Raw genomic sequence first — 140000 nt, 5'->3', positions numbered from 1 at the left:
AGTCCAAATATGATTGGTATGGGCGGTCCCCACCATCCCCAGTTAAACTATGATTATTAAGGGGGGTCCCCAGTTCAAATATGATTATTTTCGGGGGTCCTGGTTCAAATATGATTATTATGGGGGGTCCCCACCGTTCCCAGTTCAACTATGATTATTTTAGGGGGTCGGGGCCTGATAGTTGTCTTGCGGTGTTCTAATCAATACGTATGTTGTCGTCAGGTACAGTAAAGGTACAGTAAAGGTACAGTAAAGGTAGAGTAAAGGTACAGGTACAGTAAAAGGCCTATTTTTGGTTTCATAAATCATGAAACCATGATATAGCTTATTATACAGATGTAGAGACGTTGTATTTTCACATGATTGCCACCAGAGGCCGCTGTCTTATTTCATAGGGAATTGTATTGCCGGCCCGTCTGTTTTCTATTGTCCGTTTTCACACAGATTTGGGGTCGATTGTGTTTATTTGTATTATTTCATATTGTTCACATGCAGTTATTTAATTACACAGTCTATTATAACACGGTTCAAACTGACTTCATATCCCACTAAGTATCAATATGACATTTTAAATAGAACTATAATGATGTTCCTCCTTTCACACTGATATTTAATGTGTCAATAATTAATACAAGAAGAAAAAAAACAATAAACTATAAATGAATGAGAAATTAATGACAATTGAATGACAGCTCATCATCACGGGATAGTGGGCGTGTGCGCGCGTTTGCGTGTGTGTGTGTGTGTGTGTGTGTGTGTGTGTGTGTGTGTGTGTGTGTGTGTGTGTGTGTGTGTGTGTGTGTGTGTGAGAGAGAGCGAGAAAGAGAAAGACGGAGAGAGAGAGAGAGAGAGAGAGAGAGAGAGAGAGAGAGAGAGAGAGAGAGAGAGAGAGAGAGAGAGAGAGAGAGAGAGGAGGAGACTCCCTCTCATACACACACACACACACACACACACACACACACACACACACACACACACACGGAGGCAGAACGTGGAGAGAGAGAGAGAGAGAGAGAGAGAGAGAGAGAGAGAGAGAGAGAGAGAGAGAGAGAGAGAGAGAGAGAGAGAGAGAGAGACACACACACACACACACACACACACACACACAATGGAGGTTCTTATAGAAGGAACGTGATGAACGGATCGAGGAGGATTTAAATCTGATCTTAAAACACATGAATTAAAGGTAGGAGGTTGTGTGTGTTTATCAGTGTGTGTGTGTGTGTGTGTGTGTGTTGTGTTGTGTTGTGTTGTGTGTGTTAGTTGTGTATTTAGTGTGTGTTTGTTGGGTGATAAAGGAAGCTGAGATGCAGGAAAAGGAAACACACTGCAGGCCGGTCACACAGACACCGGTGACCCATAGTATTCTGTGTCTCCTTGCCTGCAGCATCTGGTGGCAAAAAAACACACACAATGTTGTTTTAAGACATAATGACGTCATAATGACGTCACAGCACTGGCTACGTTCATTATGTCTTAAAACAACATTCTTTAATGTTTCATTTAAAGGAGAAAATGTGTTTCTGCGACGAAACACACAACGCTGAGAGACGGGACACTATTAGTACTTAATCATAGTTGTATACGTTGTCTTTAACTTAGGTAAAACAGACACATTGTATCATAATGTGATCATATAAAGTCAGCTGACTCGACACAATAATAATAATGATAAAACGGCCCCTGGGCTGAGAGAGCGAGAGACACCAGGCAACAGTGACCTCTGGAGGCACAGGATTCACCGGGTCACCGATATCGGTGTGGAACACCAGCGGTAATAACGTTTTGACAGCTTTTTTTTTTAATCTGCTTTTCTTTCAGCGGGTTTATGACTTATTATACCTCTATGGTTTATGACTTATTATACCTCTATGGTTTATGATGATGTGACGCCGTTTGTTTGACAAACAAACACACAAACTAACTGACAGACAAACAATGCGACACCGTTTGATTCAGAACCGTGACGGTTGTGGAGGGTTTTGTGTCCTGTTGTTTTGTGCGACTCTTGACTCTGACTGTCAACAAAAGCCTCTTTCTAGCCAGCAAGCAGCAACACACACACACACACACACACACACACACACACACACACACACACACACACACACACACACACACACACACACACACACACACACACACACACACACACAGGACGTCAACATTTCTGGACAGAGATTTTATGAATGCCATTTTTAGCCCCAAAGCCCCCCCCCCAAAAAAAAACAGATCTACAAGCTCAAACACCATGAGCTTATAGATCAGCTATTGTTTTTTCACTTGTCTGACACTGGTACGCAACTTATAAAGTATAAGTCATATTTCTGACTCTTAATTCTCACCCCTAAACCTATAATAACTTCTAAATGTCTCAAATTCTACTATACTTATCTTTTGGGGGAAATGTACTTAAAGTACCAAAAGTAAAAGTACTAAAATGTTTGAAAATAGCAGATCTACAAGCTCACAACGCGTCGCGATGTGACGCGTTGTTGTTGTTGTGAGCTTGTAGATCTGCTATTTTCTAATTGCTATTTCAAAGCATACAGTATTTTCAAATAGCATAGGCATAAAATAGGGCTAAAATGTTTTATTATATAATAATTGCCAATTTCAAAGTAACTAGTAACTATTGTTTTCAAATAATTGTAGTGGAGTAAAAATATTTCCCTCTGAGATTTAGTGGAGTAGAAGTAAAAGTACAGAAACATTGAAATACAGCAGTAAAATAAAATTACCTCAAAATTGAACAGTACTTGAGTAGATGTACTTTACAGTAACACGCACACGCGCACACACACACACACACACACACACACACACACACACACACACACACAGTATGACATCTGGACTACTAACAGATAACTATGGAGTCTCCTCTATAAGGCCTTAGAGGACGTAGCAGGTACTGTGTATCATCCATCATTCATTATCACCTTTTTTTATTGTTCAAGGACCCCCAGACAGTTTGATAGGCACTATTAGGTCAGTGGTTCTCAACTTTTTTCATGTGCAGGACCCCCACATTGACACTTATTAGCCCGCGGACCCCCATATGAAAAGATATGCCAGGGACCCCCATGAGAGAAAGATTTTTTACGGCTCTAGCAGTGATTCTCAACCATTTTAATTTCAAGGACCCCCAGTTTGACATGCATTAGGGCCACGGACCCCCATTTAATGCTATTTATATCTCTGGGACCCCAATTTATATTGTAAAATCAATGTTAATGTAACTCTGAGAGTGTACAAAGGGAACCAAATGGACCCTAACGGGTCCATTTGGTTCCATTTGTACACTCTCAGAGTTACAGACCTGTAAGGGTCCATTTGGTTCCATGTGTTACACTCTCAGAGGCACAGACCTGTAAGGGTCCATTTGGTTCTATTTGTTACACTCTTTGCACTAACATAGGTCAGCGGTTCTCAAACCTTTTCATGTCAAGGACCCCCAGAATGAATATTATGCCCCCCCCCCCATTATGTGTTTGTGCCAGGGAGGCAGGGACCCCCTACCCTACGACTAGATCTGTGTCGGTGTGTCTGTCCATCAGTCATTCTCCATCTCTGTCATTTTAAGGACCCCCCCGGTTTGATATGAATGATGCAATATAGAGCCTCACACTCAGTTTATTGTCACATCACACAGGTTTACACGTGGAAAGAAGTGATTGAAATGATTATTGTTTATATGTATTAATTCATAAATACAGGCTCTATCATCATTTGTAGTTTTCAGGAAGGGAGGAGGAATAGAGATAGAAGCAGAGCAGGAAAAACAAGGACAGTATAGGCCATTGGTTCTCAAAGTGGGGTCCGGGGACCCCCAGGGATACTAGAGGGGGTTCCAGGGGATCCCCAGCTAAATGATAGATTAGGCACCAATTGGACCCTTATGGGTCTGTAACTCTGAGAGTGTACAAATGGAACCAAATGGACCCTAACGGGTCCATTTGGTTCCATTTGTACACTCTCAGAGTTAGATTGACATTGATTTTACAATATAAATTGTGGTCCAAGTGATAGAAATGCCATTAAATGGGGGTCCGTAGCCTATTGCATGTCAAACTGGGGGTCCTTGAAATTAAAATGGTTGAGAATCACTGCTAGAGCCGTAAAAAATCTTCTCTTATGGGGGTCCCTGGCATATCTTTTGAAATGGGGGTCCGCGGACTAATAAGTGTCAATTTGGGGATCCTTGACATGAAAAAGTTTGAGAACCACTGGTATAGGCTACTACTAGTGTGTGTGTGTGTGTGTGTGTGTGTGTGTGTGTGTGTGTGTGTGTGTGTGTGTGTGTGTGTGTGTGTGTGTGTGTGTGTGTGTGTGTGTGTGTGTGTGTGTGTGTGTGTGTGTGTGTGTGTAAAGATTTGACACTTAATGTATATATACTACACGTCTTACGTATGCATGCCATCTCTGGCACGTTCACTGTGACCGCTGCTGCTACAGATATTGTACACTACTTCTAAAACATAAGCTATAGAGTACAGAGGTCCTGACGTCCCTCGTTCATCCCCTGGGTCGTAAAGTCATGTCTCTATGGAGAATAACATTGGGTCATCATAGAATCGTCTCATATAAGAATTGTGGTCCAAAAATAAACAAACCGTCTCGGCGATATTGTCAGGGAGGAGGTTCTGTATCGTTTATGATAGTCAGTCACTTATATTTCATACAGTCTGTTTCTGGTGAAAATGTAACTAATTTGGCGGAAGTAACATTATCGTTTTCTCACCGTCAGTTGATGCTTCATATCCATAAGAGTCAAACCGCCGGGGTCATTTGTTTATTTTTGGAACACAGTTCTTATTTGACGCGATATTAAACACGTCTATGGGGATTCAGAACGGGGGTGGAAAACCGCGAACCAGGTAGGATGCGTAGATTACGTCAGACTTCGGTGCTCTATTGCAGTGGTTCTCAAACTTTTTCGTGCCAAGGACCCCCAAATTGACACTTATTAGCCTGTGGACCCCCATTTGAAAAGATAAGCCAGGGACCCCCATAAGAGATGGTTTTTACGGCTCTCTAGCGGTGATTCTCAACCATTTTATTTTCAAGGACCCCCAGTTTGACATGCATTAGGGCTACGGACCCCCATGTAATGGCATTTATATCTCTGGGACCCCAATTCATATTGTAAAATCAATGTTAATGTAACTCTGAGAGTGTACAAATGGAACCAAATGGACCCGTTAGGGTCCATTTGGTTCCATTTGTACGCTCTCAGAGTTACAGACCCATAAGGGTCCATTTGGTTCATTTAGCTGGGGACCCCCTGGAACTCCCTCAAGTACCCCTGGGGGTCCCCGGACCCCACTTTGAGAACCAATGCTCTATTGGACCTGTCTATTAAAGACAGTGGTTTTCAACCCTGTTCATATCAAGGTCTATTATTTATTGCTGGGCATTTGAGCCACAGAACCACCGTTTAATGAGATTTAGACTCTCAGACCCAAACATTAGATTTAGACCAGAATTATTTTGTTGTCTTTGGATACGATTTTGTCCACAGTTCCATCCATGCTGTATTGATGTTGGTTCCATAGGAGAGATAGACAGGCAAACATTGATCAAAATAACAGTTATTTAATGAAATAATGCAGATGTTTAACAATAATTTAACTCTTTGAGAGTGTAAAATGAAACCAAATGGACCCGCAAGGGTCCATTTGGTTTCATTTTACACTCTCAAAGAGTTAAAGAACCAATAAGGGTCCATTTGGTTACCAACTCTCCATCATTTAGCTGGGGACCACCTGGAGCCCCCTCAAGGACCACTGGTGGTCCCCGGACCACTGGTCCAAGACAAGACCCTAGACCTAACTCTTATTTCTATTAAATCCAGTACAGTTCTATTGCATTATTTATGTTATATCACAAGTCCCCTCAACATGTCTCTGCTAGCACCGTATATACTGTATCATTATTATTATTATATATTATAAGTCAGAGACAAACACAAACCTTCTTGATTGTTCAGACGGTGAAGCTAAAGCGTCGGTTCTCAAAGTGGGGTCCGGGGACCCCCAGGGGTACTTGAGGGGGTTCCAGGGGGTCCCCAGCTAAATGATGGATATTAGATATTAGATGTTGAATTAACATTGATTTTACAATATAAATTGGGGTTCCAGGGATAGAAATGCCATTAAATGGGAGTCCGTAGCCCTAATGCATGTCAAACCGGAGGTCCTTGAAATTAAAATAGTTGAGAATCACTGCTAGAGAGCCGTAAAAATCTTCTCTTATGGGGGTCCCTGGCATATCTTTTCGAATGGGGGTCCGCGGTCTAATAAGTGTCAATTTAGGGGTCCTTGACATGAAAAAGTTTGAGAACCACTGAGCTAAAGAGTTCTAAAAATAGAAAAGCCACGTAAGGAAGGAAGTGGTCGAGCCTTCTCTCCATTCAATAACTTGACTTTATATGCTGTAGCACCTTTTCAGAAACACAAGGACGCTACAATGTATCCTAGCACTGCTCTATTAATGTATCTCTATAGTGTTAATGAACTGCTAATCAATGTAGCCATACTGTAGTGTTAATGAACTGCTAATCAATGTAGCCATACTGTAGTGTTAATGAACTGCTCCGTTCACATAGCTGTGGAGAAGACATTCATTCAGTTCAGTAGATCAACCTCGTGGAAGGAGTAACCAGTATCCTACATCAGAGACACAGTGAGAGAGCAGACGTTCATATTTACTGATTATATTTTCTACACCACCACTGTGTGTGTGTGTGTGTGTGTGTGTGTGTGTGTGTGTGTGTGTGTGTGTGTGTGTGTGTGTGTGTGTGTTGTCATGCGCCCTGCTAACAATAACAGGAAATAAGCCCAGAGCACAAGTGTGTGTGTGTCAAAAATCAGGCCAAGTTTACATGATGTGTCACTGTTTAGTGTCTGTTTATAACGACTATAACAATGGTATTGTTGTATTGTGTTGTTGTATTGTGTGTGTGCTCGCTTGTGCATGCATGTGAGACAGACAAATCAACAGACCATTGTTAACAGACAGATTGTGTGTGTGTGTGTGTGTGTGTGTGTGTGTGTGTGTGTGTGTGTGTGTGTGTGTGTGTGTGTGTGTGTGACATCTTCTCTTCTGGTCACATGATCATTCTGTTCTTCCTCTTCCTGAATCGTTCACGTCATCACCTGTCTGTCTGTCTGTCTGTCTGTCTATTTAACTTGTCTGTCTGTCTGTCTGTCTGTGTGTCTGTCTAACTTGTCTGTCTGTCTGTCTGTCTATTTAACTTGTCTGTCTGTCTGTGTGTCTGTCTAACTTGTCTGTCTGTCTGTCTGTCTGTCTGTCTGTCTGTCTGTCTGTCTAACTTGTCTGTCTGTCTGTGTGTCTGTCTGTCTCTTGAACCCCACAATGATCATCATGTGAGTTAATCCGGGGGTCCCCGGCTGGGGACCATTGATTCCCTGGGGGTCCTGGGGGACTGAAGCCAGTCTAGTCCAGTCTGCAGGAAGATGATGTTTTATTTTTAGAACGCTCTCCTTCTGCTCTGGGTTTATCTGAACACACGTCAGCCTGGACTGTCATTTGTGTCATTTTAACATTTCTTTGGCTATTCAAAAATAGCAGATCTACAAGCTCATAGCGCAGCACTTGACGCTCGTTGACGCTCGTTAATGTTATATACATCAAGGCAATTATGCACTCATTTTCGTAATTGGAGAATTTTCCTTTTGGTCCTAAAAAACGCTGCTTATCAATTAATCGATTAATCGATCGATAAGGTTATCAATTAATGAATTAATCGATAATTTGCATCCCTAGTTAACAACCACATTGACTAAATTGGGGAGAAAAAAGGGTAAAAAAGAATTGGCTACTAAAAAACTAAAAAAAGACTGGACTGGACTCCCCTCCTGTGTGTGTGTGTGTGTGTGTGTGTGTGTGTGTGTGTGTGTGTGTGTGTGTGTGTGTGTGTGTGTGTGTGTGTGTGTGTGTGTGTGTGTGTGTGTGTGTGTGTGTGTGTGTGTGTGTGTGTGTGTGTGTGTGTGTGTGTGTGTGTGTGTGTGTGTGTGTGTGTGTGTGTCGGTCGGCCAGGTTGTTGCTCAATCAGTTACATTAAAACATGCAGGAACTCAACAAAGTCCTCATGGAATTCGGTCGTAACATTCCTTCAGGAGATAAAGGCCAACGAGGGCCATGAGTCCCCAAAATGGAGCGTTTGTCCCTCGTCCCGCCTGAACACAACAATGTCCTCTATTCAATGATATGAGAGAGAGAGAGAGATAGAGAGAGGGAGAGGGAGAGAGAGAGGGAGAGGGAGAGGAAGAGAAAGAGGGAGATAGAGGGAGAGGAAGAGAGAGAGAGGGAGGGCGTTGTAAGCTTGTAGATCTGCTATTTTTGGAAAATGTTTGAGATTGTATGAACATTTTTCAACATGTAAACGGTTGTGATGATTGTGCAAAAATAATTGCGACTTATCTAATTGAGATTAGACGATGATGTAATAATTGTCTGGCAGAGCACTGTACTGTCTCTGCTAGAATTGGCAGCCGTCATATATGACACAGAGACAATGTTACTTATACTTATTAGGGCTGGTAAATTAATATTCCAATTTTGAATATTCCTCGAATATGGGGGAAATATGTATATTCGAATATGAAAATGTATATTATATATTTCTTTTTCTTTTATGTTTATTTGACAGGAACAATACAAAAAAACAATGTCTTATTGGATCCGAGCACTTGATCCATTGTTTTTTTTGTATTGTTCCTGTCAAATAAACGATAAAACTATATTTTTTTATTTGTTTTTAAATCGAATATCTGCCATTTAGATCGGCTATTTTTGGCAAAGAGGGAAAAAAGAGCAGACCAAGTAAACAAAAAAAGTATAATCTGAAACACAATTTTTATACAATATAGAGGGGGGGTCCCTGCTTCATCTCTCTCTCAGCTAGGGGGTCCTTGGCCTGAAAAGACCCTTGACTTACACAGTAGGTGACCAGTGATTTTGGCCAAGACTTAGACAGGGGCCATTTTTGAATTGCAGCCTCCTGAAGGTGTATCTTTAGGGCAGTTTTGAAAGTGAGTCAGGGTGGTCGAGTCAGGATTTCAGAGGCAATTTTGCGGGCTGCGGCTGAGCGGGTCAGCCGCTCTCACACGCAAAAAAAACAAACTATTTTGAACAACATGCTTGTTTATTTAGCCCATGACAATGTTGTGCTATACTGTAGACATTTAAAGCCACTTTGTGTACTTACAGAGTGCTATATAAATCCTTATCTTTTTTTTCCCACCACGGGGCGGGTTGAGCCATAGATTTATATATGGGTTTGCGGGGCGGGTTGAGCCATAGATTTATATATGGGTTCGCGGGGCGGGTTGAGGCGCGTTGGGTTCCGTGGCGGTCATGAAAAAACCCGACCCGCACATCACTAGTGAGTAGGGTTTTACACTCCTTTACTCCTTTTGGCAGGGCATTCCACATTTTTGATGAATAGCATGAGAACGAGTTCATTCCCTTTGATGAGCCAAATCTGGGTTGAACATGATTCGTGGAGCTGCCCATGTATGCCATAGAGCATTGGTTCTCAAAGTGGGGTACGGGGACCCCCAGGGGTACTTGAGGCGGTTCCAGGGGGTCCCCAGCTAAATGATGGATAGGAACCAAATGGGCCCTTATGGTTCTGTAACTCTGAGAGTGTACAAATGGAACCAAATGGACCCTAACGGGTCCATTTGGTTCCATTTGTACACTCTCACAGTTAAATTAACATTGATTTTATTACATAAATTCGGGTCCCAGAGGTATAAATGCCATTAAATGGGGCCTAATGCATGTCAAACTGGGGGTCCTTGACATTAAAATGGTTGAGAATCACTGCTAGAAAGCCGTATAAACCTTCTCTTATTGGCTTATCTTGGCTTATCTTTTCAAATGGGGGTCTGCGGGCTAATAAGTGTCAATTTGGGGGTCCTTGACATGAAAAAGTTTGAGAACCACTGCCATAGAGAGTACTGAGTGACATGCTTATTGTATCATGATGCGCCATGATTTTATGAATGTAACCTTAACTGTTCCTTTAATGTGTGTGTCCTTGTATGCTCTGCTTCATGTGGACATATGAATGAATTGTTAAAATGTGTTTCTTCATCAGACAGGAAGTGAATATCAAACGTGTCCAGAATGCTTCCATCATCATCATCATCAGTCTTCGGGTGCGTTTGATTGGTCCATCATGATGAAGACCGAACCCCCACCGGCCGCCGGGGGCAACGGCCCCCCCACCTCCACCCCCAGCCCCGCCCCCTCTGGAGGGGGGTCCAACTTGCGGAGCGCGTCTCCTCACCGGAACGCTTACGAGGCCGGCCTGGCCGCTCTCAAACAGGTACACATTATGACTGATTATAGAGGCTATGCGTGTGACATCATCGTACCCGGAAGTTATGCGGGAACACCTACTGAGTGGCAAAAAAACTACTTTCTGGCCTTGACAGCCCCCATACATCCAAACAGAAAAGTCCTATCTGACTGTATTAAACAACGTTAAACTCACCAACATGGCAGCTGTACGGAAAGTTTGAATTATCCTCTTTCTATCTGCAAAGTTTTTGTTTCATAAAAATCCACCATAGAGACATGTCATGAGATGCTTTCTGTCAATACATTACGTTCAGGTGATTATTTTTAAATGTCAGAGTTTGGGAAGCGCTCGTTTTCAATAACGAAACGTCCTGCTGCCTCCTGCATTACAGTATGTGACATTTAGAAACGGGTGGTGCACAGCAGTGTTGATTTAGTTTTTAGTCATAGTATTGAATAAAATTCCATTTAGTTTTAGTCATATTTTAGTCATTCTGAAATGTTTTTGTCTACCGTAGCTTAAGTTGACTAAATATCATAAGATTATAGTCGACTAAATCTACAGTTGATTTAGTCGACTAAAATGTATGTTGGCGGTGCCTTGATGGCGTCGTAGTGGCTGATTTTATACTTGGTTGCATGCTGAAAATAGCCGATCTACAAGCTCACACGGAAAAAATGGACAATATCATTTTTTAAATGAACACATGGTTCTCAATGACCTCATGCACACGAGCTTTGAATTTACCGTGCGGCGATGTGATGCATTTTTTTTCCAATTGAACCCAGTTCGATTCGTGCGTCTTTTCGCATGCGGTAAAAACTGATTGACTAATCGCACCCTGTCTGCAAAGGCCTTAATGCGGGTAATCAGTGTGTTGCCAGATTTTGCAAAAGAAACAAGCGGCCAGGTCTATGAAAACGAGGCCAAAAGAAGCAACTACTGTAGGCTCAGTTTTGCCACTTCGGCTATTTGAAAATAGCAGATCAACATGCTCACAATGTGTCACATTACGACACGTTGTGAGCTTGTAGATCTGCTATTTTCAAAAAGGCATTGGGAAAAAATGTACAATATTTTGAATATTTTAGAAACATTTTAACAACACAAATGAAAACATGTGGGAACCACTGGTTTAAAAAACATTAGAAAGCAAGCCCTATTGAGCAACTACACTTAAAATGAATATATAAAAGCTGTTGGCAACACTGGTAAACAGGAAACTCATTGATATAGACCATATTCACACGGCGGCCATATTGCCATTAAGTCAATGAAATGCCACCCCAGTTGCCACAGCAACGCAATGTTAAATTCCAAAATGGCCACCGTGTGAATATAGACTATGGTCACGCCTACTTGGTCACGCCCACAGTGGGCATGGCCAGGGCCACAGTGGGCGTGGCCAGGAATAAGGTGAATACCTGCTGTCAGAGTACCAGTTGTAACCGTCCCCTGTAGAACCTCTGAGGACCCCTCAGAGGTTCTACAGGGGGGGGTCCCTTGTTGAAGACCCCTGATATAAATGGATGAGTTGTATTGAAGTGTTGCTCCTCCCCCCTCCCTCCCTCTCAAACAGGCCACGGACCACCTGAACAACAAGCCCCCTCCGTCCCAGAAGCCCGCCCTGCTGCCCCGCCCCCCGGGGAGGGGCGGGCGCTACGGATCCAACGTCCACCGCATCAAGAACATGTTCCTGCAGATGCAGCGCTCGCCAGGAGAGGGCGACAAGAGCGGTAAGGATGACCCCCAAGGAGCTTTTATTTTGTAATATGAAGTCATTTCTGCTTCTCTCATTCGCTCGCTGTGACGGGGCCATCCATAGGCTAGGTAAGAGCGCCATCTGGTGGAATTTCAAAAATTCTGTGCCTTTGCAGAATTCGACGTGGCAACGCGTCCATGGCAGTCAAAGAGTTAAAGGAGTAGTTCACCCAAACAAATTATTATTTTCTATCAATTACACACGACATGAAGCCTTGAATTCATGGAGATGTTTTTGTCACATTCCTGAGCCATTACTAAGGACAATAGAAACAATAGACGTGTCCTGTGGTTGTGTTGCCATGTCCAGGTACAGAGCAGGTAAAGGTCTCTACCCAGGGTGTCCAGTCTAATAATAATATTAATAATTATTATTATTAATGTTTTACAGGTACAGAGCAGGTGAAGCTGTCCCTTCCCAGGGTCTCCAGTCTCAACGACACAGTGGACAACAGTGCGTTGCTCAAACTGGGGTCCACGGTCTCAGAGAGGGTCACTCGCTTCGACCCCCAGGCCCCCGGCGGCGTGGGAGGGGCCTCCCGAGGGGGCGGGGCCAAGTCCGCGGGACTCTCCAAGCTGCACGAGACCAGGAGGATCTTCGAACAGCGCGCCCTGCAGGTCTGGAGGACAACATGACATGACAATACACATTAATAATAAGAAATGTTATAATTTTGTATTATGCAAGAGCTGGACTCACACTATAGGATGTTTTTTTCATCTTAAACGATCTGGCAGCATCGCACACACTACAGGATAATCTGATAAGATTCTCTTATTAAATTATCTTAACCCATTATAGACTATTTATTTCTATATCTGGCAGCCGAGGACATTATACCCACAGACTGGTTGTTAGAGGGTTTCCCCACAAAGGAGCCAAAAAGGCTGGCAAAGTACTGAACGCATCTGTGTCGTTTTAGATTTGAGCTCTAACCATTACTTTTATACTTTGGATATTCAAAACTAGCAGATATACAAGCTCATAGCACGGCACCGTGCCACAAGTCCTCTCATTCACTTCATGTCTGTCTGCTTGTAGACTGTCTGCTGTTGTTTTTCAAAATTATATGTATTTGGCCGCCGACCCCCTTCTCAAAATATTCTGTTCCAGGGACCCCCCAGAAGCAAAGATTTGAGTTAAAAATGTTGGCTTTTAAAAACAATATAAATATATTAATTTGCACATTTTCTCGATTTTTCAAAAATAGCCAAAGTGTAAAATAATGCGTTTTACAGTAGCTCAAATCAAGAAGTGACACAGATGCGTTCCAGGTCTTAAAGGGTTAAGATTGGATCTTTGAACCGGGCACTCACACCAGACGATCACTGTGCCTGAGAGTCTCTCCAGATCTAGGCTGGGGGGTACGTAACGCCCCCCCGATACTGAAAATCAGCCCTATAATCTTTAACCCATTAAAACCGGGAACGCGCCTGTGTTATTTTTAGATTTATTTGGCTATTCAGCAGATATACAAGCTCATTGTGCGGCACTGAGTGCCGGCGCTATGAGCTTGTAGATCTGCTATTTCTTTTTAATCGTGAAAATTTGTGCAATTCAACAAATGTCGTCTAAATCCTAACAGTTTAAAAAACAAAATTATGTTGCTATAGCAGTGATTTTCAAACTTTTCCATGTCAAGGACCCCCAAAATGATATGTATTTTGCCCCATCTCAAAATGTTTTGTTCCAGGGACCCCCCAGAAGCAACAATTTGGGTTACACATGTTGGCTTTAAAAAGTTCAAAGATTTGCACAAATGTAAAAGATTTTTCAAAAATAGCAGCTATGAGCTTGTATATCTGCTATTTTTGAATAACCAAATAAATCTTAGAATAACACAGATGCGTTCCTGCTCTAAATGGATTAAGTGTGAGTCCAGCTTTAGTTTCAGTCAAATATTTTTTACTGGACGACAGGCATCCCACGAGTGATCATATTTACTGTTAGTATAACAGCTCTACTGTAATGTATCACTGTGCTTACAATGTCTCCAACCATCCTAACACCCTGTATGGACTATAATAACTCACTCTGTCAGAGATGTGTATATGTTGCCTAGCAACATGTTTTGTTGATGGAGTCCAGAAGGAATTATATAATGTTGGCTGAGTGGAATAAATAACATCATATCGTAGTGTTTGTGTTATCATTACAGGATCAATAGTTTATACAGTAGTAGAACCATGCTGTTTTATGCACAACTGACTGACTGACTGACTTCGAAGGAGCTTTAAAAACATACGTTTACATTCATTGCCAAAGCAAAAGTGGAACAGCAACCATTGTTAAGCTGGCATATGGTCTGGCAAGCTTCCGTCACCTGTCATAGCCGTCAATGTTATTTCGCCCGCAGACACACAATCATTTGCAACATAATAGCAATAATAGGAATACCACGATAATAACGCAATGAACCAGCAACACAGATCCCACGTACCAAGTGACAAGTGCTTTTCCCAAGCTGAAATCTGCACTTAAACTGCAAGGCTGCATGGCTGTGTTGTTCAACACATACACAGCTTAACGTCAGGAAAGTTATACGACTCACCCGACCAGGTGGTGTCAATAATACTAATCACCGTAATCGTAACAAAATTCAGAATCACAGCGCTGCCTGTTTCGGATTCCGCACGTTAAAGTATATGAATTTTCTCATAGACTTATAATGTATCAGAGGGCAATACATCTCCCAACCGCTAGGGTCGTGCAGTTGAAAACATATGGAGAAAATGCGGGGGAAATAGCCACTGATCGGATAAAAATGTTTTTTATTGAACAATACGGATGATACGGGTACTTCTGAGAGCCCGTACATAAATGTAACATCTGTGGACATGGGATAAGCACTTTATATTTGATGTCATGCACATTTTTCCAGTGCACAGCCTACTGCAGGCCTTGTTGACTAGATTTAGAAGAGATTTTGAAGCTCTTGCTCCTGAAATGATCGATTATTTTATTTTAAGGGAAAAAACATAATCTAACATGCAAGTCAATGGGTGACAAGCAGTGTACAGTATTTCTATGTACCCAAGTACTCTGTGTGGACAGTGTAGGAATATACACAATGTCACTCACTCACTCACTCACTCACTCACTCACTCACTCACTCACTCACTCACTCACTCACTCACTCACTCACTCACTCACTCATCACTCGTATATCTGTCTGTCTGTCTGTCTGTCTGTCTGTCTGTCTGTCTGTCTCTCTCCCTGACTGACTGTCTCTCTCCCTGACTGACTGTCTGTCTGCTCGTGCCTGTCTGTGTGCTCCAGGAGAAGCAGGCGGCCAACAACCGCATCCTGTTGAAGAAGGAACGCGCCTCCGGCTTCCAAGATGGCCGCCTGGACGTGGTGGCGCGTTTCAACGGCTCCACCGAGGCCCTGGACCGCCTGGACGACCCCCCCGACCCGCCCCCCCCTTCCTCTGGGGATCACCTGGACCACCTGGAACCCCTTCCCCTCCTCACCCCCGGGGGTCTGGAACTCCCCCTCTCCTCCTCCGGGGGCCTTGAAGCCCCCCTGCCCTCCTCTGGGGGGTCCGGGGAGGCCGTCAGTCCCACCGTGCAGCAGCTGAGCGCCGTGTTCGAGAGGAAGGACACCAAGGAGGGCTCCGACTCGCCTCTGCCCAGAGCAGAGAGCCCCCCCACGCCCCCCCCGTCCAGACCCTCCAAACCCCCCCTACCACCTCCACTGGAGACCAAGGTGTGTGTGTGTGTGTGTGAGAGAGAGAGAGAGAGAGAGAGAATCTTTTGGTTTAGGTTCTCAACCAGTGGTCCGGGGACCACCAGTGGTCCTTGAGAGGGTTTCAGATGGTCCTCAGCTAAATGATGGAGAGTTGGTAACCAAATGAACCCTTATTAGATCTTTAACTCTTGAGAGTGTAAAATGAAACCAAGAAACCCAGATTTGCTGTGACAGCCTGAGAGTTCAAACTGGGGTATTTTTGGGGATAGAAGAGAGGTAGGGGAGACCAAAAACACACAAAAAAGAAGAAACAGTTAAAATTCATGGTGTAGACCCTTTAACTCTTGAGAGTGTAAAATGAAACCAAATGGATCTTTAACTCTTGAGAGTGTAAGATGAAACCAAATGGACCCTTATTAGATCTTTAACTCTTGAGAGTGTAAAATGAAACCAAATGGACCCTTATTAGATCTTTAACTCTCGAGAGTGTAAAATGAAACCAAATGGACCCTCACGGGTCCATTTGGTTTCATTTTACGCTCTCAAGAGTTAAATTATTGTTAAACTTCTGCATTACTTAATTTACAAGAAGTCTTACACAATAAGATAATGTGTAAGAATTGCTATTTTGATCAACGTTTGCCTGTTGTCTCTCCTATGGAACCAACATCAATACAACATGGATGGAATTGTGGACAAAATCTTATTCAACGATAAGTTTTGGGTCTGAGAGTCTAAACCTCATCAAACTCATCAAAGGCCCAATAAATAATGAACCTTAATATGAAAAGGGTTGAAAACCACTGGTTTAGGAGAATCCTTTAGAGACAATGTGGAAAGACTTGACAGATGAAAGTCTAATTTAAAAGGTGCTTCAAGTGACCTGTCTCTCCAGCTCCTTTAATAAACAGCGAATATATTTTCAGGTGGGATACAAACGTCATCCAATCAGGAGAGAGTACCCCACACACATCGTTTATAAGCTTGTGTTCCACTTTTGTCTGCTCCTTTATTTGTGTCATCACTTACAATTTCACTTCCTGTATCCTGATCTCTCTCCTGATTGGATAAAATTGTATCCTGACCTGAAAATGCATTTTCTGTTTATTAAAGAGCTGGAGAGACATGGAGACTCCTGTTACTGAACAAACACTCTATAGTAATGATTACTATCACAATATAGAGCTATTTGACACTTATTTTAACAAAATAATATCACTTACACCCTCTTTAAAAGAAAAACAATGTCTCTCTATCTGTCTGTCTGTCTGTGTCTCTCTCTCTCTCTCTCTCTCTCTCTCTCTCTCTCTCTCTCTCTCTCAGATGAGGGCGGGGCCTCCAGGTAAAGCAGAGGACGGGGGCGTGTCTCAGGGTTCCGAGAGGGAGGAGCTCCCTGCATCACAGAGGAGCAGAGCGGACCCGCCCACAGCTCAACCCACCAATCAGAGCCCGCCGGCCGGCCGGGAGGCGGAGCCTCGACCCGGCAGCGGCGGCGGCGAGGGGGCGGAGCCTGCGGCGTCCCGCCTGGTGCAGGCCGACGTCCACGCCCCCCTGGAGAACCACGCCCCCCTGGAGAACGGAGAGAGAGAAACTCCTCCCACCACCGCCCAGGAGGCGGAGCCAGAGAGGAAGGGAGAGGAGGAGGAGGAAGGTAGGGATGATCTTAATTATGGTACAAACCGTACCCTGGGCCAGTTCCAACCCGCTCCCTTACTGACTCGCTGATTGAGGCTCCGTTTAGACCACAACGCTCTCTAGAGAAAACGGCAAAATAAAACATCAGAGGGGGGGGGGGGGGGGCACGGTGGAGCAGTCGGCAGCGCTGTCGCCTCACAGCTAGAAGGTCCTGGGTTCGATTGCCGCCGGGGACGCTGTGAGTGCTGTTCTCTCCTCCGCGGCATCAGTGCCCACACCCTAGGTGGCCGGTGGGGTTGGTGAAAGGGCCTTTCTGTGTGGAGTTTGCATGTTCTCCCCGTGTCTCCTACGGTAGTTAATACCCTCACAAAAACATGTAGTAATCCTGGTCACTATACTGCCTCCCCCTGGTCAGCCGGGGCGCCTGATGGAGGGGAAAGGAACTGGTTGGAATAACGTGTTCCTTCCACGCGCTACGTCCATCCGGGGAAACTCCCCCCTGTCAGGTGACAAGAAGCGGCCTGCTAGCTCTCATGCATTGAAGGAGGCATGAGCTCGGCTCTGGGCTCCCTAGGCTGGCAGAGGGAGTGTAGCGCCCAGGATTACTTAGACAATTGGCACTGGGTGAAAAAAATGGGGTTACGATTTTGCAACCCCAGTTGAAACCGCAACAAAGTGAAAACCCCTTCCAGAGTGGAAATCTTTGAAAACGCTGCGCCTCGCGTCTCCGTGTAAACATGCGGCAACAGTGGTTCTACGGCTCTGGTGCAGCGCCGTAGAACCACTGTTGCCAGATTTTATGAGAGAAATAAGCAGCCAGTTTAATGAAAACAAGACCAAAAGAAGCGACAAGGCTACATGAGGATTTTTTTTTTTTACCTATACGGTACATTGTCTAATTGAAAATAGACGCTCACAACGTGTCACATCCGCGACGCGTTGAGAGCTTGTAGATCGTCTATTTTCCAAAAAATATTGAAAAGAAAAGGTGAAATAATATTTGGAATATTATATCTTTTTTTTTTATTCAGATGGGGGACTGTGGAGAAACACAATAATTGGACGTGCACATGTTTGAGGACTGTTTAAACAATAATATATGCAATATGGAGGAGCTCTTTATCTAGTCTTGTCCTATCTTATCTTATCTCAGTCCTAGGAGTGGAGTGGAGGATCTTAAAGTTATGTTGTGTTCAAAATGTTACAAAATGAGTAAAAGTACAAAAGTATTGGCATCATAATTTCATCATGTGTCTCGCCAGCCAATCACAGTGCTGAATAGAGTCAGCAGGGAATAGAGTCAGCGGGGGTGTCCAGGGGCCACCCATTGTGGGTGGAAGGGGTGTACAATGGGTGGCCAATCACAGTGCAGGGTTTGGGGGGGTACAATGCTTTTGGGGGGGGTACAATGGGTGGCCAATCACAGTGCAGCAAATGTCAATGTCCCAACCTCACATATAGGGGCGGCTACACCGCCCAACAAAAATCCTCAAAAGTGTACTTAAGTACAGTACTTGAGTAAATGTACTTAGTTACTTAGTTACTTCACACCACTGCTTAGGAGAGGAGTGGAGGACCTTACCTTATCTTATCTCCTGTAGGAGAGGAGGAGTTAGGAGAGGATTGGAGGAGGGAGGAGGTATCAGAAGGAGACATGGTGGACATCAGCGCCTACAGTGACTCAGCAGGGAGCCAGCTGGACGAGGAGGAGGACGAGGAGGAGGAGGAGGACGACGAAGACGAGCGGCCGTACCAACCAATCAGCAGCAGCCACGAGATCGACGGGCTGCCCGAGGAGGAGCCTCCGCCGGCCAATAGGAAGATCCAATTCAGCACGGGACCCATCAAGGTGGGTGGGTGTGGGTGTGTGTGTGTGTGTGTGTGTGTGTGTGTGTGTGTGTGTGTGTGTGCGTGCGCGTGTGCGTGTGTGTGTGTGTGTGTGTGTGTGTGTGTGTGTGTGTGTGTGTGTGTGTGTGTGTGTGCGTGTGTGTGTGTGTGTGTGTGTGCGTGTGTGTGGGGACAGTTTTCCTGGTTTAAGGTTTAAATGAGACATTTAGAGCAGAGGTCTTCAACAGGGGGTCCGGGACCCCTAGGGGGTCCTCAGAGTTACTACAGGGGGTCCGGGACCCCTAGGGGGTCCTCAGAGTTACTACAGGGGGTCCGCCAAATCTTTGTATGATATGATTTTCTCTTTAACATAATACCACTTGAACCCTTTGCATCCCTTTTCTGAGGAGAACTTTGGCCCAAAAAATAGCCGATCTACAAGCTCACAACGCCTCGCTGCGAGGCGTTGTGAGCTTGTAGATCTGCTATTTTTTGGGCCAAAGAGTTATAGGTGTGGAGGGAAAAAAAGAGCGGCAAAAGTTTATCTGAAACACACTTTTATACAATATAGAGTAGGGGGTCCCTGCTTCATCTCTCTCTCTCAGCTAGGGGGTCCTTGGCCTGAAGACCCCTAGCTGTAGAGGTCAGGTTTAAGGTTTAGAATTAGGGTTGTGCCTGTTGTCTCTATTTAGTCACATGACGTGCACTGAAGACAGCCGATCTACAAGCTCACAACGCGTCGCTGTGTGTGTGAGGCGCATTGTGAGCTCTGCTGTTTTGGTCTTCAGGGTTATAGGGCTGAAAATGGCTGATGGAAAATAAGCCACCTCCGATGTAGCGGTGTAGGGGTGTGCCGATACACTAATTTCACCAAACGATACGATACGATATTTGGCTCACAACTTCGATACGATATCGATACGATACGATACGCACTTTTTTTATTATGAAAATATATGGGGGAGGAAAAAAGTAAATGCAAACAAATAATTCTGTTTTTGCATTATTCAGACATTATGCAAACTTGTAGCTTTTCAGCTACAATAGCCGTTTTGAATCCAAATAGGGCAATAGTGTGACACCTGACCCGAAAAAACAACAACATGTTGTCACCCTTTTCACCTCGGGGCTGTTTACATGCCTGATTATAATGATTGTAAAATAAAAAATAAAATAAAAAATGTTGAAAAACTATATTTTTTTCCCCCAAAACGATACATATCGTCACGAAAACGTATCGCGATATATCGTGGGACGATATATCGGCACACCCCTAAGAGGTAGTTATGTTATTAGTTAATCAAGTATCATGTATGACACTTGTTGACCACCTGAACGCCACGCAAACATCCTTCAGTTCATCTTAACAAATTGGGTGCCCGAATTTTATGATAACAGATTACGCTCGGTGCCAGAAATCTCACCGCTGCGCTGTGCTGTGCTGTTTAAAGCTGTAGACTCCACGACGAGAAATCCATGAAAAACAATGCGTGTGTGTAGGGTGCGCTGAGATGGTCCTGTGGCTAAAGCCTGGAACAACAGCGTGTCTCACGCGAGTCACCATGGCGGAGCGATCGCGCATCGAGAACGACTCGTTTTGCCCACTGTAAAAAGTTAAGGAGATACAGAGGTTTTTAGCCAGGAGATAGAATGGAAGCGGATGGAGGCCAGATTTTTTTGCACGGTGATCCATCTGTCCCTTACTTCTTAGAGTGTTCATGGCTGATTCCAGGGCTGCGCTAGCCCCCCCCCCCCGCTTGTGGAAAAAAACAAAATAAACAAAAAGGTAAATAAAACGTATATTTACGTCTTTTTGGCTTTTTGGCACTCCACGGGTGTATTTGCAAAACCGTAATATTACGGTTTTGGCACTCAATGTGTTAACATCTGATGAAGATGAAAATGTGTGTCCGGTTCCCCATGTAGGACAGCAGATAGGATGTATGATAATCCATAAAGGATGCATTTACATCGCCCTCTGTGATCAATACAGCTCTGATCCAATCATAATCCATATCAGATTCCAGCTTTATCATCACTTTGATTTTTATTTCAACTCCGCAACGGTGAGCAAGTAGTTCAGTAGAATCTATATGTGTGTGTGTGTGTGTGTGTAATATCCTGCCATAGTTTATTAGCGTACTGTGAGGTCGCTGCTAACTACATTTTTATTCTATATTTGTAAAAAAAATGGTCTCATCTACACACGAGAGCAATACTTTATTTACAAACCTTTCCACTGACATTCCATACAGTAGCAGGAGAGACTTACTGTAGCTTACAGCTTTGGCATCGCCATGTGAAGCGTCGACAGCTTGTAGATCTGCCCTTTTTGATGAGTGACACCATCGTACTACGCACTATAACGCTTTAAGTCTTCATGTTGCGTTTTGCACACGGCCCTTCAACCAACGCACGCCTTTTATGGTGTTAAACGGGGGGCGTGGAACACTACGAGCGATGCACGCAACGCATTGGAACGTTCATCTGATTCATGACCAGGTAGAACTCATCATTAGAAGTAGTAAAATGTCATGTCCTTGTAACCTACAGTACCAAGGGTGCCCATACTGTGGCTGCCTCGGGGCTAAAGCAGCCAGGAGAACTGACCAGCACCCATCACAAACTCATCACAAAAAAAGAAAAAGAAAAACCAAATGAACCAAATGAACCGCATTAACCCATTGAGACCTGAAGCCGATTCTACATGTCTCCTAAATCTCAACAGTTTTCTGAAAAAACGTATAATATGTCAATAATTTATTTGTATATTTAAAGTATTTAATATTAAGTTTATTTGTCATATCTGCCCTGTGAAATGTGTCTATTACGAAGAGGCAAAAGAGAAATGTATTCTTTATTCATACGTTCAATGGCCAAACACACAATGAAATTGTTATTCTCAATTATTTAAGTCACAAATAGATCGTCATCTCAAATCTGTAATCTCGGGGCTTCCGGACTCCCAGGCGGGCTCTCTAAGCCATTGGTTCTCAAAGTGGGGTCCGGGGACCCCCATGGGTCCTTGAGGGAGTTCCAGGGGGTCCCCAGTGAAATGATAGATGGTTAGGAACAAAATGGACTCTAATGGGTCTGTAACTCTGAGAGTTAAATTAACAGTGATTTTACAACATAAATTGGGGTCCCAGAGAAAGAAATGCCATTAAATGGGGGTCTGTAGCCTCTAATGCGTGTCAAACTGGGGGTCCTTGAAATTAAAACGGTTGAGAATCGCTGCTAGAGCCGTAGAAATCTTCTCTTATGGGGGTCCCTGGCATATCTTTTCAAATGGGGGTCCGGATGGATGTATTTAGGACTTCTATACGGCCGTGTGGGCTTAAAGGACAACTTTGGTTTTTTACAACCAATGTTTATGTTTTAGATTGTAATTAAAGTAAATAAAAGATGAGTGTTAAAAAATTTAAATTTACTGCTTTCTATAGTTTTAGCAATTTTCACAATCTTTTTTACAGTGTTTTCACAGTGGGCGGGGGCATTCTGTCCGGTGGCTAAATATGCATTTTTTTAACACATTAACCCGGCATTTTCTTTATTATTATTTACAGTAGCTCTTCTAGCCCCCAATAACTCACATCGGGCCATCTCAGACAGCCGGACCTTTTTTATTGTGTAAAAAAGGCATATTTAGCCACCGGACAGAATGCCCCCGCCCACTGTAAAAAATATTGCAAAAAATGCTAAAACTATAGAAAGCAGTAAATGAAAAAAAAATTACACTCATCATTTATTTACTTTAATTACAAGCTAAAATATAAACCTTGGTTGTAAAAAACCAAAGTTGTCCTTTAAGGAACAGGGCTGTTAGTTGATGGAAGAGAGAGAGGGCAGATATTAGGCTTCTTTGTCTTCAGACAGACACTCTGAACTAGCCTGGTTCCAGACGAATCTGCCTTTACAAAATTGCATGCACTTTAGCCCTTGGCAGATTGTGTGTCGTGTGATATTGTCTGGCTACGCGAGGCTAACTCTGAACCTCTCTCTGGTTATCTATGGACTGACAAAAGGTTTTGTGACTTTCAGTTAATTTTGTGCGTTTTATTTTCTCCATTTCGTCCCAAATGTAATGGTTGTCAGTTCCCTGCATGTGTACTGAGGTCTCTCTCTCTCGCTCTCTCTTTCGCTTTCTCTCTCTCTCTCTCTCTCTGTGAGTCACCTGACTGACACAGTGACACAGTGACACATTCACGTTACACTTCCACTGTTGGTCTGTTTCACACCACAAGACCTAGAGAGGTGTGTGTGTGTGTGTGTGTGTGTGTGTGTGTGTGTGTGTGTGTGTGTGTGTGTGAGAGTTATGGTCAGCATTTATCTGTTGGACTCACTCAGGTCTTTAGGGAGAGAGAGCAATGAGGAGAGAATGGAGAGAGAGAAAGATTATCGCGCACGTGCGCGCGCACTTTAAGCTGCATCAGCAGGAAGAACTGTGGTGAAATCAAAGAGCTGAAATTCCCCTGTGTGTGTGTGTGTGTGTGTGTGTGTGTGTGTGTGTGTGTGTGTGTGTGTGTGTGTGTGTGTGTGTGTGTGTGTGTGTGTGTGTGTGTGTGTGTGTGTGTGTGTGTGTGTGTGTGTGCAACCTAACAAACAGCAGTAACAAGTGTGTGTGTGTGTTTTTGCCTTTTCCCCCATTTTCTTCCCAAAGTAGTCGTTCTACCATTGAATGAATGGTCACATTGTGTGTGTTGTCACTGCTGTCCTGTCCTACTGACTCACCTGTAGAGAAAGAGGAGGTTTCACACACACACTGGCCCTCATTTATCAACGCGGTGCAGCCCAAATAATGTGCGTACGGCGAGATCACGGCACCTTTCGGCATTTATCAATATATCCTGACGTGGGCTTCACCCTACGGTACGCTGAGATCTCACGTCTGGTCGGGACCAGTTGTTGACGTTGGCTGCGCCCGTTTATTCCATTCTAGACCTGCGGAGCAGCATTGTCTGACTGTCTGACAAGCATCTGGACACATAATCCACTCCTAAATCTGTATGTCTACACTAATAAATAATCCCTGTGAAAATATAACATTTTATAAAGTAATTTAAACAAACTGCTTTAACAGTCATTCAGATAAGATTGTAGATCTGTCTGTATTGAAAATAGCAGATCTACAAGCTCACAAGCCAGCGACGCGTTGTGAGCTTGTAGATCTGCTGTTTTCAAAATATACGGGCGCTTTCTGCGAGAGCACTCTTCTGCGAGAGCACCGGTCTAACAGGCGGCGCTGCTGTTATATTTTCAAACGTATTCCATTCAGGCTGATGTGATTGGTGTCATAATATGTCATTCATGTAGGCTACAAGCCTACGTGACAAAGATACGCTACGGTAGGGATTAGATGAAAAACACAGAGGCGGGCGTGTAGAGAGAGAGAGAGAGAGGGGGGCGTGTGCGTGTGTGTCGAGCGAGGGAAACGCTTTCTTATTGGCTTTTCATGATGTCTTCTTTGGTCGTATTCTGGTTCTTCAATCTTCATGTCGTAAAATCGGGGCGTTTTGAGAATATTGACTTCGACGTTGGTGTACGGCCGAATATACTGGATGGAAAAATATACGCCGGTTTATACGCTGCGTTGATAAATGAGGGCCAATGTGTGAATAACCACTGCTGTAGCCTCTACCTACCACAGTGGTTCTCAAAGTTTTTCATGTCAAGGACCCCCAAAATGTATTTGGCTGAGACCCCCCCCATCTCAAAATATTTTGTGAAATAAAAATAGCAGATCTACAAGCTCATAACGTGGCACCAAGTGCCGTGCTATAGCTTGTAGATCTGCTAAAATCTTGAAAATGTTTGCAAATCTTTCAAATCTTTTTTTTTTTTTTTTGCGTTTTTTTACGTTTTTTTTAAACACAAATCTTTGCTTCTGGGGGGGGGGGGAGCACCACTGATATAGCAACATACAACATAAAATGTTGTTCCAGGGACCCCCCAGAAGCAAAGATTTGAGGCAAAAAAATGTAAAACAGCACAATTACATTTAAAATACCTAACAGGTCTAAAACGTCTAACAGGTCCGTTCATGAAAGTCATTGCGGACTTGTTTCCAATGAGGGCCTTGGTATTCAATTCATAGACATATATAGTGGCACCACAGTTCATATAATCAAAGATTTGCATAAAAAACACAATTTTTCAAAAGAAAATGCAGAAATGCAGCCAAAGGAATCTAAAATGTTTTCTTTGCTGTTGTAACATTACAAGATAAATGGTGTTCTGTCACACACACACACACACACACACACACACACACACACACACACACACACACACACACACACACACACACACACACACACACACACACACACACACACACACACACACACACACACACACACACACACACACACACACACACACACACACACACACACGCAGTAGAACTTTTGTTGGGGGGGAGAGGGAGGAAGAGACAGAGAGAGAGAGAGAGAGGTGAGGAGTTATGGTAGCATGCTACAGTAGCTGTTTCCTACTCTACAGTGTGGATTAGCTTCTATGTCTATTTATGTCTACTGACTGGAGGCTAATCTACCTACAGTATAGCTAACATACAGTACACACACACACACACACACACACACACACACACACACACACACACACACAGTTCTCCTTAACGCTGTGGTACTTTCGAGCCGTTGCCTGCACACCCCCGGTAGCGCAGGCTGTGTTAGTCTCTTGTCTTTGGTAAAAAAATGTAATACACTTTAGCTACTCACCAAAACAAAGACGGTTTTAAGCTGTTGAAAGCCTAGGCTACTTTACTTAGTGGGAACACTCAGGGCCCCCCACCTCATGTCTAAAATACACCTTTTTGGCCATAAAAAAATATTTCACCGGGAGGAAAAAAATAGAACAATTCCAGTGATCCAGTGATCTGTCAATCAATCTGTAGAAGACGAAGTGGAGTAACTAAAACATTTTTTCCTTCCGGTGAAATATTTTCTTTTCGGGCCAAAAATCATATTTTAGACGAGGTGGGGGGCTCCGAGTGTAAAGGTTCCCACTAAGGAAAGTAGCTTTCATCAGGGCAGGAATCCATCAACAATAACAATGATGTTTAAGTCCACGGAAATAATGAATTTAACTTCAAGGTTAAGGATGATTACAATTTTTATATAGTACAAGAATAGTATAACTATCAATTAAATACAACCCATTTATTTAACAAGTCATATTGGTCTCAGTATCTGTCAGGTTCAGCCCTGGACTTCACTGACTGAAGTACTTTCCCCACAAGTTATTTTCATACAAATGTGATTGAACTTTCACTAATTAAGACTTCCAGAGTTGTATTAACCCATTGAGACCTGAAGCCGATTCTACATGTCTCCTAAATCTCAACAGTTTTCTGAAAAACGTATGTTTCTATATCAGTGGTGCTCAATCTTTTTCATGTCAAGGACCCCCAAAATTATATGTATTTGGCCACGGACCCCCATCAAAATATTTTGTTCCAGGGACCCCCCAGAAGCAAAGATTTGAGTTAAAAATGTTTGCTTTAAAAATATATATATTCAAAGATTTGCACACATTTTCACAATTTTTCAAAAATAGCAGATCTACAAGCTCATAGCGCGGCACTCGGTGCCGCGCTATGAGCTTGTATATCTGCTATTTTTGAATAGCCCAAAGTGTAAAATAATGCTTTTTAGCTCAAATCTAAAAATGAGACAGTTCCAGGTCTCAATGTATTCAAAAAGTGACGTTGAGTGCCAGAGATCTCACCGTTTGTAACGCTGCGCTGTTTACAGCTGCAGACTCCACGACAAGCACCCCATTGTAAACAATACATGCGTGCACGATGGAGGACGGTCCTGGCTAACGCCTGGAACAATAACATCTCTCGCGCGAGTCACCACGGCGGAGTGATCGCGGATTGAAAATGAGTGTTTTTTTCTGTAAAAAGTTAAGGAAATATGGAGTTTTTTTGCAAGGAGATTGGGAGTGGACGGGAGCCAGTTTTTTTGGGCACGGTGATCCATCTGTCCCTTCCTTCTCAGAGTCACCGTGGGTGATTCCAGAGCTGCGCACACGTGTTACTCTCTCTACTGCGACTCTCTCCAGAGCAGTGGTTCTCAAACTTTTTCACGTCAAGGACCCCCAAATTGACACTTATTAGCCCGCGGACCCCCATTTGAAAAAATATGCCAGGGACTAAAGAGAAGATTTTTATGGCTCTCTAGCCGTCTCAACCATTTTAATTTCAAGGACCCCCAGTTTGACATGCATTAGGGCTACGGACCCCCATTTAATGGCATTTCTATCTCTGGGACCCCAATTCATATTGTAAAATCAATGTTAAGTTAACTCTGAGAGTGTACAAATGGAACCAAATGGACCCGTTAGGGTCCATTTGGTTCCATTTGTACACTCTCGGAGTTACAGACCCATAAGGGTCCATTTGGTTCCTGTCCATCATTTAGCTGGGGACCCCCTGGAACCCCCTCAAGTACCCCTGGGGGTCCCCGGACCCCACTTTGAGAACCAACGCTCTAGAGGAAGTACAAACACACATCATGTTGTCACGTTTCACATTTCACATTCCTAAGGCAATAATCTGATGACCGGCGCGCGTCTCCGGTAGGAGACACAACGTGTCAACTTTGAGTCTCCTACCGGAGACATTAGCATCTTTCCGCCGGTCATCAAATGACTGGCTCAGTGACAAAAACTAAAAAGATATCCATGAATTCTAGGCTTCATGGGGTGTGTAATTGATAGAAATGAAGTCCTTTTTGGGGTGAACTATCCCTTTTAAGCCCTGGCTCATGCAGCATGATAGTCGGTGTGATTTGGGTTGAGAATCCTCTAAGACAATCATAAGATTATCCTACAGTCTGCCATTATATATCACTGGCCTCTGACCTGTGTGTGTGTGTGTGTGTGTGTGTGTGTGTGTGTGTGTGTGTGTGTGTGTGTGTGCGTGCGTGTGCAGGTGTTCAGTACGTACTCTAACGAGGACTACGACCGGCGCAACGAGGACGTTGACCCCATGGCCGCCTCGGCCGAGTACGAGCTGGAGAAGAGAGTGGAGCGACTGGACCTGTTCCCTGTGGAGCTGGAGAAAGGTACACACACACACACACACACACACACACACACACACACACACACACACACACACACACACACACACACACACACAATTGTTTTAGTGAGGACTTAAACATTTGCATTTTTAACCTAAAGCCTAACATTGTTTGGTAGATAGACACCTTTATTATCCTGCAGGGGAAATTCAGTCGCCCAGAGGTGGCACAGCAGTTAAGGTTACAGAGTTACAGGTAAAGAGTGAGGAAAATAAAAAAGGGCTGTCGTGAACAGCAAGGCAAAAAAGGAAACAAGTAGCATCAAAAATACAGAGCAACGGTATACATAATTAAACAACGAAAAATGTTCGTCCACTACCTTTTTTCACTGACGAAAACGAAATAAAAACTAAGCTACAATGAATAAAAGTAAGACTAAATATATTGACATATATTGGCCTCGTCAACAAATAAGAACTAGACTAAAATGTTAGTGAGGGATCTAGTGGAGAAGAGATCTAGTAGAACTAAAAGACAAGTCATTTTATGTTTGGCTGCGCTCGGGGGTTGCTCTGAAAATTGCAGCTGCGACGCGTTGTGAGCTTGTAGATCAGCTGTTTTCAGCATGCAACCAAGTGTAAAATCAGCCATTACGACGCCATCAAGGCACCGCCACCATACATTTTAGTCAACTAAATCAACTGTAGATTTAGTCGACTATAATCGTATGATATTTAGTCGACTAAAAGTAGACAAAAACTAAAACATTTCAGATGATAAAATATGACTAAAACTAAATGGAATTTTATTCAAAAGACTATGACTAAGACTAAATCAGATCTACAAGCTCACAGCTCGTCACTTCGTGCTGCGCTGCGAGCTTGTACATCTGCTATTTTTTTATTATTTTGAATTTCTTTAACATAAATCTTCTCTTCTAGAGGTCCCTAGCACAGAATATTTTCAGATGGGAGTCCGCGGTGAGATACAAATCAATTTGTGGGTCCTTGGCATGAAAAAGTTTGTCTTACAGTGTCTCACCGTATCCTGTCATAAAACTAATAGTGTCCATTACAATGCAATGCCAATCAAAACAAGCGTCCGTATTATAGATAGCAGATCTACAAGTTCACAATTAGATTGGCTATTTTTGGTGCATGATGTCTGGGGGCACAACTAAGTATAAGTCAGAATAACTCCAAACCTAACGCCTAAATACAAATACACATTCAAAACAAAAGAAAAATCATAAACTAAAAATCATAACTAAACAAAAATCGCTCGTACCTCTTAACTCTAAACTTTTTTTTATTATTATACCATAAAACAACCATTTCACCAGGAAAACGGTGCTCACAATGTTTACTTTTAAAATTCTACTATACTTGTGGGAACATTTGGCCATCACAAGTACACACACACACACACACACACACACACACACACACACACACACACACACACACCTGGTCAGTGGAAGCTATAGGCTATCCGTTAGCACGTTATCCAGTTATGGGATTGTGTGGTGGGGTGGAGATTAGCCCGGCGCTAATTAGCGGGTAATTATGTGACGGGCTAATGAGCTTCTAAATGTTCTCAGCCGTACCGTTGATGATTAAAATCCCAAAGACAGAATAGACCAGGCTGCTGCACTAATACCTGTTTACTATACACTATGTTTACAGCCTGACTGACCTGCTGGTCTCCAGGTTTTCCTCTTTAACTCGTTTAGACCGGGGACGCATTTTAAGATGTCTTTGGGCTATTGAAAAATAGCAGATCTACAAGCTCATAGCATGGCACCGAGTGCCGCACTATGAGCTTGTGGATCTGATATTTTATTTTAAATCGCGAAGATTTGTGAAAATCTTTGAATATATATATTTTCAAGCGAACATTTGTAACTCAAATCTTTGCTTGTGGGGGTCCCTGGAACATTCTCCAAATGTCCTCTAAGTGTTTTTGAAAAACGTATGTTTCTATATCATTGGTTCTCAAACTTTTTTTCATGTCAAGGACCCTCAAAATGATATGTATTTGGCCACGGACCCCCATTTCAAAATATGTCGCACACACGCACAATGGGGTGGCAGTGGCTCGGGGGGTAGAGTGCAGGGTAGAGCGGCCGGAAGAGGTTCCCAGTTGGATCCCGGGCTCCCCCAGAAGAGTTAGTGTAGAAGTGTCCTTGAGCAAGACCCTGAACCCCTAATTGCTCCTGATGAGCAGGTTGGTGTATGAATGTGTGTGTGTGAATGTGTGTGTGAATGGGTGAATGTAATGCACAATCTATGTAAAGCGCTTTGGATAAAAAGCGCTATATAGACCACCGAAGTCCTGACGTCACTCGTTCATCCCCTGGTTCGTAAAGTAATGTCTCTATGTAGAATAACATTGGGTCATCATAGAATCGTCTCATATAAGAATTGTGGTCCAAAAATAAACAAACTGTCTCTGTGATATTGTCAGGGAGGAGGTTCTGTATCGTTTATGATAGTCAGTCACTCATATTTCATACAGTCTGTTTCTGGTGAAAATGTAACTAATTCGTTGAAGTAACATTATGGTTTTCTCACCGTCAGTTGATGCTTCATATCCATAAGAGTCAAACCACCGGGATCATTTGTTTATTTTTGGAACACAGTTCTTATTTGACGCGATATTAAACACGTCTATGGGGATTCAGAACGGGCGTGGAAAACCGTGAACCAGGTAGACACACCTAGGATGCGTAGATTACGTCAGACTTCGGTGCTCTATAAATGCACCATTTAACATTTTATATCATTCCAGACGCAGACGGTCTGGGCATCAGTATCATAGGGATGGGTGCAGGAGCAGACATGGGACTGGAGAAGTTGGGGATCTTCGTGAAGACGGTGACGGAGGGAGGAGCGGCGCACAGAGACGGGCGGTAAGACATCTGATCTTTAATGACGTCACAATGCATTCTGGGTAATCTGACCACACGAGAACGGCTCTACGTGTAAATTACACATGTAGAGACCTGGACCGTAGAGTGGCGGTCCAGGCCTCTACATGTAAATACACATGTAGAGACCTGGACCGTAGCGTGACGGCCCAGGCACCCTAGACTGCAATGCCAGCCTGACAGCGTGTCGTGGGTTCGACTCCCGTTCCCGACGACCTTTGCTGCGTGTCACCCCCACCCCCCATCTCTCTCCCCATTTCCTGTCAGCCTACTTTCCCTATCCCTCTCTAAAATAAAGGCATAAATTGGTCGGTGGGGGCGCACGTCAACACCACCCCCATATTATGCTATATTGCATTTAATTAGTTTTTAGCTGTAGCATTACAATGTATAATTTACAATTTAGGCATTTAACAGACACTCTTAATGCAGAGTGATTTACAGTAAGCAAGGAAAACACAATGCATCAAATGCATAGAAATATTAATCTATGATCAGATCATAGGTAAACCAAGAACCTATCATCAGTCTAAACAGTATAATATATGGGGGCACGGTGGCGCAGTCAGTAGCGCTGTCGCCTCACAGCTAGAAGGTCCTGGGTTCAATTCCCGCCGGGGACGCTGTGGGCGCTGGGGGCATGTCTCCTCCTCCGCGCCATCAGCGCCCATACCCTAGGTGGGGTTGGTGAAAGGGCCCACTCTGTGTGGAGTTTGCATGTTCTCCCCGTGTCTCCTAGGGTAGTTGATACCCTCACAAAAACATGTAGTAATCCTGGTCACTAAACTCCTCCCCCATGACAGCCGGGGCGCCTGATGGAGGGGAAGGGAACTGGTTGGAATAACGTGTTCCTTCCACGCGCTATGTCCAACCAGGGAAACTCTCCCCTGTCAGGTGACAAGAAGGTCAGTTGGCTCTCATGCATTGAAGGAGGCATGAGCTCGGCCCTGGCCTCCCTAGGCTGGTGAGGGGAGTGTAGCGCCCAGGATCACTTAGAAAAATTGGCACCGGGTGAAAAATAAGGGTTGCAAAATCGTGGGATAAAAATTAAGAAAATAAATGAATAAATAAACAGTATAATATAAAAAAGAATAATAATCTGTACGTTAAAACTATACACACTATAGGATGCCATGGGTCTACAAATGAACCTGACATCTGTCTACATAACGTGCTAAATCTAAATTACATTTTAGTCTTTGCATAAGACTGCATGTCGTCTAGGCTAGGACGAGTGCTGAGGTGGAGTCTGAAGAGATACATCAGTATACCACATGTCTTACAGGAAGTGTGTGTGTGTGTGTGTGTGTGTGTGTGTGTGTGTGTGTGTGTGTGTGTGTGTGTGTGTGTGTGTGTGTGTGTGTGTGTGTGTGTGTGTGTGTGTGTGTGTGTGTGTGTGTGTGTGTGTGTGTGTGTGTGTGTGTGTGTGTGTGTGTAGCATCCAGGTGAATGACCTCATTGTGGAGGTGGATGGGACCAGTCTGGTTGGAGTCACACAAGCCTTTGCTGCTTCTGTCCTCAGAAATACTACTGGAACTGTCAGGTAGCGCTCACACACACACACACACACACACACACACACACACACACACACACACACACACACACACACACACACACACACACAATAGATGCATACATACACAAATACACACATACACAACACACATGTGATGGATGGACTGACAGCTCTATGACTTGCATATCTCAGTATGTATCACATTTCTTCTCAGCCCTCGACTCCTGTTGCCTTTCTCTTCTATTCTTTCTACAACTGGATGTGAACATGGTGCCCTGTGCCACTGGTTCTCACCCTTTACAGGCCGTGACCCCCCAAAATAATCATATTTGAACTGGGGGAACCCCCAAAATAATCATATTTGAACTGGGGACCCCCCTAAATAATCATATTTGAACTGGGGACCCCCCACCCTGACAAGCACTTGGATTTGTAGGAGTTGAGGCATTACATTTAGTTTGACTCGGTTCCAAAAGATAAATATTGTGAAAATAGCCGATCTACAAGCTCACAAACTAACCCTATTATTATTATTATTTTTTGCCCTTTTGTCTTTCTTATGTTATTTGACAATTCGGACAATGTTTGACTAGTTTTTATAGTATAGTTTGTTGATTACTTAGTAATGGTTTGTATTATTATTATTTTTTGAGGTATTGAAAAGGTCTTAAAAGTGTTACATGCCATACACGCGCATTTATGTAGTGATGGCACTGTTTGAATGTGCTGAGGTTCATGATTGGTGCGTTTGAATGTGCTCAGGTTCATGATTGGCCGAGAGAAGCCGGGCGAGCAGAGCGAGGTGGCTCAGCTGATCCAGCAGACGGTGGAACAGGAGCGATGGCAGAGAGAGATGATGGAGCAACGATACAACCAGTACCTAGAGGAGGATGAGGAGGTTAATACACACACACACACACACACACACACACACACAGACCCACTGGTAGTCGACTAGTGGAGGTTTACCTATGATGCAATCATAAAGGGGCTCGGCATTTCGCAGCAGCTAGGTTGCCGTGACAACGGATATACACAAACAAACGCACGTGTGGAGAACGTTACGCTGCGACAAAGAACAGCGTTCACCTTAACGCTCTGGTACTTTGGAGCCGTTGCCTGAACACCCCCCCGGTAGCGCAGGATGCGCAGCCTCTCGTCTTTCTCTACTCACCCAAAACAAAGATGGTTTTAATGTGTTGAAAGCCTATACTTCTTTTTGTCCTCCACCTCACGTCTACAATACACTGTTTGGCCATAAAAGAAAATGTTTCACTGGAAGGAACAAATGTTTTAGTTACTCCACTTCCGCCCCCTACAGATCTGTTCACTGGAAATGTTCTATTTCTTCCCAGTGAAATATTGTATTAGCCTTATAAAAATAGCCAATCACAGCGCGTTGCGAGCTTGTATATTATTTTATTTTGTTGATGCAGGACACACGCAAAGTTTTATTCTAATTCCAAAACCTAAAGCTATAACCTCTAAATGTCTTAATCCTTAATCCTAACTCCAACCTGAATCTTTGTGTAATTGTAAACCTGTATCTATAAGCATCTTTTGCAACCTTAACCCATTAAGACCTGGAACGCATCTGTGTCACTTTAACACATCGAGTGCCGTAAACGGTCCGGACCGTTATTGACCCGATTTTATTTTTATACGAGGGGCCCACGTGGGGGCGCTAAAACGAAACTTTGGGATCACCCAAGGAGTTTCTGAGAAGGAGAGGCCGGATGTGGATCCATGTCAAAAACGCTTCCGGTCGGCCTCTCCAATGTTAACTCCTTGACTAAAAGCTTAATATCTCCATTTCTTTTTAACGTGGTGGAAACGAGCCGTTTTCGATCGGTGATCACTCTGCAATGGAGGATCTCGTTAGAAATATTATTGTTCCAGGCGTTAGTCAGGACCCTCCGCCGTCTCACACGCACGCTTTGTTTACATTACATGCACTTCCGCGTCGGGGCTTCTACAGCACGAAACATATCAACGTAAGAGGATGGAAGAAATGCAGGCACTGAACGTATAATATTTTAATAAGCCTCTGGCACACGATGTGTTAAATGTCTTTGGCTATTCAAAAATAGCAGATCTACAAGCTCATAGCGCCGAGTGCCTCGCTATGAGCTTGTAGATCTGCTATTTTTGAAAAATCGTGAAAAAAAAATTTAGATTTTTTTTTCAAAAAACTGTTAGGATTTAGAAAACATTTTAAAGAATCGCCTCAGGTCTTAATGGGTTAAAATAACAATTATTTCTTGTGAGGAACCAGGAAAATGGTTCCTCACAACGTCTATTTATCAAGGTCTACTATTACTATAGTAATACTAGGGCTGTCACCATTATAAATTTATGTTGACGAAAAAAATTACAAATAATTGCCGTAAAAATGTAATTGTGTGTTTGGCGTTGAACACAGTGGAACATATGAATACAAAGTACATTTCCCTTTGCCTTTTAGGCTCTGTAATGAAACATTGCACAGGGCAAACAACTTCAATATACAAATAAATTATCGACATATTGAATAATTGTATACATTGCAGCAATGGCAGATCTACACACTTACAACGCGTCACAAAGTGATGCGTTGTAAGCTTGTAGATCTGCTGTTTATGCTTTTTTTAGTATTTGAAAATGTGTCAAAATGTTTCAACAAGGAAACGATTATGACGATCATGCAAAAATAAGTAATATTAGGGTAACACACACACACACACACACACACACACACACACACACACACACACACACACACACACACACACACACACACACACACACACACACACACACACAGAGTGGTGATGGAACAGGCAGTAGGTAGAGGAGGATGAAGAGGTAAAATCTACACCACCCTGACACCTCCAGCATTATTCTTTTGTTCTTTGGAGCCTGTTGCCTAGTAACCGACGTCATGGACCCACGTAGATCTTAAAACTATGACAAAGCAAAGCCCTGGATCTCCATAGTCTGTGCCTATATATGGGCATATGGATTGGCTATTAGGCGGTTCCCGACAACTCGTCTATCTAGCCTGACTGGACGATGACTCGACACTGGTGGGCACCGCACAGTGGTGGAAAAAGTACTCAAATTATTTACTTAAGTAAAAGTACCAATACTGCAAAGTAAGAATACTCTGTTACAAGTAAAAGTCCAGAATTCAAAATTTACTTGAGTAAAAGTACCAAAGTATTGGCATCAAAATGTACTTAAAGTACCAATAGTAAAAGTACTAAAATGTTTGAAAATAGCAGATCTACAAGCTTGTAGATCTGCTATTTTCAAATAGCCGAGGTATAAAATAGGGCTACAGTGGTAAATGTATGTTTCATAATATCCGCATTATCACAGGTCGCGTTAGTCTGGGTTTTTATATTGGGGGGGGGGGACCGAAATATCCCTCCGGACAACTTGACGCTCCGGCTCACTGACTGACACTGACAATTTATTATAATTATTAGTTATTATATTATTATGAATTATTATAGTCTGGTTTTTGCCGGTTTTTACATATTTTTTGGGGGGACCGGAAAATATAAATCCCTCCAGACATCCTGACACTTCGGTTGACACTGACTGACACTGACAATATATCATAATTATTATTATTATTACTAATATTATTAGTATTATTACGAATTATTATAGTCTGGTAGTTGCTGGTTTTGCCAGATCTTTTTTTGGGGCTGAACCGGAAAATATAAATCCCTCCGGACATGTTGACACTGGATTTGACACGGACTGACACTGACAATTATTATTATAATTATTGTCACGCAAATTAGACACATTTCAAATCGTCTGCTTGGCGAGTGCTCTCTCTCTCTCTCTCTCTCTCTCTCTCTCTCTCTCTCTCTCTCTCTCTCTCTCTCTCTCTCTCTCTCTCTCTCTCTCTCTCTCTCTCTCTCTCTCTCTCTCTCTCTCTCTCTCTCTCTCTCTCTCACACTTTCAAATGATACTCAAACAATATGGAGAGATTGACACAGTCAAAGTTGTCCTACCACACATTAACAACACTACACACACATTTGAAGATGAAACATCCAACACAGATGCCTAAAGACTCTACTCAGCTGCTATATAGCTAATGAATCTGTTTGTGTAAGATGAAGCTGATAGGCTGTATTTAATTGTTATACTGTTTAGTATTATTTTTCAAACCAAAAAGCTGTAACTGCTAACTACATTTACACACCTGCTTGTCATCAATGCATTCAAAATGACATTTATTGTAGGATCATTATTATTATTAATGTATTTTGTATTATGTATTATTGTGTGTGTAGACAGGAGAGTACGCCACAGATGAGGAAGGTCATGTATTTCTTGTATTAATGTGTGTGTAGACAGGAGAGTACGCCACAGATGAGGAAGGTCATGTATTTCTTGTATTAATGTGTGTGTAGACAGGAGAGTACGCCACAGATGAGGAAGGTCATGTATTTCTTGTATTAATGTGTGTGTAGACAGGAGAGTACGCCACAGATGAGGAAGGTCATGTATTTCTTGTATTAATGTGTGTGTAGACAGGAGAGTACGCCACAGATGAGGAAGGTCATGTATTTCTTGTATTAATGTGTGTGTAGACAGGAGAGTACGCCACAGATGAGGAAGGTAACGTATTTCTTGTATTAATGTGTGTGTAGACAGGAGAGTATGCCACAGATGAGGAAGGTAACGTATTTCTTGTATTAATGTGTGTGTAGACAGGAGAGTATGCCACAGATGAGGAAGGTCATGTATTTCTTGTATTAATGTGTGTGTAGACAGGAGAGTACGCCACAGATGAGGAAGGTCATGTATTTCTTGTATTAATGTGTGTGTAGACAGGAGAGTATGCCACAGATGAGGAAGGTCATGTATGTATTGTATTAATGTGTGTGTAGACAGGAGAGTACGCCACAGACGAGGAAGGTAATGTATATCTTGTATTAATGTGTGTGTAGACAGGAGAGTACGCCACAGACGAGGAAGGAGAGATGAGTCCCATGTTTCCAAACTCTGTGGAGGTCTTCGACCTCGCCGACGGACAGGAAGTGATGTCACCGCTGGAGGTCGACCCCGAGAAACTGGCCCACAAGTTCAAAGAGGTGTGTGTGTGTGTGTGTGTGTGTGTGTGTGTGTGTGTGTGTGTGTGTGTGTGTGTGTGTGTGTGTGTGTGTGCCTGCGTCTACAGTGTGTGTGTGTGTGTGTGTGTGTGTGTGTGTGTGTGTACATGCACAGAATTTTCAGAATATTATTTCCAGAGTAGTAAGACTGAGGCTGGAATTTAACATGTCTATTGGTGTGTGTGTGTGTGTGTGTGTGTGTGTGTGTGTGTGTGTGTGTGTGTGTGTGTGTGTGTGTGTGTGTGTGTGTGTGTGTGTGTGTGTGTGTGTGTGTGTGTGTGTGTGTGTGTGTGTGTGTGTGTGTGTGTGTGTGTGTGTGTGTGTGCGTGCGTGTGTGTTAGCTCCAGATCAAGCATGCAGTGACTCAAGCAGAGGTTCAGCTGTTGAAGAGGAAGGTGAGAATCACTTCATCATGTTTGTCTTATTGATCCACATCACATCACATTCATTATCATTGTATTGAAAAGGTGGAGGAAATGGCCTTTTCACATGGTTTTATTGGCCTCTTTGCAGTCATTTCTCTCTTTTTTTTAATGACCTATCCTAACTAGTAATCACACCTGGTTTTGATGTAGCTCTGGTTGACATGGACAATATGTATTCATTCAGAATGAACTAAATCCGAACAGAGATTCATACCCAACTGTTTACATCAGTGTTTCTCAAACTTTTTCATGGCAAGGACCCCCAAATTGACACTTATTAGCCCGCGGACCCCCATTTGAAAATATACGCCAGGGACCCCCGTAAGAGAAGATTTTTACGGCTCTAGCCGTAAAAAATTATAATTTCAAGGACCCCCAGTTTGACATGCATTAGGCTACGAACCCCCATTTAATGGCATTTCTATCCCTGGGACCCCAATTTATATAGTAAAATCAATGTTAATTTAACTCTGAGAGTGTACAAATGGAACCAAATGGACCCTAACGGGTCCATTTGGTTCCATTTGTACACTCTCAGAGTTACAGACACATAAGGGTCCATTTGGTTCCATTTGTACACTCTCAGAGTTACAGACACATAAGGGTCCATTTGGTTCCTATCTATAATTTAACTGGGGACCCCCTGGAACCGCCTCAAGTACCCCTGGGGGTCCCCGGACCCCACTTTGAGAACCAATGGTTTACATGGAACCTGAATAAAAGTATTCCTGGTTTACATGACCCAACGCATTAATTCTGAATGTAACTTTTGACATGCGCAAAGTGGTTCCTGCCTACGCCCGGGCATGGACCAGGGGCCGCCCGGCTCTACTACCCGGGGGCAGAGCTTCCCCTGGTGGGCACGGGGAGGAGGCAATAAGCCCCCTTGTGCCTCCGCGGCGGAGGTTTTTTGGCCGTACGCAGGCCGGGAAGCAACGCACCGACTCCTGCCAGGCAGCGTTGTATGCGGTAGTGTTTAACACCGGGATTCCCGGGATGCGGGAATCCCGGGAATTCGGGTTTTTTTACCATCCCGGGAATTCACTTTGGTTCCCGGGCTTCCCGTTTTTTTTTTTTTTGTTAGAAATTAGTACTAATTAGTAGAAAGCCCTAACTACAGCGTGGAGGAATTATTACTATTATAATTAGGCAAGTTGTAATATCGTCCCGTTGTGAACCAATATGGGACGCACTGAATGAATGTAACAGTAATGAACAAAATAAAACACAAGTGGCCGTGATGCCCCATGCCTGCCCTGCACAGTACGCACGCTGATTTCACTGTTTCCTCTGCTGTCAATATGGTAGACACCAGTTGACTAGTTCAGATTCAACATCATCAAGTGAAACGCTGCATAAACAGTAGGTAGGTTTGATCGAGCCTATATTCCAGCTTAAAATGCGCACAAGCCAAGCAATGCTTTTGATAGAGAGAGAGAGAGACAGACCGGAGAGCTGGAGAGAGAGAGAGCAAGAGAGAGCGCGTGAGAGAGAGAGAGAGAGAGAGAGAGAGAGAGAGAGAGAGAGGGAGAGAGAGAGGGAGAGAGAGAGAGTATTAGACCAATGTGGTCCGATTTTTTTAATCATCATTAATGTAGCCTACCCTACCTACACTTGCATTTTAGAACGTTCAAACTACCATTTTACTAGAACTACCCAGTAGAACAAGTGAACTGCACAACAGCTGTCTGTCTCATTGATTGTCAGTGCTGGCAGCGCATGCATGTGCACATCAAAATCACACTACAAAACCCCACATTTGATCAACAACAAAATATAGATTAATAGACAACATACAGCCAACATCCCAAAATGGAGTCTTATAATATCCAGCAAGTAGCCTAATATAAATGAATAACTGCAAACAAATGACAAGTTTAGGATATCAAATCAATATCCTACAAAAGTAGAGAAAAGCTGTGACCTCACCGGCGCTCTGATGGACAATAAATACATATTCCTTTTGCAAATTCTCTTGTCAATAATGATACAAATGGAACGTTTATTTCAGCAGCTAGAGTTTGACATTGTTTGAGTGCGTTTTGAGCGCAGCTCCTCGTTAAGTTAATTGTCTTCACCCGCTGCGCAACAGGGCAGATCTCCGCCAGGGCAGGGCACTATAGGCTATTATATTTATATATTATATTTATATGATTTTAAAAAATCAAATTAAGTCATTATTAGTGCAAGTTCATAGGTGGACACAATAGGGACATTTGGGCACCTCGGTGTAAAATTGGCTATTTAAGTATCTACATATAAATGCATTTTAGTGGGCACTTTTTTTTTTTTTTACCCTTAACGGGAATTCCCGGGAAGCCCGGGAAAAGGTCTGAAAATTCCCGGGAATTAAAATTAGCTATTTCCCGGAAAATGTTAAACCCTAGTATGCGGTGCAAGCCTGTGTTCCTTTGTTATCGCTGTTTTAATGTGAAAGTAGCAGATCTACAAGTTCAGACCAGTTTCTTTTTTTTTATTGGTACCAGACACGCTAAAACTTAGGCTAGCCTACTACTACTCAGGCGTCACATTTCTCATGTAGGCTACCTTAATTCTATTTAACCCATTGATACCTGAAGCCGATTCTACATGTCTCCTAAATCTCAACAGTTTTCTGAAAAACCTATGTTTCTATATCAGTGGTGCTCAATCTTTTTCATGTCAAGGACCCCCAAAATTATATGTATTTGGCCGCGGACCCCCATCAAAATATTTTGTTCCAGGGACCCCCAGAAGCAAAGATTTGAGTTAAAAATGTTCGCTTTAAAAATATATATATTCAAAGATTTGCACACATTTTTACGATTTTTCAAAAATAGCCCAAAGTGTAAAATAATGCTTTTTAGCTCAAATCTAAAAATGACACAGTTCCAGGTCTTAATGGGTTAAACAAAAAACGTTTCATCTGACGGAATAGATTATTTTGATCATAAGTTCCCGTTTCATGTGAAGGACGGGTAAACATTGTTCCTCCATCACTGGCTCAGATCCTCCGAGCGTCCGTTCTCCTGGACAAGCCTGAGCTTAACCATTACAGTATATACAGTAAGCTTTTTAAAGGATGCTATAGCATATTAATCATTAATTTTATCCCGCTGGAGCGAACGCTTCTCAGCACCAACCGTGGTCGACGCATACAGAGACATAAATAGACTTATGCGGTCTTTGAATTAAAGTTTTACAGCATACAATATTTGATATTAAAAATAATAAACATTTGAGATTTGATGGGTCATTTCTGGCCAATTCTGACAGTGCCTCTGAGTGAGCGCCGACATGTGCAAAAGAAAAAAAAAAGTGTTTATATGGTAAATTCCGATATACGGTATATATACCGATTCAAACGGTATATACCACCCCTCCATCAGATCAGACCGGAATGGAATATTCTACTCCCATTGAGGTGTTTACAAGAGCATTTTTATTCTGAATGAGCAGTCATTCTGAATATAAGTGGAATATATCTGTCCATGTAACCACAGCCACTGTTTTGTTCACTTATAGGGCTCCACCTTACCCCCCCTTATGCCTAAACATTTTAGGTATCGTTTACCATTTTGAAAAACATTTTAAAATAGTTCAAATAGCCGATCTACAAGCTCACACAACGTGTCGATGTAGATCGGCACGAGTGCCGCGCTATGAGCTTGTAGATCTGCCATTTTTTTGATGTTGGATGCATGTCCTGACTATGATTTATCATGATGTTGGATGCATGGCCTGACTATGATTTATAGTGATGTTGGATGCATGGCCTGACTATGATTTATAGTGATGTTGGATGCATGTCCTGACTATGATGTATCATGATGTTGGATGCATGGCCTGACTATGATTTATCATGATGTTGGATGCATGGCCTGACTATGATGTATCATGATGTTGGATGCATGGCCTGACTATGATGTATCATGATGTTGGATGCATGTCCTGACTATGATTTATCATGATGTTGGATGCATGGCCTGACTATGATTTATAGTGATGTTGGATGCATGGCCTGACTATGATTTATAGTGATGTTGGATGCATGGCCTGACTATGATTTATCATGATGTTGGATGCATGGCCTGACTATAATTTATCATGATGTTGGATGCATGGCCTGACTATGATTTATAGTGATGTTGGATGCATGGCCTGACTATGATTTATAGTGATGTTGGATGCATGGCCTGACTATGATTTATAGTGATGTTGGATGCATGTCCTGACTATGATGTATCATGATGTTGGATGCATGGCCTGACTATGATTTATCATGATGTTGGATGCATGGCCTGACTATGATGTATCATGATGTTGGATGCATGGCCTGACTATGATGTATCATGATGTTGGATGCATGGCCTGACTATGATGTATCATGATGTTGGATGCATGGCCTGACTATGATGTATCATGATGTTGGATGCATGGCCTGACTATGATTTATCATTGATTGATCGATTGAATATTTTATTAGGCAAAAATGTAAAACAGCACAGTTTCATTTAAAATACTTTGTCTAAAAGGTCCGTTCATAAAAGTCCTTGCGGTCTTGTTTCCAATGAGGTCCTTAATTGATATTCAATTCATAGACATATAAAGTGGCACCGCAGTTCAAATATCATTGTGAGTTGTGTGCAGCCTATTATTTCAAGTCAGCTCATGTACCAAAGATCTCTTCTTTTCTGTGGCTGTGTGTGTGTGTGTGTGTGTGTGTGTGTGTGTGTGTGTGTGTGTGTGTGTGTGTGTGTGTGTGTGTGTGTGTGTGTGTGTGTGTGTGTGTGTGTGTGTGTGTGTGTGTGTGTGTGTAGTTGGCCCATGCAGAGCAGGATAAGCTGCGGTGGCGCATGGAGCGCGCTCAGTTGGAGCAAAACATCAGAGACAACAAAGACAGAATGGAGAAACTGGAAGGATACTGGATGGAGGCTCAGTCCCTGTGTCAGGTAATCTATTACTGTAAGCCAGGGTCCCCACGGTCATGAAATTCCTGGAAATATTTTGAAAAAAAAAAAAAAAAAAAAATCCAGTACTGGAAAAGGTTTGGAATTGATCAAGGGTCCTGGAAACATATCTGGCTATGCATTGTTTTTGGCTATTGATTTTTTTTAATACAAAACATTTTCATAAACATGTATAACATTACATGAAATATGTAACAATAAGTAGTTTTTCGCCGAACGGGCTGTGTAACACCCCATCCGCACTGCCAGCGACGTGACGCGAAGCGAGCGGGCGATGAAATCTCATTCAAATACATGTTTTTGAATGAGACCGTCCTGACCTACCGCGAGCGACAACGAACCGTGCAACGACGTCGTCCACCCCTCCTATTTTCGCTCGCAGGGTCACTATGCCCTAATTTTGCACGAAATGTTGAATGAAATTGTACTATTTTATATTCTATGCTTTATTTTTGCTACACTGCCTATCTTTGGGCATTGTACATAGGAGTAAGAGACACATTATTGCGCTGAATGATTGTTTTATAGGCCTGGAAATTGGGCTAAATATTCTGGAAAAGTTTTGGAAATTCATTGCTAAAAATGTGTGGGGACCCTGTGTAATCTAATACTGTCATGTGTTAGTATTACTACTGGCTGGAGGCCTAGTCCCTGTGTCAGGTAATCTATTACTGTAATGTGTTACTATTACTAATGCCACTGAGTGGATGTAACACATTAATTAACAAAGGGAAAGAGATAGAAAACAGGTTAAATACAATAAATAAACATATATACATACTGTACTGTATATACAGATAGCATAATGTGATAGCAGCTGTACTTGATACATGATGTCATCACATGATGTCATCACATGCATGTGTGTACGAGTCTTTAACGTGTTTCACGTGTTTTTGAAAAAAATAGAAAAGAAAACCTCAAAAATATCATTATCTGAAGATTTTCAGCTCCATCCACTCCTTGTTTAACACTTAATCTGCCAGAATTATTTCAGATTTTTTGCAGTTGTCTGCCAGAGATTTTTCAAGTACTCAGGAGCCGAGATACAGAATTTTAAAGTTTTAAGTTAACAAGGAAGTGGATAGGAGTCTAGATCTTCGAAAAATCATCTCCTTGGTCTTTGGGTCAAATTTAATTACTATTATTTTTTTTCTAAAAACGTTTATATGCGTTCTTGGCAGGCAAGTGATGGATTCTATAGAACGCATATATGCGTTTATCACTGAAAAAGGCTGTATCTTGCTTTTTACTTTGAAAAAAGAAAAGAAAATCAAAATCGTACTGGCCAGAAACAGACAGAAATAATTCGGGCACTCAATGAGTTAACATTAACTTGTTCCATTTATCCAACATGCAAATAATAAGTAGGACGGAGAGGCTTGTTGTCGGTATCAGCTGAGACCACGGGAGTCTGTCGCCGTAACAATGTGCTATAGACCAGGGTTTCTCAAAGTGGGGGTGCCGTGACGCAGGTCCAGGGGTGCCGCGGAATACTTTGATAATATTTGACTTTGTAAAACGGACCTGAGTTGCACTGTACTTAGTGCGCTCTTTTTCAGTCTACACCAAATCTCTTCGCCAAAAAATAGCAGATCTACAAGCTCACAACGCGTCATGCTGTGACGCGTTGTGAGCTTGTAGATCAGCTATTTTTTTGGCGAATGTTTCCCCTCAGAATGGGGGATGCTGGTGTTAAACGTCAAGTAGAAAGTTATGTTCAATCTGTCCTATAATGGAAACGGACGTTCTCTCAAGTTTTCCTCCTGACTATTAGGCTACTGTATCTTTAGGGGGAAAGATTTACATAGATTCGTACTGTGATATGACATACATGTAATATATTTATATATAGTAACAATGTAATTCAGGGGTGCCGTGGAGGAAAAAGTTGTTTACAGGTGTGCCCTGAGCCAAACATGTATGAGAACCACTGAATATAGACCACTGGGAGATGTATGAAGTGAAGCTACTATGTTCCTTAGGGCTGTGAATCGTTTGCTATCTCACGATTCGATTCCGATTCTTGGGGTCACGATTCCGATTTTTTTCAAAATAAACGATTCTCGATTCAAAATCGTTTTTTTTTTTCGATTCAAACGATTCGATTCAAAACGATTCTTGATTCAAAACATAGATACATTTATGTAACTTTTATAATTGTAAAGGTTTTATCAACTGATAATAATGTAAACACACAAAGGTAAATCCAAGATCCTCCCCCCCAAAAAAAAAAAAAATCGTCCAACATGAGAATCGCGATTCGTATTCGAATCGTTTTTTTCCGACACCCCTAATGTTCATGTTCTGCTTCAGGCAGGAGGATTGTATAGTGTATACGTCTGTATTCTTTATTCTTGTACGTTAGATAAATGGAACAAGTTCATGTTGCAAGACTGATGAACACTGGTCCGGGTCGCTCAGTCGGTAGAGCTCTCGCCTTTACACCACAAGGTCATGGGTTCGATCCTGGGCGCCGCCAACTCAGCTTGACTGAGCGACGCGGCTTGGCTGCGGGAAGTGGTGCTGTAAGTACTGGGGGCACGGTGGCCCGGTCGGTAGCGCTGTCGCCTCACAGCTAGAAGGTCCTGGGTTCGATTCCCGCAGGGGACGCTGTGGGTGTGTTCTCTCCTCCGCGTCACCAGTGCCCATACCCTAGGTGGGGTTGGCGAAAGGGCCTCTTTGTGTGGAGTTTGCATGTCCTAGGGTAGGTACCCTCACAAAAAACAACTAGGGAAAGCTACGTCCAACCAGGAAAACTCTCCCCTGTCAGGTGACAAGAAGGTCAGTTGGCTCTCATGCATTGAAGGAGGCATGAGCTCGGCCCTGGTCTCCCTAGGTTGGCAGAGGGAAGGTAGTGCCCAGGATTACATAGACAATTGGCACTGGGTGTAAAAAATAGGGTTACAAAATTGTGGGATAAAAAAAAAAGTACTGGGAGTTGATGCTAGGTGTGGCGCTCAACCTCAGCAGTGCGTTTCCTAAAATGGCTCCATGTTTTAATGCTTATGGATGACACTGTTATTCTGGCAACATCAAGAGAAAGAAAGGCTGACTGAAAAAGTGAAATATCTGGAGGAATATTGTGATGAACGTGGCATGGCTTGTTAATGAAAGTAAAACAAAGTTTATGGCTATATTGGGATCTGATGAAGACAAGCAACCTATTCAGCTTGCTTGGTTTACAGTGAGGCATTGTGACAGTTATACATATCTTGGAGCCCTTTTCACTGCTGATGGAAATGCCCGAAACTTGGCCTACATGTAAAAGAGAAGACAAAGCACTTAAACAAACTGATTATCTTCCTCTACACCAACTATGATGCTCCCTTTTGTGTAAAATGTAAGGTTTTTGAGGCTGCTTTCTCATCAGCTATCTTGTATGGGTGTGAGGCCTGGTTACAAATCCCCTTAAAGTCTGTCAAAACTCTCTACATGACTGGAGTGAAATCCTTACTTGGGGGTGAGGGTCTCTACAGCTAACCTAACCTTTGCCTGTTGGAAGCAGGACTGCCTTCATTGCAAGCTTTAGTGAGAGAAAAGCAAGCCAGGTTCTTCACCAAAACACAGCAGTGAAATGGCATGCTTGATGCCCCCTTGTGGTAGGTTCTTCAATTGCTGAAGAAGCAGAACCAAGTCATGTATTTCCCTTTTATCAGAGATAATGGAGAAACACCATCATATAGAGAGTGACCGAAGAGACATGATCTACAAGCTCACAATGCATGCATTGTGTTGCGAGCTTGTAGATCGGCTGCCTTAGGTATAAAATAGGGCTAAAGTGGTTAATGTATGTTTCCTTATATCATAGTTTATATCTGAAAAGTAACTAGTAACTAAAGTTTTCAAGTATATGTAGTGGAATAAAAGTACAATATTTGCCTCTGAGATGTAGTGGAGTAGAAGTAAAAGTATTGGAAATTGGAAATACTCAAATAAAGTACAAATACCTCAACATTGTACTTAAGTACAGTACTTAAGTAAATGTACTTAGTTACTTTACACCACTGGCTATACTAAACGAACAACATATACTGTTTTGTCCCCTCACACAAGACATCAGAACTAAACATGGATGTGAGTTTACTGATCTGTGTGTGTGTGTGTGTGTGTGTGTGTGTGTGTGTGTGTGTGTGTGTGTGTGTGTGTGTGTGTGTGTGTGTGTGTGTGTGTGTGTGTGTGTGTGTGTGTGTGTGTGTGTGTGTGTGTGTGTGTGTGTGTGTGTGTGTGTGTGTGTGTGTGTGTGTGTGTGTGTGTGTGTTGCAGGCTGTAGATGAACACCTGAAGGAGACCCAGTCCCAATATCAGACACTGGAGAGAAAGTACAACAAAGCCAAGAGGATGATACGAGAATACCAACACAAGTATGTCTATGATAGAGAGAATACCAACACAAGTATGAATAGAGAGACACACTACTCTTCTTCTGTTCTCTGCGTCTTCCTCTGTCTCTCCAGCCTCCTGCATGTCCTCTCTCACTAAATCCATAAACCTCCTCTTTGTCCTTTCCTCTTCCTCTTTGTCCTTTCCTCTTCTCCTCTTACCTGGCAGCTCCATGTTCAGCATCCTTCTCCCAGTGTATCTCTCCTCTCCTCTGCACATCTCAACCCTCGCCTCTCCTGTTTTATCCCCCAAACCTCCTAACCTGGGCTGATCCTCTAATGTAGTCATTTCTGATCCTGTCCCTCCTAAAGACAATCATAGTATCCTTAATTCACTCATATCAGCTACCTACTTTCTTAAACAGATGAGACAAATAGGCATAGACGGATTAAAGTGGAAATGGGCCCTGTGCACAAAATCGCAACGGACCCCCCCCCGGTTGCGGTTATTGCGGTTATATTGGGCGTTTTGGGGCGTTTTTTGGTTACTTTATTTCGGTTTTAGGGTTAGGGTTAGGGTATATATATATATTATATATTTCTTTTTAAAAGCCTATTAAATCCAAGGCCCCCCATTGGCTCAGGGCCCTGTGCATGTGCACACTTTGCCCAAGCCATAATCCGTCCCTGCAAATAGGAAAATCAAATGAGCAAGAGCTAAAACAAATAAGTGTATCGACTAAACAAGATCCAGTAAAACAATACAACAATAAAACAAGAGTTCGTACAACTAGTTAACAACAAGTAGGCAAGGCGAGGAGGAAGGGTAGTGTTTCCTCAAGAGGTGGGTTTTCAGCCTGCGGCGAAGGATGGGCAGTGAGTGAATATTTGGTTCTATACAGAGATGAGACAGGAACAGTTGTTACAGGACCCAGCTGTACCCTAACAATACATACCAGGTCTGTGTCATGCAGTGTTGATTTTGACAGCAAATTTTGATTTAGTTTTAGTCATAGTCTTTTGAATAAAATTCCATTCAGTTTTAGTCATATTTTAGTCATCTCAGATGTTTTAGTCGACTAAATATCATAAGATTATAGTCGACTAAATCTACAGTTGATTAAGTCGACTAAAATGTATTATGGTGGTGCCTTGATGGCGTCATAATGGCTGATTTTACACTTGGTTGCATGCTGAAAATAGCCGATCTACAAGCTCACAACGCGTTGCAGCGCGGTGCGTTGTGAGCTTGTAGATCTGCTATTTTCAGAGTGCAACACCCGAGCGCAGCCAAACATAAAATGACTTGTAGTTCTACTGGATCTCTTCTCCACTAGATCCCTCTCTAACGTTCTAGTCTTGTGTTTCTTTGTTGACGAAATTGTCAATATATTTAGTCTTAGTTTTAGTCATCATAGCTTAGTTTTTATTTCGTTTTCGTCAGTGAAAACAGGTAGTCGACGAACACTGGTGTCATGACATCATAGGGTTGCCAACAGTCCCGTATTAGCCGGGACGCCCCGTATTTGAGCCAAAAGGGGCGTGTCCCGTACGGGACTTTGTTTGTCCCGGACTCCGGTGTAAAGGGAAAAATAAAAAATATATTTCTGTTTGCGCACACTGCAGTGTCTGGCTGCGTGTTTGTGTGCTTTATGAGATGGGCGCTAGGACCGCTCAGTTGACAGGGCAGGCACAGTGCTCGCACGAGTGCTTGTGTGCAGTGGTGAGCTGTGGATTTTTTAACTAAGGGTACTGTATTTTATGGCGTCACGCGCGCGCACGTGCGCGCACATAGCCACTCAGCTCAGTGCTAGTTGAAATACTGTATTCAACATGTGATTATTAATGTAATCATATGTCTTATTATTTTGTTGTATTGTTGCATTGTTAATTTGTTGTTTTTATTTTTGTTTCAAATTAATTATTGTATTTTCCTTTTCATTTTATATAAAATCCCTTTACATAGACTCACCCACACATAAGAAGGCCTACTTAAAATAATCAGACAACTTGTCTTTGTCTTGTCTCAGAGAACTGGGTCCTCTGCTAAGCGATCCTCCCCTTCACACCTTGCAGTGCAGAGATGTTGTCTGTCATTGTGAGAGGAATGTAACACATTCAATTCAAGTCCGTGTCTTTTCTCGAGTAGCCTAATGTTATGCAAAGCAGCCAGGTAGACGCTATTGAGAACGGCTCGCCACTGACGGCGCGAACCTTGAGAGGCTATTGTTTTTAAACTTTAAGGCGTTAAAGACCGCCGCTGACGGTGCGTGCACGCGCGCCCCCAGCTCCCACAGTGTCAGAACTAAGGGTACGCCGTACCCCCCCGTACCCCCTACAGCTCAACCCTGCTTGTGTGTGTGTGTGTGAGATTTTCTCCGGTGGGAACGGCATCATTGTTTGTGTGGCATGTCAGCCTGTTCCCAACCCTAACCCTAACCCTAAAACCGAAATAAAGTAACAAAAAAAAGTAACTTTATCCGCGGGAAACCCGAAAAAAATCGCGCGCGCGCACGGGGGACCCATGCACGCGCGCTGCGCGTGCATGGGTCCCGTTTCTCCAGTTCTGGATGTTGGCAACCCTATGACATCATGACTCTGTCATATTCATATCATCAGACAGAAGGTGAACAACATAATAACAGGTGTGTGTGTGTGTGTGTGTGTGTGTGTGTGTGTGTGTGTGTGTGTGTGTGTGTGTGTGTGTGTGTGTGTGCGTGTGCGTGTGCGTGTGTGCACAGAGAGACAGAGTACCTGAAGAAGGAGACGGCTCAGCGTCAGACTCAGGAACAAACGGAAGCTTCACATAAAGAAGAGGCAGAGAACCTGCAAGAGAAGGTATTACAGTACTTCCATAACAGAAAATGCTGTGCTGCACTCGGTGCCGCACTATGAGCTTGTAGATCTGCTATTTTCTAATAGCCCAAGTATAAGATAATGGTTAAAGTGGTTAAAAATCTAAAATGACAGATGCTTTCCCGCTCTTAACACATTGACCGCCAGAGGTTAATCTCATAATGTACTCACCAGTGCCAACGTTTTATTGTTGTTTTTTGTTTTTTTCACGTCGCCATAGACCTTGTTAAAATCCTTAAAATTGAGCCGTGCGCTGTTTGTAAACATCGCGGACATCTGCCTGGTTCGACCAGTGAAGACCACATGTCAAACGGGGCATCCATGTTGTAGTTAGAACGGTTTCTGTTAAACAGTGATCACCGAGGAGAAAAAACTACAGGTAGAAAATGGGGTTTCGTCATTAGAACGGGGGCCGACGGGATCGTCAAAACCGGACCCCGATTAAATCTCTTTCCGGTGGTGTTACAATGAAATGGTCCGTATCGAAAATTGAAAAAAAAAAAAAAAAATTCGAAAAAAAAGGAAAAAGCACCACAGCCCGTAGGCTACGGGATCGGCGCTTTACGGTTGGATTTATCGGCCCGTAGGCTACGGGCCTGGCGGTGGTAGTGTTAAGGGGTTAAGTGAACCAAAACGAGCTCCCCCAAGCTCAACCCATTGCTAATGGCTTACATACCATCCAACATGTTTACTCTGCGTGTTGATGGACAGTTGATGTGCTGATGGTGTGATTGAAACCACCAGCTCTGTCCTGTGTGTTCATGTCCTGTGTGTGTATTTGGGGTTTTTATGAACCTAGAGCATACATGGGCAACTGGCGGCCCGGGGGCCACATGCAGCCCCCACCTTCACTTAATGTGGCCCACAGGTTAATATCAGAATAGTGATATATTATTGATTTCAGCTGTTATGATTCTAAACATGCAAACATGACCCGCTTTAATTACTTAAGTCTATATTAGTAGCTTAATGACTAGTATTAACATTCCATTGTCTTTTTTATATCCAATGTATTTGTATTTAAGTTCATAAAGTTAACATAAGTATAACTAAATGTATTTGAAATCAAATAAAAATTTTACTTTTCAGGATTCCAATTAAAAATCACACCCTGTGTGAAGGTAGCGGCGCCTTTGATACATTTTGTCATCGATATGTGTTTATAATGTGTTTATAGCCATGTGTCACGTGAAGCTTGACCAATCACTTTGTTGACGCACCTGACCAATCAGAACGTTGACGTACGCACACGGACAAAGTCAGGTGTAGAGCAGCTAGCGCCGCTAAAAAATAGCAACAAAAAAACAAACAAACAAAGTCAGGTATAGAGCAGGATCCGCTCTATACCTAAAGGTATAGAGCGGCTAGCGCCGCTAAAAAATAGCAACAAAAAAAAATCAGTATTCCAATTCAAAAATAGCAGATCTACAAGCTCAAAACGTGTCGCACCGATCGGCTATTTTTGCAACTGTTGTGTGACATAGAATGGCATTAATTTACAAAAAAAAAGTTAAAATAGGGTGATAAGAGGTGTCTGTCTGACAGTATATGTAATGTGTCCCTCTGGAGTGAGTGTGGAAATATATAGGGGCCCTCTTGCATCACCCCTGACCTAGTGAGTGTGGTTTTGCTTTTTGTGTGGTTTTCAGATCTCAAACCTGGAGACCAAAGTCGACGCTCTCAAAACCTCCGAGCCGTCCTAGACCTCCTCCACTCCCTACTTCCTGTAGGGGAACAGGAAGTGGGATACTCTCATAAGACCTCCTCCACTTTTCCTACTTCCTGTAGGGGAACAGGAAGTAGGGACACGCTTAAAATGCCTTCGCACCCTAACGCTGGGGGTCCTGTGTTCGTCCAATCAGCCTTCACCACCCCACGGACGGGTAGAAATGACAAAAGAAAATGAAAACAGAGGGATGAGAGACAGAGAGAGATGGAGAGAGAATAGAAGAGGACGAGTTGAGTGACATACATACTTACAGGAAAAAAACACACACAGACCAACTCTTCCGCTATTGGTTTAGCGCTACGCCAATCATAAACCAATCCCAGAATGCCCTTCTTCTTGTTCTTCTTCTTCAATACCCAGAATGTTGTGAAACCTCATGTGTTACTGCCTTGGCAACCTGCTTAGCAACCAGCGTCAGCATCCGTGGCTGCTTAGCGACCAGTGTTATAGCATCCGTCCCCGCGCTACCTTCTTTCTGCACGCTAGCACAAAAACAGCTACCTAGCCTTCCTGTGACAGCTAGCTAACGGCTACCTAGCCTTCCTGTGACAGCTAGCTAACAGCTACCTAGCCTTCCTGTGACAGCTAGCTAACAGCAGTATTATTCTCTTCTGACTTCAACGGTTCAAATGACCAGGAACTATAAATCATGGCGACGTTTCGTTGTATAAAAATACCTTTTTAACAAAGCAGGTTCCTCACAAAGTGCTTTTAACTAAGAACAAAGACGACACAAATACAGACGAAAAGAACAAAATAACTAAACTGGACGTGACCTGGGGACATGAGCCTAGGTTGGGCTTTGTCTTTCGGCGGTGTTTCGTGTGCTGAACACGGCCAACCTGCGTTATGAGCTCGTTGGCTGGCCGTGTTCAGCACGCGAGACACCCTCATACGATGAAGTACACATCAGGCTATTCAGTATTATTTGTACTGATTTGGGATTCGTTTACAGTTCTCATATGTTGTGGACAAAACTCCTCGGACGGGGAGTTGTTTGGGTCTGGAACTGGATACTGGAACAAGCCTGGACCGAACTGGGTGGAACTGGACCAGACTTGAATTGTTTTTATATTGAACAAAAAATACGACTACAACATTTTCTGTTGTATTCTAATAATTAGATCTCAAAGACTCCCATCTACTACTACTTAAAAAGGAGGAAATTGCCGTTCCAGGTTCTATGAACTCAGATAAAACTCTAGAACAAAAATGGCCACCGTCTTAACATTCTGGTAGTGACTGGACAGGAAAGAAAATGCCTAACCGCTGACCGTCAACGACAGTGGATGAAACGCCGCGACTTCTGCTTGTGACTCAGCAAAAAAAAAAGAAAACAAATAAAAATGGCTGCCTAACTTCTACTTAGTTACTCAGCAAAACAAAACAAAAATGACAAAAACAAGGCCTCCCATGTTTACTTAGTTATAGATGGGTCAATATATGGTTCAAAAGGTTTTTCAATGGATTCTGGTAGTATTGGGCATGCTAAATAACATCTAGGGAAATGTGATACGTTCGAGAAAGGCCGTCATTTTCAAGATGGCGTCCAACATGGCTGCCAGGAGTTTGAAATTGCTCTATACAAATAAAAAGATTTTTCCATTGATTCTGGTACCTATAGGCATGCTTAGGAACATACACTAAATCTAGGAAAATATGCCTTCTGGAAAGGCTTCAGAGGGTATGGGATACCCTGAACTGGGTACTTGCACGATCCATTGAATAAACCTTTGTATCAATGGTTCGGGGGTTATGTGATATTTTGGTCATATATTGACCCATCTATTGGTAGATTCCCTCTGGTCACTAGGTGGTATATTGACCCATCTATTGGTCGATTCCTCTGGTCATTAGGTGGTATATTGACCCATCTATTGGTAGATTCCCTCTTGCCATTAGGTGGTATATTGACCCATCTATTGGTCGATTCCTCTGGTCATTAGGTGGTATATTGACCCATCTATTGGTAGATTCCCTCTGGCCATTAGGTGGTATATTGACCCATCTATTGGTAGATTCCCTCTGGCCATTAGGTGGAGAGACTCAGGCAGTGTTGTTGGTGTTATCTGTAGCGCCCCCTGGCGGCGCTACAAAGCCAGAAAACCAGAGAGAGAAAAAGAGAACATTTTTAGTTTGCTCTGTTTGTACATATTCTTTACATGTATTTAAACGTGTTTAATACGGCTTAATGACAGCAATGACAGTGTTCTGGGGGGGGGGGGGGGGGGGGGGCGGGGGGGTTTGACATGCATTAAGGTGGTGGTGTGTGTGTGTGGGGGGGGGAGGGGGGTATACAGTAACATTCAGAGTTAACCCATTAAGACCTGGAACGCATCTGTGTCACTTTAGCTTTCTTTGGCTATTCGAAAATAGCAGATATACAAGATCATAGCGCGGCACCGAGTGCCGCGCTATGAGCTTGTAGATCTGCTATTTTTTGAAAAATCTTGATTTTTTTTTTTTCAAAAACTTTTTTTAAAGAATTGCCTCAGGTCTTAAAGGGTTAATTTAAATCATTTTTTACAGTTACACATGTCAGTGTTTATGTACAGTATCGTTGCTGTCGGACAGAAACCTATAATATCAACGTTTTGTTCTTTAATGAATGCAGTATACTTCATCATACTACAGTGTCACACAAAAGTTACCCCCCCAAAAAAAGAACAGCAGATGTACAAGCTTGCAGATCTATGTTTGCTATTTGAATGTGAAAGTGGTTAATATAAGTTTGTGGGTTTTCATGAACATTGAACCAGCTGAAAGGTATTAAAAGAATGCCTTAATCCATTATAAATGCCCTCTATAACTAACATATTAGATTTATTTTACAAACGGTTCATCTTTCACACAAGAGGGACAATGCCTGTCGCAAGTTGATGATGTCATGTGTCTAAATGTGTGCTCTAGCCCTGTGGAGTTTATGGAATGAATGTGAAAGAAAAAACATAATAAATGTTGATTTGATGATCATATTAACCGTAGGAAGTATTACTTTTTTTTGCGACGGGCATTGTCCCTATTGAGTGAAAGATGAACTATTTCTAAAATAAATACAATATTTAATGTGTTTTTAATTTTACATTTTAGTTATAGAGGACAATTATAATGTATTTGGCTTATTAGCCAGCTACGCCAGGGATCCTTTTAACAAGAGCGTGTGACTAAGTAATAACTACAATATATCACTGGTTATTTATTTTTTTATTTTACCATTTTCTGAAAAGCAACGGCTTTGGATATTGATTAATTGATTGATTACTTAGTACAGTCAGACATTAAGGCTAAAAGGATAACACAAACAAAAGACCTTTGGACTTGTTTCCATTGTGGTCCTATGTATTCAATTCATCATTTTTTTTGTTGCATAAAACAATAACACAATAATGTGTGTGATCAACAAACACAAAACCCTATAGACAAGGTTTATGCCCGACAGCAACGATATACTGTAGATCAGTGCTTCTCAAACTGCTTCATGTCAAGGACCCCCAAAATTATATGTATTTAACCGCGGACCCCCATCTCAACATATGTTGTTCCCGGGACGCCCATCTCAATATATGTTGTTGCTTTAAAAATAAACTGCTCAAAAAAAGTTCGGAAACTTAACTTCGGCCAATTATATCTCCCCTTTAATAATACCAATTGGTATTGTGTTTTATATCATTATTATCGTTGATTAGTCACCTTTACAACGAGGTACATCTTGTAAGGATCGTGCATTCGTGGAATGAGCAACACAGCTAAACGTGTGGGTAGCGCCTCCAAAAAATGTGCCAAAATCACCCAATATGCTTCTGTTGGTAATCACTCTTGTTTTGAGCAACCTGTCAGCACACACCTGCTGAGAGGTGTGTGCCAGTATTCACAGGTGTGTGACTGCCTCACAGGTGAGTGACTGGCACCTGAACATGGGTTCTGCAACTTTGTTGAGTTGGAGTGTGTATGCTCCAAGCAGCAACACTGCCCCCATGGAAAGATGCCACGTTTGTCCCTTCAGGATAAGGCCCGTGCAATAGGGCAAGTGAAGCTGGTGTTCTGTTACGCAGATTACGCATTATTTGATGTCAGCCCTGGTACCATTTGCAGGCAGGTGTGTGCCAGTCACAGGTGTGACTGGCACCTGAGCATGGGTCCTGCAACTTTGACGTCTGTCTTTGGTTCCGTTGTGCAAATCTGGCCTGTAAATCTATGGTTCCTCAGTTAAGCAAGGGGTCTTGGGTTGTTGTCTTCCTTGTTGACTTCACCAGTCTCACAGAACCTGGTCCTAAGTTTGCAAATGGTACCTGGGCTGACACCAAATAATGCTGTCACTCTGATTCACTTGCCCTATTGCACAGGCCTCATCCTGAAGGGACAAACGTGGCATCTTTCCATGGGGGCAGTGTTGCTGCTTGGAGCATACACAACACACTCCAACTTAACAAAGTTGCAAAACCCATGTTCAGGTGCCAGTCACTCACCTGTGAGGCAGTCACACACCTGTGACTACTGGCACACACCTCTCAGCAGGTGCGTGCTGGCAGGTTGCTCAAAACAAGAGCGATTGCCAACAGAAGCATATTGGGTGATTTTGGCACATTTTTTGGAGGCGCTACCCACACGTTTAGCTGTGTTGCTCATTCCACGAATGCCCGATCCTTACAAGCTGTACCTCCTTGTAAAGGTGACTAATCAACGGTAAAAATGATATAAAACACAATACCAATTGGTTTTATTAAAGTGGAGATATAATTGACCGAAGTTAAGTTTCCGAACTTTTTTTGAGCAGTTTATATGCATATTCAAAGATTTGCACACATTTTCACGATTTTTCAAAAAAAGCAGATCTACAAGCTCATAGCGCGGCACTCTGTGCCGCGCTATGAGCTTGTAGATCTGCTATTTTTGAATAGCCAAAAGTATAACATATGGTTTAAAGGGGTTAAAATGATTGTGACGCTATATTAACACATTTTGCTGTGGACCCCCTGGTAACCCCCTCAAGGACCCCCCTGGGGGTCCCCGGACCCCCACTTTGAGAACCAATGCTGTGTTCGTAAAAACACACTCATAGAATGTGGCGCCCTCTGGTGTTGATGTCACAGAGAAGCTCATGAAGGAGTCAGATGGAGATGCTCAGAACGTCTTCTGCTCGCTGAAAGCAGTCCAATGATACACTGGTTCCCAAACTGGGGCTCGGGACCCCCAGGGGGGGTACCATATGTTTTTTTGGGGGGGGTCCACATGATTTATCTTAATGTACAACATTGTTTTCTCGCTCAACAGTAAACAGACCAACATACAGTATAGGTGTATACAGGGTATCTGCACATTTATAAAGAGACCATTTAAGGACTTTTAAGACATTTTTAATACAGATAAAATGAAATAAAACAATAATGAGACCATTACTACGACAACAGTAACCAGCAAACTATACAAAAAAATGTACAAACATCGGCCAAATTGTAAAATATTAAGAAAAAGCCACACATTGTGAAAATAGCCGATCTACAAGCTCACAGCGCCTCGCATTGGGAAGTGAGCTTAGATCTGCTATTTTCATAATATTTATCTGTCTAACGGAGGCAAACTAAATGTAATGCCTCAACTCCTACAATTCCTGCTTGTGCTTGTCAGGGTGGGGGGTCCCCAGTTCACATAATCATTATTTTGGGGGGTCCCCAGTTCACATAATGATTATTTTGGGGGGTCCCCTTGCAGTTCACATAATGATTATTTTGGGGGGTCCTCATGCAGTTCACATAATGATTATTTTGGGGGGTCCTCATGCAGTTCACATAATGATTATTTTGGGGGGTCCTCATGCAGTTCACATAATGATTATTTTGGGGGGTCGCGGCCTGTAAAGTTTGGGAACCCTTGCAATAACAGACGGTGAAAAGCTGTCATATTTAAATCAAGTCAGTGAGTTCAGTTTTGTGACATTTATTCACATAAACTTCCTCTCTGTTGTCTCAAAGCCTTTATCAACAGAATACGTCGTCGACGAGGGACAGTAAAAGTGAGCTGATTATTTTATCTTATCATTTTATATACTCTGTCATGATTGGTTGAGCTGTAATTTCTGTGGGGTCTTCTTTGGAACGGCAAAGCTCTGCCTTCAGACTTTCATGTTGATGGGCTCATCCTGGACTCATCATCTTTGCTCATGTATTTGATAACAACTTAAAGTGCAGGAGTAGCTTTATCATATTCTAATAAAACCGTTGCTTTGTTTGTGCATGTCAGAAACACTCTATCGTGTGGAGCAGACGAGACGTCGAGGCCAAATCAGATGTCTGAATAGGCCTCGTGATTAGTGGTGGAAAAGGTACTTTTACTATTTTTTTACTTAACACATCGGGTGCCGAACACGGTCTGGACCGTGTTTGGTGTCTTTTTTTTTTTCCATACGGGAGGGGCTGGAGCAGCTTTGCGATAACCCACGGTGCATCTGACAAGGATGGGCCAGATGCATCATCGTGTCAAAAAACATGGCTCACATCCGCTTCCGCTCTATTTCCTTCTCTAAAACCCCTATAACTCCGAAACTTTTTACGCTGGGGAAAACGACTCATTTTGTGTGCACGATCGCTCAGCCATTGTTACTCGCGTGCGCGATGTTATCGTTCCAGGCGTTAGCCTGGACCATCGGGTGAAATGGAGGCATGCTTTTTTTCTCATGGAATGCACGTCGTGGGGTCTACAGCTTAAAGGGCAAGACCACTTTGGTAGAGGTTTGGGTTGTGTAGTTACCTTGCCATGATGTAACTCCAAAGGTGGGCAAGAAATAAAAAAGAATTGCTCCATTGATTAGAAATTGATAATTCAAAATATGCTCCTCATTGACTTACATTGTACGGTAAAACAGCTCTCAAAGTCATTCTTTTAGCACATGAATGAACCCAAACATAGCTGATTCAGACAATATATAACATCACCAAACCCAGTACTGTTTTTTTTTTTTTTATAAAAATGTCAACTTCCTGTTGATTTTACTATTTGAAGATCTGGATCCGGATCCGCGGATCCAGTCCAGGTTTTCTACTTATTAAAAATGGCAAAATCAACAGGAAGTTGACATTTTCATTAAAAAAAAAACTACTGGGTTTGGTGATGTTCTATATTGTCTGAATCAACTTTGTTTGCGTTTGTTTACGTGCTAAAAGAATGACTTTGAGAGCTGTTTTACCGTACAATGTAAGTCAATGAGGAGCATATTTTGAATTATCAATTTCTAATCAATGGAGCAATTATTTTTTATTTCTTGTCCACCTTTGGAGTTACATCATGGCAAGGTAACTACACAACCCAAACCTCTACCTTTAAACAGCGCTGCGCAGCTCAACGGTGCCATTTCGGCACCGAACGTAATCTGTTATTATAAAATGCTGGCACCCGATGTGTTAAGTAAAAGTATCAATACTGAAATGTAGAAATACTCTGTTAGGGTGCGCTCCCACGCACTTTTATTTTACCTCTTGGGCAGAATCTGCCAATGCTTTGTCAATGCAAATGCGTGGATTCTTGGAAAAAATCCGCAAGACCATGAATCCACGCATTTGCATTGACAAAGCATTCTGCCCCAGAGGTAAAATAAAAGTGCGGTGGGAGCGCACCCTTATGGGTAAAAGTCTGGAATTCAAAATTTACTTGAGTAGATGTACAAAGTAGAAAGTACTCATTATGCAGAATGTTCCGTTTCACAAGTTTTCAAATGTATAAAAAAATCGCAGATCTACAAGCTTGCAATGCGTCGCGTCGCAGCTTGTAGATCTGCTATTTTCAAATGGCCAAAATGTATATAGGGCTGAAGTGGTTACTGTATGTTTTGTAATAATTATCAAAATCTACAAAGTAACTAGTAACTAAAGTTTTCAAATAATTGTAGTGGAGTAAAAGTATAATATTTGCCTCTGAGATGTAGTGGAGTAGAAGTAAAAGTACTGAAATTAGAATTACTCCAGTAAAGTAAAGAATAACTCCAAATTTTAATTAAGTACAGTACTTGAGTAAATGTACTTAGTTACTTAACACCACTGCTCATAATGAATCATCAGATACATTTTGTAAAGAAAGTGTCTCAGCGGCAGACTGACGTCAAAATGCACGTTGTGTGCAAACCGCTGGAAGAGCTGAAACCTGCTTGAGAACAGAACACATGCAGGGCCATTGAGGGCACAACGCAAAGATTCAAAGACAATTCTGTTAGTCTGTCATCTCGTCTTGCAGAATGAAAGCTTGCTTTCCATGTGGCCATAATAGAGCACAGAGGTCCTGACGTCACTCGTTCATCCCCTGGGTCGTAGAAGTCATTTCTCCTCTATGGAGAATAACATTGGGTCATCTTAGAATCGTCTCATATAAGAATTGTGGTCCAAAAATAAACAAACTGTCTCTGTGATATTGTCAGGGAGGAGGTTCTGTATCGTTTATGATAGTCAGTCACTTATATTTGATACAGTCTGTTTCTGGAGAAAATTTAACTAATTCTTCTGAAGTAACATGAGCGTTTTCTCACCGTCAGTTGATGCTTCATATCCATAAGAGTAAAACATATTTTTGGAACACAGTTCTTATTTGACGTGATATTAAACACGTCTATGGGAATTCAGAATGGGGAGGGGGGGGGGCGACCCAGGTAGGATGCGTAAATTACGTCAGACTTCGGTGCTCTATAGACCCCTTAACAGACGACGTCACACTGGTTGCAAACGTCATACTGGTTGCAAATGAAACCCATTCTGTCAGGTCTCGCTAGGGCGCACAGGGGTCGCCTTTCCGACGTTAACGTTACGAACCCTATACCTAACCCTAACCCTAACCGCACGCGGAAGCCACTAGTCGGAGTGGCGAGATGTCGGAATGGAGAGCACCCCCCGGCGCACAGCACTAGCCAACACACAAGAGGGGGGCGGGATGTGCTGAAACCAGCGCACCCCGAAACAACAGGTTGAGAATTGAAAGAAAGAATTGATTGCATGAAACAATCACCTATGCGTCCAGTCTCAATGTTGTTAAACAAATAATTGGTCTATAGACTCTATGCACAGCAGCCATATTGGAGAGAAATTGGGCCTCTTCCTTACTTCCTTCACAGGTTGTTACCAATGACACTAATGAAGGCTCTGTTCCATTCTGCTCAAACAGAGTCAGGGTGTTGACTCACTGGAAACACTCTGCTACACCAGTGGGTCTCAAAGTGTGGTCCAGGGACCCTCATGGTTCCTTGAGGGGGTTCCAAATGGCCCTCTTGTAACTTGTAACTCTCAGAGTTATGGGGGTCCTTGAAATTAAAGAGGTTTGAGAACCGCTGTGCTACACTAATTAGTTTAGTTTAGTTTATTTGATCATCTTCACCAGTATCAATAATAGCATACATCAACCTAACTGTTACATAGTTAGAGGTGATCAAAAGGCATAGGCTGAAGCTAAAAGCTTATAAGTGCCTATCCTACGTATGTACCTTAGTTTTAGTTACAAAAATCATCATTCCAATCATACTGTAACATAGACACCCTAATAGACATACTGTAGACACCCTAACTAACCCTAATAACAACTATAATATAAATACTGCATAAATATAAATTCCACTAACGTCATAGTCATATTACATTACATTACAGTCATTTAGCAGACGCTTTTATCCAAAGCGACTTACAGTAAGTGTATTCAACATAGGTAGGGAACGAAAACTACTAATCACCAGAAGTTTTAAGTGCATTTCTTGCAAAAACAAGCAACCAAGAGTATACCTAGCGCTAAGGTAAAAGTGCATCTGGACTTTACCAACCAAGTGTAGCCTAGTTATTAACAACAGCTTTAACAAAATATATATAAGCCAGAGAGGGTCTGCTTTGGCTTTGATGCTATCTTAGAATAGATGCAGGCCTATTTGACATTGCAGAAACATAACTGCCTTGATGTATATAACATTTACGAGTGTCAACGAGCGTCAGCTGGACACAGACACACACAGACCTGCCCTCTGCAGTGCTCTAAAGTGAAAGTGACTGGAGTCTGTCTCATTTCTCTGCAAAAGCCCTTGAATATGAGTAAGGATTACTGTGATTATGGTAAACTCACACTTCATATCACACACACCGGCATGTAACTTTCACTAGCTAACTTTCATTTTTGAATAAAGAATAAAGTTCAGTTGTCAAGGTCCCTAGTGTGCAGTGAGCTGTATGCCCTCGGATTGGTTTGATAGTTCTCTGAAACCTTTTGTTTGCGATTTGAACAAGTAGAATCACTTGCGACGCAATGAGCCTGCATGCTGCCACTTGCACCTGGGAGAGGGGATTCAGACCTCTGCTTTTGTGGCATGGTGTTGCATTGGTCTGGAAAGGCCTTTAGACCGTAGCCTGGTAAACTAGACCCCTTCCAGAAATCTCATTTGCATTTGATTTCAGGAATCAAATGATTCCTGAAATCAAATGCAAATGAGATTTCCGGAAGGGGGATGGTTTACCAGGCTATTTAGACCTGGCAGTGGTGGGCAGGTATTTGACCCCTGTGCCACCCATGTGCCACCCCTGTGCCACCCATGTCCCCAGGTAATCATAGATCTACCACCACTATTTTGGGTCATAAAATATAGTGTGTCTGTAATAGTATGAATGTGTTTTACCAACATGGTGAATTCTAGCTCTCCCTGTTCTAGTCTGTCTAGAGACGTTGGTTGTGGTTGAGCGATGGAATGTCATTATTTAACTAGTAGAAGAAGAAGAATGTCATTATTTAACTAGTAGAAGAAGAAGAATGTCATTATTTAACTAGTAGAAGAAGAAGAATGTCATTATTTAACTAGTAGAAGAAGAAGAATGTCATTATTTAACTAGTAGAAGAAGAAGAATGTCATTATTTAACTAGTAGAAGAAGAAGCTCTTATGGGCTGAGGGCACATTTTGAGCTTCATGCAATACCTGTTGTCCACCAGTAGATGTCCTCCTTGACCACAGGATGTAAATGTCAACAGAAGTGCTCTTCTATTACAGTAATTACAACAGCTTTTATTTTTTTAATGTCACTTTATTCACAAGACTATTTATACTGTGTCTTAGAGCAGTGCTGCTCACACTGTGGGTCTGGACCCCCAGGGGGTCCCCACATGATTATCTTAATGTACTACATTGTTTTCTCACTCAACATACAGTATAAGTGTATACAGAGTATCTGCACGTTTATAAAGAGACCATTTAATGACAGATACAATTCAATTACATTAAAAAGACCATTACTGTAATGCCTCAACTCCTACAATTCCAAGTGCTTGTCAGGGTGGGGGGTCCCCAGTTCAAATGATTATTTTTTGGGGGGGAAACGTACTAAGATTCTATACTTAAGTACTGTACTTGAGTAAATGTACTTAGATACTTTACATCACTGACCATAAATCACATCAAATTCACTGACTCTCTGTTGTCCAGTGAGCTATAAAGACATAAAGTACACTCATAAAACAATAATACACAATTATTAAAAAACATAATTCAGAAAATAAGAGGATATGGAAACAAAATCAATATTTCACATGGAATATCAAATCCATAAAGTAACGATTACATCATAACAAGACAAGTGGTTCCAAGAAGGTGTATGAATACAAGAGGAGAACAACATATTAATATAGATTATTAACCACTGTAAGACCCTATTGTACTTCATCATACGACGCCTAGCAAAAGTAGCTGATCTACAAGCTCACAAAGCAGGCTGAGGGAAAAACAATAGAATAATGAAGAAACGATTCTGGACTCGTGACGTGAGAGACAAAACAGAAGTGTGATCTACTTGAGGTCACACAACTCAACAGTGGCTCCAAATGCATAAGGATGAAACCCACACCCAGCATGGAGGTTGTGTGTGAACGTGGTGTGGACTGTGTGGAGGAGAGTCATGGTGTCAGACACACTGTAGAAGGACAGTGTACCTGCACTGTGGTCCAGGTACACTCCTACCCTGGAGGACACACGGCCTGGGATGTCAATACCACCGGGTGTGATCATATAACCTTCTTTGGTACACTCTAAATCCACGATCGACCACAATCAACTTCAGACCCTGTTCTGTGTGTTCTGCTGATATCTTTATATGAGACTATTATATCAACACAGAATCCACTCCACTCTACCTCCCAGTAACAGCGTCCAGTCAGACCCTCTTTACTCAGAACCTGACGAACTGTAGTGAATCTCTCTGGGTGATGAGGATGTGATTGTGGTTTGTTCATCATTGTTACTTTTCTGTTTTCTTTAGACAGAGAAAGAAACCAATTTGCTGTGTTTGGATCCCCAGTGTGATTGGACATGAATATTGTAAGAACTCAGCTCTGGTCTTGGGTTCTGGTGGAGTTGACAGTGAAACATCCACTCTGTTCACTGTCTCTGAGACGTTTGTCCCTTCCTCTGTAAGAATGACTGGTGGTGTTGACAGTACTGTCTGGCCACTGTGAATAGATTTGTTCTTCTTCTTTTTTGATTTCTTCACTCTGTTCACTGTCTCTGAGACGTTTGTCCCTTACTCTGTAAGAATGTCCTCTAGTCTGTCTCTCATCTTGGACACGGCCACAGTCACATCTTCAAAGTATCTCAGAGGTCGGACATTGCTGCTGACTGGGTGTGTAGATTCACTGATCGTTGAGAGGGAGGAGGTGTAACGCTGTAGAAAATGGATGTGATCCTCTGTGAGTGAGAGCTGCTCCAGCTCAGCGTGTCTCCTCCTCAGCTCAGTGACCTCCTGCTCCACACACCTCCTCAGTTCTTCAGCACGACTCACTTCACGTTCCTGCTGCTCTCTGATCAGCTCCCTCACCTCAGATCGTCTTCTCTCCATGGAAGAGAAGAGCTCAGTAAAGATGGTGTCACTGTCCTTCACTGCTCTGAGAAAAAAAGGACGCTCTGCTTCTAAATTCCGCCGATTTTCGCCTTTTTTTTTTCTCACACTGTTAGATAAAGCCCCGGTTGGTGCCCTGTGCTGCTGCGCTGATTTTATCCGCCAGATTGGGACGTTCACGGCATATTTTGCACCATTACGGTGCGTTCATCATCGGTGACGAGTGCCTCTAACAGCCGCTGCTGGCTGCGTGCACTCAGCGAGGCAATGCGAGGCGATGCGAGGCGACGCGAGTCATATCTCTACCCCTGTGCCTAATGGCTGTACATGGGGCCGACGGGTGCTTTAGAGTGATTGTGTGAGTGTGGCTTCAGGAAGTAAATTCCTAGCCTCGATCTCCAGGCTTTTATTTTTTAGTTTTGCTAAAAATTAAAAGCTTGGAAATTCCTGTCCCAGCTGTTGGTGCGCAAAAGCGCCTCGCGTCGCCTGATGTGGTGCGCATTTTTTATTTTGGGTGCGCATGCGCACCTGCGCACCAGTTATGTGCACCCCTGGGTATATGACATCACATCCTACCTATAAATTCTAGGATGCCGTCAGATCGCACCAGTTCGACGGCTTCCATAGTGGGTTTTGGTCATTGGAGAGGTGATGCACGTCACCTCTTTCTGAAGTGGGTACTTTCAAAGCCTGCCGTGGATTTAGGAGAGCACAAAACTCTCTCTCACACTGTGAGGTGCCTGTAAGGTGGCACTGCAAAGTGAACGACGCGTCACGCTAGACGTTCAAGCCTGAACGTCTAGTGTGTTTACATTTCTGTACTCACTGTTTAAACTTCAGAAAACTATCTGTGTGTGTGTGTGTGTGTGTGTGTGTGTGTGTGTGTGTGTGTGTGTGTGTGTGTGTGTGTGTGTGTGTGTGTGTGTGTGTGTGTGTGTGTGTGTGTGTGTGTGTGTGTGTGTGTGTGTATGTATGTATGTATATATGTATATATTATATATATAACCCACCTATAGAACAAACATGGGTAAATTCTCCTTCTACAGCACTGCCACCCAAGTGTGGAATGACCTGACCCCATCCCTTAAAGAATGTGGATCACTGGCTTCCTTTAAAACGGGAGGCATGCGTTAATCCGACAGACCTTTTCTCCGACTATGTGGCATCCACGTGCGGTTAGGGTTAGGGTGCGGGTTTGGTTCGGGTTTAGTATTGGAAACGTCGGAGCGCTGCGCTGTCGGAGGAATGCGCTGTCGGACTAACGTACTGCACCCCTTTAAAACAGGCCTGAAACCCCACCTTTCAGGAGGCCAAAGGGGGTAAAAATCACTTCTCCCTTAGAAAGGTATTCACCCCCCCCCCCCTTTTTTTTACTCTGTTCCTATTGTTGTTTATATTTTTGATGACATTGTATTTTGATGTTATTTTTTATGCTACAGTATGTTGATGAATTTCATATATAAGACCTCAATGCATGTTGTCTTATCCTTTTATACCAAGTGTATGACTGTAGTCGTGCTGTTTGCATTTCTGTCTAATACAATATTCAATTACACAGAAAGGCAGTGAGCTGTATTTACGTTAAAATATGGTTGAATATTTAACACCTAAATGTAGTGTATGGATAAAATGTTTTGTTTTGTGTAGGGGGCGCTGTGGGGAAAAAGCAGCGCATGTAGCAAATGTTCCACAGGAAGTGAGGTATCAGGAACAACTATAAAAGTACAGGAAGTGAGGCGGCCGTGGGTTCAATTTTAGGTTTTGAAAAAAAGTGTTTGGTGGTGTTTGAGAAGGAGACTCTTACTAAACCAGCCTATACAGCCTCTACTAAACCACTGAGCAGTGTGGCCGGAGAACTTATGCATCTGGAAGGAGAGAAGTTTAGTGGAGGAACATTTCTGAGGGTTTAGCTCTGAAGCCAGTCAGAGCTTTTGGACAAAGAAACCCATGTGACTGACCCTGACTTGAAGGTTGGGTGAGGAATATACTTTTTTATGCAATGCATTGCCTTTTCATTTGATGACTTTAGGGATCACCTGATTTTCTGAAAATAGAAGATCAACAATATCTGTTTGAATACTTTTGGATTACTTTTGGATTACTATACTCATTGGAGACTTTGAGACACGTGCACTGATCGTTTAATTGAATTGAATATAATTATTATTTTGGTTGATTAATATTGGGTCAGATAAAATACTGCATTTAATTTCAAAGGCAACAGTTTAGTGTTTTCTTTTTGGTCTGCAATACAGTTTGTTTACAGTATAAAGAATTACTGCCGCAGGTACAGGACCTTTATTTCTTTAATATAACTTTATGGTTCTGATTGTTATAAAGTGGCTTCATGTTAACAGAGCTGTTATAAAGATACAATGATCATCTAAAAGGACCAGTACATGTTCTCATACTGTGACTACATAGCAGGGCAATGTCTTACACAACCTGGCTGAAGTTACGTTAGAGAAAAACACAGGAGCGTAGCTTTAGACACACCCCTTTATGATAGAAGAGCTCCAGCGTTGTACATTCAACCATTTAGACCACACACAGCGTTGCAGTGAACAGAACAGGCTGGATCAAAGCATACACATTCATGTAGGGTAAGTGTTATCCATCAATATACTAGAACACATCCCTCTAGTCTGGTCTGCTGGGATAAAGTTTCATGTCTGCTGTTCTCACCTTTATCTTTATGAAGGTTAATGTTGTGCTGTGTTTTATACAATGTATTACAACCACTTGTTATTATGTATCAACGTTTGGTTGAATGTAAAATACAAACAATGTAGGAGAACTTTTAATTTGTTCCTTTTCTCTCTGTCTCTCTACCTTCTGTATCAGTCTGTTTAGTTCTGACGTGTGTGTGTGTGTGTGTGTGTGTGTGTGTGTGTGTGTGTGTGTGTGTGTGTGTGTGTGTGTGTGTGTGTGTGGTGGCTCCAGGAAAGCGGAGACAATGAGTGACTTTTTTTCTAAATGTCTCATGCATGAGCAAGGAACGCACTTGGGTGTGCACAAGGTTTAGCATGCGCTGAGTTCACATGCACACACTCTGCCGTGTGTGTGTGCATGTGCATGCGTATGTTTGTGTGTGTGTGTGTGTGTGTGTGCACCATGGCAGTGCGGAGGTGAGACGCATGTGGACACCAGCAGTGTTAATGTTGTTGACTAAGACTAAGAGACTAAACAATGTCAGAAAACTAAAATATGTCTCAAACTAAAGAGTTTTATTCTAAAGACTAAATCAGAATTTTCTGTCAAAATGAACTCTGGAGCCAGTGTTGTTTTTTGTAACATCTAACACAACCACACCGTTGTACCAGTGTTAATGTAGTACAGTAGGTGCAGATTTAACATGCATTTTGCAACGCTGCCGCTTGTGCCATGGACTGTGTGTGTGTGTGTGTGTGTGTGTGTGTGTGTGTGTGTGTGTGTGTGTGTGTGTGTGTGTGTGTGTGTGTGTGTGTGTGTGAGCGCGCGTGTAAAGCATGTTGGAGAGAGGTTGTTTAAATGCAATATTCATCTGTCTTTATTCTCTCTCTTGTTAGAACTTGTTTGGCTGAAACCAAAGTGGAAACAAACACATTCTCTCTAACTTGCGCTCTGTCTCTCCTTCTGGCTTTCTCTCTTTATCTCTCCCTCTCTCTCACCCCCCCCCCCCCCCCCCCCCCCCTACTGTCAACTGTCACTCTAGCAGAGTCACTTTTATTTCTAAATGTCTCATGCATGAGCGAGGAACGCACGTGGGCGTGCACGAGGTGCAACATGAGCTGAGTTCACATGCACACACTCTGCTGTGTGTGTGTGTGTGTGTGTGTGTGTGTGTGTGTGTGTGTGTGTGAGCGCGCGCGTGTGCGCTCGTGCGTGTGTGTGCGCGTGCGGCAATGGTGGCACGGAGGTGAGACGCCTGTGGACGCCAGCAGTGTTAATTTTGTTGACTAAGGGCAGCTACACCCTGTAGGACTTTTAAAGAGCTTTTGTGCGCACTGCGCCAGCTCTCTTTGATTCTGTGGCTGTATAGTTTATACATAAAGGACTGGAAGTGGTTAACCCCACCAACATCTTTAACTGCATCAGATACAGCCAATTCCAGCCTATGGTTAAGACAGTGCCAAATAATAATATTGAGGTAGCGCTGTGATAATCTCTTGACAACACCTGATTGTCTACCCAACATCACACTAGCTCCATCACTTGTGAATGCAATCACATGTTTTTTAAGGTAGTGATCCTCAAAACCATGCCTATTCAAACAGGCTAACATACTGTCTCTGCTTTTTGGTCTGAGAACTCGATCAGGTCTAAAAACACATAATGTGGGTCACTGTTCTTGTCAGTCTCACATTTTAAATGAATAGTTTACTGATAATCCTATAGTTTACTGAGAAATTACACTGTCTCTCTGTATTCTATGATCCTATAGTTCACTGAGACACTACACGGTCTCTCTGTATTCTATGATCCTATAGTTTACTGAGACACTACACTGTCTCTCTGTATTCTATGATCCTATAGTTTACTGAGACACTACACTGTCTCTGTATTCTATGATCCTATAGTTTACTGAGACACTACACTGTCTCTCTGTATTCTATGATCCTATAGTTTACTGAGACACTACACTGTCTCTGTATTCTATGATCCTATAGTTTACTGAGACACTACACTGTCTCTGTATTCTATGATCCTATAGTTTACTGAGACACTACACTGTCTCTCTGTATTCTATGATCCTATAGTTTACTGAGACACTACACTGTCTCTCTGTATTCTATGATCCTATAGTTTACTGAGACACTACACTGTCTCTGTATTCTATGATCCTATAGTTTACTGAGACACTACACTGTCTCTGTATTCTATGATCCTATAGTTTACTGAGACACTACACTGTCTCTCTGTATTCTATGATCCTATAGTTTACTGAGACACTACACTGTCTCTCTGTATTCTATGATCCTATAGTTTACTGAGACACTACACTGTCTCTGTATTCTATGATCCTATAGTTTACTGAGACACTACACTGTCTCTGTATTCTATGATCCTATAGTTTACTGAGACACTACACTGTCTCTCTGTATTCTATGATCCTATAGTTTACTGAGACACTACACTGTCTCTGTATTCTATGATCCTATAGTTTACTGAGACACTACACTGTCTCTCTGTATTCTATGATCCTATAGTTTACTGAGACACTACACTGTCTCTGTATTCTATGATCCTATAGTTTACTGAGACACTACACTGTCTCTCTGTATTCTATGATCCTATAGTTTACTGAGACACTACACTGTCTCTGTATTCTATGATCCTATAGTTTACTGAGACACTACACTGTCTCTGTATTCTATGATCCTATAGTTTACATCCACGTAGGTAGGTGTTACATGATTATCTTTGTTGAGATCAGATGCTGTGTGTGTGTGTGTGTGTGTGTGTGTGTGTGTGTGTGTGTGTGTGTGTGTGTGTGTGTGTGTGTGTGTGTGTGTGTGTGTGTGTGTGTGTGTGTGTGTGTGTGTGTGTGTGTGTGTGTGTGTGTGTGTGTGTGTGTGCGCTTGCTAAACCATGTGTGGGCAGACACCTCTTATCTGTATTATTCCGTAAATTAATGCCGTACTTTAACCATTTGATGTCACGCAAAAATAGCAGATCTACAAGCTCAAAACGCATCGCACTGTGACACGTTTTGTAGATCTGCTATTTTTGCTATTTTTGAAAAGTAACATTTTTATTTAATTTTAAATGCATTTAGTTATACTTATGTTAACTTTATGAACTTCAATACAAATACATTGAACATAAAAAGACAATAGAATGTTAATACTAGTCATTCAGCTACTAATATAGACTGAAGTCATTAAAGCGGGTCATGTTTACATGTTATGAATCATAACAGCTGAAATCAATAATATAATCACTATTCTGATATTAACCTGTGGGCCGCATTAAGTGAAGGTGGGGGCCGCATGTGGCCCCCGGGCCGCCAGTTGCCCATATATGGTATAGAGTACTCTATGTAAGGAGGGACAACATTTTGGGCCTCCACTTCTTTACCATTTATCATGACTGGTGAGAAGTATTTTAGCAAAGAGAAAATCAACTCCACGTTTATGTCTTATAACTCACCTGAGTGTTTGTAGGTGACCCCCCCCCCCCCCCCCCACACACAGTGTGGTGTGTATTGTAAAGGTTATTGTGTCAGTGTTACAACACTTTGACTAAATCTACTCTAAATCTTACAAACTATGAAGGTCTGTCTGTCTGTCTGTCTGTCTGTCTGTCTGTCTGTCTGTCTGTCTGTCTGTCTGTCTGTCTGTCTGTCTGTCTGACTGTCTGTCTGTCTGTCTGGGGACAGACACATCTTCACTGATGTAGGATCTGATCTGAACCAAATGGACCCTTACAGGTCTATAACTCTGAGAGTGCAGGCAGACAGACAGACAGACAGACAGACAGACAGACAGACAGACAGACAGACAGACAGACAGAAAGACAGGGGGAGCAGACTGATAACCTCGTCCCATTGGCTACCGTAAACGCCTGTCAATATGTGTGACATGTCCCGCCCTAGCTGTTGCCAGGCAACATGTCTGCTCAGTGTGTTCACTTCCTGTTGTCTGTGATGACAGGAAGCAGCTTCTCTACTCGTCTCTGCACTTCCCTTTTCTTCCTCTCTTTGTGATGTTTAATGTTCATGAGTGATGAATTGAATGACAGGACCACAATGTGTTATCCTTTTAGCATCATTGTAACATCACACTGTACTGTTTACAAACTGTGTAGAAAGTACTGAATGCAATCAATACATCAATCAATCAATCAATCATGACACAACCCTTTTCTTTTTCAAGGACTCCATAACTATGAGACTACAAATGGATCCATAATTTCATTCGAACCACCTTAAAGGGCAAGACCACTTTGGTAGAGGTTTGGGTTGTGTAGTTACCTTGCCATGATGTAACTCCAAAGGTGGACAATAAAAAAAAAAAAATTGCTCCATTGATTAGAAATTGATCATTCTACATTTGCTCCTCATTGACTTACATTGTATGGTAAAACAGCTCTCAAAGTCACTCTATAAGCACATAACCGAACAAGAACAAAGCTGATTCAGACAATATAGAACATCACCAAACCCAGTACTGTTTTTTTTTTTTAAATAAAAATGATTCCATTTGATCCACTGCACTTCCTTGTTTATCGTGGCACAACAACGGGGGAATACCAAAACGCTCGTCCCAAAACACAGTCACCCCGGGGCAAATCCGGCGGTATTACAGAAAAACAAATGACAGTATTGTGGAATACTGTCATTTGTTTTCCGAGGCGAACTTTTCCGCCCAGCCCAATACTTATGGAATACTTTCATTGCGTAAGCAAGGAAATACTTCGTTTTGTTGTTACTTTTGGGTCAATTTATTTATTTATTAAGTAGCCGTGTAATAAGCGGGATAATGCATGGGGAGGTGGTCGTTATTGAAATTTAAAGCCCTTCAGGGTGATTATGCACCTTGGCTCCGCCTCGGTGCATAATCACCCTGTCAGGCTTTAAATTTAAATAATGACCACCTACCCATGCATTATCCCTTGCCTAATCAATGGAGCGATTATTTTTTATGTCTTGTCCACCTTTGGAGTTACATCATGGCAAGGTAACTACACAACCCAAACCTCTACCAAAGTGGTCTTGCCCTTTAAGGAACCCTGAGGGTCACTGACCTTTGAGAACCATTGTTTCTAGAGTGAAATAACCTCAGGCTGTGATCAGGGCCGTGTTAATGTCAAAATGCGACCTAGGCAACGGACAGTTCCCCCCCCCCCCCCCCCCCCAGCGCACATACACGCGCGCGACCCATGCGCACTCCCCCCCCCCCCCCCCCCGACAAGACATAGGCATGTGCCTACATTGCCTGTGCTTAAACACAGCCCTGGCTGTGATCATAGCTGAGAACACTTTTTAAATATAAAGGTTCCAACTGGTACCTGCAAAACACACACACACACACACACACACACACACACACACACACACACACACACACACACACACACACACACACACACACACAGAGATAGGTTGGGGGCCTGTAACCATGACGACAAATAAACATGTTAAATTGTGATGAAGAGAAAAAGGGTCTTCCTCATGGTGTGCATATGCTAATGATCAATGACCGTGTGTGAGTGCAGAGACATTGATTAAGAGAACTAAGACTGACTGACTGACTGACTGACTGACATTTCTAAAAAGATTTGTAGGATTAGTGATGTCTGAACCTCAGTAACATCATAACAGTCTACTGTCATGATCAAAATGATCTTTATTTATCATTATAAATAAGTATTGATGTCTGAACCTCAGTAAGTGTCTGTCATGATAAACATGTATGTTGTATGAAGGTGGATCAAGGACCCACTGCACACATTCAGCAAAGCCTTTCACATGGAATAATGTATATTTGACATGTTTATATAACTGTATGTTCAACTCCAGGCTGAATGCATTAGTGTTGCTTCACTATATTTTTACACCAGTTGTTTTGACTTATTGATAAACTTTGTACATGTTATCCGTGTGTCATGTCTACCTGAATGGATCAGAGCTCTAAACCAATCACAATCTCTACTGATAATATATTGTCTTTATTGACAGGTCCTGTATCCAATCATCTGACACTCTACACACTTCTTACAACACAAGAACACGGTAAGACTTAATGTGCTTGGAATGTAAAATATGGAATAAATGAACAACATGATTTATATTCATATTCATCCTGGGTTGTGTATCGTTTACATTATGAGTCATTTTAGGAGAGTTAAAGGGATTCTAGGTAACTTTAACCAAGGGGCTCAGCTTTAATCACATTGTTAAGAATCACTTTAATCAAAATGCTTTATTTGATTTATTCTAGTTCTGTCCTATACATAATGAGATATTTAGAACATGATTAACAACACGAGGGAGAGGAGAGGAGCTGCATGATTGATAGGTGTCAGTTATGTTTGTCAGCAAATGCAGATTTACAAACTCACATGAAAAGATACATGTGCACTGTGCCAATATGGTGTTTGTGTGTGTGTGTGTGTGTGTGTGTGTGTGTGTGTGTGTGTGTGTGTGTGTGTGTGTGTGTGTGTGTGTGTGTGTGTGTGTGTGTGTGTGTGTGTGTGTGTGTGCAGCGCTTGCGCTCTCACTCACAACATGTCGTGCTGTGAGGAGTTGTAGCTTTTAGATCAGCTATTCCTGGTGAGAGTGGTTGGTACGCAACCATGATGAAAAGATACATGTGCACTGTGTGTGTGTGTGTGTGTGTGTGTGTGTGTGTGTGTGTGTGTGTGTGTGTGTGTGTGTGTGTGTGTGTATATGGTTTGTCTGAAAGAGGCTTTGCTGAAGAGACAAATACATTTCCTATTTATGACAACAACTAAATATTCATCTGGTCATAATTGCTCTTATATTGGTCACATAAAAATAAAACAATTATCTCTACCCAGTGGTGGACAGTAACGGAGTAAATGTACTTGAGTACTGTACCTATGAGTACAAATTCTGAGGATTGAGTATTATATGTTTTGATACTTATTACTCTTACTTGAGTACATTTCCTAGACAAATATTTTATTTTCACTCAAGTACGTTTCTAGGAAGTACATTTAGGTTGGCTGTTTCTTTTTTTCCCCACACTTCTGCTCTCACACTAGTTTCTGGCTTCCCTCTCCGCTCTCTTCTTTGTTACATCTTGTATGTGTGTGTAGGAGTAAAAGTATTTAGTTCTGGTTCCTCAGTCATTTCTATGTTTTTATAGGTGTTTCTGCAGGCTTTGTATAACGTAGTGGTTCTACAAGCACATCAGTGCATGCAGTGCAGGTGGTTTCAGAGAGTTAGTTCTCTGAAACAAGAGTTACAAGATCCTATAAATTCATTGTGGAAAAATTACAGCAAAGATTACAGCAATTGATATAAAAATTAAGAAATGAACTTCTAGTTTCCCTTTTACTTGACTTTAAGTGTTTTTAAAAGCATGTACTGTATTTTTTTTTCTTTTACTAATTTTAATTTTTATACAATCTGTATGGTAAAGTATGTTAATATAATATAACTTATATAATTGGGGTGGTTATATTTTGTCTCCCTGCTCTTCTATTGAGACATTTAGATTGTGTCAAAGGTCATGTCTCACCTAGACACATGATCTGACATGAATTGTGACCAGATGTGTCAAAGGTTGTTTGTGTGGAGACCAAGTAAGTCGACTTGTCTGTCGCCATCTTGTTTTGACAGGGTGAAGTTCACCGCTGTGCATGTCGACGCCATCTTGTTTTGACAGGGTGAAGTTAACAGTTGTGCGTGTGGGTAGATATGCAACTTCCTCTGCTCTCATGAGAGCAGAGGATGTGGTCACAAAGAACCACATGCCTTGCAAACAACACCTGCCTCTCTGCAACCACCCTCTCTGCAGGCATGGATGACGATTTTATGTTGGGTGGGTAGGGTACTCAAAAACAAGTCACACACACATCAATCAAGTTTTAACCCCTGAATCAGAAATACCTGATGAATGTCAGTTGGAAACATTGTACTCGCAAAAAAAATACTTTTTTGCTGTAAGTGAAGACAGTGTGCGCGATCACCATTCTTTCCTGTCTCATGCACTGGCTGCCTGCTCCTATGCACCTGTCCCAGTAGGTGTGCAAAAGGACCTTTTTTTTACTACATTTCAAGTCATACAATTTGATTATTGGCTGATGATGAAACCATAACTGGCATAAGGACTTTGCAGATTACAGGGAGAGAGTTTGAATGACAGAAATCTGTTCACAATAACACACGGTATCAGAGCGGGTACATCATGCATCCTGTGCACGTTACAAAGCATCACACAATAGTCATCCGACCGACACATTTCCTGTGAGTGCTCGGCTTTCTCATTGGGTGCTCGGGCTCCCCGGCACCCACAGGATTGGCGCTAATGTCAGCAGGTCTCTGCACAAACATACACTGAACAGAGAGAATGTTCTGTTTTCTATGTCAACTGTATGCATGCAGAATGAGCATGTAAGGTATTGTGTCATATCACCAGATGTTACTTATAATCTGATGAAAAGATGTGTGTAATCACTGTAATCAAAACACGCTTCATGACAGTTACTCTATGCATTTATTTTTATAGAACAGATGGTCTCAGTTTAAAGTGAGCTCCATGTCCTAATCTTTGAAGCTGAATATTATTGTATCTTGACATAAAGGTCACAGTTGATGGCTCTGGATCTGATAATTTGTACCAAATAGATATTAGAGGTACAAACCCTAACCTAACCCTAACCCTGGAATATAATGACTGTGATCTGAGTGGAAGGCATACGATAATCCGACATCCCGTTTCTCCGACTATGTGGCATCCGCGTGCGGTTAGGGTTAGGGTGCGGGTTTGGTATAGGGTTAGTATTGGAAACGTCGGAGGCATGCGCTGTCGGACTAACGTATTGCACCCATCTGAGTGCAGCTTTGTCAGCGATGTGTCAATCATGTGTGACTCCTGTTATTTCCTCATAGTAATGTTTAGAGGCTCTGGGGTTCACGCTGGTCCCCAGGAACACTAAGCTGACCGTGCTTTTGTGGTGGCGGCCCCAGAGCTGTGGAACAATCTCCCCCCACCAGAGCATGTGAGCGGAGCGGGGGGTAAATGCTGCTCGTGGCTCCAGGGGGCTGTTGTCACGCTCGCTATCAGATCATGTTGATTTGCTCACCTCTCGCTCCGCTCGATCAGACCAGGCCACTCAGCAGCAAAAAAAAGGATGTGCTCTGTGCACTTCTGCATGTCTGTGTGTCTGAGTCTGTGCGACCGGGCATGCTCAAACATGGGGTGGGCGGCCCCCGCCGGAGTGGCTTGGAGCGGCAGGCGGTCCTCGCTCCAAGTAGCGCTCCAACCTTTGTATAAACCCGCTCCCCGCTACGTTAAAAATGGTCTCGCTCCGCTCACATCCTCTGCCCCCCCACATCAGATCTGTTAAGTCCATGGAGATGTTTAAGTCCTTACTAAAAACTCACCTTTTCTCTCTGGCTTTTAACAACATCCACTCCTAAATATTCCTATTCTAACTCCTATCTAACGTTTCCTACCTTCTGTGTACATACTGTAGGTGTAAATGAACCATCTGGCGCTGTGTCTCCTATATGCATACATGTTATGTGTTTGAGGTCTGTAACTCTGAGAGTGTACAAATGGAACCAAATGGACCCTTACAGGTCTGTAACTCTGAGAGTTTAAGTAATGGGACCAAATGGAACCTCGGTAACATAACAGTCTACTGTCATGATAAAAAATATCTTTATTTATCATTATAAATAAGTAGTGATGTCTGAACCTCAGTAAGTGTCTGTCATGATAAACATGTATGTTGTATGAAGGTGGATCAAGGACCCACTGCACACATTCAGCAAAGCCTTTCACATGGAATAATGTATATCTGACATGTTTATATAACTGTATGTTCAACTCCAGGCTGAATGCATTAGTGTTGCTTCACTATATTTTTACACCAGTTGTTTTGACTTATTGATAAACTTTGTACATGTTATCCGTGTGTCATGTCTACCTGAATGGATCAGAGCTCTAAACCAATCACAATCTCTACTGATAATATGTTGTCTTTATTGACAGGTCCTGTATCCAATCATCTGACACTCTACACACTTCTTACAACACAAGAACACGGTAAGACTTAATGTGCTTGGAATGTAAAATATGGAATAAATGAACAACATGATTTATATTCATATTCATCCTGGGTTGTGTATCGTTTACATTATGAGTCATTTTAGGAGAGTTGAGTGATGTGTAAATATTAAAGATAAATATGGATCAGCTCAGCTTTAATCACATTGTTAAAAATCAGCAAAAATTACAGCAATTGATATAAAAATTAAGAAATGTACTTCTAGTTTCCCTTTTACTTGACTTTAAGTATTTTTTAAAAGCATGTACTGTAATTATTTTTCTTTTACTAATTTAAATGTTTATACAATCTGTATGGTAAAGTATGTTAATATAATATAACTTATATTCATATTCATCCTGGGTTGTGTGTTGTTTACATTATGAGTCATTTTAGGAGAGTTGAGTGATGTGTAAATATTAAAGATAAATATGGATCAGCAGCTCAGCTTTAATCACATTGTAAAAAATCACTTTCATCAAAATGCTTTATTTGATTTATTCTAGTTCTGTCCAATACATATTGAGATATTTAGAACATAATTATCAACACGAGGGAGAGGAGAGGAGAGGAGAGAGCTGGATGATTGATAGGTGTCAGTTATGTTTGTCAGTGAAGGGGTACTGCATGGGAGGGGCCATTTCACTGTGCGCGCACACACACACACACACACACACACACACACACACACACACACACACACACACACACACAGGATCGACTCAAAGCTACTTAACACCGTTGTTACGGATACAAATGCAGATTTACAAACTCACAACATGTCGTGCTTTGAGGAGTTGTAGCTTGTAGATCAGCTATTTCTGGTGAGAATGGTTGGTACGCAAACCACCATGAAAAGATACATGTGCACTGTGCCAACATGGTGTGTGTGTGTGTGTGTGTGTGTGTGTGTGTGTGTGTGTGTGTGTGTGTGTGTGTGTGTGTGTGTGTGTGTGTGTGTGTGTGTGTGTGTGTGTGTGTGTGTGTGTGTGTGTGTCCACAAGAATAGTAAATTAGAGAAATGGATGTTGTGATTTTCCTGGTACAAAGTAAATGGTTGTTTTAAGGTAGGATTAGTCATTGTGAGTTTAGGATTAGTGGTTGATGTTGGAGTTATGCCTGACTTGAACTAGTTGCGTCCTGCTGGTTTCGTGCAACGAAAATAAATGATCTACAAGCTCACAGAGTCACACTGTGTCGCAGCACGAAATGTTGTGAGCTTGTAGATCGTCTATATAAGGCTTTAGTGTTAAGAGAAAATAAGTGAAATGGCATTATAAAAATCGCTGTTTTGAAATGTCTTCACAAGTATGGTAATTAAAACGTGTGTGTGTGTGTGTGTGTGGGTGTGTGTGTGGGTGTGTGTATGTGTGCATGAGTGCATGAGTGCGTGCGTGCACCGCAGGCACACACACGCGTGGTAGCGTCACAAGCATGTGGTAGCGGGATGCTAGTGCATTCCCATACCAGATTGGCTGTTACATCACAACATGGCCGCCATTGCACACACTATCCCAGAGCGCCTCACCACTCTCACAGGTGTAGGTGCTTAAGAGAGCACATGACTACTGTAGAAGGAGCTTGACAAATTAACACACAGTCAGGAAAGAACTTTGAATTGAAGAACAAGAGCAGCTAAGAAAACACATCTTAACAATTAAACCCTACATACATTGACTGGAGTCCTCCAGGGGTCTATAACATTTTCTCCCAATTCTCTGGGGAAATCTTTGCCTATTTACCATGTATTTTATGTGGATTTGATGTTTGTATATACTATTCATAATGTTCCATGAGTACATCAATCATTGTATTCACGATACAGTATTTTATTCATGACACCATATTAAATGGTTTAGACTGATGCTACAGTACAGGTTCATTGTTCACCTCTTATCCTAGAGTTTCAATGTACAGATCATTTTGTGATGGTATATTGTTTAGACACAACCCAAACACGTACGTGTGTGTGTGTGTGTGTGTGTGTGTGTGTGTGTGTGTGTGTGTGTGTGTGTGTGTGTGTGTGTGTGTGTGTGTGTGCGCGCGCGCACCATTTGTCATTTCACTGGAGTCCCCCAGGGGTCTATACTTGGCCCCTCATTTTATCCCAAATCTCTTTGAAAATAACTGATCTACAAACTCAACATGTTACAACATGACATGTTGTGAGATTGTAGATCAGCTATTTTAGGCAAATGTTTGCCTATTTCCGCAGACTATTGCCTATTATGACATGAATAGAATAGGGATGCTGGGGTTCAAGTGGTTAGAAGGGAGGGGCAAAACTGTTTCATTGTCTTGAGCACCAGTTGCTCCATTTGGGTTTGAGTCAAATCTACAATATGTTCATATTTGAATCATCCACACCAAGCTGATCTCTCTCTTTCATCATGATTTGTGTGCGTGGGGAACTCATTTGAAACAAGCTCAGTGCTTTTATGAGTCTTCCAGTTTAGTAGACCTTGTATTGTGAATTTGTACTTCCATGTACTGTTGTTCTCATGTCTTACTAAATAAAGTACATCAATCAATCAATCTGGTGTAGCAGTAGCACAGAATGCAAAACTGAGGCTACCAGAAAGCCTATAATTAAAGTTACACTGTTGTGCCAAGCTATTGGTCTATGTCTTTGGACATTGGTCTATGTGTTTTATATGGATTTGATGTTTGTATATATTCATCATGTTCCATGAGTTCATCAGTCATTGTATTAGTGATACAGTATTTTATCATGACACCATGTTAAATGGTTTAATAGGTTTATTGTTCACCTGATATCTCTAGATCATGTTTTGATAGTATATTGTTTAGATTGATGCTAGGTTACCTGTGATCCTAGTTAACTGAGTCACTACACTGTCTCTCTGCATTTGATGTATGTGTTTATATTGCTCATTGTAAGTCTCTCTAGATAAAGAGTGTCTGCTAAATGCCTAAATTGTACTGTGTGTGTGTGTGTGTGTGTGTGTGTGTGTGTGTGTGTGTGTGTGTGTGTGTGTGTGTGTGTGTGTGTGTGTGTGTGTGTGTGTGTCCACAAGAATAGCAAATTAGAGAAATGGATGTTGTGATTTTCCTGGTACAAAGTAAATGGTTGTTTTAAGGTAGTATTAGTCATTGTGAGTTTAGGATTAGTGGTTGATGTTGGAGTTATGCCTGACTTTAACTTAGTTGCGTGCTGGTTTTGTGCACCGAAAATAAATGATCTACAAGCTCACAATATGTCGCAGCACGACGTGTTGTGAGCTTGTAGATCGTCTATTTAAGGCTTTAGGGTTACGAGAAAAAAAAAAGTGAAATGGCATTCATAAAATCAAAAGTATGTTAATACAAGTGTGTGTGTGTGTGTGTGTGTGTGTGTGTGTGTGTGTGTGTGTGTGTGTGTGTGTGTGTGTGTGTGTGTGTGAGATACAGAGGTTGTCAACAGGTGAACTTCCTGACGTCCTGATTGGCTGTCTGTAGTTCCAAACACCTCCAGACCCGCCCACAGTACTGTCTCCACCTATCACATGTGCTTTGTGCTCATGAATATGTAAGCAGGTATGTGATGTCTCTTAAAGAGTGTTCTACTGTATGTACTGTCATAAAACATATTTAACATCATACACTAACAATCACATTCACAAATCATCAGGACTGAGTATTTTTATAGGCAAAATAAAGAATATGAGACGTATATTAATACATATTGACAGGTCCTGTATCCAATCATCTGACACTCTACACACTTCTTACAACACAAGAACACGGTAAGACTTAATGTGCTTGGAATGTAAAATATGGAATAAATGAACAACATGATTTATATTCATATTCATCCTGGGTTGTGTATCGTTTACATTATGAGTCATTTTAGGAGAGTTAATCCTATTCATCCTGGGTTGTGTATCGTTTACATTATGAGTCATTTTAGGAGAGTTAAATGGATTCTAGGTAACTTTAAGCCTACATAAAAAATAAAAAATAAATATATATATATATATATATATATATATATGTACGTATATATATATATATACATATATATATATATATATATATATGTGTATATATATATATATATATATATATATATATATATATATATATATATATATATATATGTATATATATATATATATATATATATATATATATATATATATATATGTATATATATATATATATATGTATATATATATATATGTATATATATATATATGTATATATATATATGTATATATATATATGTATATATATATATATATATATATATATATATATATATATATATATATATATATATATATATATGTATATATATATATATATATATGTATATATATATATGTATATATATATATGTATATATATATATATATATATATATATATATATACTATATATATATATATATATAAATTTTATATATACTATATAATGATGCTGGGGTGTTTTCCTGCATTGAAACACAGTCCTCTTTCTGAAATCCGTATTTTTCCTACTATTTATGTTTGACATACAGTACGGGTATCCGGCTCTGTCCGGGACGTAAATAAAATGCACGCATGTGCGCCTCCGTGCACGTCCGTGTCCGTGTGAACTGTCCTATCAGCGTCCTCGCTCAATGTTCTGTGATTGCCAGCGAAGGTTGGCCAATCAGGTGGCGAGTTCGAGTGAAACCGAATGGAACCGAGACCAGACTGAGTGCACCTGACCAAAAACGAGCGGCAGCCATCTTTTCTGTCCGCTATTTTCTCTGCTGTTTTAAAATTTCAAAAAGCTCTCAAACTTCTATTTTGAGCCACGGAATTTACTTAAATAAGATATCGTTTGCATAGAATTTAGTTGTTTAACTTCATATATGTGGTCAATTAATCATGACAGAGCATATGTAAAAATTCAGAGAACCAGCAGGGGCGGGCAATGATACGCATTGTATCTGAATATAGCAACCTATTTTGGGCATGGCCCCTTCAGAAGTCCCCCTGCGTCACTTGTCTGGTGGTCGGGGAAACAAACTGCTGATGAGGAGGAGGGGGGGTGGAGTGGAGGGGCGATGTTTTTGATCTTAAAAGTTGCTTAATACCCCTTTAAGTGATGTGTAAGTATTAAAGATAAATATGGATCAGCAGCTCAGCTTTAATCACATTGTTAAGAATCACTTTAATCAAAATGCTTTATTTGATTTATTCTAGTTCTGTCCAATACATATTGAGATATTTAGAACATAATTATCAACACGAGGAGAGGAGAGGAGAGGAGAGGAGAGGAGGGCAGAGCTGGATGATTGATTAGTGTCAGTTATGTTTGTCAGTGAAGGAGTACTAGTAAGGCGGAATTTTGATACCATAGTGCACTTGGTGATACAAGTGCGAAATTTGGCACAGATGACCTTCATATGACCCAAATTGATAATCAACCTCTGGCCACGCAGAATTCCTAAGATTTCAAGATGGCCACCACCAGTTTTCAAAATGTCTGCAACTGGGCCAATGTGTTGGACTATATCGCTTTGCTGGGGCTTATCTAACTATATAAATGGCGACCGACTTCCGCACCCTCGGTGGCGACACCCCACAGCTCTGTTATCGAATAAACAACGCACCGCCAGACCACATGTCGCCAACTGACTCGCCACGGCGGCCGCGCTGAATTTACGCCTCGCGTAGGGGACATCTCACTGCTCACTACACCTTTTCCACCGCGCAACATAATTAATTCTACTCACCAAATGTCGGACAAAACGGAAGGGGAGGCAGCTTCGTACCGTTTACCGTGCGCACGACCTCATCACCACAACAGCAGGCAGCCGCTGTGGGGTTTTTTTCCTTTTTTTCCAACCTTTTTTTTTGGTCACCATTTTCTCCAGGCACCATTTCTGGTGTAACGTGCGGCAGCATGCGCTGGGTTGCCAGGTTTGCACAGCCACCGCCAGAAACAAGCAACCACCTTCATGAAAAAAAAAAAAAACACCGAAATGGTCCGCAATGTTCCAGGGGTGTCCCCGCGCGTCCCAACACTCCACAGGGGGTCAGTGGACCATCAGGGGGTCCGCGGACCCCCTGTGGACCCCCTGAAACATAACAAATATTATTTCTTCAAATTTTTTCCTTTTTCAAAAAAACTTTTCCACAGTTTTACTCCGGCGATTTGGGTCCCCCAATATACACACGGCCACGCTGGGCCCCGTGCGCGGCTGGGGTTGAGGGGGGCGTAGCCCCCCGAAACTCTAGTTTTAATATAAGAGAATATGTTCTGGAGGTATTCCTACCAAGTAAGATAAAAAATAACATTAGGTTCCAATATGGCGGCATGTATTCCAATATGGCTGCCGATAAATTGCAGAAATATGCATCTGCTTATGGTTTATCCACATGAGCTTGTAGTACTGTCTGTTGCCCTAGGTCATTAAAAAGCTACCAAATCACTTTAAAATGTGCTATAAATTGATTCTGTGTATGGTAATTAATACAAATACATGTGCTTCAAGCTCATGTGAATGTACATTTATGCAATCTATCGGCAGCCATATTGGAAAATATGCCGCCATATTGGAACCTAATATTATTTTTTTTATCTTACATGGTAGAAATACCAGCAAAGTGATATAGTCCAAAATGTTGGCCCAGTTGCAGCCATTTTGAAAACTGGTGGTGGCCATCTTGAAATCTTAGGACTTTTGCGTGGCCAGAGGTTGATTATCAATTAGGGTCATATGAAGGACATCTGTGCCAAATTTCGTGCTTGTATCACCAAGTGCACTATCGTGTATTGAAAACGGCAAAATTCCGCCTTACTATACTGCATGGGAGGGACCATGTCACTGTACACACACACACACACACACACACACACACACACACACACACACACACACACACACACACACACACACACACACACACACACACACACACACACACACACACACACACACATCTAGTCACATGATGTGTGGTTTGTCTGAAAGAGTCTTTCAAAGTTCCCTTTCTTCACCATCTCTGCAGAGTTGCTGAAGAGACAAATACATTTCCTATTTGACATGACAACAACTAAATATTCATCTTGTCATAATTGCTCTTATATTGGTCACAGTACAGTGTGATGTTACAATGATGCTAAAAGGATAACACATTGTGGTCCTGTCATTCAATTCATCACTCATGAACATTAAACATCACAAAGAGAGGAAGAAAAGGGAAGTGCAGAGACGTGTGGTTAGAGTAGAGAAGCTGCTTCGTGTCATCACAGACAACAGGAAGTGAGCTTAGTTTCGACACACTGAGCAGACATGGTGCCTGGCAACAGCTACGGAGGGATATGTCACACATATTGACTGGCGTTTACAGTAGCCAATGGGACGAGGTTATCAGTCTGCTCCCCATGCCTGTCTGTCTGTCTGTCTGTCTGTCTGTCTGTCTGTCTGTCTGCCTGTCTGCCTGCCTGCCTGCCTGCCTGCCTGCCTGCCTGCATGGGGGTGAGCTTGTAGATCTGCCATGGATGCCATTTATTCACAGTGTCAATTTAACTCAGAGAGTGTTTGAACCAAATGGACCATTACAGGTCCATTTGGTTCCATTTGTACACTCTCAGAGTTACAGACCTGTAAGCAGGGGTGCAATGCTCACTGGACGGCCTTGCACGGCGTGCCGGAACCTATTTGACCAGGAGCACACGCAGGCACACGCATAGATTTAAAACTACTTTAAATTCACACCTCAACAAAGTTTACAAAGGCTCCCGACTCACGCCAGGTACGTTAACATAAGAATTAGCCTAGATGTATATCAATTGTCCATTGTGTGACCTATAGTGTAGGTGTTAAGCGACGTGCGCGTCACGTCATTAAAACACAGTGCAAGCACTTCCCAAATGAGCATAGCAACACTGCCTGTAAGGGTCCATTTGGTTCAGATCAGATCAGTGAAGATATAGGCCCCTATTCAGGGTGCACTTGGAACAAACCGCTAATTACGGAGTGCGGACTAGGCAAGAGGCGTTGCCCCGCAAAATTTGGTATTCTGTGGTACTCCCCCGCCCCGCAAAACACCTGCGCTACCCGTTACATTATGCATAGGTGTGGTTTGGGCGTTACAATGATAAAACCAATCACCGTGCCAGAAGCCATTGCCTTTAAGAGAAGACTGCGCTCGCCGTCATCCCCGATCCAATATATGCTCTAGCCTATCTCCCCCTCTGCACTGTTGCCTGGTCTGATTATTATAAGCCACATTGGCCTTGTTTTCCTTCTTTTTAATTTTATTTATCCAAATACATTTTTATATTAATTTGTAGCCTATTGTGTTAACAATAAGCGTGTCATATTAGTCAGATCCGGAATAGTATTATGAAACTTAAAGCCATTTAAAATATTTATACTATTGGTACACACCGGCTGCTCCCAAATAATTAATTACATCATGTTGCCACAACGCTCCTACAGGCACCCATGGACCTCCAGCTGGTCGACCACAGGGCTGGGCGGTGGTACACTGACATACAGTAGCACATGGGTATAATAAATGGGACAGTTTTAGGAAAGGTCTATATGTACTCACTTTGGCTGTTATTGTTCTATTTCCACCATTCTAATGGATTCCAGGGGTGTGTAAACAGGGGTGTGAAGTTGCTCCATAGTTTCCTCTGAAGTGACGCCGTTAAAGTTAACTATTATACATCCATATTGTCCCCGTTATCTTTCATCATCCACCTTTGTTCAGTAATCCAGAACAGAGCTACACTTTAAGTTTACATCAATCATAGCCTCTCAAACCCAGACACATTGCTGCGAACCGCGGTTTGGGTGGGTTCGGGTCAATCAAATATAATTATTAATTAATATCGGATAAACCGCGGGTGAAATATTGCGGTAAATACATTAATGACATCTAATAGCCTATATCTATCCATAAAATAGCTAAATCTCTGCGTGCTTGTGTCTGTGTGAGTGTGTAGAGCAGTGTGCGATGCGATGACAAAATGCATTGATTTAGCCTATGGAATGTCGGTGCGTCTTTTTTCTTTTTTTTAAACCGGTGCTAGCAGTGTGCTCTGTGGTGGAAAAAGTACTCAAATTCTTTACTTAAGTAAAAGTACCGACTGCAATATAAGAAATACTCTGTTACAAGTAAAAGTCCAGAATTCAAAATTTACTTGAGTAAAAGTACAAAAGTATTGGCATCAAAATGTACTTAAAGTATCAAAAGTAAAAGTACTAAAATATTTGAAAATAGCAGATCTATAAGCTCTGCTTATAGATCTGGGGGGGGGGGGGGGGTCCCCCCCCAGTTCAAATATGGTTATTTTGGGGGGTCGATTGCCTGAAAAGATTGAGAACCTTTAACAGTAAACATGAACGTAGCGTTTACGTGGGGAATATAATAATAATATAATATATATAATATATAATATAATATTCACCCGCAGCATGGGTTTAACGAGACAGCAGCCAAAATGAAAATCACACTAGATGATCCGATCATCTTATAAAAAATGTAAGTGCTTAAGATTTTAGCCCAAACCCAACGGGACCCGACCCGGCCCGTCGGCACCGGCTGGGCCGGGTCGACGTTTTTTTTAATCCAAATAAATTCATATATTAATTCATTTGTAGCGTATTGTGGTCCCAATAAGCAACGCTTTCCAAGAGTATATGAAAGCCATTTAAAATAGTTATACTCTTACACAGCCGTTGCCAAATAATTAATCATCAGGGCAGAAGCGCAAAAGTAGGTAAAATCAATCAATCAGCCAGCTGTTTTCTGTCACTGCGCGGCACTCTTTAAAGTTTAAACCAACATGACATATACAGTAGAATGTAGAATTGATCTTCAGACAAATTGGATTATTTCTTCAAATGACAAGAGCAGGCAGCAGGCAGTACGAGGTAACATTGGATGTCAATTCAATTCAATTTTATTATAGTGTCAAATCACAAGTTGTCTCAAGACACTTTACATGTAGAGAAGAGACCCGACGATCCCACCCTGAACAAGCAATTTTTGCGACAGTGGCAACGAAAAACTCCCTGTTTCCCATCAAACAAAGTAATCCGAACTGTTTTGTACTGCTTATTTTGCTTGCTGAAAGCATGATTTTATTAAGACATGACAGCAATATGGAAAAAAAGAAAATATCTCAATTAAAAGTATATTTCGTATAATAACCGAATATCATTCTTAAAATTGTTATGGGGCAGTGTATATATTTATATAGCACTTATATATGGTGGAATGACTCCTGTTCTTAACGAATTACCAAGATTTAATGCAGCAATTAAGCTTCTTTAGAAAAATGACTGACGGGCTGGGCTGGGTCTAATTTGTCAATTATTAGTTGAACCGGGCTAAAATATTTAGGGGATATGAAAGCTCTAGTTAGTAGTTTGAAGTGCTCATGTGGCCTTATAGTTGCTTCTTTTTGTTTTCATAGACCTGCGGTTGCTTATTTATCGCCAAGGCTGCATGGCAACAAAGCCATTGCAGTGTCTTTGTGCACTTGGCGGGTGGTTTCAGAAATGGGCGGGTGCTTTTAGAATGCACTATCCCCCCTCCCCAAGCCGTACCCATGTGTGTCTGCAGAATGGCAATGTGGGGGATATAGCAACAACACGCCCACGGCCACACCTCCACGCGCAACTAACGGCGTCGGCATAATGGGGGACGGCTAGCGCAGGTGCCAGCAGGTGCTAGAATAACATATTGGGGCCGCGCAGCTCAATTTTCCGTATTTAACGATAGTTAGGGACGGGCAGATGGACCCTGAATAGGGGCCATAGTATATATAGATAATAGTGTATAGGCAGACAGGCAGACAGACACTGAGGTTCCAGTATATTATTATAAGTGAACTTAACAGTTAATAGAAGCAACAGTTACAACTTATCTTAACCATTTCTCTTTCCAACATGTTTAGGATCATTTTAACGTTGACTCAGGCTTCTGTGTTTCACAGTTTATAACAGAGGTGATGCAACTTTGATGATGCAGAGGGCCACTATATTTACACACTCACTCCAGAGGGACACATTGCATAATACCGGACCATTCTATGTCACATAAAAGTAGCAAAAATAGCTGGGGTTTTTTTTGCAGTTTTTTTGGGCTATTTTTTAAATTAGAATCCTGAAAATAACATTTTTTATTTAATTTCAAATGCATTTAGTTATACTTATGTTAAGTTTATGAACTTAAATACAAAAACATTGGACATAAAAAAAGTACTTTTACTTCTACTCCACTGCATCTCAGAGGCAAATAGTATACTTTTACTACACTACAATTATTTGAAAACTTTAGTTACTAGTTACTTCGTAGATTGTGATTATTATTACAAAAATACATAACCATTTCAGCCCTGTATAAATTTCAGCCATTTGAAAATAGCCGATCTACAAGCTCACAAAGTGTTGTGATGTGACGCATTGTGAGCTTGTAGATCTACTATTTTCAAAGGATTTTTATACATTATACATTTGAAAACTTGGGACATTCTGCATAATGAGTAATGGGTATACTTTTACTTTTGGGAGAGGAGAGGAGAGGGGAGAGCAGAGCTGTATGATTGATAGGTGTCAGTTATGTTTTCAGTGAAGGAGTACTGCATGGGAGGGGCCATGTCACTGTACACACACACACACACACACACACACACACACACACACACACACACACACACACACACACACACACACACACACACACACACACACACACACACACACACACACACACACACACACACACACACACACACACACACACACATGCACGCACGCGCACGCACACACAATCTGGCAACACTGCCAGAAACTTTAAATGCCTCTGTATAGACCCTCAATAACATTATACAGTGTCACACATTTTGGCTCCCATGCGCGTCAATGGCGTCTGTCCGGCCCGCTAGGCTGACTGTAGAGAAGCTGCTTCCTGTCATCACAGACAACAGGAAGTGAGCTTAGTTTCAACACACTGAGCAGACATGTTGCCTGGCAACAGCTAGGGCGGGACATGTCACACATATTGACTGGCGTTTACAGTAGCCAATGGGACGAGGTTATCAGTCTGCTCCCCATGCCTGTCTGTCTGCCTGTCTGTCTGTGTCTGTCTGCATGGGGTGAGCTTGTAGATCTGCCATGGATGCCATTTATTCACAGTGTCAATGTAACTCAGAGAGTGTTTGAACCAAATGGACCATTACAGGTCCATTTGGTTCAGATCAGATCCTACATCAGTGAAGGTGTGTGCCTACAGACAGACAGACAGACAGACAGACAGACAGACAGACAGACAGACAGACAGACAGAGTTGTGAACTTAACAGTTAATACAAGCAACACAACTTATCTTAACTATTTCTCTGTCACACATGTTTAGGATCATTTTAACGTTGACTCAGGCTTCTGTGTTTCACAGTTTATAAGTTGCAAGTTCAATATTTAGATATTTGATTTTAATTTTATCAGACAATTTACAAACCCATTGTAACTTCAAACTCCATTTTAATCATGATAGATACATTAAAACACACTCCTCTGCTTCTGGTTACTGATATTGTCCTTCTAATGAATGTTAGACTCATTAAAACACATGTCTCTGCTTCTAGGGACTGATATTGTCCTTCTAAATGAATGTTAGACTCATTAAAACACACATCTCTGCTTAGTGACTGATATTGTCCTTCTAATGAATGTTAGACTCATTAAAACACATGTCTGCTTCTAGGGACTGATATTGTCCTTCTAAATGAATGTTAAACTCATTAAAACACACATCTCTGCTTAGTGACTGATATTGTCCTTCTAATGAATGTTAGACTCATTAAAACACATGTCTCTGCTTCTAGGGACTGATATTGTCCTTCTTTATGAATGTTAAACTCATTAAAACACACATCTCTGCTTAGTGACTGATATTGTCCTTCTAATGAATGTTAGACTCATTAAAACACACGTCTCTGCTTCTAGTGACTGATATTGTCCTTCTAATGAATGTTAGACTCATTAAAACACATGTCTCTGCTTCTAGTGACTGTTATTGTCCTTCTAATGAATGTTAGACTCATTAAAACACACGTCTCTGCTTCTAGTGACTGATATTGTCCTTCTAATACTCGAGGGGGTCATGTTTTTTTAAACAAGCTTCTCTCAGTCTTCACTCATCCTACTACAGCAACAAAAACATTATCATCATTATCATTATCATTATCATTATTATTATTATTATTATTACCATTATTATTGTTGTTGAAGTAACGCTAAACAAGCTTCTCTTAGTCTTATTGTTGCCAAGTCTGCTTAAATAGTGAGACTTTTGTCTTGTTTTTTTCCAGAGTTCTGGGAAAATACAGAGACGCTTTGGGGAGGAGTGTCAATCATATTGACAGACAGTTCAAGTAAGTGTGTAATGTTATAATACATAATACAGAGATTTGGTGTTGACAGAAAAAAAGGGTCCAAGAAATGTAAGTCTGTTTTACTAAGAATAGAGGGTTTAAGTAGGCTACATAATAATAATATAATAACTTTATTTATATAGCACTTTTTAAAACATGAGTTACAAAGTGCTGAACAGCAGTATGTTCGAGCATGAAATATTTAAGTAAGGTAAAAAAAAACGTTAAAAAAAGTAAGTTAATTCTGACAAGCAATGAAGAGAACATATGTAAACAAACTTAAAAGAGACCAAAATAACGTTGGTCTCGTTGGCCACATCAACAAACAGTAATTTAATGTATTATTTTGCTATTCTTTATTGTGCTCTCATAAAATATTCAGGTGAGATAAACTAAACAGTGCAAAGTATTCAGGCCATTCACCACAAATAAATAAGGACGTTTACATTTATGCATGTGTTATGTGTTTGTTCTGGCTGCAAGAAAACTACAAGAGACAAACCCGCCCAGTGTAGAGAACACAGGACATATCTGTCCTATTGGTTTGTGTCTATCACTGCTGGGTGATAGTTTACCACAGTGTAGAGAACACAGGACATATCTGTCCTATTGGTTTGTGTCTATCACTGCTGGGTGATAGTTTACCACAGAGGAACCCGGATATGTGCATCAGATCATCAACTTGTTGCATCAGGACGGTCTTTCAGGTTTTTCTCATATCATGGGAGTGTATGGATCTTCCTTTAGTGTGGACTTACATGTCTTGGAGGCTTTTTTTCTGTCAACACCAAATCTCTTTACCAAAAATAGCCGAGCTACAAGCTCACAAAGCTTCGTGTTGCGACGCGTTGTGAGCCTGTAGATCGGCTATTTTTGGCTACCAACACATTTGTACTTTTACTCAAGTAAATTTAGAATTGCGGACATTTACTTGTAACAGAATATTTCTACTTTGTAGTATTGATACTTTTACTTAAGTAAACAACAACAATACTTGTTCCACCACTGCATGCACTCCTATTTCAATAAATGTAAACATCCTTATTTATTTGTGGTGAATGGCCTGAATACTTTGCACTGATTAGTTTATCTCATCTGAATAGCTTATGTGAGCACAATAACATAAGAATAACAGTATTGATACTTTTACTTAAGTACAAAATGTGGGTACTTTTTCCACCACTGATAGTGAGTACAATGATAATTATACTGGATACTATTGACACAATGCACATTTTATAATGTTAATAATAAGTTAACATTAACATTAAAATATATGTTTGCTGGAAGTTACTTATTATGAAGGAGTCTCTCTGCTTAACATACAATGCTTCATTATAATGTCTAAGGTCGCCATCTAGCGGCAAAACATTTGAATTCATATGAATCTGTCATTCATAATTATTGATGTAATGTAGCCTAACTTAAACCCTCTATTCTCAGTAAAAACAGACCTACATTTCTTGGACGCTTTTTTCTGTCAACACCAAATCTCTTTGCCAAAAATAGTCGCTCTACAAGCTCACAACACGTCGCAGTGTGACACGTTGTGAGCTTGTAGATCGGCTATTTTTGGCTGATGTTCCCCCATGCTGGGGTTCATGTGGTTAATACTATTCATAATAATGTAATGGTGTTTTCATTTAGTCAAGGAGCACTAATGTTTTCATATTGCTGGATAATATGGATAATATTAATATTTAATATTGCACATGTATAATGTTTTCATGATGAGTTAGTAGTGTTATTCCTCTGTCCTCACTTGTACAGATAGCTCTAGTCATAAGAACTACACATCCACTAGTTATAAGAACTACACATCCACTAGTCATAAGAACTACACATCCACTAGTTATAAGAACTACACATCCACTAGTCATAAGAACTACACATCCACTAGTTATAAGAACTACACATCCACTAGTCATAAGAACTACACATCCTGAAAAATGTCACTGCCCACCAGCTGCTCAAAGCCCTGGAAGATATCAAAGTGGGTGCATCCACACATATACGTCAAGTTGTCGTACGGAAGTCGGAAGTCCCATCCACTCCCATGTTATAGGAAAAGCCGGACCGGAACTTCCGTTTTTTTAACTTAACATGGGAGTGGATGGGACTTCCGAGTCTTCCATACGACAACTTGACGTACATGTGTGGATGCACCCAGTAACGGCCGGAAATGTCCAGAAGTTCTGCATGGGCTTGTGACAACTAGCGTCACCTCGTGGCATGTGTCTGGACGCACCTATCCACACGTTTCCTAGGGCGTTGTGGGCATGACTTCCTGTCCATTTGATCAGGCATCAGGGATGGGGCGGCCATAGCTGAATGGTTAGTGAACCCGCCTAGGGAGCCAGAGGCCCTGGTTGCCCCAGGTTCGATTCCAGGCCAGGTCAGCATATGTGTCGATGAAATGAAATTTGTCCCTGAGCAAGACTCTTAACCCCTAATTGCTCACAGGTTCTCATTGGAAACAAGACCGCAAGGACTTTCATGAACGACCTGTTAAAAGGAATTATCCTTATCCTTATCAAATGGACAGGAAGTGATGCCCACAACGCCCTAGGAAACGTGTGGATAGGGTGAGAGGAAATGAGCGGATACAGTAGGCGGGCTTTAGACCGGATGTGAGCACTGAACAGGAAATAGAAGCACATTGAAACATACAGTATAGTCAGAAACAGTCAGAGACCTAGAACAGATCTACAAGCTCACAGCGGGTCGCTGTGCAACGCGTTGTGAGCTTGTAGATCTGCTTTCAAATAGCTAAAGTACACAAATAGGGCTGAAGTGGTTAGTGTGCGTTTTGTAATAATAATGTAACTATATAAAAGTAAGTAAAGCTTTCAAATAATTGTAGTAAAAGTACTTTTTATACTTTCTACTTAATTACCCCATAAGACCTGTAAATAAAACATATACGATAGGTCTTTGATGGAGATGAATTATAATGATGTATTGATATAGTTTTGTTGTGATGTAACTGACAGACATGATGTGCTTTGATAAATGACATCCCAAAACATTAAGAATAAAAATAAGATCATTGAGACAGAATATGGTCACTGTCAGGCAGAAACCTTGTATCTCCATATTTAAACTGTAAATTAATGTCCTGCTTCATCATACAAGTGTGTCACACTAAAGTAGTGAAAATAGCAGATCTACAAGCTCACAACACACCAGGAAGAAACACGCTGTGAGCTTGTAGATCGTCTATTTTCACCATTAAAAACGTTTTTATAATGATGATTAAAAAGGAACAGTTTTGGACACATATGATGTTTCCATCTGACAGAGACGAAGTTATGTTTAAAAGCAGCTTAAATTCAGAATGTTCATTTCCAGAGACATTGAATAATAATGTGATTTATTTCAGGAACAGTCGAAGTGTCTTTGGTTACAAAGAAATGCTGTTCAGTCACACATTCATATGTAAGGTTTTTATGACCACAATTCATATCAATGTGTTTATTCCTTGTTCAAAGTATGAAAGACATTCAGTTGTTTTAAAACCTTCTGTCTTTTAAAAACATCTAAAACTGTAATTATCTCCACCAGGCCGAAAGGCGAGTATGTTTTGCTCCCTGTCCGTCCGTCCTTCCATGTGCATGTGTCATTCTGTCTGTGGACCGTTGGTACTGTTGGCCTGATGGCAGTGAAACTGTGCACACACACTCCCTGGATGCCAGAGCAGAACCTCTGCCCCACATTTTTCACATGGGCCTGTTATAGCGCCACCAGGAGGCTGCTTTTTGCAAAACAATTTTTTTGACAGTACTCCTACAGGATTTGTCCAAAAATCCCGCACATTTTTCATATACCATCCTGATTGACTAAGGATGGCTTTCAAAGTTTGCTCGATTGCTCCGTTTTGAACACAATTTCTCAAACACAGCATGCAATTTCCGTGAAATTTAGCACGCACATTCCCACTAGGCTGAGGAAGAAATGTCACTTGAAAATGTTCAGCCTCATGGTGGCGCTATAACAGTGACTGATTTGTGTTTTTAGCTATAACTGCACCGATCTGTGTTAAACTTTGTGGGCCCTATTTTTGCCAATGCCTTACCCTTTATCCCTAAACGTATTTGCTATTTGTTACAATTTCAAATAGTTCAACTAGCCGATCTACATCGACACGTTGTGACCTGTAATCCGAGGAGCACTTTTACTAGTTATGTCATGTATTTTCCTCTCTCTGAGAGTGTGTAACATTGAATAGAATAATTGTATTTTGTAAAGTGTATTATTCCACTCAGAGTTAAAGTAACAGAGATGATTTTATCATACATTAATATGATTTTATCATACAGGTTGTTTACCTGCTGTTCCTCCAGTCCACCTCATTAATAAAACACACAATGGCCGACCAGACACCTTCACCTTCAACTTCAGCTTCAGCTTCAACTTCAGCTCCACCTTCACCTTCAGCTTCACCTTCAGCTCCACACACCCAGGTAGGCTACATGCTTTATATTGTTAATTCTTTATTCACTGCTTTAAAGGTTTCATGACGTTCAGTTTTACCACACATTAAAAGTGTTTGTCATGGTCCTTCAAACGTGTGTAAAAGGTTTTAACAAAAACATCCACTCTATTGATCCATGGCAGGTGTTTTCTCTCACATTTCTAAAGCCTTTTCAACTGCAATGAAAACATAAATCTTTGCCTGCGGGTGTCGCTGGTGAGGGATTTTGCCTGTCAATCATCGCCTCTGCTCCGCAAAAAACATAATTACAATGTCACTGTAGGTCACAGAGAGATTACATTATTTAAGCAAATCCACTGATGTGTGACAAACGTGCCTCATTTCAATCTGTCACTCTATAATAAATTAACTCTATAAAATATATACAATATATATATTTGTCAAAGGGCTTAGTCTTTCATGTCAATAACAGAGCCTTTGCGTCATTGTCTTCACCAGGCCGAAAGGCACCCTGTCCGTCTGTCCTTTCATGTGTGTGTGAGTGTGTGCGTGTGTCATTCTGTCTATGTACAGCAAATCTCTGGCACTGTTGGCTTGATCACAGTGAAACTGGACGCACACACTCCCTGGACGCCAATTCAGAACCTCAGCCTCACATTTCTCACATGGTCCTGTTATAGCGCCACCAGGAGGCCAATTTGTGCTAAACAATTCATTCAACTAAACGCGTCTTTCAGATTTGTCATATTCCATGCTGATTGCAGTTAAAGGAGTGCTCCGTTTTTAACAAATTGCCTCAAATCATGAACACCGTGTCCGATTGCAATGGACTACGTTGAAGAACAAATGCCACCCTTATAAAATTGCCCTATTGTAGCGCCACCAGGAGGCCGTTTTTTGCAAAACATTTTTGGTAACACTTTACTTACAGGTCGGGTCTATAATCCACTATAATCCATAATATAAGCACTTATAAGGCATTATAACACTTGTTATACATGTTTGTAATTATGCTTAACAACTTATTTCATTTTTCATTTCATTTATTTCAATTATGGTTTACATGATCACATTAATTTATTTTTCTTTATTCCGTCCGATTTGTCATATTCCATCCTGATTAGTGAATTCCGAACATTGCTGGCCCACAATAACCTACCTGACCTGGCGGAGAACTGTGCTCCGAGGAGCACTTGTTCTAGTTCCTACATAATGTTTTTAATTAATTTAAATGGTTATTAAATGTATTTATTTTGTCAAATTTAGTCGTTCATGTCAAAGCCCTAAAAGTCCTACTGAAAAACTGAAGGAAGAGCAAATATTATACTTACACCATACTTTACTACAATTATTTGAAAACTTTGAGTTACTAGTTAAGTACCTTGTATATTTGTACACATTGTGAGCTTGTAGATCTGCTATTTTAAAAATATTTTTATACAAACTTGTGAAAGGGGACATTCTTCATATTTACTTTTGGTACTTAAAGTTGTTCTGTGCAAATTTCCAAAAAACTTTTAGCAGCCTCTGCTGGTCATTACCGTCACTGCAGGCCGTTTCTTTATTACTGCGTCACCCAGAATTCCATTAGTTTTCACCGGAAGACGGAAGTGTTTCAAAAAGCGTTCTTTTAATTGTTTTATACGATCTGTGGATCGTATCTCTTAGCCAGTGGAGCATTAGTTACCGTGAGCTGTGTTTTCTTTTTCTGTTTTTTTTTTTCGTTCTTCAAATCATACAATCTCTTAAAATCAGCTTGAGTTTCCTTTTGTTATTAGCGCGGTAGTTCCTGGCCAAACAGGAAACCGGCGCGGTAGTTCCTGGCCAAACAGGAACCTGGTGCATTTCCGCTTCCATTTTTCGGCCAGGTGACGTCATTTTCGAGGGAAAGTCATGCTCGACAGCGTTCAATAGAAAATATATAAATAAAAGGCTTTCGGGGGTGAAATTCATGGAGTGGGTGTTAACTTTAGTTTTACTGAAAACGTTACCTAGTATTACTTTAAGGATATTTTGCCAATACTTTTACTCAAGTAAACATATAATTATGGACTTTTGCTTGTAATAGAGTAGTTCTATATTGTGGCATTGATCATTTTACTGAAGTAATAAATGTGAGTAGTTCTTCCACCATTGACTAATTATGACCACAAGCTTAATGTGACATACAGTAGTTGGGGGGTATTTGAGAGATATGTGACGTCACTTTAGCAAGGTACTGGTGCCTACACTTTAAACAAGGCTCAAAGAGTGTGTAATTGATAAGAAACGTGTAGTTATTACTACGGTATATGAAATCTAACAGTGGACATAAAAGGTGGTGGGTTTCTGGTTGAAAACATAGACTGTATAAATGAGATGGACAAACCCACTCCGCTGCTTTCTACAGACCGAAAATGAAGCCGATTGTGCCAAGACTGTAGGTCCGCCTCTTTCAATACGCGTCAGAATGAGACCAGACCATTATTGGTTGGGTAGCTTGTCAATCAAATCATCCCGCCCCTCCTAGAGAATAGCCTACTTTATCGTCAATTTTATAATAAATAGGACCATAATTTAGCAAAACGCATATCCTGATGATTGAAAGGAGACTTTAAACTAGCGACTGGAAGCATATAGAATTTATGACAATTTTTATTACAGTAAGAAAATCTAGTCTAAAGTTTGTCAAAAAAACCCATTCACTTGCGTTAAAATAAATTCTTTCTGACACCGCAGGTCGGCGCAGGGTAAAACAGCGCCACTCTGGCCATTTTGTCGGCCTCATCGTAAATATGTAAGACTTGCCCCTTGGTTGAAAAGCACTGCTGTAGCCAATATCATATTGATTGATTGATTGATTGAATACTTTATTAACAGTTTCAGTTTGTAAAAAAGCACAGAAAGTACAGTTCTATACAAAGGAATGCTAAAATGATTTGACCCAAGAAAGCACTATGGCTTGTTTACATTGGGTCCTGTGTATTCAATTCATCAATACAATACATTATGTTGTCTAATAGCACTCACTCAGTCATTATATGATTAAAATAACATGAATTGGTACAACAGGATGCTGATGATGGCTTCACTTCAGAAAAAAGTGAAAAGGAAAAAGGTGAGTGTTTTTCTGTTCTTGTTACAGTTCAATGCTTAAGGTAATAAGTAAGTCGTTAGCTGGTGCTACATTTTGTGTGCCTGGGTGTACATCCTCAATATCATATTGTAAAACTATAAATGTACCAGTTGTTACACTACTATTTATGTGGGGATGTACAGATGAGAGCTTTATTTATCATTCATATATTGACATTATTTTCTGTGACGTATTTATCTCAACCATTCTCTTTTTTTCCTCTTTGCAAACAGCACAGTTTGTGATGCAGAAAAGGGCAAAGTTGATTCAAGACGCCTCCACAGTCATGGCTATAGTAGACAGTCTAGGAACCACCATGGTTCATCATGAGATCTATCAAAAGATTCTAGCTGAGAAGACACCTATCGACCAAATGAGGATGCTGTATACAATGGTGCTAGATCAAGGGGCAACAGTCGTCAGAGCAGCATTTTATGATGCCCTCAAACAACACCAACCCGACCAGTTGAAGAGCGTTGGTAAGACCAGATGTATTAAATTACTATATTTTATTTATTTTTTTTGTTTTAGTTATCTCTTTATTTTAAAAAGAAAAATGGCCGGCACACACAACAACCTAAAGCTAATTCATAGCAGCAGTGCCATAGAGTGAATTTATGTCAAAGCCCAATCAAAAACGTTGCCATTGCACGTTTCTGCTCTCTTTCTGCTTTCTTGCACGAGGATGCATTTCATCTGGATGTGGTGTAACAAGACAGGTTTGTCACCCAGGAGTCCTAACGTAACTTTGGAATGATCCATTGACCCGGCCTGTAAAATGGACGGATATGAATCCTGTCCAAAAACATACCTCCCGTCCACTCCCATTATAGGATCTTGAGAAAAAGCTCCATCTTTTACGGTGGTGACATTTTCGACGGGCGATCACTCTGCAATGGCGGATTGCGTTAGAAATGTTATTGTTCCGGTACTTAGATGGGACCCTTGACCATCACGCACGCACCCTTTGTTTACATCCGGGTCCTCGTGGAGCCGTCTACAGCTCTAAACTGCTCAGCCTAAACGCTAAGAACGCTGGCATTAGATGTACCCTTTTTTTAAAAGAGCTCTTGCTCTAAATGTGTTAACACATGATTGGCTGGGTCCAGGGTTTCCGCTAGGCATTTTTGGAGCCGGCCACCATGGCCGGCAGGATTATATTTTACCGGCCAAAGAATAAATTTACCGGCCATATTATAATTAACGTCACATGCGTGTTTGCACTGCATACATGCACCCAACAACTGATTGGGCTCATTACACCTCGTTACGTTAGAGCTGCGCTGCTGAACACGCAGCAGACGAATACCAAAACGCTCGCCCCAAAACATAGTCGCCCCGGGGAAAATCCGGCGGTATTCGCCTGGTATTCCTAAACATATCAGTAAATTATGCCTAACCCTAATCTTATTCCTGATCTTAACCTCAGTAAAACTATACCTAATCCTAAACCTATTTCTACCTCTATCCTCAGTAAAACAAATACAAGAATACAAGAACCGCTGGTCCGCCTGAAAAATGGGGGCGAGGGTGTTTTGGTGCGAGTCCTAATAACCCTGCGGGCTGTGGTTTCCCTGCGCAACTCCGTCGCACAGTATAAACAAATTAATATATATTTTGGGCTTTACATCGATTCTCATTCAACCTTGATATGCAAAAGTATGTTTTGTTTTGTTTTGTTAACGTTAATTATATATGTCATGATATATGTGGCCTTGCGCAAGGTTGATTACTTGCCTTTATAGTTGCTTTCACCAACTTTATCCATTGCAGTAACTGTGCTTGCATAATATCCACGACCCACACGTGTTCGGGACGGGACGGGTCCCTTTATCGACAATTGGGTTCGGCTTGGTTCAGATTCTATCACCTCGGAAAATCCCGGTTCTGTTTATCAACACCCGAGCGAACCACCCTACTCAGCACTGATCAGGAGGAGACACAGCTGTGTCTCTTAGCGGTGTTGTGTCGTATCAAAAATAGCAAACATACAAGCTCACAAAGCGGCGCGTTGCGACGTGCTGTGAGCTTGTAGCTCTGATATTTTCAACGCGCGACACCATCGTACAACGAATAGGCTATTCTATAACTGCAGCGCACAGCAGCAGCCGAGCAGGCTGTCGGAATTAAACCACACAGTCAGATCATGATAAAAACTTTAAATGATTATGATTGTAATGGTTGTAGCCAACTACTTTATGCAAATAATAATATTAATAATAGGCTTAAATAATAAAGTAGCCTAATAACAGCATTTTCCCAACCGGCCACGGTGGCCGGTGGTGTTTATATTTACCGGCCAATTAAAAATGTTACCGGTCAATGGCCGGTATATACCGGCTAACGGAAACCCTGGCTGGGTCTAATCAAGACACAGGTGAACATTTTCAAACAGACAGGTGAGACAAGACAGGAAGCGGCAACAGAGGAACAGAAGAAACACTACGATATCACTACAAAATAAAAGGAACACAGCAGTAAACAAAAACGAATTTCACCCATTGTTTTACTTCTGCAAACCTGTGATGAGGCAATCCTTCTATAATTTTACAAGCTCTGTTATGGTGTAGTGGTGAGGCCAAAATTGGTTCTGCCCGGTTCTCCTCAGTGGCTGGAGCAGTTGATCTGAAATTGCACACAGCCATTGACCATTACCTTGTGCACGGAACAGCGAAGCCCGTTTTTCGATTTCACCAAATCTCAGCTGTTTTATTAGCGTTTTTGTGTAAAAGAATGTCGCCATGGTTACGGTTACCCAGCTGTGGGATGGTCCCGCGAGCTATGGGACGATCTGCCTCCCGGTTTTCCAGATCATGTGTAAATATCCCCCCACGGGTATGGACTAGTCCTTCTATAATTTGACAAACCTCTGTAGTGGTCTAGTGGTGAGGCCTAAATTGTCTGGAACACTTGATCTGAATTTGCACACAGCCATTGACCATTACCATGCCCACGGAACTGCGAAGCCCGTTTTTCGATATCACCAAATCTCAGCTGTTTGTTAGCGTTTTTGTGTAAAACAATGTTAGGGGCGGCCATAGCTGAGTGGTTAGTGAGCCCGCCTAGGGAGCCAGAGGCCCTGGTTGCCCAAGGTACGATGCCAGGCCAGGCCAGCAAATGTGTCGATGAAATGCAATTTGTCCCTGAGCAGTCGACCGGGTATGGACTAGTATAGCTAATGCTGATTCTAAACCCTGTCACTACAAAATAACAAGAGATACAAGTTGTAGTGACTAAGTCCTATACTTTAGCACTACGTGGTTGGCGATGGCTGGGAATTAAGTTTAGACGTGTGTTCAATGACTGTTTAGACTGATGTCCAAAAACATAACTTAACAACATAACCTAATGATTTATTCTCTGTAGTTGTCTGTCACTTCAGCATACAAACATGTAACAATCAGCCTTAACTTTGAAAGGAACACTATTAACTAAAGGAAGAATAAAGGGATCGGCAGGTTTTTAACTTAAATACTTTATAAAATAAAGCCACAAAAATAACAATTTACAAAGCGAAACGGTAAATAATAATACACCTCTTGGTTTTAACTACTGTCCCTGTCTCTTTCCCTAAGAAATAAACAAACAAATCGTCAATCCACAATTATTTCACTTATCCCCTTCCCACCCAAACAATTCCCAATGTCCTCCCAATGACCCCTCAGATCAAAATCTCATTCAAACATGACCAACAAAACCTACTCGGACGTAACGGTGAACGTCACCGCAGACAGACGCTTCAAACAATAACAACAGTTCACGTGTTAGTGTCTAAACACACTGGTAAACAGGCTGGTTTGTTCTTCCCTCCCCCCCGTGCCACACCCCCTACTTGTAAAGTCGGGTGGCACCAATGTTCCAATCACCCACAGCACCCAGACCCATTACCCCTCACGTGAATAGGAAATGTCCATATATCTCATAGTTTCCAACATGTTACGTATCAATCAGATGCAATTATTATAATAACATTATTAACCCTGCAAGTCAAATGGAAACCTGTTCCAAAGTTCAGCAGCTACAGTAGCAGACACATGGTCCCCTTTTGAATTAAGATATAACAAGACCTCTTATGTAAGGACTTTACCATAACATTACATATGTCCTCTCTTCTTTGGCCATTTAGAAACCCTTCCTCCTCAACAACAACTTAAGATGAATCTGAAGACAAAGTCTCAGCGTTTCTTCGGGTGGAAACTAGACGAGGAAGAAGGAAGCTCAACACCTCTGAAAGAGATCTTCACAGATATCTACATCACAACGGGAGGGAGTGGACAGGGCAATATTGAACATGAGGTCAGACAGATTGAAGCAGTGTCCAGGAAATCAGCCACACAAGAAACGTCAATCAAATATGAAGACATCTTTAAAGCTTTACCTCCAGAAAATGAACCAATCAGAACAGTGATGACAAAGGGAGTGGCTGGCATTGGGAAATCAGTCCTCGTTCAGAAGTGTGCTTTGGACTGGGCAGAAGACAAAGCCAACCAGAGTACTCACTTCATGTTTCCATTCACGTTCCGTGAGCTAAATTCTATGAAGAAGGAGTATAGCTTGGAGCAATTTATTCATGGGTGTTTTGTTGAAACCGAGGGCGTACCAATCTGCAACTTCAACAATCCCAATACTGTGTTCATCTTTGATGGATTAGATGAGTGTAGGCCTCCTCTACGCTTTGACAACAGTGAGATCATTACTGTCACAACGCCAACCACGGTGGCTCTGCTGGTCACAAACCTCATCACGGGCAAGCTACTTCCTTTTGCTCGCATCTGGATAACCACACGACCTGCAGCAGCCAATCAGATCCCTTCTAAACATGTTGACAGGGTGACAGAGGTGAGAGGATTCACTGACCCCCAGAAGGAGGAGTTCTTCATCAACAGATTCCGTGATGACAAGAAGCAGGCCACAACAATCATCTCACACATCCAGACATCACGAAGCCTCCACATCATGTGTCACATCCCAGTCTTCTGTTGGATCATTGCTGCAGTTTTGGAGAACATGTTGACAGAATATGAACATGTAGCACTTCCAAAGACCCTGGCTGCGATGTTCATCCACTTCATACTGATTCATTCCAAACATAAGACGGCTAAGTACCATAACAAAGCTCAGGCACATTCTGACTTGAATCCAGGTCAGGCCATTCTGTCATTGGGAAAACTGGCCTTTGATCAACTGGAGAAAGGCAACCTTATCTTCTATGAAAAAGACCTGACAGAGTGTAGCATTGATATTGAAGATGCAGCAGTGTACTCAGGAGTGTTCACACGGTTCTTTAAAGAGGAGCATGGGTTGCACACAGACAAGGTGTTCTGCTTTGTCCATCTGAGTGTTCAGGAGTTTCTGGCTGCTCTTTATGCATTTCACTCATTCATCAACACTGGTGTCAACCTGCTGCAACATTCCTTCCGGTGGTCTAAGCTCTTTACAAAGAAGGAAACTCGCTTCTACCAGAGTGCCGTAAACAACGCCTTACAGAGTCAAAATGGACACCTGGACTTGTTCCTCCGTTTTCTGCTGGGCCTCTCACTGGAGACCAACCAGACGCTGTTAGAGAGACTGCTTCCTAGTTTGAAGGCACGAAACATGTCGCATTCCAATCAGAAGACAATTAAGTACATCAAGAAGAAGATCAGGGAGAATCCATCTCAAGAGAGAATCATCAACCTGTTCCACTGTCTGAATGAGCTGAATGATCATTCTCTAGTTGAGGAGATCCAACAGTACCTGAACTCAGGAAGTCTCTCCACAGACCAACTCTCTCCTGCTCAGTGGTCAGCTCTAGTCTTCATTTTGCTGTCATCAGGAAAAGTGCTGGAAGTGTTTGACCTGAAGAAATACTCTGCTTCAGAGGAGGCTCTTCTGAGGCTGCTGCCAGTGGTCAAAGCCTCAAACACAGCTCTGTAGGTGAACTGATAACTGGATACATGTTATATATTATGTCATCTTATTTTATAGAAAAATAAATACAAAAATGTCTTATAATAACTATTGTTTCTTCAGGCTGAGTGGCTGTAACCTCACAGAGAGATGTTGTGAGGAGTTATCATCAGTTCTCAGTTCCAGCTCCTCTAATGTGACAGAACTGGATCTAAGCAATAATGATCTGCAGCATTCCGGAACAAAGCAGCTCTGCGTTGGACTAGGGAGTCCTCACTGTAAAGTCAAGACGCTCAGGTCAGTATTCCTGAACCTTTTAAACATGAGAACATTTATACCATGGCTTAAATACACATGGAGTTTGTCTGATTAATTTATTTACATTTAATCAGGAGGATACAGAAAATGGCATGTATGCAAATATCAGAGGAAATATAAATTAACACTATATTAGAGGGTTTTCCAGGTTATCAAAACATTGGAACATGTATTCAACTAGAACATTAAACCCAATATTAGGGCGATTTCACGTTATATGGGACATAAAAGTTGGACAGTTATTATTTCTAATAATGATTTCATATCAGCAAAATCAGTCAATATCCTAAACTGATCTTAACCTGTAGCTGTAACCTGTAACACTTCACGAATCAGAATTGTACATACAGAAACTATATACTGTAAATGGAGGCAACATGATTATAATAATAACAAATATGTCAACATATGTGACCATTTTTGACTGAAGGACGGTCATCTCGCTGGTGGCCATTGTTCAGGAGAGGAGAAAACTTTTTTTTTTTCAAAAACATTTTTTTTTTACACAAAAGGAGTTTATAGCCCAGTTAGACTCTTCACATACCAGAGTATATCGGACAGAAATTTCAGAGCTTAAATTGACAAATATGAAATAAATGCATAAACATGTATTAAAATATAAGGTTAGAGCTAGCATGTGCTAGCATTACTAACAAAATCCTCAGTTTCCATCCAAACATTGCGAAATCACGGTAAAATCCGCTATTTCTACCCGATCATTTTGAAAGGTATCACTAGTCTGTTGGCTTGTGTCTAATGAGAATGTCAAATAAAGATGTATAAACAATCATATGTTGTTAAAACTGTTGTGAAAAGGTATCTTAGTTAAGTCCTCCTGGTCACTGGAACCAGCCGGTTCCAGCAGGGGGCAGTGGCAAACATTTAGTCTCAGAGAGCATACATAACAAAGAGTGCCTAACCCTAAACCATTAAACAAAGGATATGTAAATCCCGCTATGCATGATGGGATTGATAGCCCAGTAGTACTATCTTTGAATGAGATCCATTCAACTGGTCTTTTCTCTACTGAAGAGTTTTAACTTGACTTCAGTTCTATAAGCTGTAGTTTAAAAACTATTCACTCAATCTTATTAACCAATATATCATTATTTTGCTATGATTCCCTGCTTTCATATGACATAAAAAAATGAGAATGAAAAAATGCTAGATGACTGACTCCCAGTCAAATTTGGTCACATATATTCATGCGAGCACTTCTTTTCTTTCTTATAATCATTTGAGTCTTATAAAAACATTGCCATCAGTCTTTCAGTCTCTAGATATATAGATAGATAGATAGATAGATAGATAGACCGACCTAATTTATAGTCATGTTATTTACTCAACTTTTACCTGAAGATAGTGGAACAGAACTGGAAGGTAACTTGCATTGGTACCCAGACACAGAAGTTAAGTTTATGCAGTAGAGCTTCTACAGCATAAATCAACACAAACGTTGTTGTTTAGTATTGCATCCATAGTATTCCTACACATCCAATATAATGTCAGAACTGAGGCGGGGTACTACCCAGACTAAACCAAAGACCCACAGCTGGGCACGGTGATGTCATGTTTATGATATTATGGATATAGTTGGCCTCTTCCTTTGTTCTGCCCCTTCCTCAAACACAGCTCTGTAGGTGAACTGATAACTGGATACATGTTATATATTATGTCATCTTATTTTATGGGCAAAGAAATACAAAAATGTCTTATAATAACTATTGTTTCTTCAGGCTGAGTGGCTGTAACCTCACAGAGAGATGTTGTGAGGAGTTATCATCAGTTCTCAGTTCCAGCTCCTCTAATGTGACAGAACTGGATCTAAGCAATAATGATCTGCAGCATTCCGGAACAAAGGAGCTCTGCGTTGGACTAGGGAGTCCTCACTGTAAAGTCAAGACGCTCAGGTCAGTATTCCTGAACCTTTTAAACATGAGAACATTTATACCATGGCTTAAATACACATGGAGTTTGTCTGATTAATTTATTTACATTTAATCAGGAGGATACAGAAAATGGCATGTATGCAAATATCAGAGGAAATATAAATTAACACTATATTAGAGGGTTTTCCAGGTTATCAAAACATTGGAACATGTATTCAACTAGAACATTAAACCCAATGGTAGGGCGATTTCACGTTATATGGGACATAAAAGTGGGACAGTTATTATTTCTAATAATGATTTCATATCAGCAAAATCAGTCAATATCCTAAACTGATCTTAACCTGTAGCTGTAGCCTGTAACACTTCACTAATCAGAATTGTACATACAGAAACTATATACTGTAAATGGAGGCAACATGATTATAATAATAACAAATATGTCAACATAAATTCATGCGAGCACTGCTTTTCTTTCTTACAATAATTTGAGTCTTCTAAAAACATTGCCATCAGTCTTTCAGTCTCTAGATAGATAGATAGATAGATAGATAGACCGACCTAATTTATAGTCATGTTATTTACTCAACTTTTACCTGAAGACAGTGGAACAGAACTGGAAGGTAACTTGCATTGGTACCCAGACACAGAAGTTAAGTTTATGCAGTAGAGGTTCTACAGCATAAATCAACACAAACGTTGTTGTTTAGTATTGCATCCATAGTATTTCTACACATCCAATATAATGTCAGAACTGAGGCGGGGTGCTACCCAGACTAAACCAAAGACCCACAGCTGGGCACGGTGATGTCATGTTTATGATATTATGGATATAGTTGGCCTCTTCCTTTGTTCTGCCCCTTCCTCAAACACAGCTCTGTAGGTGAACGGATAACTGGATACATGTTATATATTATGTCATCTTATTTTATCGGCAAAGAAATACAAAAATGTCTTATAATAACTATTGTTTCTTCAGGCTGAGTGGCTGTAACCTCACAGAGAGATGTTGTGAGGAGTTATCATCAGTTCTCAGTTCCAGCTCCTCTAATGTGACAGAACTGGATCTAAGCAATAATGATATGCAGGATTCCGGAACAAAGCAGCTCTGCGTTGGACTGGGGAGTCCTCACTGTAAAGTCAAGACTCTCAGGTCAGTATTCCTGAACCTTTTAAACATGAGAACATTTATACCATGGCTTAAATACACATGCGTTTGTCTGATTAATTTATTTACATTTAATCAGGAGGATACAGACAATGGCATGTATGCAAATATCAGAGGAAATATAAATTAACACTATATTAGAGGGTTTTCCAGGTTATCAAAACATTGGAACATGTATTCAACTAGAACATTTAACGAGGGCTATCGTCTTTTATGTCTTGCCCCCCAATGGTAGGGTGATTTCACGTTATATGGGACATAAAAGTGGGACAGTTATTCTTTCTAATAATGATTTCATATCAGCTTGGTTGATTTCAAAACCCTCCAGCTCATGTACAAAATAAAAAACAGTCAATTGCCAAACAGTATCCAGAAGTTGTTTGAATGGAGAGACAGTAAATCTGAATTAAGAGGAAAGTATTTAAAGGAAAAAGGTTAGAACAAATTCAAGCTTCACTGTATCACAGTAAGAGGGGTTGAATTATGGAACACCAGTGGTGAAGAACTGAAAAGTTGCAGTACAATACTCAAGTTTAAAACAAAAACAACATATTGAAAGATATTGCATTAAGCTCTAAAGATGAACACCAGAAGCTGTTTTTGTTTCTGTTTGTTTCTTGTTTTCATAGTAATTTCTTGACATAGATTTTAGAAATTGTATTTTTTAGATAATATTTGAATAAACAATAAGGGATAAGACTAGATACGTTTTTAACTTCATCCTATGCCCTTTTCGAACACCCTATAAAGTACAACATGTATTTGTTTTAATATTTTTATATTTCTTATTTTAAGTGTATCATGTTTATTTTATGTATTTCTTTTTGTCTTTTTAACAGTGTTCGAAATAAACAATCAATCAAAGAAAAAGCCATGTGTGCTACATGGAGAGATGACATTCAATCTGTTCATATTGTAAACAAACACATCTGAAACAGACTTGACACAAAACAGTCAACGTGAAACTTTGTGACGCAATCACCAGGGGAGGAGCTTTACCCTGTTTTTTTACTGGCATAGCCACGCCCCTGGTCACCCCGCTCACATGACCCTGTCTAAGCGATGTGATTGGTTAAAAACAAACTTTAATCTGGATTTGATTGGCTCTGGCCACAGACTAACCAGTCAGATTCTAATCTCTCGTCCCTGACCTCCTGATTATGTTTGGTTCTCGGGGTTCGTTCCTAGAAATGTAGTGGAGTGAAAGCCATAGTAACACTGTGTGTGTGTGTGTGTGTGTGTGTGTGTGTGTGTGTGTGTGTGTGTGTGTGTGTGTGTGTGTGTGTGTGTGTGTGTGTGTGTGTGTGTGTGTGTACGTGCATTTGTTTGAGCGTTTCTGCTTGTGAATGTGCGTGTGTGTGTGTGTGTGTGTGTGTGTGTGTGTGTGTGTGTGTGTGTGTGTGTGTGTGCCTGTGTGTGTGTGTAGGTTGTCAGGCTGCATGATCTCAGAGAAAGGCTGTTCTTATCTGGTCTCTGCTCTGAGGTCCAACTCTCATCTGAAAGTGTTGGATTTGACATATAATCATCCAGGAGACATCGGGATAAAGAATCTGTCTGCTCTACCACTGCAGACTCTCAGGTATGGAGCGAACCGGTGTGTTCTAGTAGGTTTAGAGGGAATCATACTGTGATGCTGTTTAGTATTGTTTAATACTTTAAAGTCATTATCTATCATTCTTTCTATTATCAAATATTATATTCAGCCCTGATTTTCCGAACCCCACCCCCCCTGATTTTCCCCTCCCCCACGTTCTCTGTACATATATAGTTTTTGCTACTACTTTTACCGTATGTAATGTACAATGGACCACAATGGAAACAAGCAAGGATGATTGTGTTATCCTTTTCACTATAACTTTTGACTGTACTATATATAATGTTAGCAATCTTGTTAATACAGTTTTCAATCAATATTCAATCAAACTATGTCTCTCCTCCACGCCCAGTGTCGAAAATGGTGGAGCGTCCAGGCTGAAACCGGGTTTAAAGAAGTGTAAGTGTGTCTTCTGTTTCATTCATGAAATCAAAGCTGCACGCATCCAGATATTTACTTAACTGTATACTTTCTTTGTTTATTTGGTTTGGAGAATGAACATTAATGAACGCTAAAACATGATTTATGTATTGCATACACATGATTAAGTGTAAATATGCTGTATTTAGCTCATTTCCATCCGTAGTCCCAAAACATACAAACATAACAATAAAAATACATAGGTAATAAAATGCTCAATTACAATCAGACAGAGGCTTGTTAAAAAAAACATTTAAGAAAGCGTAAGTGGACATATGCCTACACACAGGCGACGTAAAGCGTCTCTGAGTGTCTCTGCGCGTTCGTTCTCAATGATGGACGTCACTGTGAATGATGTCACACACTCTCAAACAACAAGAATGAATTGGCGTTCACGTCTGAACACATCGGCTGCGAAGGCGGCCCCCACGACCTCGGGTGGGTCACTCGTAGACTGATCAAGGATGAATACAGGGGCTTTTTTCAGGGACACACATTGATGACACCCGTTAGCGACGTGTTGCACAGACGTGTCCATGTCCAAAGCATAGAAGTAACGCTGCACAATTGTCTTAAACTGATGGTATTGTGGCCTTTCTAACAAATAAATAAAGCCACTGTTGGTCGGGGTGATGTTGCAGTCTATTGTTATACTCGTGTTTCTTCTTGTTTACAAACAGTCAATCAGCACAGAGCAGAGATCCGAAGGTTGCATCAAACAAAATATTTATTATCTGAGCGTCACTCACTCCGTTACATAAACAAACTTTGATAATTATAAAACAAAAAAGAGCCTGCACGGCTCAGAATCAGAATAAACACAATTCACATATAATAGAAAATGGCTCTAACAGATGGGTGGTTGGATGGTCCAGTTTAATATGGAGGGAAGTAAGTAAAGCCATCCAGAGCAGCCCTGGGCACTACAATGCATTGAGTTGATGCCGCAAGAGGAGTGTGGCGACGGACAACCAGGAGACCATCCCTGGACAAAGCAAAGCAAAGTTTGTTGTTTACCCAGGGTGTCGGACTAAGCACGAAGCTTGTTTCCAGCCGGACCCTGCATGGAAGCCTTGCTCAAGGGCTATTCAGCGGTGATTCATGATTGATGTGATGAATTGGGGAATCGAACTAGGGACCTTCCGGTATCAAGGCCGCCCCTCTAACCACTAGGCCACCGCTGCCACTTACAACGTGGCAGCATTCAAGTAACGCTTCACATCACGCACATTTGTCAGTTTCTTCGACGGTCGTGTCCCCTGACGGAGATGAGCGCCCGTACGTCTGAGGTCAGAGCACTCAGCCTGTATAGCCACAACACATGTCCCTGAGACGACTGAATAATATAGGGGGAAAAGTGCTTCACTGCTGCTGCTATGGACAAGGCCTTAACCTCACAGGGCAGCCAGGAGGACTGATTTTTGCGCAACTTAGCACTAAAGTACCCTGCAACTTTCACAGTGTCCTTACAGGTGATGTACAGCGTAGCTGCCAAACCCGGGTCCCTGACAGCACCATCAGTAACAATCCATAGCTCAGCAGGTCGTGGCAATGTAATGGTGTGGGCCGAGGACAAGGCCTTCTGAGAGTTACTGAAAGCACACAGCAACTAGTCTGACCACTGGATCACATCCTTTGATTCTCTCCCAGCAACCACGTCATCAAGTGGAGCAAGTGTAGTAGCACAGTTTTTGAGTACACGAGCACCTTGTAGGCTCCAATAAACGACCGCATCTCAGTCACAGTTTTTGGGGGAGGGCACGCAGCCAGGGCAGACACACGGTGAGGGGTGGCTCGGATAGTTGCCTTGATGCCACACCCAGCCTAGAATAGAGGTCTGTATGGGTGCTATGGTGGTTTTGGTGGCAGTACGTTTTAATCCACAAGGCTGTAAAGCTGACAACACCCTCCTCCAGATGGCCAACAGGTTGTCAAGATTGTTTGGGCCACAGTACATGTCGTCTGCCACTTTGGCTATGTGGCCTTGCTCAAGAAGATCCCCGAACACGCTGCGCGTCAACTCCTCCAACGTCGTCTCAGACCCCAGCATGCCCATGGCGCTACGCACGTACAGACAAACGCCCTTAAACGGTGTAACAACTCCACAATATTTCCATGAGTCCCTGGATAAGGGGATTTGATATGTCTATCGCTCTTGTGCTGGGTGCCATAATAATAGATGTTTTCACCCACACACACCTGATGTTTGGCTGGCCTAATAGATATGTTGTTCTTCACCATGAACGGGATCCCAACCAAGATGTCTGAATCAAGGTTCGCCTTCAAAGTAGAGGTTGTGCCCGTCCCTTTGAAAGCATGTTCTTATCTCCCCCAATACCTTCAACGGGGACGAGCCGTCTGCCTGATGGGCCAATTGTGTGGTCTTTGTAACGGTGATGCCCAGTCTTGTGGCACATGATGCCTTCATCATATTTCCTGTTGCGCCACTGTCAATAGTGAGTCTTACAGCTCAATGTCCATGAAAGGTGTCAAGATACGGTGATAACTTGATGAACACCCGCTGAACAACGCTGGCTGCAGTCATCTCTTCACCAGCGAAGTTGTCTGATTCGTCCTCAGACTCAATCTGCTCCCCCGTAACCTGCCGTGTTTTTGCCATGAACCTTTTGTCCTCAGGAGGCAGAAATGGGCATTTGCTCAAAAATGTTCATCAGGCCTTCTGGCTTCCTTACACAGAGGCCACACCCTCCTCCTCGGAACATGATTCATTTGTTGTTTTGGCTTGGAAAATCTAGAGCTAGAGAATCTAGAACTAGACCTGGAAAATCCAGACACAGCTGTGCGCATAGCCCTTGCATCCTCTGACGCCCGTAGTTCATTTAACAGGGAATCAAGGGCCTGTGAAATCTCTGGCTTAATGGATGTGAGTGTCCGTGAACGTAGCTCTGTGCCATACCGCTGCTTCACAAGTCTGGGTAGGTCATCATGCAGGAGGCAGAGCCATGTAAGCACAATAAAGTTCTCAAGTGATGGTGACAGCTCCTCATCTTCTGTCACAACTTCTGCCATGTGACTAATCCCAGAGTCTTTGCAACATATTGTCCTCCACAAACGCCATTATGCGCTGAAATAAGTTTTCTGGTCTCTCATTAGGTTCCAATTTAATGGCAGCAAAGTCAATGAATTGTGCTGCTATGCACTGAAATCCATAATGCTGACGGATAGCCTGCCATATATTGTCAATGGATGTAGAGTTTTTCACTATACTTTGATGTGAAATCACAGGACAATAATTGTCTATTTGTCCAAGCATTAATTCCAGCATACTTACTTTCTGTTCCTTTGTCGACGCTGCGCGCGGGGGAGGTCCTCCCCGTCGTCATGGAAACCTGTGTGGAGACGCTCTAGTCTTCTTCTCCCACGCTGCGCCGTCAACAAGGAACGGGGCGAACTCATTGTCAAGTAACAGTGTGTACAGGAGATTCTGTCGCCAGTTTTCAAACGAGTTCACATTCTCTATCTTGGTTAAGCACCATTGTTTCGGAGCTCTTAGTGACGTTGCCATATTGCGCGCTGCACGCTCGCAATCCTCTCGCGTTCTGACGGTAGAATAAATCCACAGTGTGACCGTCTCTTCAAAAGACTTTTGATATGAAATCCTTTTTCGGCATGATGCCACCACGCCAGTTTAGGTAAAGGGATACATTCAAGGAGAGTCACAGACACGAGAGGTTTTGCGGTGCAAACATTTTACTGAAGGAAGTGATGCTACAATAATCCCAGGCACCTGATCTCCAAGTACTTATTAAGTAACCATGATAACATTACCATGACAACCACACGCCCACATTAACTCTTTAACATCCAGAGTAATAGTGTAATAGTGTCACCCCACTGCCAGCGAAAAAGAGCGATTTTACTGACCTTCGAAAAATCATGGAATATTCTCTGTGACCTCCGTGTTCACGGAGATCGCCTCATTATACGCATGGAGTGCCGCGCTATGAGCTTGTAGATCTGCTATTTTTTGAAGAAATCATAAAAATGTGCGTAAATCTTTTGAATAAATATTTTTTTAAATGAACATTTTTAACTCAAATCTTTGCTTCTGGGGCATTCTACAAATGTCTTCTAAATCCTAACAGTTAAAAAAAAACGTATGTTATAATATCAGTGGTTCTCAAACTGTTTTCATGTCAAGGACCCCCACAATTACATGAATTTGGCCGCGGACCCCCATCTCAAAATATTTTGTTCCAGGGACCCCAAGAAGTAAAGATTTGAGTTACAAATGTTTGCTTTAAAAAAAATATATACATATATATATATATATTCAAAGATTTGCACACATTTTCACAACTTTTAAAAAATAGCAGATCGGTGCCGTGCTATGAGCTTGTAGATCTGTTATTTTGAGTAGCCTAAGTATAAAATGTTAAAGTGGTTAATATTATTGTGATGCTATTAACACATTTTGCTGGGACCCCCTGGAACCCCCCCAAGGACCCCTGGGGTCCCCGGACCCCACTTTGAGAACCAATGCTCTAAACAACCTTCATAGTTATAGTGATTCATTTAAAGGGCCAGTCCGCTGTGGTAGAGGTTTGGGTTGTGTAGTTACCTTGATGTCATGATGGAACTCCAAAGGACAAGAAATGTAAAATAATATCTCCATTGATTAGAAATTAATAATTCTAAATATGCTCCTCATTGACTTACATCAGGGATGTCAAACTCAAATACACAGGGGGCCTAAATTAAAAAATTGGTATAAGTCAAGGGCCGGACTGGTTCAGGTCCCGGCGTGGGTACCTGATATGCAGTTTATAGATTACCCTGAAACACAGGACACATCATGAGACACAGAAACGTGTTGTCTCTTTCACAGGATCCACACTGGATAATGCTGGTTTTATTAAACCCCAAAAACGTATTGCACACACCATACACAGGCTATTAATCAAACAAATTTAATCTGTTGCAATATTTTCTCGTCAGTAATTTCAAGTAGCAAACAGGCAAACAGCAAAAAAAAAATGTCACTTAATACTGTATGTAAGTAAGATAAATGCAAAAATGAAAGTGCATTGTTAAAGCTTAATTTGCTGCTCTATGATTCTCACCAATAACTGCTTTTTAATGTAAAATGAGAAAGTCAATGAAATCAGTTGCATTAATTTCTAATGGCCAGCTGTAACCTTTCCTGAGTCCATTCAACTGAACAAAAAATATATATAAAGGCAAACAGCCCCCAAAAAAGATTTCCTTCAAAGAAAAATCATATGTCCTGACAGTCCTGTGCTAACAAATGCAAAAATAAAACTGAATTACTAGCTCAGTCTGCTGCTCTGTGATGCTCACTTGTCTGAGCCTGATACTTGGAGTCTCATCTTGTGTACAAGTTCATCAATGTTTGGGGTCAGGCTCTCTGAGGAAATCCTCAGGATTGAGTGAAGGTGTTCATCAGTAAGACGACTCCCATTGTGTCGGGGATGAAACGTGCAAACTCAGCAGCACCCACAGACTCATATTTTGTCTTCAGTGCGTCATTACACTGGAGCTTAATCAGCTCCATTTGTAGGTTTGGTGGTGCGCTTTCCACGTCAGCTGCAAATGGATTGCTGAACAGTTAAAACCTGCTTTTTGGGGTCTCAAAGTCGGCAAATCGTCGCTTGAAGTCGGCACCAAGTATGCTGAGTTTTTCAGCAAACTGTGCACTCGGGAACCCGGCGGTAGAGACCTGCTCTCTCATGGTCTGGCAGAACGGAAAATGGCAAAAGGTTTTGTGTCGCACCTGCGTCTCGCAGAGGAGCAGCTTGGTTTTAAAAGCCTTCACTGTGGGGTACATGTCGGAGATGACGCGCCCCTGCAGCTGCAGGTTCAGTGCATTAAAGTGCCTGTTATGTTGCAGAGAAACGCCACTTCACACAGGAACATTTGATCTCGAAGCTCTGTCATGTCTTTCCCTTTGCTTTCCATGAACTGACAGATCTCCTCACGCAGCTCGAAACATCTTTTCAGTACCTTTCCCTGGCTTAGCCATCGCACCTCTGTGTGATAGGGCAGATCACCATACTCTGAATTTACTCTGAACTCTGAACTCCCCCTAAAACGTCTTGAACTGGCGGTGATTTAATCCTCTGGCTCTAATGAAGTTAACTGCTTTTTTATCGTGCTCATTACATGTTCCATTTTCAAGGCTTTTCCACACAACGACTCCTGGTGTATGATGCAGTGATAAGATGTCAGCTCACCTTTGTCGTTCTCCTCCTGTATTCTCCCGAATCTTTGCCACCGATCCACTGTTGTTACCGCACATAGCAGGCGCTCCGTCGGTTGTCAGTCCCACAAGTTTATCCCAAGGCAGCCCCATGTCATTTACACCATTGGTTCTCAAAGTGGGGTCCGGGGACCCCCAGGGGTACTTGAGGGTGTTCCAGGGGGTACCCAGCAAAATGTGTAAATATAGCATCAGAATAATTATGACTTTTATACTTTGGCTATTCAAAAATCGTGAAAATTTGTGCAAATCTTTGAATATCTATTTTTTAAAGGAGCTACACCATGAATTTAAAAAAAAGATTTGATATTTAATATCATATGGTGTATGTCCCTCAAACCATTTTCAAAAGGTTTGAGCCTAAATCAACACTCAGATATATTCATCCCAAGTCAATTCTCTCAGGCTTATACAGCACTTTTAGCTGCAGTACCACAATGGCCTGAAATGTTCTGTGTCGCTTTCTATGCAAATGATTTCCTCAGCCCCACCCTCATCCCAGCTACTCTCCGCCCACATCATTGACTCATACGCCCCCCCCCCGCCCTCACTCATTCTAGCGTCCTGGAGCCATAGCAACGAGGCAACTTTTTTTTCCAGCTCGCAACTTTATTTACTATTTAAACCATGGCCGAAAACGCACATTTATTCGACCCAGAATCGGACGAAGAGCCGGATTTAGTTGATTCAGACGATGAGCCTGCCGTCCAGCCACCTAGGAGGGCGGATGCAGAACTTGGATCGACAACAAATTGGTAAAGTGAAATACTATTACTGTTATTGTTTTGCCCTGTTGACTACATGTTGCTAATGTTACGCTTTTCTGTGTAGACTGTGAGCGTCTAAAAAATAACCAAAAATACGGTAATTAAATAAAGTTGCCGTTGCTAACATGTTTTGACTGTAGCAGCCAACAGTTTTCTTATAGCTCCTGATCTGTGGACCAAAATAAATAAATAAATAAGTCAACGTAACGCTCAAACATTCATGCTGCAGGCCTACAGTAGTTTATTCCGGATAGTTTTAATGATCCGATAATAACGATGACTCGACCTACCTGTTAATCCAGTAGTGTTTTCATACATTCATTAAGCAACACGTGAAGCATTGCTTATTTTTTGGTAAATTAAAAAAAGTCACTTTACAGTACCATGATGTTAACGTGATATCTTTTTTTCTGACTCATACACAGACCTATAGGCTATTACTTCAGGGTTAGGGTTCATATTCCATTATATATTTCTAATGAAAGTCTCTTATTTCTCTAGGTGCCGATGTGGTGATAGATGTCGGACTATGGCGACTGAACCGGAAAACATTTGTTGCATGGAAGTTGCAAAGGTAATCTTTATTGGCAGTGGTGTAAAATTAAATAACTAAGTACAATTAATCACGTACTGTACTTGATGACAGTACAGTATGATGTTGAGTTAACCTTAACCTGAGCAGACGTTTGTATTTATGGGAATAAAAAACGTATATGTATATGGCCTGAACAAATAAATAAATGACTGGTCTACAGTAATATTTGTCAAAACATTTTCTATGCAAAGAAAGTGATGGGGGTTATAAATCGCAGATTAGGTTGCTCCCCTGATAACGATGTGTGATTTTGAAGACGTTGAAAACAATAGTAAGGAATGCACGGGGGGGGGGAGGGTCTACAGAAAAGGGCCATCTCTTCATAGTCTTTCGATGGTGCGACATGAGGGGGGGGGGGGGGGGGGGGGGGGGGGGCTGTGAGTGTGCCCAGTGTTCTGAAGTACATATTTGCAAGTACTGTACTTAAGAATAAGTTCGACGTATTTACTGAGGTACATTTTTCCCCAGGCACTTTTAGTGTAAATGAGTATTTCTACTTTGCAGCATTGATACCTTTACTTAAGTACACATATTGAGTACCTAGGCCAATGTTTATATTCAACATATGAAAGGATTTTAAAAACAAGATATTCAATATGTGAAATGTCCCCTATAGGTCAGAGCACGTTTCAGGCATCTGGTGAACAGACCAACTCCAGACTGCATGACCATACACCCTGGGTTTCTACCTGTGGTGTTGAACGTTTTCACTCTCCAGCATGCTCTGAATACCTACAGAGCAGATTATGGTCCTCTAAGGAGACGAGGAGGGTTGCACAGGTAATTATATCAATTTAGCTAGAATTTTGTAGATAACATGTTTAATAGTAAAATGACTATTGAAATTAGATACACTTTTACTTTACTTATAACTTCATTGAAAGACAACGCTTTGATCATCAGTTATCAAGTCATGATAAGAAGCAAATATTTGTGAAGTTTTATTATCCACAAAAATATTCTAATAAAAAGCAAGCAGCAGCAACAGGGATTGTTGCATCTGTCCAGTATAAATGTGCACACACAAAGTTACCACAAAAGTAACCACACAAAGTTATCAAACACAAACACAGCAAAAACAGAACATTTTATACATATTGGCTATTCCAAAATAGCCGATCTACCAGCTAAACACACATGGCGATGATATGTGTTTTGAGCTTGTAGATCTGCTCTTTTCAATAAAGAAATTATGGAGTGTCTTTGACAACAAATCTCAAATAACTTGATAGACAGTGGTTTAGTCAACAACCTGGCTTTCTCTTCATTACTGCAGCAGTATTGTCAAACTTTCATTTTTTAATAATACACTAAAACCCATGTTTTCCCTTATGTCAGACGCTACAGGTATTTGGCGTATCGGATGTTTGTCAGCTGGGTGTATGGCATGTTAGGACGACGTGTTCGACGTGTCATCCCTTCCTGTGTGGTGACCCGGGTTCGAGCAGAATTCCCGGATGCCCGAGGCCACTATGTCGGCTTCAGAGCGCACGCCCTCAACTGAGCTCACCACGGAGCTCTTCCCCTCGGTTGAACCGAGACACAAAGGCAGCAATGACCTCCTCCCTGTCGGGGCGTTCGTAGCGTGCATTCAGGTCTTCTGGTACCACGATTTCCCTCACCGCTGCTACGTAGGGGTTTGGCTCAGGCTGCATCATGACCTGGTTGAAGATGCAGTCCTGCAAGTCGGCCACATAACCTGTTGGGGGAAAAAGAAGACATTTTATTTTTGTTTACCTTCTCATTTTGACTTTTTCTAACTTTTTGGACCACAGGCTGCTAAAGTGTTCTACACTGGTGTGTTTTTTTTTATGTCACTTTAAAATGTTATAAACACTTTATTTTTTATTGGTATGAGAAGTGCTGCTACAGTATTTGTAGTTGTAATTCATATTTTATTTAATGTAAGTGTCAGCACTACATTTTAATAACAGCAGTGTAAAAGATATGTACAGTAATTAGAGTTCTTTTAATATTTTGTAATACTTTTAAAATATTTTTAATGCAAATAAATATAAGTATTACCAAACGTGGGATCACACTTGATTGCCCTTCCTCTGCATTCTCCTTTTCTTGCTTTTGGGAAGGCTAATTTGAAGAGTGGTTTGCCATCCAGTCCAATCCTCTGAGGCCGTCCTGCATTTTCGTTATAATGCAGTCCGGCAAGGTAGAGTCTGTAAGCAGATTGTAGATTACAACTATAAATTGAAATAAGGCTAAAAAATATAACATTTATGTTCCTATTTTAATTTTTATATTTAATTACCTGCAAAGCATTCCAATGAATTTGAAGCCGACGCTTTTGGGGGCAAATCGAATCACTACGCTGTGGTAAGATTCAAGTGAAGAGGTCTGGTGATGTGGGCTGAGTTTTTCAACGTCTGTCATGACTCTCTTGTTGTACAACATCTTGTCAAGCTTGTAGACTGCAGCACTTCCTGAAATTCATAAATATAATATTTTAACCAATAATTATATTCATTCAAATACAGAACAATACACAACAAAATAATACATTTCATTTTGTTGAATGATATAAAGGAGGTTTTGTCCATATTACAAACGCACCTGGTGTAAGCCATTTCTTTGGGTCCCTGGTTCGACGCCGTTGATGCAAGCATCGGGGGAAATCTGGTTCATTCCTGTGTGTGTGAATGTTACAGACATGGTTCACTACGGCTCTCCATTTAGCTGCTCTCACTTCTGGTGTGGTTGATGTTGCTGCAGTCCAGTACATGTGATTACGTATGCATCGAATCCAAGCACGTACTTTTTCACAGTCCTTCACCTTGCTCAGGCCCTCCAGTTTTTTGGATAGACCTGAAATGTAGAATAACATGAATGTAGAATGCCTTTAGTCAGTCATTGCATTTTCACACGAAATTGTTGAACATAGCAGATCTGCAACATAAAACCGTGTAACAAAGTAAATAGTAGAAAAGTGTCACTTCCCTATCAATAACTATACTATACCTTTCTCCACATGCCAGACATCGTAGAATTGAGGGATTTTTTCGACCTCCCGCAGGAACTTCTGTATCTGAGGGTGGCGATCGGTGACAATGCAGTTCACCTTCACACCACGGTCCTTCAATAATTTTAGGCTCCTCTTCAGGCCTTCTAACTCCATGTGGTAGCTACTGTCCACTTCATTGCTCTGTCCAAAAAAAAGATTAAAAAGCAAAGCAATGTATGTTGTGCTGTAGTTGTAAAATAGTCTTCAATCTGAATGAACACAGGTTTTATTGCTTTGCAAGTGGGAAAAGGGGCCTGGTCAGGGGAAAATAGACCCCCCCTCCCAATGCCTAATGTTTAATCCTATTGAATAAGATTACTCTGAAACGTGTAGGGAGTTTGTTGACTGTGCTGGAGGATTACCCACACAAACACACCTTTTTTTACACTCACCTGAACCAGTTGGAGATCAATGACCCTGTCTTTCTGCAAGTCCATCATAGTGTAGCTCCCATATTTTGCACAGTGGCCTTTGAATAAAGCATAGAAAAATTAGAAACAGCTTCAGTATTTTAATCAATAAAGATATTCTATTTTGACAAATGAAGTGCCACTTATATCCACTGTGTAAAGCACAAAGACAGTATTTATTTTTGAAAAACAAAAACAAAAATTAGGTTAGTTACCAGGACTGTCTGCTCTCATGTCCCCACCAAGAATGACACCCTCAGTGCCTGCCCTCTGTTTGCAGTCCTGCAGCATCTCATTCTGTGAGTTTCTCCAGGTGTGTATAATGGCTGGCTCAATCATACATTTTGCGTGGCGAAGGAAGGTGTTGTTTGTATGTATTTGCAAATTCATCGCTTTGGAGATCTGTATAGTGACACAAATTCATCCAAACAAAAGTTTCAAATTCAAATAATAGCAAACAAATACAAGTACAATAGAACAACAGAATTGATACATTATTATGTACCTTTTGTATTTTTGAAAATTATCCCCCAGAGAGGTACACAGCTGCAGACAGCTGGACATTGCCGACTGGAGTTGATCCAATCATAGGCTGACTCTCCCATGTGCTCTTGGAAACACAGTAGTTGCACTCATAGAAGACTTTCAGTAGGGTCCCTTTGTTTAGAACAGTAACCATCAAAGCCTGCTGGCACACTGAACATGTTTTGAAGAGCTCCATAATTTTGGACTCAAATACAATGTATTTCTTTTCCTCATGAGCAGGAATCGGTTGTGCTGCTCTGCAACAAAAGATGAAGAAGGAAACATGTTTAGAGGCCATATGTATTTACTGTTCCCGCTCTGTCATACCAGTAATAATCCAAAATGTTAACTACCCTTTTTGTCCACATTACCACCTTGGAAATTAGTTTTGTTCGGCAATGAACATGTGTAAATGGTGTAGAATTTTTTCCAAGTTTGTCAAGAGTTACAAAATATATAAAATATGGAAGTGCACAACACCCTGCTGCTGCTTTTAGAAACATTTGACGCAAATATATATGTGTTACTTACATCACATCTTGGCTAAGTTGTGAGAACTGTAGGGATTCATCAGGGTTGTATTCTGAACCAGACTCTTCAACAACCATACTGATAGACTGTCCTTCTATGGTGTCTCCCTCCTCCTCATCTTCCTCGTCAACATCATGTAATCTAGGCCTTTTACATGGTGTTGACCCAAGGCGTGGTGCAAAGCTGCCTGGGTGCTGCTGGTCTGTGTTCACTCCACGTTCTTCTGTGTTGGGAGGCGGGGGAGACGAAACTGGATCTGTCTGTATACCTGAAAGACACAATCATTAAAAAGAATATAAACCACTATCACAAATATAGACCTTTGCCAGTAGCACTGGTCGTAGGCTCGACGACCATGGAGGCTTATGCAAAGGCTAGATGTATGTAAAGGCTAAATACTGATGTTAGGTTCTTGTTGAACTTATGACCCTAGATTACCACTTCTATGCATTTGATGTATTACCTTGTGTTGTCCTTGCCTTGTACAACTGCACAAACAAGGACTGTAAGTCACTCTGGATTAATAGTGTCTGCTAAATGCCTAAATTGTATAGAGGACACAATAAATTGTAACCTACCAATGCTACGAAACTGTGGTTTCCTCAACTTCAGCTGTGTGCAATATGTACGTTGTTGAGGCTTATATTGACAAGCAAAGTCCTCCATTCTTCTCTGCAACAATCCTGATGTGCTTGGCTGAGACACCTGTGATGTAGTGTCCTGTACCTGTAGTATAAAAATATACAACAAGAGCAATTAGATTATTACTTTGGTATTTATGGGAATGGAAATGGAGTTATATATGGAGTTATAAATGACAGTGGTCTAAATGTATTTGGGTCGACACATTTTCTATGCAAACAAGGGGAGGGGGTGAGAATGTAAAATGCAAAGATAAGGGTGCTCAGACACTTTGGAAGACAATAGGCTCTATGCACAGCAGCCATTTTGGAGAAAAATTGGGCCTCTTCTTACTTCCTTCACAGGTGTTACCAATGATACTAATGAAGGCTTTGTTCCATTCTGGTCAAACAGAGTCAGGGTGTTGATATTGTGCATTTTAAAAGGTGTGTAACTCTGAGAGTTTACAAATGGAACCAAGGTGGAACCAAATGGAACCAAATGGACCCGTAAGGGTACATTTGGTTCCATTTGTACACTCTCAGAGTTATGGGGGTCCTTCAAATATATATAGAAAAGTTTGAGAACCACAGTGCAACTTGAAATGGAACAAAGCCTTCATTAGCATCATTGGCAAAACCTGTGAAGGAAATAAGATGAGGCCCAATTTCTCTCCAAAATGGCTGCTGTGCATAGAGCATATAGGAAGGAATGCAAGGTGGAGGGGAGGGGGTATACAGGCTGTAGGCCAGTGGTACTTGAGGTTCCAGGTGATCCCCATAGAGCTAAATGATGGATGAGTTGGTAACCAAATGAACCCTTATAGATCTGAAACTGTTGAGAGTGTAAAATGAAACCAAATGGACCATTATGGGTCCATTAGTAAGGAAAAGCACGGGGGAGGGGAGGGGGTCTACAGAATAGGTCCATCTATTTATTGGGTTTACATGGGGAGGGGGGATTTGTGCTCAGTGGTGGAAGTACATTTACTCAAGTGCTGTACTGAAGTACAATGTATTGTTAATTTTACTTTACTGTAGTACTTCCAATGTACAACAGTTTCACTTCTACTCCACTACATCTCAGAAGCAAATATTGTAGTTGTATTCAACTACATTTTTTTTTTAAACTTTATTTACTGGTTTATTTGCAGATTTTGATTATTATTACAAATCATACATTAACCACTTCAGCAATTTATATACTTTGTGGTATTTTGAAAATAGCACATCTACAAGCTCTTGTAGATCTGCTATATTCCAAAGATGTCTTTACATTTTGAAAACTTGCGTAATGGGACATTATGTGTAATGAGTAAAAATGTTTTTCTCTAATTTGACAACATTTTTATGCCAATACTTTTGTACTGCCCACACCACAGTGAACAACAGTTGTATACAACTAATCGACATAACAATGGGGTTCCCTGCCCAAGATTTACATTTAGATTCCCCCGAATCCCCCCCACCCCCCAACCTATATTAGCCCCAAAAAATAAATCAAACATCGGCGATCGAAAACCAAGTGGCCGTTTTCAAGATGTTTTGGCCATTAACTCTGGAATAAAAGGTCCAATCTGCTGAGTTCAAAGCTTGTTGGAAGCGTGACTTTGAGGACATTAAGCACGCTATAACCCTTTAGGTTCTATACATTACGCTTGGATGACGTGCTTTGCATAAAATAAAAAATACTAGTTCCAATACAATCTGCATACTGTTTCTACATTGAATGCGGGTATTACTTTGCACTTTCACATTGCGTGACAAACACTACTGTATTCTTATTGAACGAGTTTCAACAGCACACAAACACATTAAAGTATTCAGAAGTACTTACAGTTAACTGACGGATAGTTGGTATTGCGTTCCGCTTCAAAAACACTTGGGTTGCAAAACCAGCTTGGAACTGAGAGAGGTTTTGATAGTCCTCCGTCGTAAAATGATTGTGGCACACAAAAAGTTTTGGCTTGATTGCCACAGGAACGCGGCCGTCAAAAATGAAATTAATCCACTGCGCTTTTATATCCCCTTGAACAGGAACTCGATGTGTAAACATGCTTTGGTTCACGCAGTCTACAACTGCACATTTATTGAAATGAGTTACGCCTGCAGCTTTAGCCTTAGCCTTATGCATGATAGCATATAAAAGTTATAAAAAATACAAACTACTAATAAGTATTAAGTCAATAAAAGTAGCGTATCCAGCGAGCGCACAGCAACAATGGCGGACATTGACAACAACAAAAAAACTAGAGGAGGATATGCAAATGTAGAACTGAAGAGGGGAGGGAAGAGGGGAGGGGAGGGGGGAGGGACTCTCCCGGACCCTACGTAGGGTGGGGGAACAAATCCCACGGCCTGTTTTCAGACCAATTTACATACAAACCACAAATAGCCTATGAAAGCCTGCATGCTCGAAGTCGGGTATTTTTTGGAACAGAATTAAGAGAGGTGGGGGAGACCAAAAACACACATAAATGAAGAAAAAGTTAAAATTCATGGTGTAGACCCTTTAAAGCAAACATTTGTAACTCAAATCTTTGCTTCTGGGGGTCCCTGGAACAAAATATATTTAGATGGGGGTCCGCGGCCAAATACATATCATTTTGGGGGTCCTTGACATGAAAAAGTTTGAGAACCACTGATTTACACACCTGGAGACCTCTTCGTACAGATCTTTTCCTGTAGTTGTGCCATGCATATGACGTAATCCCCAAAACTCTTCAGTTACGCACAGGCTAGAGTCCACTCCACGGATGAAAATTGACAGCTGGGCAATGTCAGATATGTCCGTGCTCTCGTCCACAGCAAGGGAGTATGCGACAAATTCTTTTCCCTTTCTCACAAGCTGCTGTTTTAGATTGGTGGAAAGCTCTTGTACACGGTCAGCAACGGTGTTTCTGCTCAGGCTCACATTTGAAAACAATTGCCTTTTTTCCGGGCACACGGCGTCACAAACTTTCATCATACAGTTTTTGATAAACTCTCCCTCGGTAAAAGGCCGGGCTGATTTTGCGAGCTCTTCTGCAACAATAAAACTGGCCTTGACAGCAGACTCACTTTGTGATTTGGCTTTTGTGAACAAAGCCTGCTGGGACTTCAGACCTTTTTTTTAATTCTTCTACCTTCTGTAGCCTTTGTTCCATGTCCAATTCTTGTATTTGTCTATCTCTTTGTGTTTCGCTGACGTTAAGAAATGTCTTCTTAGGTTATATTCTTTAATTACCGCCACACTGTCTCCACACAGAAAACACACAGGTTTTCCCTTTACATCGGTGAACATGTATTCTGCCTCCCACCTGGCTTGAAAATCCCTTTGCTCAGAGTCCACCTTTCGTTTCGCCATTTTTGGGGAGAGGGGTACCTGTCGACCACAGGCGAATGAATGCGATACGCTGCCAGTCAGTGCCACTGCTGCAGTCACAGTGTGATGAATACTGAAGACGCGGTTTCTGGATACAAATACTCTCGCATTGCATGGCGGGACTGGTAAACAGTCAGTGCGCCCAAAACCCCTTTTAGTTTTTAGCAAAACTAAAAAAATAAAAGCCTGGAGATCGAGGCTACCCAAAACCCCACTCGCCCCATTGTTTTGGTTTACTGAGGTTATATTTAGGAGACGGATAGACGCGAGAGGCGAGTGGGAATATTTTTTTTGCGAACAAAAAATTCAATACATTTTTTTATTTTGATATGCCGGCAGGCCAGTTATAATTGTAATTCAATATCATCTCGCAGGCCAAACATAATTTTTCACGGGCCTGATTTGGCCCGCGGGCCTTGAGTTTGACATATATGACTTACATTGTACGCTGAAACAGATCTCAAAGTAACTCTTTTAGTACATAAACAAACACAAACAAAGCTGATTCAGACAATATAGAACATCACCAAACCCAGTACTGTTTATTTATTTAATACAAATGTTAACTTCCTGTTGACTTTACTATTTGAAGATCTGGATCCGCGGATCCAGTCCGGGTTTTCTTCCTAATCCAGAGACCCCCCCCCCCCCCTTCCATCTGGACATGTTTTGTGTCAGGGACCCCCAGAAATCTTTTTTGTTCATAAATATCAGATGTAAAAGCTCGCAGCGAGCGCGATGTGACACGCTGTGAGCTTGTAGATCTGATATTTATGAGAACCACTGTTCCAAAACACTAAAATCTAAAAGGACACTTTCCTGGTTTTAATGGGTTAACACTGATTTTACTGTGTGTGTGTGTGTGTGTGTGTGTGTGTGTGTGTGTGTGTGTGTGTGTGTGTGTGTGTGTGTGTGTGTGTGTGTGTGTGTGTGTGTGTGTGTGTGTGTCTGTCAGATGTAAACCTCATATAGAGCTTATAGATCAGCTATTTTCAATAGTTTTGATTAATATGGAGATACAAGGTTTCTGCCTGACAGCAACAATATACTTTGTCTCAGTATGAAAAGTACAAATAACAGATCTACAAACTCACAACACATCACAATGTGACACATTGTGAGCTTGTAGATCTGCTATCTAATGTAATTAGATCTATCTGATTTAAACATTATCTTATACTTTCTACAAGCTCATAGCGCGGCACCGAGTGCCGCGCTATGAGCTTGTAGATCTGCTATTTTTGAATAAATCATGACATTTTCATAAATCTTTGAATATATATATATTTAAGTTGAACATTTTAACTACAAATGTCTCTAAATTCTAACAGTTAAAACATTTAAATAAATGTATGTTGTTATAATGTCAGTGGTTCTCAAACTGTTTCCATGTCAAGGACCCCCACAATGATATGGATTTGGCCGCGGACCCCCACCTGAAAATATGTTGTTCCAGGGACCCCCAGAAGCAAAGATTTGAGTTAAAAATGTTAAAACATAAATATTTATACAAAGATTTGCAAACATTTTCAAGATTTTTCAAAAATAGCAGATCGGTGCCGCGCTATGAGCTTGTAGATCTGCTGTTTTTGAGTAGCCTAAGTATAAAGGGTTAAAGTGGTTAAAATTGTTGTGATAATATATTAACACATTTTGCTGGGGACCCCCTGGAACCCCCCCAAGGACCCCTGGGGGTCCCCGGACCCCACTTTGAGAACCATTGCTCTGAACAACCTTCATAGTCACAGTGATTCATTTAAAGGGCCAGACCACTGTGGTAGAGGTTTGGGTTGTGTAGTTACCTTGATGTCATGATGGAACTCCAAAGGACAAGAAATGTAAAATAATTTCTCCATTGATTAGAAATTAATCATTCTAAATATGCTCCTCATTGACTTACATTGTACGCTGAAACAGATCTCAAAGTCACTCTTTTAGCACATAAACAAACACAAACAAAGCTGATTCAGACAATATAGAACATCACCAAACCCACTACTGAACATGTTTTATGTCAGGGACCCCCAGAAATCTTTTTTTTTTTTTTCAAAAAGTTTCATTCAATTTCAAGTTTTTTCAAAAATGTAAAAAAATAGCAGATGTACAAGCTTGCAGCGTGGCACAAAGTGACGCACTGTGAGCTTGTAGATCTGCTATTTATGAGAACCACTGTTCCAAAACACTTTCCTGGTTTTAATGGGTTAACACTGAGGATTTTTTTTGTCTCAGTATGAAAAGTGCAAATAACAGATCTACAAGCTCACAACACATCACAATGTGACACATTGTGAGCCTCTAGATCTGCTATCTAATTCAATTAGATCTATCTAATTGAAGCATTATCTTAAACTTCAGATCTACAAGCTGCTATATTTATAAAATGCATATAGCGCGGCTCCGAGTGCCGCGCTATGAGCATTTGTAACTCCATTTTTTGCTTCTGGGGGATTCTACAAATGTCTTCTAAATCATTTTTCTAAACGTATGTTGTTATAATATCAGTGGTTCTCAAACTGTTTCCATGTCAAGGACCCCCACAATTATATGGATTTGACCGCGGACCCCCATCTCAAAATATGTTGTTCCAGGGACCCCCAGAAGCAAAGATTTGAGTTAAAAATGTTTGCTTTAAATATATATTCAAAGATTTGCTTAAATGTTCACGATTTTTCTAAAAGAGCAGATCGGTGCCGCGCTATGAGCTTGTAGATCTGCTATTTTTGAATAGCCTAATTATAAAAGTTGAAAAATGATTGTGATGCTATATTAACACATTTAGCTGGGGACCCATTTAACCCATTAAGACCGAGAACGCATCGCTGATCAAAAATAGCAGATCTACAAGCTCATAGCGCGGCACTATGAGCTTGTAGATCTGCTATTTTTGAAAAATCATGAAAACGTGTGCAAATCTTTGAATATTATAGTTTTATAAAGCGAACATTTGTAAAATATTTTGTTCCAGTACAAGCTCGTAGCGCGGCACCGAGTGCCGCGCTATGAGCTTGTAGATCTGCTATTTTTAAACAGCCAAAAAAAGAAAGTTTGAAAGTGGTGTAAAGTAACTAAGTACATGTATTCAAGTACTGTACTTAAGTACAATTTTGAGTATTTCCAATTTTCAGTACTTTTACTTCTACTCCACTACATCTCAGAAGCAGATATTGCAATTTTAACCCACTATTTTTTTCATTTTAAAACTTTAGTTACTTTGTAGTTTTGATTATTATTACAAACCACTTCAGCCCTATATAGATTTCGGCCATTTTATAATAGCAGATCTACAAGCTCACAATGAGACGCATTGTGAGCTTGTAGATGTGCTATTTTCAAAAGATTTTTACATGTTTTATACATTTAAAAACTGGGTAATGGGACATTCTGCATAATGAGTACTTTCTACTTCTGGTACTTTAAGTACATTTAGAGCACCTTTGTACTTTTACGCAAATATTGTTTTAATTCCGGACTTTTACTTGTAACAGAGTATTTCTACATTGCAGTATTGATACTTTTACAGTGAGTACTTTTTCCACCACTGATTATTGAACGGATAAATAAAAGTTAAAATGACACAGATGTGTTCCTGGTCTTAATGGGTTAAGTTTCTAAATGTTCAGCATTAATAACATGGCCGACACAGTGACTCAGGTGTAAAGTGTTTCATTAGTTGTGATATTTTGTCTTTTGTTTTTCTCACAGATTCCTGTCAGCTTTCACTGGATGAAAACACAGTGTACAAATACCTCATCCTGTCAGAGGAGAACAGGAAGGTGACTCATACAGGACCACAAGACCAACATCATCCTGAACATCCACACAGATTTACCTCTTGGGATCAGGTGTTGAGTAAAGAGAGTCTGCCTGAACGTTGTTACTTTGAAGTAAAATGGAGAGGAGCATGTGTTGGTGTAGCAGTCAGTTATATAGACATCACCAGAAAGGAGGAGGGGATATCAGGCTTTGGTCACAATGACAAGTCCTGGATGTTATATTGGTCACATGGTTCAGACTACAGGTTCTATCACAACAGCATTCAGACTAAACTGTCAGGACCTGATGTCTCCACAGGGGGGGGTCAGAGGGGTGAGGGGGTAATGGGCGTGTACACAGATCACAGAGCAGGTACTGTGTCTTTCTACTGTATTAATGACAACAAACAGACCCTCCTCTATACAGTAAACACCACCTTCACACAACCTCTCTATGCAGGGATATATGTTTGGAATGGTGCAGCAGAGGTGTGTGAGATCTGGTAAACTTGTTGAAACACTTACACCCTACAGTATGTATATAGAATATATAGTAGAGCTTACAGATACAGTATACATACTACTGTACTTAGCTGACTGTGGTCCCCCAGGGGTCTGTACTTGACCCCCCCCCCCCCCCCTCCAGTGCAATGCTTGTAGATCTGATATTTTCAAACGGGGGGGGGGGGGATGGAATGGAAGAAGCTATTGCGACACAACTTTGTTTCACAGGCTAAGACTCAATACCGCCCTCATCTGGCTAGTCAGGTTAGGGATGCGTTGTGAGCTTTTAGATCTGCTATTGTAAGACAGGAGGAGATGTGTTGTGAGCTTGTAGATCTACTATTTTCAGACAGGGGGTTGTGTTGTAAATTTGTAGATCTGCTATTTTCAGACAGGGTGGATGCGTTGTGAGCTTGTAGATCTGCTATTTTCAGACAGAGGGGATGTGTTGTGAGCTTGTAGATCTGCTATTTTCAGACAGGGGGATGCATTGTGAGCTTGTAGATCTGCTATTTTCAGTCAGGGGGGATGCATTGTGAGCTTGTAGATCTGCTATTTTCAGTCAGGGGGGATGCATTGTGAGCTTGTAGATCTGCTATTTTCAGACAGGGGGGATGCATTGTGTGCTTGTAGATCTGCTATTTTCAGACAGGGGGGATGCATTGTGAGCTTGTAGATCTGCTATTTTCAGACAGGGGGGATGCATTGTGAGCTTGTAGATCTGCTATTTTCAGACAGGGGGGATGCATTGTGTGCTTGTAGATCTGATATTTTCAGACAGGGGGGATGTGTTGTGAGCTTGTAGATCTAGATGTTGAAAAAGAGACTGTGTCTCAATGTGTTTTTACTGGTTAAATAAAGGTTAAATAAAAATCTGCTATTTTCAGACAGGGGGGATGCGTTGTGAGCTTGTAGATCTGCTTTTTTTCAGACAGAGGGGATGTGTTGTGAGCTTGTAGATCTGCTATTTTCAGACAGGGGGGATGCATTGTGAGCTTGTAGATCCATTCCACATTAAGTTAGCTCCACCATTGAGAAGTTCAAATCCAAACTAAAGGCTCTGTTGTTGTTTGTTGTTGTTTTGTTTGTATTAGTTTTAGTTTTCTGGTTACGTAATAGGCTTTTATTATAGCTTTGTGAATAGATCTCACAGTCTATATGTTGATATTGTCTCTTAAAGCACTTTGGGTTTTTAAATGTGCTGCAGTATACAAATAAACTTGACTTGACTTGACAACCTCAATCTGTTTTTATTATTACAAACCTATATATTTATATACAAAACATAAAACAACTCATTACATGTATTTGACCACGGACCCCCATCTCAACATATGTTGTTCCAGGGACCCCCATCTCAACATATGTTGTTCCAGGGACCCCCAAAAGCAAAGATTTGAATTACAAATGTTCGCTTTAAAAAATGTAGATAATCAGGGATTTGCAAAAAATGTTCAAGATTTTTCAAAAATCTACAAGCTCATAGCGCGGCACTCGGTGCCGCGCTATGAGCTTGTAGATCTATTTTATCTTTTTTTTTTTTTGCTATGCGTGTAGATGCATAGCACATAGCTATGCTTGTATATCTGCTATTTTTGAATAGCCTAAGTAAATTATAAAAGGTTAAAATGATTGTGATGTTTTATTTACACATTTTGCTGGAACCCACGTTTTAACAAAATGTGTTAATAAGACTTCACAATCATTTTAAGCCTTTATCCATATTTAATGCTTTGGCTATTGAAAAATAGCAGATCTACAAGCTCATAGTGCGGCACTGGGTGCCACGCTATGAGCTTGTAGATCTGCTATTTTTGGAAAAATCACCCAAATATGTGCAAACCCTTAAATTATTTTTTTTTTATAAAAGGTGAACATTTTGAACTCAAATCTTTGCTCTTTGTCCCTGGAACAACATATTTTCAGGTGGGGTTCCGCGGCCAAATACATATCATTTTGGGGGTCCTTGACATGAAAAAATTTCAGAACCACTGATATTATAACAACATACGTTTTCTTCAAAAACTGTTAAGATTTAGAAGATTTAGAATGTCAAGGACCCCCACATTTATATATATTTGGCCACGGACCCCCATCTCAAAATGTTTTGTTCCAGGGACCCCCAGAAGCAAAGATTTGAGTTACTAATGTTCACTTTAAAAACATATATATATTCAAAGATTTGCACACATTTTCATGATTTAAAAAAAACAGCAGATCTACAAGCTCGTAGCGCGGCACTCGGTGCCGCGCTACGAGCTTGTAGATCTGCTGTTTTTGAACAGCCAAAGTATAAGATAAGTCCAGGTGTGCCTCAGAATACTGTGATAATATTAGTTATTAATATCACTTCAGTTTATCCTCTCAGAGCCTCTAGACTCAGTAAAACACTCTGTACTTGGTGCCTTCTTTTTTTCAACCAAACACATCAGATCTACAAGCTTGTAGATCTGCTATTTGTAGTGGTTGTTCCTCCTAGTGGGGTTCACGTGGTTAAAGGTGAAGTATAAAGTTATGTTCAATCTGTCCTTTAATGGAAAGTGATTTCCTCTTAAAGTGTATCTTAGAGGGAAAGATTTACATATTCATGAATCGTAATATGACATAAATGTGAGCTTCTATAAAGCACTGCTTCTCAAAGTGGGGTCCGGGGACCCCCAGGGGTCCTTGAGGGGGTTCCAGCGGGTCCTCAGCAAAACGTGCTAAAACAGCATCACAATCATTGTATATCTTGGCTGTTCAAAAATATCAGATCTACAAGCTCACAGTGCGTCACTTTTTGCCACGCTGCGAGCTTGTAGATCTGATGTTTTTGATTTTTATTTTTTTTAACACAAATCTTCTATTGTGGGGGTCCCTGCCCTGACACAAAACCTTTTCAGATGGGGGTCCACGGCCAAATATAAATATATATCAGTCTGGGGGTCCCTGACACAAAGAAGTTTGAGAAACACTGCTGTAAATGAACATAATGTCATTCAGGATAAAGTTATAATAATATAATATGTAATAAGACATAAATATAAGCTTCTATAAAGTAATATAATGTCATTCAGGGTCAGTGGTGGAAGTACAAAAGTAAAAATACTCATTATGCAGAATGTTCCATTTCAAGTTTTCAAAATGTATTAAAATCTTTTAAAAATATCAGATCTACAAGCTCACAATGTGTCGCGACGCATTGTGAGCTTGTAGATCTGATATTTTTAAATAGCCAGAACATATAACGGGCTGAAGTGGGTAATGTAATGTTGTGTAATTGTTAGGGATAAGAGTGTCAGTGTAGTGCATCAGGGATCTGTGTAGGGGCCGCAGTGGCTCAGGGGTAGAGTGAACTGGAAACCACAAGGTTCCCAGTTCCAACCTAACCACATCCCTATGCCTTGCAAACAACACCTGCCTCTCTGCAACCGCCATCCAATGAAAACACATAGTCAGCTCTGTCTGGTGTAGAGTATAGCTAGAGTCTGGTGTAGAGTATAGCTAGAGAGGACACTTGTCATGTAATTGTTGGCAGAAATGTCCATTAGTTGCAAAAATCCTTAAAAAGGACACAACACATCACAATGACACTGACTTGAGAGCTTGTAGATAGTTATTTTTGTGTGACATAATCGTATGACTAAAGTATAAAATAGGGCTTAAGTTGTTAATATAAGCATCTAATCAATCCATTAGGATAGTATAGGATTATTATTGTTTGCCATACTTAGATTCAAAACTAAAGGTTACAGTGACAAAGTGCTTAGTACTTAGAGAGAGCTTGTGAGAAAGAGAGGACTAGCCTGTTAACTCCTAAACCTGCTCGTTCAGGGGAGTCTATGATGGTTTTATCAACTTATTCACCTTTATGTTCTGACATTAAGAGTGCTGTGAAGAAACACTGGTATTTGTTATCAAGTGATCCTAATGTGGGTCATGTATTTAAGGAGCTCCCATGTTTGCGCACAAACGTGGCAAAAATGTAAATGACTCCTTAGTGAGAGCAGACTGTTATGTTCCACCACAACATTTTATGATTTGCCTACGGACAATTTCCTGTGTTTTAATTGTGTTCATTGTAACACAATGATCAGAGGTAATCATATTTTACACCCACATCGAGGTAGAAAAATCGATGTCAAGAGTATTATCACCTGTAAAACTAAGTTTGTGGTATATGTGTTAAAAGGCCCTTGTGGCCTTTGTTACGTGGGTAAAACCAAAAGAGAACTTAAAGTGAGGATTTCAGAACAATAAAGTAATATTACAAACAAGGATGAAAAATGGCCTGTGGTTAGACATGTTAATGCAGTGGGACATGAGGTTTGCTCTCTGAGGTTCCAGGTATAGAGGCATATTTACACTTTTTAGTGCAATAAGTAAGTCTTAAAACAAAAAGAAAATAAGGGTTATGCCTCTTTCTTGTGATACTGTATGTACTGCAGTATTTAAAATGTGCTTTGAGTCTTTTATAATGTTGTGGTATTTTGGAAAAAAATAATTGAGTCTGTCTTTATGTAGGGGTTTCTAACTCACATAGACATTTTAAAAACATCTAAAAATGTTGTAAAAATTGACTATTTAGTTGTTTTTCTTGTTTTTGACCTTCCTGTAGAAAATGTTGTGTTTGATGTAACATGCAAATATGATTCTCACCTGGACCGCTTTGTGTGAGACACCGAGGTCCCCTTTATAAGAGACACTGATTTGTGTATGCTTCACACACACGGAGGAAGGCCTGGGGGGGGGGGGGGGGGGCAGACATCATATCCATCCAAACATTATGTACATAGATATTATTAATAAGGTGCATAGCAGCTGGTACAGTATACTGTTCATGACATTGACATTAAGGTGCCAGAGTGCGTTGTGCATGAGATTAAGGTGCAGAGTATCAGCAAGTGTCAAGTTCACATAGTCCACATAAAGTATCTTTTACTGGTATAATCCACAGTTAGGTCCATGAGGAAAGCAAAGTCCAACCTGATGACAGGCGGTGGTCAACAAGCTTTAATCTGGGTCAAATCTACAAAATGAGTTCAAAATAAAAACATAGGATTGGGATCAGTTTGATCAGTTTGATCCCAAACAATCAGGATTACCTTGATTCCACATGAAGGGTGGATTGTTTTATGAATTACCAGAGTAATATACAATTAATTTAAACATGTGTTTCAAAATAAATACATTTTTTAAATTGAAATGGTACATCATTTTTTGCCTTTATGGTTGATGATTCATTTATTTTGGTCACATGTATACTTGCTGACCACTCCTTTGGGCCCTTTATCTTAAAGTCAGGCCAGTCCTTACTGCCACAAACCTAGAAAAGGTCATCCATGCTTTAATCTCCTTTCTGCACTTTATTCAGGTATCAGAAAGCTAAATGTCATAATTGATACAAAACGCTGCTCCTAGGCTTTTGACACACAAGAGAAGTGAACACATTGCTCCAATGCCAGCCTGACAGCGTGTCGCGGGTTCGACTCCCGTTCCCGTCGATCTTTGTTGCGTGTCACCCCCCCCATCTCTCTCACCATTTCCTGTCAGCCTACTTTCCCTATCCCTCTCTAAATAAATATATATGATAGTTAGCCCACAGCAGGGGTTCCCAACCATGTACCAGCGGTCTGTGTGAGAAGGCGGTGAATCTATAACCTTAAGTCCAGGATTGTCCAAAGAACAGACATTATTCAATGTGACGTCACTGCTTGTAGCATCCAGCATCCAGAATATGGAAAACACAATAATAGTTGTAGTTTCCACATTGTTTTCCTGTCTCTGCTTTATGCTAAATCATCCTCAACCTTATTAGTTTATTAGTTTAGCTCCATAAAGTCCTGTTTGCTCAACATGTCACTCCATATCTTTACAGTCAACAGTGTTTTAGTCTTTATGTGAGTTCATATCAGAATTGTTTAAATGGATCTCTTGGGCTGTTTGTTGTTGAGAGCTAATGGTGTATTTATTTAGTTCATGTATTATTGGTTGTTAGTGTTCATGTTCTCTAAATGCAGCTATGTGTATGTCTTACATTAACATAATGTTATCTTTAATATAGGCTACTGAATGCAACTAAACTATAAGGACTGTGTGTGTGTGTGTGTGTGTGTGTGTGTGTGTGTGTGTGTGTGTGTGTGTGTGTGTGTGTGTGTGTGTGTGTGTGTGTGTGTGTGTGTCTGTGTGTGTGTGTGTGTGTGTGTGTGTGTGTGTGTGTGTGTGTGTGTGTGTGTGTGTGTGTGTGTGTGTGTGTGTCCTCTCTCCTCCTTACTGTGTAATGTTATTGTATTTACAGTGTTTGTCCAGCAGGTGTCTCTGTTCACCACATCTTCAGCTGAAAGACACACGTTCCTTTCCTTTATAGTTTCCTTTATTCATTCCCTCCTCTCCTCTGTCCTTTGTTTATACCTATTATTATTTCCTTTTCCCTTCAACCCTGATACTAAAACACACTTCATCCACAATATGATCTACAAGCTCATCGCTATATTAACACATTTGGCTGGGGACGCCCCCAATATTATTATTTTACTAACTTGTATCTGCACTTTAACTATTATTAATGGTATTTTTATGTATTCATAGATCAGTGGTTGTCAAACTTTTACATTTCAAGGACCCCCATAACTCTAAAAGTGTACACATGGAACCAAATGGACCCGTAATGGTCCATTTGGTTCCATTTGGTTCCATTTTGTACGTATTGTGTACACTAGTGATGCGCGGATTGACCCGTAAATGGGGACCCGTGGCGCGGGTGGGTCGAGTCAGAATTTCGGAGGCAATTATGCGGGCTGCGGGTGAGCGGGTCACGCGCTCTCACAAGCAAAAAAATAAAAATAAATAACATGCTCTTGTTTTGTCTTTATTCCTAATAAGAATAAGAATATACACTTGGGGATTATTTTCTAACCATGATTTTACAGAATTAAAAAAAAATGGCGGGTCGCGGGGCGGGTTGAGCCATAGATTTATATATGGGTTCGCGGGGCGGGTTGAGGCGGGTTGGGTTCCGTGGCGGGGCGGGGCGGGCTGAGTCATGAAAAAACCCGACCCGCGCATCACTAGTGTACACTATTTTCAAAATGCTTGCCTTTCTTAGGTAATATTTGACTATTTGGCCAAATGTTTGACCATGGTCTTATAGTATAGTTGGTTACTTTTGACACTGTAGGCTACTGGTCTTATTAGTTTATTTTTATTTGTCATTTTATCTGTATTAAAAAGGTCTTAAAAGTCCTTAAATGGTCTCTTTATAAATGTGCAGATACCCTGTATACACCTATACTGTATGTTGGTCTGTTTACTGTTGAGTGAGCATAGAATGCATATAGTTTTTAAAGCAATTTTTTTTTTCTACTCAAATCTTTGCTTCTGGGGGGTCCCTGTAACAACATATTTTGAGATGGGGTCCATGTCATTTTGGGGGTCCTTGACATGAAAAAAGTTTGAGAACCACTGATATTATAGCAATATATGTTTTTTTTTTTACTTTTAGGATTTAAAAGACATTTGTAGAATTCGCCAGAAGCAAAGATTTGAGTTACAAATGTTCGCTTAAAAAATATATATATATTCAAAGATTTGCACAAATTTTCACTATGAAAAAATAAATAGCAGATCTACAAGCTCATAGCACGGCACTCGGTGCCGCGCTATTAACTTGTATATCTGCTATTTTTGAATAGCCAAAGGAATCAAAAAATGAGGCGTTCCCGGTCTTAAGGAGTTCAGGAAATGTAAAAATAAGGAATCAGTACCAGAGCAACCACTCGAGGAGATTGTGAAGTGCCGCACCGGCAAACAACTTTGGGTCAAAATGTCCTCTCAGTACAGGGTTGTGTAGCATGGAATGGCCTTCCTCTACGTATAAGGGACTGTGCTACATTTACATCTTTTAAATTCAATGTGAAAAGATGGTTGCTTGAAAACCAAAGCTGCAACCATCTGTGATCATGTTTTAGGTTTATTTTTAGGCTATGTAATGGTATGTAAATGTATTCCACCGTTTGTCTGTCTGTCTTTATGATTTCATGTTTTGTGTGAGGACTGCGGGTGAAAATTAGCATCTTTTGCTAAATCCGGTGTATTTACGTTCATGTGACGTTCATTAATATGCTCTGTCCTGTCCAGTGGCGTGCACAGACATTTTGAGGGGCAGGTGCTCAAGTAAATTATATATTTTTTTGTTTACTTGGTCTGCTCTTTTTTCCCCTCTACACCTATACCTCTTTGCCAAAAATAGCCGATCTACAAGCCCACAACGCCTCGCAGCGCGAGGCGTTGTGAGCTTGTAGATCGGCTATTTTTGGCTAAAGTTCTCCTCAGAAAAGGGATGCTAGGTTTCGAGTGGTTATGGTAAAAAGAAAAATCATATCACATAAAGATTTGGCGGACCCCCTGTAGTAACTATGAGGACCCCCTAGGGGTCCCGTACCCCCTGTTGAAGACCCCTAATGTGAACTGAAAAAAAAAACAAGCTTTTTTTCTCTTTTTTTCAAAAGGGCACTTCTGGTCAAGAGGGCAAAGGGCAGGTGCTCTAGCACCACCTAGAGTCTATCTGTGCACGTCCCTGGTCCTGTCTAAATAAACAAATAAAGTAAAGTCAAAATGTAATGTTGAACATATGTCATGATAAATGTAAATGCCTCGTAGCTGCACATAGTGTTTGTTGAGTCAATATCTCTGCTTTTAGAAACAATTGAAAATACAAATGACACATAATGTTGAGTGCTTTGTTGACGCCCCCTAGTGGCACTGTGGTGGAATATCTGTCGGCTCTCCAAGACAATGAAAAGCTTAAGACTTAAACCACCTGAACCCCCAGCATGCCTCTTCTGAGGGAACGTCCAGCAAAAATAGCAGATCTACAAGCTCACAACGCGCAACGCATTGTGAGCTTGTAGATCTGCTATGTTTGGCCAATCGATTTGTGTAGAGTGAAAGAAGAGCTCTTTAAAGGTCTGTTTTTATCAAGAATAGATGGTTTACAGATCTGTTTTATCAAGCATAGAGGGATTTTGTAAATGTGTAAGTTGTGACACTGCCACATAAATGTGTGAAATAATGTATTTCCTGTCCAGGTATGATGAGTATTGAAAGAAAAAGATACAAAAGAGACATAACATACTTGGTGATAACAGGGGAATATATTGGTTAAAATATGGTTGAATATTTAACACCTAAATGTAGTGTATGGATAAAATGTTTTGTTTTGTGTAAGGTGATTATGGCCATTATGATTCATTTTATGTTGACATGGTTCACTCATAGGGGGCGCTGTGGGGCACACGCAGCAGAAGTTCCACAGGAAGTGAGGTATCAGGAACAACTATAAAAGTACAGGAAGTGAGGCGGCCGTGGGTTCCATTTTAGGTTTTGAAAAAAAGTGTTTGGTGGTGTTTGAGAAGGAGACTCTTACTAAACCAGCCTATACAGCCTCTACTAAACCACTGAGCAGTGTGACCGGAGAACTTATGCATCTGGAAGGAGAGAAGTTTGGTGGAGGAACATTTCTGAGGGTTTAGCTCTGAAGCCAGTCAGAGCTTTTGGACAAAGAAACCCATGTGGCTGACCCGGGTGCATTTCTCCTTTCCGACATGTCGCCTTTCCGACGTTGACGAACCCTATACCTAACCCTAACCCTAACCCTAACCGCACGCGGAAGCCACTAGTCGGAGTGGCACCGGCTGACCCTGACTTGAAGGTTGGGTGAGGAATATACTTTTTTATGCAATGCATTGCCTTTTCATTTGATGACTTTGGGGATCACCTGATTTTCGGAAAATA

The 140000-nt window shown here is 41.4% G+C and overlaps 4 protein-coding genes across 11 annotated transcripts; 2 read left to right on the top strand and 2 right to left on the bottom strand.

The window, feature by feature from the left end:
• Window positions 1-964: 964 nt before the first annotated feature.
• ppp1r9ba (protein phosphatase 1, regulatory subunit 9Ba) lies at window positions 965-53651 on the top strand. Of its 4 annotated transcripts, none has more exons than XM_084072481.1 (18): window positions 965-1186; window positions 10133-10363; window positions 11919-12075; window positions 12492-12718; window positions 15381-15809; window positions 17115-17442; window positions 19028-19275; window positions 28213-28345; window positions 31097-31217; window positions 32674-32778; window positions 33517-33652; window positions 37050-37077; window positions 37738-37853; window positions 38213-38266; window positions 43096-43227; window positions 47512-47609; window positions 50309-50405; window positions 52073-53651. In XM_084072481.1, the coding sequence occupies exons 2-18, from the start codon at window positions 10214-10216 to the stop codon at window positions 52124-52126; spliced, it is 2613 nt and encodes an 870-aa protein (XP_083928607.1). In that variant the 5' UTR covers window positions 965-1186; window positions 10133-10213; the 3' UTR covers window positions 52127-53651. The 4 variants fall into 4 exon arrangements, with proteins under 4 accessions (XP_083928607.1, XP_083928606.1, XP_083928605.1 ...); XM_084072480.1 differs by lacking the exon at window positions 37050-37077 and adding an exon at window positions 37350-37377 and having other exon boundaries at window positions 966-1186; XM_084072479.1 differs by lacking the exon at window positions 37050-37077 and having other exon boundaries at window positions 966-1186; window positions 10137-10363; window positions 37710-37853.
• Window positions 53652-66846: 13195 nt separating this feature from the next.
• LOC311056090 (NLR family CARD domain-containing protein 3-like) lies at window positions 66847-130307 on the top strand. 5 transcript variants are annotated; one of them, XM_084072470.1, is made up of 16 exons: window positions 67543-67583; window positions 73643-73696; window positions 77652-77705; window positions 81118-81243; window positions 81399-81452; window positions 91014-91076; window positions 95396-95539; window positions 98563-98608; window positions 98860-99105; window positions 102753-104538; window positions 104639-104812; window positions 106570-106743; window positions 107702-107875; window positions 109317-109469; window positions 109837-109883; window positions 129676-130307. In XM_084072470.1, exons 7-16 carry the CDS (start codon window positions 95444-95446, stop codon window positions 130230-130232), a joined length of 3453 nt encoding a protein of 1150 aa, XP_083928596.1. In that variant the 5' UTR covers window positions 67543-67583; window positions 73643-73696; window positions 77652-77705; window positions 81118-81243; window positions 81399-81452; window positions 91014-91076; window positions 95396-95443; the 3' UTR covers window positions 130233-130307. The 5 variants fall into 5 exon arrangements, with proteins under 5 accessions (XP_083928595.1, XP_083928596.1, XP_083928594.1 ...); XM_084072469.1 differs by lacking the exons at window positions 67543-67583; window positions 81399-81452 and adding an exon at window positions 66847-66955; XM_084072468.1 differs by lacking the exon at window positions 81399-81452.
• LOC311056106 (uncharacterized protein) lies at window positions 118898-120177 on the bottom strand. The gene is made up of 4 exons (XM_084072496.1): window positions 120076-120177; window positions 119774-119945; window positions 119533-119681; window positions 118898-119206 (listed from the first exon to the last, which is right to left on the bottom strand). The coding sequence occupies exons 2-4, from the start codon at window positions 119914-119916 to the stop codon at window positions 119004-119006; spliced, it is 495 nt and encodes a 164-aa protein (XP_083928622.1). The 5' UTR covers window positions 119917-119945; window positions 120076-120177; the 3' UTR covers window positions 118898-119003.
• On the bottom strand, window positions 120144-121603 carry LOC311055761 (uncharacterized protein; the record flags this gene model as incomplete). The annotated part of the gene is made up of 6 exons (XM_084072028.1): window positions 121439-121603; window positions 121149-121335; window positions 120916-120992; window positions 120481-120664; window positions 120185-120327; window positions 120144-120149 (listed from the first exon to the last, which is right to left on the bottom strand). Exons 2-6 carry the CDS (start codon window positions 121321-121323, stop codon window positions 120144-120146), a joined length of 585 nt encoding a protein of 194 aa, XP_083928154.1. The 5' UTR covers window positions 121324-121335; window positions 121439-121603.
• Window positions 130308-140000: the final 9693 nt, after the last annotated feature.

The sequence above is a fragment of the Gymnoscopelus microlampas genome (assembly GCF_963454915.1).
Source record: "Gymnoscopelus microlampas genome assembly, chromosome: 11".
Lineage (NCBI taxonomy): Eukaryota > Metazoa > Chordata > Actinopteri > Myctophiformes > Myctophidae > Gymnoscopelus > Gymnoscopelus microlampas.
This window is presented reverse-complemented; position numbering and strand designations above follow the sequence as displayed.

Bases quoted from the DNA above. Each gene is read 5' to 3' on its own strand.
- LOC311056106 (XM_084072496.1), bottom strand. From the start codon at position 119,916: ATGTTGTACAACAAGAGAGTCATGACAGACGTTGAAAAACTCAGCCCA. The intron at 119,682-119,773 runs GTAATTAAATAT...ATCTGCTTACAG, and splicing joins TTCATTGGAATGCTTTGCAG to ACTCTACCTTGCCGGACTGC. The intron at 119,207-119,532 runs GTAATACTTATA...TTCCCCCAACAG, and splicing joins CAAGTGTGATCCCACGTTTG to GTTATGTGGCCGACTTGCAG.
- LOC311056090 (XM_084072469.1), top strand. From the start codon at position 95,444: ATGGCCGACCAGACACCTTCACCTTCAACTTCAGCTTCAGCTTCAACT. The intron at 109,470-109,836 runs GTATGGAGCGAA...CTCCACGCCCAG, and splicing joins CTACCACTGCAGACTCTCAG to TGTCGAAAATGGTGGAGCGT. The intron at 109,884-129,675 runs GTAAGTGTGTCT...TTTTTCTCACAG, and splicing joins GAAACCGGGTTTAAAGAAGT to ATTCCTGTCAGCTTTCACTG.
- ppp1r9ba (XM_084072481.1), top strand. From the start codon at position 10,214: ATGATGAAGACCGAACCCCCACCGGCCGCCGGGGGCAACGGCCCCCCC. The intron at 12,719-15,380 runs GTCTGGAGGACA...TGTGTGCTCCAG, and splicing joins TCGAACAGCGCGCCCTGCAG to GAGAAGCAGGCGGCCAACAA. The intron at 38,267-43,095 runs GTGAGAATCACT...GTGTGTGTGTAG, and splicing joins TTCAGCTGTTGAAGAGGAAG to TTGGCCCATGCAGAGCAGGA.